This window comes from Pezoporus wallicus, unplaced genomic scaffold (assembly GCF_028554395.1).
Source record: "Pezoporus wallicus isolate ANWC-B61680 ecotype Strahan unplaced genomic scaffold, APGP_CSIRO_Pwel_v1 scaffold_6362, whole genome shotgun sequence".
Taxonomy (NCBI): Eukaryota; Metazoa; Chordata; class Aves; order Psittaciformes; family Psittacidae; genus Pezoporus; species Pezoporus wallicus.
In genome coordinates, this window is record NW_026637663.1 from 8,438,881 (window position 1) to 8,573,381 (window position 134,501).

Sequence of the window (134,501 nt, forward strand, 5' to 3'; positions counted from 1 at the left end):
CCTACAGGAGGTATGTCTGCTAGCACAGCAGCAGCCAGAGAAGCCCTCGGAAGAGATGCACTGTACCAACAGCTGGAAGTCTGGCCAAGACTGTGTGCAGGACTGTGCTTTTAGGTTCACTTGCACAACTCGCCTGAAACAAAGGTCTCGCTGCTGTCCTTTAGCCTTGAGACGGTGCTTCCTCCAAACCTTTCACCTTCCTGGTGCTCAGAGCTCCTAAACGAACCCAGCCCAGGAGAAGGGACTCCTAAATCGATTTCAGAGGGTGCTTTCGAACCCTTGCAGATGGCGCCATCGTGTGACCAAAGAGGAGCACTGCACCCATATTGGAACGGACTCCCATCAAACAAAGCCTGCTTTCTCAGCAGGTGGTCCTCTGCCAGTGACTTAATTTATTCTAGCTAAAAAAAAAAACCCAGAGCAGTTCTTGGACAAAGCCCTAGGATTAGCAAGTGAAACACAGCCTTCTTTTTAACCCCTTTGTAACTTCTACATAGAAATGCTGCTTTGTGTTTCAGAACTCTGCTGCTTAGCCTGGAGAAGCCTGGGGGCAAGTGGCAGTTGCACAGCATATTTGAAATAAAAGTTTAATTGTGGCAGGGTTTCAAGTTTTCATTCATCCAAGCACTGTGCCCCCGTTATAGCAGGAGTTTGTTATTTCTATTACCCCGTCACTCGTTTTCATTTCCAAGCCAAAAAGTTAATATTGATAAAATTTTTAAAGTTCGTATTAATGAAATAAAACTCATACCAACTCAAAGAGTCTATCTCCTTTACAGCAATGAGTAAGCTGTTATTTACTCTCTGGTCTACACTCTGAAGCTTTTGAGCTACGTGTGTGGCTTGCAACCATATGGCTTGACACTTAAGATGCCAGAAATGCTACCTCACTTCCTTCCTCCCCCGCTCCAAACCTAGTGCTCCTTTTTATACTTTTCTTTCCAGATCTTCTCCCAGTGCTCATAACCTTCCTTCCTTCCTTTTACTACACTATTAACTGCCTTCACCCTGGAGACCCCCTCGCTTTGTTGCCCATTGGGCTGCACCCAGCTTACACACGTTTCCTTTCTGGGACCTACTTCTCTGTCCCACTGCCTGGTGGGGCAGCAGTAATTGCCCTTCCCAACATTGGCCCACATCAGCTTTTCAACTCTGAAATAAAATACAGAAAGGGCACAGTGGTGTACAGGGTCCAGCTTGGATGGAGTTAACTTCTTTGCAGCAGCCCACCTGGTGCTGTGCTTTGCATTTGCATCTAGAACAGTACTGATAACATACCACTCTTGGGGCTACTTACGAACAGCGCTTGCAAGTGTCAAAGGTTCCTCTCCAAGCTTACTGTTCAGGACGTGAGGAGGATCATCTCCAGTCCAAAGGATGAAGTTTAGCCAGCACAGGAGGCTCCACATGGCAAAGCTGGAGGAGGTGAGCAAGCACCAGCACGAGCTGCAGAGGTAGCTGCCCCAGGGCAAGGACTGCTAATGAAAGGGAGCTGTTTGATAAGGCTTCTTACAGGCTCAAATGTGATTAATTTACCACAGTTTATTAAATTACTGTCAGCTGAGCTGCAGTAAGTCCCAGGGCTTGCTCTTAAAGTGAATGCAAAACAAGCAGCCTCAACTTAGATCAAAAAGGTCTCAGATAGGTCTTGGTAATTAACAGGCTAAAAATGTACACTGAAAGTGACCACAGCCCAGATGACTTAAGTGTAATTGCTTAATGACAGTAAATCGACCAGAGTTCTAAGTAGTCAGTCTTTTTGATTATCATGAGATCACAGGATAACACAGCTGGGGAGGAAATTCAGTAGTTCAGACCAGGGTGCCCAGGGCTACACTGAAGAGCAAAACCAAACAAGCAAAGAGATACAAGCTTTCAAATGTTTTACTGTATTTGCACAGTTCTGCACAGTAACCTACTGCACAAATTTCTTCAGTAACAAAATGTAAAACAACAGGTACAAAAATAAGCACTGTGAGCGCTTTAATCTTTCTTACTATGTAAGGGAGAGCAAGAGTTATAACCCTCAGTGGCTTTTACACCAGACAACTGCTTCCAGAGGAAAAAGCACCACGGATGTGCTAAAGCCTAAAGCCTGACATCTGGTACCAGGCTGCAGCAAGCTCCCCAGGGCTCCCAGAAAGTTCGCTGGGGGCCAGCATAGGTACAGCAGGACCAGATCTAAAGCACATCCTCCCTCCCCACTCCCCTCTTTCCCATTTGAAGGCTGGCTGTACAGCGATAGGTGCAATCCAGGTTAGAGGACCCTCTTCAGACTTGATCTCACTAGTCATCCCAAACCAAACAACAACTGAGGATTTTCTGAGCACTGCAAGATCAATTCACAACTGATGATGCAGCACCAGGCAGGAATCATCATGCAGTGTACTTTTCCTCCCCGTGTTTTCTTGCTTTGTGGTAGTGGTTGTAATCATTATACAGATCCTTAAAGACCTCCCTTACACCTGCTGGTAGTGACGTATTTAAGAACTTGATGTCCCGTTCAATGCAAAGGTCAAGGATGTGATATATCCCTTCTGTGAGATGTTTCTTCACAGCTGGGTGCAAAGTCACCTACGAGAAGAACAAAACTGCATTACGCTTGAAGACAAAAAGGCAAGAAAACACCCTCACCGTCTCCACAGTCAGTAGAGATGAAATGCTGACAACATGTCATCCGGTGCATCAGACCATCTGGAACAGCCCATTAGATGAAATCCAAGATTTTGATGCAATATTTTCCTGATCTTTGCAAACATGTTTTGCAGAACAAACATGCCCCTTGCAATAAAACCCACAGAAGTGCTGCCACTACACACACCAGTACTGATCATCTTGGAATCACATGCAATCACTTCAGCAGAAAAACTGTAATTATAAAAAAAACAAAATACTTGTGCTGGATTACACAGTTCAGTAGATTCTGTATGTCTCATACTAGCTGTATGCTCCTAAGTCTCAGTTTCAGATGAGCTGTTCCTTTAGGCTACATTGAGTAGTCAATCAATTTTAACATCACTTAACTTGTTATTTATCTAATAATTTGTATCTGAGGACTTCAATGTACAAGTCTTAATAAAAGGAGCATTCAAGCAGCTCAGGAGATGTGCACTTCCTTGATCTGTTTTAACATCAGGAAGCAGGTACTTTCCTGAAGTCATGCAGAGAGTTGAAGGTATACAACAAATGACTCAGGACTGAGTGCTCTGCTCCTGCCATTACCCCTGCCCAGCCCAAAAACCAGCAGAACCACGACTACAACCAGGAACATCAATGCTGACTGTGGAGTCCTCTGGTGCTCCAGGCTAACTGGAATCTCTCCTGTGCTCACAAATCACTGGCCAAACACTTCACTGCCTGAAACAGTGCTGGCCTCTGGCATCATCACATTATTTTTGCCACAGAACCATGTCTTATCTTCTTTGAATCCCAAAATTCACTTTATGCCTCCAGACCTAAGCCTCTGCACTCCAGGCCTAATGAAAATTACATAAAAAGCTGTCATTAAAATTCAGACTTCTTTCTTCCTGAGGCAACTAATAAACTTTGTGCTAATGAAGTGCACTTCTAATCACTGTGACAGACTCGTGCTCTCTTCCTGCCCTAAATGTAAAACAGCTAGTAGATATTTTATTAGACTTGCTAACATAGCTGAGAAAAACTTATAGCAGGCATTAAGGCACATAAGCATTTCTCTGGATCTGTGACCCTGAAGAGTTTGCACGTCCAAAAGGTTGTCGTTTTTCCCCTCTGTGCCATTTGATCTATTGGCTGGTTATAACGGATGTTATTTCTCCCTACATCATGTGCTAATTTAACAGAACAGTTGAGCTTCACAACTCCCAGTGAATGCAGTGGGCTGTGATCTCCCCTCCTAAGGCAGAGAAATGACTGCAGAGAACAAGGACAGGAAAACCCACAGCTATTGACAAGATGGACCAGATGTCCCACTTGGGATAAGCAGATACCTCAGAGCTACAGTTAATGGAGCTGCATCCCTCACTTCACAAATTAATCTGGACCCATGCCTTATTTGTGCCATTCTTGCTTTGCAGTGCAGTTTCTATAAACACCCTCCAATACCACTATGGGAAGCAGAACCACAGAGTTAAACAGCTGCCACTACTGACTGGCAGTTAATTATGCTAGTAAGCGTTTTATGGTCTATATAGTTAGCACAACCAATTTGTCAAGCATTACAGAGCTCTTGATGTGAGACATTAAAAATGTGAAGAGGTATTTCACTATTGCTGAATTAAGCAACAGTTCATAGACAACAAGGCAAAAGCACTGTCAACAGTACAAAAGAGGCTATAGATGCCACCCAAGCCAGCAAGCAGTCTTTCTAGATTAACACAAAATAATTCACAAGGATATTTTATTTCCTGGTGTAAAGAGGAAGTACTGAGGGAACTCTTACTCAACTACTTCAGGAGTAAGCAGCTGTTTAGGCCAGCAGCTTTCACCAGTTTTAGCCTTCACACCCTTAAAAGGGTTCCAGTAAGTGTGCAGATCCCCACATACAGACTTAAATCTACCAATATGTTTTTCATAGTTACCTTTGATGGACCCTGAGGGTTTTCAGACCACAGGCTTAAAGCCACTGATCTGGACTCAGACGAGATGAATGTTTGAAAGAGTTTTTCTCTCCCTCTGCAGCACAACGTGAAAGATGTGTAGTGCCCCTCTTAAGACACGCATGCTGAGGCCTCTCCTTCCTCTGATATCCATCAATTCTCACCCGTCTAATGAGCAAATAAATCATCACCTACTTGTGATCTATCTATTCTGTCAGACAGAAAACTGTCACAGCGTCTGATGGCTCACCACACCAATTCCCCTCTCTAAGCCCAACGGTTTCATGCGTACATTACTGATCTGTGGCTCCAGCTGTCATCCATCACCTTCCAATTCCCACTGAAAGTATTGCACAAAACTTTCCTGGAAGTCTCATGAGACTTTGCACTCCTGCTAATACTGAGGTAAGTGTCCTTTCAACCTGAAAAGGTCATCTGACAATCTGAGTCAGGCTTTCTGACTTACATTCAGCAATGAACAGATTACAGAGTTCAGAGACAGTTAAATAGAGCAGAAGTAGCCTTAACCGTAATTTGTCCCTAGTATTTCCTGAATTACTATGTTTACTATGTAAACACTAACCAACTTATTTGGAATGCTAAATAACATGGCTGAAACCTGATATATCCCAGGTTATGTCAGACAATAGGCTAAGGCAATAGAGAAGACAGCCAAGTTTAAGCTCAGTAATAACCTTCATGGTTAGTTACACACGTTATACCATGAGCTTTCAGAAACACAGCACCAGTTAGGAGATTTTTGTGGTAAAAGAGCCTAAAAACAAAAACTAAATTCTTTTCTGTATCTCAGCCCATGCCCAGGCCAGAGCCCCAAATAATCAATTTGCAGTACTTGCAACACGAAGCAGCATTCAAACTGTGGTGAAATCTAAATCCATTAGGCTGAACAGAACAACAATTTGAACTTAGGTCTGAATGTGAGAAGCTACTGACCTGGCTCTGGCATCTGTAATAGCAGGGACAGCTGTTTTTAGTAAGGATTGGAATGATAACTTTGGTTCCAAACGAGAATTACTGAGAAGGTTACAACTGTCCAGGTTGGGAACACTTTTTTCCATCCACTTACTCATTCAGACTGGATTAAAAGGCATTTTCCAAGAGAAGTTTTCTCCATTACTTTGCCAGATGAGCCCTAACTGCTATCAGTCCTGGACAACCGAGACTAGCTGGCAGAACCTAAAGACTAGATGAAGAAAAAGCAAAGCAGTTCTGTAAATAGGCATTGCACTGTTTTGCCTTAGAAGAAACACAGCTCACAACTTTACAGACTTTTCCAGAGCTGGGTAAAAAAGATTCTCAGGAACTCTAGCTCAAAATAACAGAGTCTCACTCAAACCTGTATCCCCATGAGACATAGCAACATTTTTCACTTCACAGATTTATAAAACTTAACACAATTGCCTCTGGAACAGGAACTCCAAAGCTAGCACAACACCATGGCACTTTCAAGATGAATGAGAACATGTTACCTTCTGCAATTCAGTCACATACTGAGCCACAATGAAAGCAGAAAACACAGTGAAGTCCTCCATTTCTGCAGCAATATGAGTATACATCCGTTCCACCAAGTGTGCACACCTCAGTATAACTTCAAACTCATCTGTGTTGCCTAAAACAGAAAGAGAATTGCAGCCTGGTATTTGAGGCTTAAAAAAAACTAGGAAAACAACCCAAAGAATCACCCAGTCTTACATGATTCTTGAACTACATGAAGCCAACACCAATATGCCCACTTTATCTTCTTTTCTTATCAAGCTACAGCTGAGAGGCCCCCACACCTCCACAACACACCATATGGATCTCTTACAATGGTTATTTTGTAAGAGCACACTGAGTGCAACTCCACATGCAGCGCAAGGCAAAAAGTATGTTATAAATGCTGAAGTGCTAAAAACAGCAGCTATGGTCCCTTCCATGATTCAGTCCTAACTAGCACTGTGGAGGAGAGAACAAAGAGACAGGAAAATTACATTCTCTATCTACAGAAAATCAGAAGACATATCTAAGAATGTCTGCTAAGACACTCTTAGAAACAGCATAGTAAGAAAGATCTATAACAGAGCTCTATTACGTGGAATATAGCAGCAGAAGCCGCTTTCATGTGATCCGTTGTGAAAACAGAACAGTCTTGCAAGGATAAACAGCACTTATTTCAACCTGAGGATGCCACATACCCATAAGTTTCCCGTGACCCTTGCCTTATGTAAATATATTGCAGAAACAAGCAAATTCTCAAAGTCTGGCACCAATCTTTCCTTCATTTTGAACATACAGATATATTATTTAATCCCAATTGATGCTTCAGATATGTGTAATGTTCTGGCTTTATGCTTAACATAATGGTGACAGTTCAGGTCTGGAGTAAACATAGCTCCAGTCTCAGGAGACTCCATTTAGTAGGATTGACCTGGGGCTATAATTCAGGCATATTAGCATGTACCACTAGAGTTCACAGCCACCATGCTTTCAGGCACATGGGTTGATAGGAAGAGCACAGCAAGCCTTACCAGTTCCTGTCTACTTAACCAGCCAGGCAGTGGAGAATACCTTAATCATCAAAAGCAGTGCTGTCTGAATGCAGCTCCACAAGAGTTACCTTCATAAGCCCACAATACTACAAACCTCATCCTCAATTTTACATAAAGGACAGAGAGGGCTAACAGTTTCAGTGCCACAGCTAAGTTTTGAGGACTTTGCTTCTGGTGTCAGACTGCCCTGTTCTCCATCTCCTCTTCTAGAACACATATAAATTACAGTGTGTATATATAATGCAAAAGTGGAAAAGATATGGTACCTCTGTCTCCTTTCTGACGTCCTTCATGCATGACAGAAACAACTAGACGATGGAAACTGTTCAGAAAAGATGGTGCCGCTTTCAACAGCACCTGCAAAGGCACAAAATAAAAACATCGGAGATTACACAGTAAACAGAGTGGAGAGGGTAGAAGTATACCACTCCATAGTCTGAGGGAGATGAACTCCTGTGAAGGAAACTACATAGCTTATAGAGCTGTCAGGAGCAGGGACGATCTTTTCGTTCGCATCCACACGGTATCTCGCACATGAGAATCCTGGGACAGAACTGCAGTCCTGGCCATATGCAAGTATAAATAACAAGTAAACGTTATAGTAGAGTTACTTCATCTCTCCAAAGTAGCATTTGACTCAGTACCCTAATGTCTAGGGAATTTGCTCTTGCTGGTAGAGATCCTGTGCAGCCAGACAGATTCACAGAACACAGGGTCCAGTAACACTACAGATTACTGCGTGAAAACAGCCTGGCTAGGCAGCTTTCTACCACAGGGTTTTTTGTAAGGGCATTTTAGCAATATGTACTGCTTTGCTTTTTAGAATTTGACATTTCCCCATCTTTCACTTCCTTCACTCTCAGTCCTAATATAAATGCATGAGGCCCCTTTCCTTTTTTTTTCTACCTCTGCCTACATATTCCATGTATTCCTGGTATGACTTCACTTTCCTGTGCCAGAAGGCTGACAAGAACACCAGGATGGTACAATGTTTGAAGGTCACCAACTTCTAACATGTCTAAGCCCTGTTTTCAAAGAACTGCAGAATCTTGATCTCCAGTGAGAATGAGATCCTAAAGCCTGAGCCATCTGTGCTTCCAGAAATCCATCATTAAAAAAGGGAAAGTTTTCTTCTAATCTAGCATCAGATGTCGATAAGCAATCTGCTGCCAAAGACCAATAATGCAGGCATAAATCAAAGCAGGAGAGCAACTGAAATTATGTGATATTCAGATTCTCAGCCTTTTAAACGACAACTGATACAAAGCACTTTCAAACTATCAGGACAAATTTCAAAACCACTGTTAAAAGAAATTTGTCATCACAGGCCCCTGTGCTGGTTCTTTCTCTGTTTTCCCCTCCTCCCACCCTCTTACAGATATACCTTTGGATGACATTGCACAACAGAGAAGAGCACTTCATGGATTCCCAGGAAGACACCACGATAGTCTTCTGTCTTCAGATGATCGAGAGGGACTGTTAGGAGAATGCTGAATGCCAATGCCACGTGGTGTGGATTTATGAGAACCCCTTCTCCTTGCCTCAGCAGAGCTGCTACAGTCTCTAGAATAGGTATGACTATGGTGGAAATCAGTGACTGGTCCTGACAGGCCTCTTTGGCTTGCATCTACAAGAAGACAAGAAAAAGGTAAGGAGGAGTGTATTAGCCACCTATGACTAGTATTCACACACCAGAAAGCCACTGTGCTCTGACTTGAGTCCATGGAACTAGACTGGTGCAAGCTGGACTGGCAGGGACAGTTTGCACTTTAACCATTTTCATGCAACTGCACCCTGGGTGAGGGTGACTATGATGCATTTCAAGTGAGCATTGATGAGAGTGTGGAACTGGAACTACTCCCCAGTTCCCTGTCAACCAGCACCTTTTTGCACCTCCTCACATGAATGCACTGATGCTGCTCTCTCTTTTACACACAGGCAGAAAGTGCATGCTCATGAGTCCCAGGCATTGCAAGGCCAACCTCAGACAAATTCTGGTCTATAGACACCATCACCACAAGAGAAGAAAAGCTCTGTCACTAAGTTCGCATGTTGTACACATGAAGGACAGGAAACTTGGGCTGGTTACTTTAAGTTTCATTTCCCCTTCATAATTCAGTGAATTTATATTACTATTTTTTTAATATGAGTACTCTTCTTGTTTTGCCACTGTTGGCTCCTACTATGACATGCGGCTGACAGTTACCTTCTCCTTTGGCCAAGAAGAAGGACAGGAGACTCAGACTCTATTCTCTGCAGCCTAAAACGTTTCTCCCAAGCTCCAGATTACATGGTGCAGTTCCAGAGAATTAATGATAGTAAAAAGGGATGACCTACACTCTGTACTATGGGAGCAGATTTACTTAAGGAAGGAGGAGAGAAAGGGTCTAGACCAAAAACAAAAGTGCAGGTGAATGTGGTGTGGATTTGGTTAGTATCATAACATTTTTGCTCCTGTATGCCTCTGTGCATGTTAGATGTAACCACTACAGACTCCAACAAATAAAAGTGATAGTTAATGAAGTTATAATAACGAGATACTTACAGCTAAAGCTGTGATTATCTGTGGGCTGGCAAACCAGAAAGCTTTCTCTTTGTCTCCACTTAATGGGCAGCTGAGCAACAATTTGGTTAGCGTAACAGCTGACAATACTTCCTGCAGAAAGCAGATTGATGATCAGTCACAGGTACAAGATGCACTGGCTCCTTTCAAGTATACAAGAGCTCTTCCAAGGGCAGTGGCAATTTTGAGCATTATCAGAGCCTTGACACATGCAAGTGCTCCCACCAACACATCACTTTGGAAACTGTGAAGCAAGCAGCAGCTCAACAAAATTCAATATGCTGAGCAGCACTGGCCCAAATGTACTGCATGCTACCTTTGTTTTAGAATCAACTTACCGTACAAATAGGCTTAATTGATTTTGAAGAAAGGAAAGCCTTCAGCTGCCACTAGGTAACAAAGGGTAGCAGAAGAAATACAGGGACACCAGTACACCATACACTAAGAAAGCTGCATTTGGCAGCAGGGTTTTTTTACTTGCTGACTGATAAAAGAAACATATTACAAACTACACTCAGGTGGCAGGAATTATATTCACAGTATAAGAATTCCAGACAGACTTGGATATATCCATGTCTATTTCAGGCATATTCATGTCTACTTCTAACAAATAAGAGCCAGATAAAGCACCAAGTTTAATCCAAGTTTCATTCTCAAGTCACCAAGCTTTCTATGGAGAATACAACTGGCTTTTTTGCCAAAAGTGTTTGATATGTCACCACAGCTGCTTAAGCTGCTCTGGAAAAAGGCATAGTATGTAAAAAGCTACTGAGTGGTATCTAGTTATTACAGACTAAAAGTCTTTATAGAGACAAATACCAAAAGCACTGGTGCAAGTTTTGGCTTTACTTAAAAACGCCAGTATTTCTGCAAATGCCTTTAACCCTGTTAAGAAGAGCTACAGGCAAACACAGGTTAAACACACTGGCTGCTAGGATCTGTTGAGCAAGAACTCTCATCAGCAAGTATTAAAAAAGAATGCTCCATCCCTGGCAGTGTTCAAGGCCAGCTTTGACACAGCCTTGGGTGACATGGTTTAGTGTGAGGTGTGTCTGCCCATGGCAGGGGGGTTGGAACTTAATGATCTGAAGGTCCTTTCCAACCCTAACTATTCTATGATTCTGTAAGAATCCAGCATGGTATCTAGCATCACAGCTATGTGACCTCTGTTGACAATACACGGAATTAACACTGCTGAGTCCTTCAGCCGGACAGAAAGTTTTCCAGCTGGTTTCCATGATCTTTCCACCTCTCTCAATTTACAGAGAAAAAAAACCATAATTTTTTAGTGAGACACTGGCACAGGTTGCCCAAAGAAGCGGTAAATGCCCCATCCCTGGCAGTGTTGAAGGCCAGGTTAGACAGAGCCTTGAACAACTTGGTCTAGTGGAAGGTGACCCTATCCACGGCAGGGGGTTGGAACTACATGATCTCTAAGGTCTTTTCCAACCCAAACCATTCTATGATTCTATGTCCAAAACATATCTCGCCACAGTCATCAAGCCATAGCCATGAAAATTAATTTGACCTGACCACTGAACATGAAGCAGGAAGAGGGAAACATATTTATCAGATGCCACTCAGCCAAGGAAATCTTTTTCAAGATACAGTAAACTGAAGAAAGAAGTTGACAATAAACTAAGCTCATGCCTTACTTTAGCCTTCTGTTGCCAAACGTTCCTCATTTCAAGTCCCTGCAGCACCAGCCTCATTATGGTATAAAACTCCTCATCAGAGCAGTTTCCCAGCAGCTGGACAACCACCTCTGTCAGCTCCATCTCCATACTTTTGATCACCTGGGTTGTGATTGCAGGACCTGCATATCCGAGAGGCATAAACATGTCTTAATCAGTTGCCAAGACAAGGACTTCCACAGGTAAAAACAGACTGAACTGAACCTCAGAATAGCTCTGTGAGTACCTTTCTAACACTCAACTGCATACAGGGCCCCATGCTTTCCCTTTACCTCTGTCCCCACAAATGCAATTACCTGCTATTCTCAAGTATTTCCTACCCTAGGGTTCGCAAAGTAGTCACCATACCAATCGCAAGCCTTCAGTAGTATGGAAACACTGCAACAAAGCATGTTCACAAGCCAACAGAGTAGGCTAAACAAGCCATAAGGCTTCACTACAGATCCTGCCAGAGAACCGTGACATGCCACAAAAGCATTAAGCTGACAAGTTTAGCTCTCTGCTGATTGTAAGTCACACTCCCCACCTACTCAATTATTACTATGTGGACAGTCCCAGACTAACTTATATCTTAAATGATTCTGAAGGCTTGTTTTTAAGTTCCACAAGTATCCATAGGTAATGCCAAAAGTGCTCTTCAACAGGAATCTGTATTTCACCTTATTAAACACTTTACTTATTCATCAGAAATTCTTACAGCTTTTTATAGTGAATAATTATGTCTCCAGGCTAAAGCACTTTACCAATTTTCACTAATAATGTGAAGCACAGAGACAGGAGAAAAGTCATCAGAAAAATTACAGCAATTGACACATCCTCCTGGTCTCTAGTTCTAATGTGAAATCCTGGCTCTTAGTACCCCCACTGGACCCTGCAAAACGCTGAAGGATCAAAATGCCGGCCAGGGAAGAGACAGACTAAGCCTCTATCTATGAGTTTCAGCTCAAACTCAGCTGCGCAAATTCAAGGTCAGATTTTCCATGGAGAGCTGTGCTCTGTTCCTAACTACCTAATACCAATATAACATTGACATTATGACTGTAGTTCACCTGAGCAGCAGTCTCCAAAGTGGGGTATGCACACTCGAGGGTGTGCACAAGATAATCCATTAAGATGCATGAATTACAAATGAAATGTCCTTCATAAATAAAATGAAATGTAAAAATAGTATTTATTTCATTTTTATCTCATGTGCATGCTCTGTAACGTATCTGGCATACCAGTAGTGTAGCACATGCATATAATTTACAAGTAAACATACATTGAGGCTGCATGCTCATGTTATTTTTGGAGAGCATTGCACTAGAGCATGTTAGCAGTAAGCTTGACAAATTCCAGCTGTCTGAAGAAGTCAAAGAGAACAGTTATGCCTATGCTGTGTTCAGTTCACCTCTTGTTCTGAACAACAAACTTAAAGGAGCCATTAAGTCACACAGCTGGCAAGAGAAGTTTTACATGTAATTTCTAGCCCTGGCTCTTCATCTGATGGTGATAAAGGGACTGATCAGCCAATCTCCCACAGCCATTATCAGAATTATGGGTGCTCAGCATCCTTAAGTTAGGTGACTTCCATTGTCCTACAACCTTGCCTTATCAGATACAAAAAGAGATGAGTATTTCAATGTAAGGTCCTCCGAGATCCTCAGATAAGCCATACCAGATCTGCCTTGGTCCACATCAGCTGCTTCAGTGGTGCCTCCTATAACGACTACGTGAGTAGGACACTGCACCTTCAGCCCTACATGCAGAAGCATTACCATGTTCCCGTTACTGTCAAAATGCTCTACAGGGATGAGCAACACAGGACCTCAATTTATTAAGATGTTTACATCTTCCAGAGGATCATTACTGAATTAGATGGTGGCTGTGGTCCAGGTACCACAACATTGCCTCCTTGAAAATTTTCCTGTTATGCATTTATAAAAGGATAGCCTACTGCTTTAACAGAAGTAAATCAATACAGACTTTTCAGAAAGCTCTATGGTTTCCTAAACGGCTTTTACTCGCCTCTGCGCTGCAACATTAACAAAGGAAGTGGAGAAAAGGAATTTTCATACCAGCGAGAAGCTTTTTTATAGCAAAAGCAACAGTGACGGCAGTTTCTTTTCCAGGATACAGCTCTGGCACTGAGCAGAAGACTGTCAGGAACTGCAACGAAAACTGAAGGAACTGCAGATTATCCCCTGCACACGGCAGCTCTTTCAGAATCTGTGAGCAAAACTCTTGGTACAGTTTAATACGAGGTTGCTCCAAAAACCCACTGGGCTCCTTCTGCCAGCCCTGGACAGCATGGCTCAAATCTGCTTTAAGAAGAGTAGTGACAGATGGTATGAAAGCTACAGGCAAAGGCTGGTTTGAGGTGCTCCTCTGAAGCCCTTGTTCAACAGTTCTGACCATCTGCAGAACTACTGGCTCCAAGAGAGCAGAGAGCACATCCGCAGAGTGTGGCTTTTTTTCTGGCAGCTGCTGAAGGTAGAGCGTGACAACATGACACAGTGTGGTGAATGCCATAAGCAGTAACTGCCCAGCTGCAGGATTCCCATTTCTCCAGCCTTTGCTTTGGGCTGCATCAATGTCCGGCTTGCAGCTCTCCAGGAAAGACATGAACTTTTCCAAGTTGAGCCTCACACTTTGCCTTCTTTCAATAATCATCTGAAGGAAGTTTTCCAAAAAGGCCTGGATTTCCTGGAGATACTGTGCCCAAACAGGAGCAGTCAAGACATCAGTGAAGAATTTGCTAGCTGTAAGCTGGGAGGCCATAAGAGCCTCAAGAACATCGCTGGCATGAAACACCTTAAGAACAGAGTTGATGTTCCTGCCATCTTGCAGGCACCTCAGGAGGTGGAAGCAGGTGCTTAAAAACTTCAGCAGTAACGGCTTGCTGCAAGAGACTCTAGCCCTGGTATTGGCCAGCAGGGACAGCAGCACCAGAAAACACCGGGTACAGTCAGAGGGAAGAAGACTGTCTAGTTTCAGAAGAGAAGCAACTTCCAGCAAACCCAAGAAGCTCTCTAGATGGCTTTCTTTCAGGATGACAGGGCGGCCATTTTTTGCTAACAATACTATACACTGGGCAACCTTCTCCAGTGTCCTCCAAGACAAGCTGACCTCATCCTTCAGCAGTTTGTTTTCTGACGGTGCTTCCAACAGGTCAATAGGTCTGCAGCCAGCCAGGATTTCTTCATGCCAAGGGATGTCACCTGCAGACAGCTGTTGAAGTGGCAGATCTACTGAATCCCTGGCAGCAGTGGACAAAACTCTAGTGAACTGATGAATAAGACTGGTCATAAAAGCACAATGCAGGACCTTCATTTCTGGGAGAAAGGAGCTATGCATCAAACCAAGAGATACCTTTCCAATGCTGATGGAAGGCTCCTCATCTGTGGCATCTTCCTGAGCTTTGGCCAATACTAATGTCTTTAGAAGCACATCTGCGATGTACTCTACATCTTTCAAGGATATATATGGCAAGAGGATAGTCAGGTTGGATATGATAAGGTGCCAGTGTGCTGCGGCGTAGGTGAGATCACTTATTGCGACGATATCTCCATCCCATGGTTCAGATTCTCCCCTGCTCATGCTGGATCTCCCAGACTCCAGGATGAAAGCTGCAGCATGCTGCAAGGCCTGTAGGTCAGCTTTGTTCTGCATTAAGATCATCTTCATTTTCTGAAGTGTCAGCAGTTCTAAACAGTATTTACTAGTGGACGTAAAACTATTTGCAAGTTTCATTACTCTGTCCCAGCACTGCTCCTTCACACCAGGGAGGAGAGCTGAAATGCCCCAGTGCCCTGCAGCAGGCTCAGTAACAGCACCAGCACTTTCAGCTCCTGGAGACACATACTTACTGCAGCTAATACCAAACAAAGTGTCTACTTCAACCCAAGTGTAAACAAGGAGGAGAGCAGAATCACTAGCCTTTCTTAGCCAAAGGTCTGACTTCTCTTCCTCTCTCCTAGGAGCCTGCAGCAGCTCCATCAGTGGCTGAATGATTCCCTTCTGCATCTTTGCCAACAGACTCTGAGTGCGAAGGACCACAGGGGAAGGAGTGATATCATCTAGGCTTCTCATGTTGAACAGAAAAGCATGCAGCACTGAGCACACTGACAGCAGCTTCAAGGACATGTCAACTGACCCTTCAACAGCAGAAATGATAAGGGTCTGGCATTTCTCCACGAAGAGACACAAAATATCCAGAATCTGGTTGGGTGGCAGTTCAAGGAGGCACTCACGAAGCTTTACTGTCAGGCCAGCAGAGAAGACAGGCAGCCTCAGTTCATCAACTGCTGGCTGGCAGATGACTGTCAGCACCTCGTCAAAGAGCCGTGGGAACTGTCGCAGCTTGGAATAAGTCTGAAACATGGTGTTGATGAGAGTCTCCTGGGGCTTCTTTGTACGTAGCTCGGAGACCTTTGCATCAATCCAGGCTGAGGCCACTAAGTCATCCAGGTCTGGCTCTAATATAAGGTGGTTTAATGATATCAAGAGTTTGAGACATCTGAACCAAGCAGGGACGGAAGCTTGGGAGTGACTCATCAACATCTGAGCTACCTTACGGTAAAACCCAAACTGTACCTCCTTGTGCCGGATACGGTCACTGGCAATGTTATAGATATCATTGCTAAGCACCAAGTTCAGAAGCTGTTCCAAAGCAAGCAGCTCTGTGCTCCAGTCCACAGGGGAGAGCGTATCCTCCCTCATGCCCTCCTGCAAGCCAGAGAGCTTGAGACAGCCAAAAAGCCTGCTGAACATATGGAAACACACAAGGTGGTTTTCTGTCTTACAGTATGAGTCCAGGAAGAGCTTATATAGCAACGACACTGACCCAGCCACAACAGCTCCATGGAGGGCAGGTTCACAAAAGTCACTGCCCAGCTTGGTCTGCACTGTGTTGACTGGTAGCAAAAGATTTTTCAAAGCTCCTTTCTTCTTCTCCTGGAGCTCCTGTTCTGGCAGCAGCTCCTCTTTGTAGGATGAGAAAAGTTCAGGCTGGAATAACCCAGCCTGCAGCAAAGTTTCTACCTGGTTTCGGATTTCCCTGTTCAGGTGCTGACGCACATGGTTGTCATCTGCTTGTGTCCAGCTCCTCGCAGTCATCAAGTGCCTCAGAAGCAGACAAGGCTGCAGCAAGTGACTTGTCACATGCCCAAACACACGATTTGGGTTAGTTTGCTGCCTCTGGATCAGGAGGTACTGAGCAAAGGTAAGATGGAGGACGCTGAACAACTGTGAGCCCACAGCATCGTCAGAAGCCAGCTGCTGACATGCCAGCTTGGACAGGTTGCTGAGGAGATCAACCAAGAGCTCGCACTTTGCTGTGTAAACGATGGAGAGAGAAGGAGTAGAAAGGATGCCACTGGAGCAACTCAGCACCGTGCCAATGTTTTGCTGTGTTTTTTGAGAACAGGCCTCTGATAACCTCTTATTTATGACCTGCAGATTAGGAAGAAAGAAAAACCAAACAGTCACTTTTGCACACAAAGATAAAGCTCATCATAATGAACCAACACCACCTTCTGTGAGCTGCCATAACTGGTGCTGGGTTTCATAGGTCTCAAACTAGAAGCTCCTCTGGTCAGAACTGTGTCCCTGCATTTGTTTGTACCACAGGATGAATGAGAAAGCCCTCATTCACTATCAGTGCTGCTGGCAACAGCCTAAGATTATCTATACTTGATCTTAATAATTGATCCTGTGGAAAGGGAGTAAGAATTAAAACTAGAAATTTCCTCCCTTTTTGCAAGGCCCCCAAACTTCTGCTCCAAACAACAAACCCACACACAACACACATCCCACCTTTGATCTAGGAAGCTTCTTCAGTAAGAATGCCCATGACTAAATAATCATTTTTATATTTTAAAAAGAGAGAGCTTCCTATGCTGATGTGTGGAATGTGAAGGACTGTTCTTTCTCCCCTTTGAGGGTAAAGAACAGATAAAAAGAATTAATGTTCACTTAAACTTGCATTTTCCTTCCTTTTCTCAATCTTTGTGTTGATTTACCTTTGATCCCCTTTACATTTGCTCCCTTTTCTCACCTCCAGATAATCTTGTCAGCAAACAAATTCAGTAGCAATTTACAAATCTACATCTATTCCAGAGTTAAAAACCTCATTTGTCTCCTTACAGCTCCCAGTGGATGTTTCATCTCCTCAACTCAAGCCCCCCTGGATTAAAAGACATCCTCAAATTCTTTGGACTGGATGCTTTACCACTTCCGTCCTTGGTCTTTAGGGTACTCTGGTCTGTCACCTAAACTTCAGCCAGACAGGTGTTCACCCTCAGACCATGTTTAAATTTGGCACATTTTCTATGTAACATCTCTGAAGCACAGATTTCATCAACCAATTCCCTGTACCTCACAACTCAATTTCTGCAGATAAAGCCAATCTTCTCCCTCTTTCTTCCACATCATCACAACTAAAAGCGTCATTTTCCCTGTCTTTACAGGCTATTTCTGTATCCAGGAAGCTGAATACAAAGCTAGATTTTCTGGTTCAGTTCTAAACTGTAACTGAATTCTCCCCTATGCACTTTCATCTGAGGCTAAAATAATGCTATGATTAAGATCAACAATGATTCAGTGCCACCACTGCTCAGAGTCATCATAAGAAGCTGCAGGGTCTGCTGGACAGCACGTCACAGTGCACAAGTATTCAAGCCCAACACACTGATGAGGCTCACTGTGAGGGAAAACAGTCTCTCTCCCTAAGACTTCCAGGCAAAACAGCAATATAAGCAGTAAATAATATAGAAGAGCAACATACAGAACTAAGCCTATTGCAATACTTAAGACCAGTTCACTCTCTGATAGCTTGAAGTTAAAGACATAGAGGAAAACTATTCTTAGTTTTTTGGCTTACTGCTGCACAAATACAAACTGTATTGCAGAACAGAAACAGAGAAGTTTTTAGTAGAAGTCCTAAAAGCCATCAGATTAATTATTATATATTTCATGTAATGCCTGACACTGTGAGGAAGTCCTACACTGTAGAAAATACAAACGTCTATCTAGCACGTAACAAACATCCCCAGTTTTAGTTACCTGTGCAATCGAAAAACTGAGACCAATTGTCTTCCCACTCTTTAAGAGATTCTGTAGCCTTTTACTGTGGATAACATTGTCCAGATACGCCCAGAGTTTCTCAACAACTTCATCTTCCAGTTCAGGTTTCTTATTGTAGTATGAAACCAACACATGGCTTACCCAATCGAGTAATACCTGTTAATAAAAGGGAAAAGAAATAATCTTTAATAACCCCCATGTGAAAACAAGACAAAAGTAACACCTCTTCACAATTACACACCTGTGCCTTGAGAACTGCTCTGCATCCAAGCAGGACAGGATCTGAACAAGCAGAGAAGTTCACCCTTGTAGGTTGCAGTTCTTAAGAGCCTTCCTTCTAAATCCAGTGTTGGCCTTGTACCAATTCAAAACAGCTCTCAAGAGACAACATCTTAAGGTCCTTTCATCAGGGCATAATTCTGACAGCCAATACTGATTAGCCAATACAGTCTCAAATCAAAACATAAAGAATCAGATGATTCTCACTTTCTGACAATTGGTATTCTTTTCACATTCCCCCTCTCCGTATGTTTAAATTCACTACCTAGAAATTCAGGCCTAGGAATTTAGCTGTGTGCAAAGTGGAAAAGGCTGAAACATGCTAATTTAAATTACTGACTTAAAAATACAATTATGGTGTAACATTCCAATTAACTAAAATAACAAAACACGGGTCTCTGATGGTGAACAAGACCCCTCAAAACTGCTAGGCTGGTGGAGCAGCACAAGACACCCCTCCCTCGGGGAAACACTGAGCGGACTCTCAGGAAACAGGCTTAAAACAAACAATTTGAGGGGACAGGGTGGGTTCCAAGCAGAGGACACCAAACCACCTTCCAATGAGCAGCCCATGAATCCACAGCGCACTCTTTGCACATACACAACAGGTTCAGAACACCAAAAACCACATGTCTAGTGGCAGTCAGTTCTCCCACCCTGAAGTTTTTGGTCTTAACCATGACCAGAAGCATCAGACATCAGACCAGAGCATCCTGTACAGGATATAATAACAAGTGTTAATGACAGCCGTGAAGACAGTGGTTTTTCAGCTATCCCAGAGACACAATTCGTGCACTACCCTCTCTATAAGAAAGATTTTCTCCCTGCCCTAATGCAAACCTTCCTGCTGAAACTACTTGAAAGATGATGTTATGAAAACATTTTGTACCACCGCACAAATCAAGAGACACCACGTCACAGCCATACTGGCACAACTACCAAGGGAGGGTCAAGAGCTAGACCTGGATTCTGTGAATTAATTCACACTCAACAGCAATTAACTACTGGGATTTTTTGGGTTTTCCCTTCCGTCGCTTACCATTAAGAGCACTAACCTGTTCTTTATTAGGTAGAACACACTGGTGGGAAACCCACGCAAACCGCGCTAGTTTGAGTTTATCCTCCCAAGAAGTCTTGGCACTTTTCAGCTTCAGGTAAATCCCGGAGTAGATGGCTGCCATGGGGACCGGCACGGCAAATGCTGCGAGTCACGCCTGAAACAAACCTCGCATGAGGAGAAGGCAGCACATCGGACGGGCGGCCCTGCAACCACAGCCCTTTGCTCACGGCCTGAGCACCCCGACCGCCTCTCCCGGGCCGGGCCGGGGCAGGCCCCACACACCCCCCTCCCCGGCGCACGCTTCCCTCCCTCACGCCAGACCCCGGCTTCCCCTCGCAGAGGTCACGGCACGGCACGGCACGGCACGGCACGGCACGGCACGGCACGGCACGGCACGGCACGGCACGGCACGGCCCTCACCGCGCCGCCGGGCGCACGCTATACGCTCTCCTCGCCTCGCCTCGCCTCCCCTCCACCCCCCTGACCTCTGTCCCCGCCAGGCAGCCACAGCCGATCGCCGATCGGGGGAGGCGGTGTGTGGGGCGCCCGCACCCATTGGCGGCTGGAGGGCGCCTGCGCGCGGGGCGGCCTCAGTCCCGCTCCGCTCCGCTCCCTCCCCGCGCCCGCCAGCGGCGGCGTGTGTCAGCCAGCCATGGAGCGGCCGCCGACAGCCGCCGCCGGCCCCCGGGCACCGCCGGCCGCGCCAGCGCCACCACCACCACCGGCACGCAGGGGAGGCGGCGGCGCACCCGCCGGCAGCGCCTGGCGCCGCTGGGCGCAGTGACAGCGCCCCCCAGGTCTCGCCGGACCCTGCCTCCCGCCGCCGCCGCCGCCTGCGATGCTCAGTGAGTGGCAGCGGGCGGGCAGCGGGGACCGGCTCGGGGCCGCGGCCATTGCGGGATCGGGGTGAGGGAGAGCGGCGGGGGGGGCAGTGCCTGCCGGCTGGCGGCGGGAGCGGGCCCCGGGCGTCCCGCCGGACCGCCTCGTGGCGGAGGCCCGCAGGCCCGGCCCGGCCCGGCCCGGCCGGCGGCTCCCGGGAGGCAGGCGGGCCCTGGGAGGAGGCCTTGGGCAGGGGCGCGGCTCTGGGGGCAGCCCCGGGTGGGGACAAGGTTGGACGGCTGCGGTGCGCCCCGGGGGTCTTGAAATGGGCTTTTCTCTTGATACCTTCGTCTTTCCTTGGGCAGTGCACGGGGTTGGTTGGCATCTGCTTATCGCACCGCGCGTCCCCTTCCCTTTTCCCTGTTTCTCCGAATTCATGTTTTCATCCCGATAGGGGAAGAGTTTCGCTGTCGCGGCCCCTCAACGAGCCCTCCGCCGCTCCTCATCCGCAGAGCTGACCGGGCGGCGGCAGCAGCGGTAGCGGCCGCCCCTGGGACGGGCGAGAGGCTCCGCGGGGCCCATGGCCTTGGCCCTTGCCCAGCCGGTGGTCCCCGGGCCCGAGCTTCTGGTCCAGCAGCTGCATCCGAGGAGGCAGGGTCAGGCAGTGGTGCTGCGGGCAGGAGGAGCGCGTCCTGCCAGGGTAGCGCAGGGGATGAAGGCTTTACCCATGGGTGAAGTACACTGCTTGGCTCTGTCTGCAGGGAGAAGTTAGAAAATATGTTGTGGAATTGGAAAAGCTTAACCCCGACCTGGGCCAAACACAAATGGATTCAGGCTCTTGTAAAATCACAGCTGTTTCCTCTCTGCCTCTGCATGTGAATGCCGCTGCTTTGGAAGAAGCCTTCTCCCTGGTCCCTGCTATCTGTAGCACTTTTCCTATTTGCCACCACCGCACCGCGTCTCCATGTCAGCTTGTCGTGTTTGGTTGCCTGTGTTTCTGAACTGCAGCCGCTGCATGCATGATGTCCCTTGGCTCTAGGTTCGTGGTTGTCTTCCTGTCAGTTTACCCTTATTTATTTTGAAGTCTTGTATATTTTATATTAACCTGATGTCACAGCGTGATTTAGTGTTGTCAGTATACCCCAAGTTTCACCTGTAATGGTGAGGGTGAAGTACCATCTGTCCACAGCTGAGGCCTGAGACACAGTTCTCAGTAGAGAATACTCAAAATGCGCTTCTGTATGGTGTTTTATTGGTTTATTGGTTCAAGATTGCTTGGTTCAAGATTGCCCTTGGTTCTTCTCTGATGCTGTCTGGTCTTTCCTCACTCTATTGGAAGTGAGACACTGCTGTCCCAGTGTCAGGACAGGAATGCAGAGTCCTTAAAAACAGCATTTCCAAGACTAGTTTTCAAGTTCTTTTCTGTATGTCTGCAGTGGTAATGTTTCCAGCCTGTGGAGTCCTCCTAAACCTATACCCGAGGTGTAGCATAGGCAGGAAATGAATTTCCACAGCTAATTTCCCGTGTCTTTAGGAAAGAGGAACTTGTGATGTGTTGTGTATGGTCAGGCGCTGCTCAGGGTTTCTTCAGTGGTTTTGGTTCCTCAAAAAGAAAATTAACCTAATATCCTTTTTCACTTGTGCTTCAGTTTGTGACACTGCAAAAGATGCTGCATTGTAGCTGTGCAGACCCCCGATGTGATCTTTCTTCTCTATTCCCTTAAGTGTTTTGCTTATCAGTCAAAATAGTTAATAGCATTAGTATTTATTGTCGTCTCTGGCTGTTTGAGAAGAATGAAGCATCTGGGACTTTTGACCAGTTGCTTCAAGCTTTCTGCAGGCATGGACATGGAACGCTGGATTCAGTTTGTTTTGTATTTCAGAGATTATCTTCAGTGATGAGAGCTAGAGTTTTATATTAATTGGAGGCTTGTCCTTTTTTGCGTTTAAATTCTGCATCTTTGACCTGTTGTGAACTGGCTCAGTTTGAACCCAGCTAAAGGCATTTTGGCAGGCCGTCCTTATGTTTATTTTATGATATATTCTAATTTTGAGGGCTTGATAAAGAATATTTGTAGGAATGCTGCTTTTGCTCCTCTTGCACTTTTCATGCATGTTTTCCCTATCTCTGTGACATTGCTCTTTGTGAAGCTCACGGTGAAATACATAGGCAAAGTGAATGAAGAAACAAGTACCTGAAATGAAAGTAGGAGTGGTGGTATGTCTGCTGCTAACGGGTGTTTCTTGGTGAAGATGAATTTCCTGTGAGGTAGTTCCTGTTCTGTCACCTGGGAATAGGGAAGGAGATACTGCTTGTAACACCCACTACTGTGACTGCCAGGAGTACACAAGGTATGTGAAGGGAGCAAGAAACTGTACAGATTGCATAAAGCAGCTGCAGACGGCACCTTGCTAGACTTGGCTGAAGAAATTGGGGCTTCCCTGTTATCCCTAAAGCTCTGAAAAAGCTCGGGTTTGAATCATCTGCCAGCAACTGCTCCTTTCACAGGCTGCTCTCTCTTCCTGCTAAAATGTCAGATCCTGCTGTTAAAATTTGGGGTTACTGCTTTTTTCCCTACCATTTAAAATTTACCATTTTCTCTGTTCATCATCTGTTTGTTCAGCAGCTTAAAAAGGCTGATCTCAATGCTGCTCTTGTTTGTCACTGTCATTTCAAAGGGCCCTCTGGAGTTCTGCATCTTTCACATGCCAGTTTTTGGTTTCTCTGATCCATTATGAGTTTATGAAGAATTACCTGTACTCACCAAATCTAACCTGGTGCAAACTGATCCCAGAACTGAAGCAAAACAAAAGAATGGGCAAGGGTATTTCTCAATTCTCTCTCTTTGCAATTAAACCGCAGACTTGATATGGATGTGCACAGTTCTGACTGAGTAAACCACTTCAGAAACATTTAGATGAATCTGTTCTGTGCCATTTGGGGAGTGAATTTCTTTTGGATTATAAACCAGATGAAACAATCTAGATGCAAATTCTCCAAAACAGTTTCTGGACTTGAAATCTATGAGATATCACCTATGCATCTATGAAAGCATCTCAAATATAATTATGTTGCCACCCAAACCTAAACTGTACAGCAGCGTGCATGCAGAGGTCAACCTGGGCAAGTCACTTGCACGTGAGTCCATGCTGCTGGCTGAAATGCAAAATGGAACGTAATACATTCTCAAGCTTAGTTAAGGGTGTTTTCTAGGTGGGTACTAAGATGCTGGTCCATTCCTGTGTTCATCTTTCTTCATGATCTTCATTAAAATTCTGTCTTCCCTACAGTTTTGTCCAGCAGAAGTGTTGTATTTGAGACAGTGTAAGAGTTGAATGCAATTTGTTTAATTGCAAGGAAAATGAAAAAGAGGTTTGTTTTTGGAGTGGAAAAAGTTGTGGTTGAAACTCATTTTAATAGGTCTCTTTGGAAATGCTTTGAAAACTCCACTTTGCTGATGCCCCTTCACCACAGTTATTTCACCTGTGAGAAAAAATGGAAATCTTAAGGTTTTTGCAAAAGCATGAGGGTTTGCAATGTCGTGTATCTGTTTCCAGGAACTTTTGCTTAAACTTGGCATCCCTGTCTGCTTGGAACTTCACAGAGGGCTTATTGTTCTACCAACTGGGATAAGCACTAAAGTGTGCATGGGTATTCAAAATGGCTTCATTTGCGATCATTTTTAATGCCGTGATTTTGTGGGAAATACAGTTTGTGTAACAGGAAAAGGGCATCCTTCTCTGTGTCTCTGAGAAGTTGTGTTTCATCAGATTTAGCTACTCAAACCAGAAAGCATGTGCACTTGTGGAACACATGCAAGTCACTAGTAGTGGAGCCGTAATGTGTAGATTCAGGCTTTACCTGTTACTCTGATAGAATAAAAACATTCCTTAGTTATGCTTTATTTAAAGCCTTTTAGGTTGTCTAAACCTATGTGTAAAATCAGTGGCTATTGCAAAGTACTGGTGGCAGTCAGGGACTACTCAAATTGCAAGGGAGTGATTGCCTTTATCTTGGTGAGGTTCTTTTATTACAAGCCACGGCCTAAAAGCATTGGGCTTTCAGTTTTGAGATACTACTACTAAGTGGTGTCTGTGAGGACTTTTATGGGAGGGAATTCTAGATAGATGGGGGCAGGTGAAAAAGGCAAAAGGCTCTGCTTTTGTTTTAATTTCTGTTTACTTATTTTTTTTCTGGGGATTTACCTGACTGAAGTGCAGTTGGTTTTTTGGTTGGTCAAGCAGAGGAGTCAGAAGATGACTGAACACCAAAACAGCCACTGTAAAAACGCAAGGAGGAGAAACACTCCTTTTTCATCAGCTGTTTTTAACAGAAAACAAATGCTGCAGCTCACCACTGCACTTTTAGTCCAGAATCCTCAAAAGTGGTTTTGGTTCCTTGGTGACAGTAGTGGAAAGAGGCAGCAAAATATCTTCAGGGATTTGATTCAAAGTGTTTAGTTACACCTCAGTACTGAGAGGCAAATGCATGAAAGGTTTTTCTCTTATTTCAGTAATGAAGTTGTTTGACTTCAGCAATGAAAATACTGAGCTGTTTGTTTTCTATCAGTTTATCTTAGCGTATGGAGCATGTTTCTTTTGGCATATACCTACCCAGCAAGAGCCTCATCATCTCTTTCTTTTCTCTTGAGGTCATGAAACGCGTACGCACAGAACAGATTCAGATGGCAGTGTCCTGCTACCTCAAGCGCCGTCAGTATGTGGACTCGGAAGGTCCCCTAAAACAAGGGCTGAGGCTGTGTCAGACTGCTGAAGAGATGGCAGCTAATCTCACAGGTAAGGCTGTTGTGTTTTCCACACATGCTTCTTTGCAGAGTTGTGACAAGTTTGAGTATGTACATTGGTAACTGTGTGAATTTGTCTGCATACATGGACAGCTCTCCTTTTGAAATAAGTTTCCCAGTGTGAAGTTGGAGTGAGATAGGAACTTTTGAACAATAAAAATATGTATGAAAGTGTAACAATGTGAGATTCCTGGTCAGTGAAACAGCAAGCTGAAATGGGGGTATAGGAAGGGCATATGTCAGTGTAGTGGAAGATGCTTACGTTGTATCCCAAAGAACATGAAGTCTAGCAAGTAGTGGTGCTTTGGGATGAAGGTGAGAAGAACCTAGATGAGAAATTAAGTGGAAGCATGAAAATCTGTAGTACTTTTGTACTCCAGGAGGGCTATGGCATATGACATGGCAGTGATACAGACTGATTTCTTTCTCTGCTCTGTCCTGGGGAAAAAAAAAAAAACAAACAAAAAATCCTTCAGCGGGTGAGACAGTTTATTTCTCTCCATGCCCTTCTTCCTCTTTCTTAAAGGCTTTGGAACCCTGATATACTACTTGCTTTTCAAATTGTGTCTGCAACAGTCTTCATTGTAATTATTTTTGTTACAGCAAACTATGTTATCGCTTGAGCTTGTACAAATATTGAAAGGATGCAAGCAATGTAGAGGTTATAAAGATTAAATTTAATTGTAAAACTGAGAAAATACTGGGCTGACCTTTGGGTGAAAATGCAAGGAGGAAATGCTTTTGTAAACAAAATTGCTTAGATTGTGACAGCATCCCAGGCTAAGAGTGATGGAGACCTTAGTTACTGGTGATACAACTTGATTTGACAAAGCATTAGTTGCTGTATAACTCTCTGCTTGCAACTAGGTAAGATTGGATGCCAAAATAGCTCTTCCCACCTCTATAGAGTATTTTGCCGTAGTTATAATCCAAAGATGAGTGACTGGTAACTAAATGTCTAGGCTGACTTTCTCAGGGGCTTGAAGGAAATTGGGTAATATTTTGTTGTTACAAGTGACTTACGTTTTAGTACTTTTCATTTCCTTGCTGTTTTCAAAGTAACTATCGGAAGTTTGTTGTAACTCCCTGAAATAATTCTGGGGGAAATGGGGGAGGAATGAAACCAAAGTAAAATGTTAAATTATTTTTGATGGGAGATTTTGTGGGAGAGGTGGGTAGAAGGGTCAGTGTTGAAATGGGACCAGAACTTGGGGTGAACCGTGCCAGGAAGGCACAGAAGTATCTGAAATAGGAGAGATGAATTGGATTACAAGCCCTTGCATTTGCATATGGCATCATCCAGGAAAGAAAATGGTTCAGGAAAGAGTGTGAATGAGTGTCTGATTGGGTTTTGTCTTTTTTACTAATCTTCCACCAAATGTTATTACTAAATTTCTTACTAGTCTGTGTGCTCCTGCCAGTGCAAGGGTTTTGTGGCTGGTGATTCAGAGCTTAGTCATCAGTTTTCATTAGAACTGAAAATGGACTGTTCTCATGTATTTAGCTGCATACTGGTTGTCAAACATGCTCATAGTAAGCTGTCAGTAAGTATACTGCAGTTCCATGAATAACTGTTGAAAAAGAAAATCCCAGCTTATACTTACTCTGAAAACAGAGTCTGAAAATACTTTCTGCTGCAGTCATGTTAGTTTTGCAGACTGATTGAAAACTGACCAGATTCTAAAACCTTCATTGCTTTATTTCAGGGAAATAAAAGGCCATCATATTTTTATTTTTCTTTGCTTTTACAATAGGTGACATTGAAAACTGTCACTAAACATTGTTGAGTTCCTGTATGTGTATGCATGCAGTCTACTTTTCTCATGCTGAATATTGATTACACTAAATTTCGATTCCAAATAGCAGCGGTTTTTACTTTAGCCATTAAGTAATACCAGTATGTGAGCCTCAAGTTCTTACCGGCTTTGGGTTTCTGAAGCAGCCAGGCTGTAGAAAGCAAGTGCACTGTATCTCTTATCTTTTAATAGGTTGTATTTGTTTATTTCTAAACTGATTAGAGAGAAGACAGGGTATTGGTGCGGGAATCTGTATTTGTTCTTTCCCATGAGTGGATGATGAGCACAGTCCTCTGCTTCCAAAGGTGAATTCAGCTTGCCCTGGGGAGCTGGTAAACATTCCTCCTGTATTTCCATAAGCTCCAGGAAGACAAAGTGTCTTACCAGAGAGAGTGGAAGAGAAAGGGGAGAATAGCAACAGGCTGCCTGTACGCCATGTGCTGATCTCTTTCTAATTAGCAGCATTGAGATGAGCTGGAGGCTGGCCTATCTCTCTTTAGCATGCGAACATTTGATGATGTTGTTTATAGACTTCCAGGGCTGTCAGAGTTGTACCTCTGTGCATGAGCCAAGTGCTGGAACAAAAAGCGATCAATCGGGAGTAGGAAGGCAAAGAGAGAGGATGTAAAGCAGTGAGGGGGCAGGGGAGACTGAAAGAAGTTGAAGCGAGAGTAATGAAAACAGGTTTTGTGGAGGGGAGGATAGCTACAGTTTTTTTAAAATGTAGGAAAGGAAACCAGTGAAACTCTTTGCCTTTTCATGCTCTTAGAAGAGCAGACAAATAAACATATGGGTTATCATTTTGTAACTTGTGTTTCTAATCACTAGTACTTGTATATGCTGAGGTTATGTTGGTGGGTGACTGTAAACTTGCACAAAGTCCTCTGTTGGATTCTGAGAGGTCAGCAGGAGAGCAAAGGTTTGGTGCTGGAGAAGGAGAAGCCAGTTCCCTTTCTAAATAGCTCAAAACCACTTTTACCAGCACTGATACTGATTCTGAAAATCATTTTAACACCATTGCAGGAGACCTTAATAACTGGAGACCTTAACCAGCTGCCCTATAACCATAAATCCCCAAGGAGGAGGACATCTTCTGATTAAAAATTACTATGTGTTTGCTTAGAGATTCAGTGTGTTTTCACCACCACCTCTGGAGACTAGTGTATGATAATGATTGTCATTTGCTGCAACAATGACTGGGACAAGGAATTTGAGACTCTGGGGCGGTGCCACTGCAGACCTCCTGTCCATGATTACTGGTGGGTCCTGCTGTAAAAGAAACTTTTTTTTGGTGGAAGTTGGAGGTTGCTTTCCTCATCTTTTCTGAGTGCAGAGTAGTAAAGCCACTGAGTATTTTGTAGAACTGTTAAGTGATCTGTGATGGTGTTACTCTGAATTTCTTGGGAACTTAAGGTTGTATTTGAAAACTTAAAAGTATGTTCTTGGGGAAGCAGATGAGTAGCTGAGAGTTTTAGGTTTGTTTGGCTTTTTTTAAGTTTTCAGTTTAAGTTTCATTCACGATCTGTCTAGGTGCTTAATGCCATGTTTAGATGCTTCAGACTATGCCATCCCCGGACAGTTTGAGAGGTGAAATGCCATCTCATGGCTGCATTACCTCGGATTTCACGAGAAGCTTTGTTTCTGGACACACATGCAAAACTCCTTAAATCCCTATTTAATTGTTACTCATTTTATTTCACAGTCCAATCTGAATCTGGTTGTGCCAACGTGGTGTCTGCAGCTCCCTGCCTGGCGGAGCCACAGCAATATGAAGTACAATTTGGACGATTACGCAATTTTCTCACAGGTAAATACCAGGAAGCAAAGGAAAGTAGATGTCTGGGGGCTTTTTTGTCATTTCAATGAGTAAAGGACACTATAATAAAATTTAAAATCATGTCTCTAACAATCTTGAGTTCTAGTTTAGAGATTTCAATTAATACAATTAAAAATGTTTATTTTTGTTATTGTTGTCTGAGTGCTTGAGTACCTTTGGCTTTTGTAGATAGCTGACTGTTTGCCCTTTCTTATTCAAACATTTGGTCTTTGTAGATCTTCTGCACATACAGGACAAGAAGGAAGATTAGAGTGCTTTATGTGAAAGGCAGGTAACTTAGAAATGAGTGTAGTTCTCTGCTGTCTCATAGAGTAAGTTTTTAATTTTATTCATAATTGACTTATTTTTATGATGGTCTAGATTTTAAAGGGAGAATGTTCCCTTAAATCTGGAGGTATATGATAGAAAGTAAAAAAAAACCTCATTCTGTAGTGTGATGCAGAAGACAATCATTATTTTTCTTTTTATAATATATATAATTTTTTAATAATAGTAAAACCAAAGGTACTCCTGGGAATGTCCTTATTTCTTCTAATAGTCCCAAATGTGTGAAGAAGAAAGCAGATAAGTTTTTTACATAATAGCCCCAAGGAAAGTGAGGTTGCCACTTCACCCGCCTTTGGGTACATCTACATTTGTCCAGTGTAGGGATTTGATCCCAGTGTGCATAATGCTGTGATTAATGTTCCTGATAGTTGTTGAAGGGAAAGGGAAGAAGGGAAGACAGAGGCAGAAAATACTGCTCTAGCCTTGCCTCCTAGAGCAGTTCAACACCACTGCACTTTAGTACTGGAGGTAAATCCTTATGAGGAAGTGCTAGGCATGGTTTTGGTGTTCACGTTGAGTGTTTTCATGGTTTTTGTCTGTGTTGCTCAAATTTCTTACACACATGAACTGCTTCTGTTTCTGCAAGGGAGTAACCTCCCAGCCAGCCTCAAGGCACAGCGGGACACTTGCCATCTCTGTGATGCCTGAGGAGTGGGAAGGGGACTAGGACCACTGAATAAACTAGGAATTCTTCTAGAACTCTCTAGACTAACCGGGTGCTCAAAGCAGGGCAAAATCACGGTTTGATCAGATTGCTCAAGGCCTTCTCCAGCCACATTTTGAAAATCACAAAGTGCGAAGATTGTTCTGCACCCCTGGGCCCCAGCTGCAGGGCTGAGTGATTTGGTATTTCCCTTGCAGCAGCTTGCCTGTTGTCATCCTTTCACTGAGCACCTCTGAAAAGAGGCTGGCTCCTTTTCCTCCATAATGTCCCACTGGGTATTGCAGGCAGCAGCTGGATACCCCCTTTTTCTTCTCCAGGCTAGACAGACCCAGCGCCTGTAACCTCACTTCTGTTTTCCTGGGTGAATGTTTTCTTCATTCCTGTTTCTGCTGACTACCCATCTGTACTCTTTTTCCCCCCACTGCAGAGTAAGGTCCTTCCCCATGTTACATTTCTAGGAAAAAGCACCTGCTGGCTGCTTACAGCTTTTACTACACACAGACCACTGATTTCACTGGCTTTGGCTCAGTTTCAATAGGACAGGAAGGCAAATGATGCCTAAGTATGCAGATACGTAAATGCACCACACACACTCTGTAGTTAATCATCTAGAAACGGGAGAGAAGCACAGTATGGACCAGAGAAAGTCTGGAGGAGTGCTCAACAGGAGAGGAAAAATAACCTAACAAAAGGGGGAAGAAAAGAATATGCCTTGGTAGTGGCAGGAGGGAAGTTGAAAAGCAGCAATACTGCTTGAAGACCAGCAGTGCTGTTTGAGGACCAGCAATGCCTGTTTTGTTGCAGTAATCTGGACCATGTGGTCCTCTGGTAACTCGTTGTTGTGGCCCTGTATGTTGCCATGGTGTTCTGTGGCAGCGCTCTACTCCTTACAGCAGCAGCCAGCTGAATGTGGGAGGGAAACGGCCCGAAGAAGCTGATGACAGATTAGTCTCTGGAAGGTACAGCACAGCCTCACAGGGAGTTTGTTACACTGTGTACTAGGAATTACTGCTGGGGTTTGCACATGAGCAGGCATAGAAATAAAACAAGAGCACACAGCTTATTGCAGTCCATTTTGCAAACTAGCTTCCTTAATCCTTGGGACAAATCACTTCCATCCAGAGCACCACATGCAAGTTTTACTGAAGTTGAGAGGGGGGAAAAAAGCCACCAAAGTTCAGGCCCACACAAGCTAAGTAAATAATTTTGTTAAATACTATTTTAAATATAATGAGTAAATTTTAAAGTCCACTTATTGCAATAAACAGAACACACAGTTTCCCTTCTTAAATAAGTGGGGAAATTTCAGTTCTCATGTATTTTATACGGTGGTATTTTAATAGTTGGCCCATACCTATAAAGGGGTTTGAAATCTCCTCATTTTGTTCAGAAAAGGTCCCTCGCTGACTTGCGAATCTCTGTTCAGATCTGTAGTAGGTATAGTGTATCCCATTTAGGTTGCAGAAGAGCTTCACTTAGATGCACCAACAAAAGTCTCTTCTTGTTTGCTCTCTAATGCCACTGTCAAGGTTTCTTGCAGTAGTTGTCCTTGTCTGTTTTATTCCCAGTAGAAAATGATTGAGAAATCATTCACAGTTTGTTGCTGTTTTTTATATAGATTCAGATTCTCAGCACAGCCATGAAGTGATGCCTCTTCTGTATCCCCTCTTCGTCTACCTCCATCTGAACATGGTCCAGAATGGCCTAAAAAGCACAGTGGACAGTTTTTACAGCCGCTTCCATGGCATGTTCTTGCAGAATGCCAGCCAGAAGGATATCATTGAGCAGTTGCAGACTACCATGACTATTCAAGATATCCTGTCTAACTTGAAGCTCCGGGCTTTTCTGGACAACAAGTACGTCATCCGCCTTCAAGAGGACAGCTACAACTACCTTCTTCGCTACCTCCAAAGTGACAACAACAATGCCCTGTGCAAAGTCCTGACCTTGCACATTCACTTGGATGTGCAGCCCGCCAAGAGGACTGACTACCAGCTCTATGCAGGCGGGAGCTCCTCACGCAGTGAGAGCAACGGCCTGGAACCCAGTGACGTGCCAGCTTCCATTCTGCAGAATGAGGCAGCGCTGGATTTACTGCAGGACAGCATCAAACGTGTCAAGGATGGGCCCCCTTCCCTAACGACCATCTGTTTCTATGCCTTCTATAACACAGAGCAGTTGCTGAACACTGCAGAGATTTCACCAAATAGCAAGCTGCTAGCTGCTGGGTTCGATAATTCGTGTGTGAAGCTGTGGAGCCTGCGTTCCAGGAAGCTAAAATCTGAGCCCCACCTCGTTGATGTGTCCCGCATCCGTCTGGCTTGTGACATCCTGGATGAGGAGGTCTGGATACCTTTCCCTGTTCCCCCTGCCCCCACCCCTTTCTGCTTTAGGCATGCATTGCGGAATATCTCGTATTGTCTCCAGGGAATCTGAGGCTATTCCACAACCTTTCTGCCTTGACACACAAAATTTATAGCCTACTCTTGTCCTTGTTCTTTCCTGTGGTGTTTGTAAATGGTGCAGTGAGTTTGTGCTCAGGTCATAGTTTGCTAGTCCTAGGTGCCGATCTCCCAGCTGTCCTTGAACAGATGGCAGTACACGGGCAGCCCTGTAAGGAGAAGGCTTCCTTCCCTGAGGAGCAAAGAGCCTTCTTGTGGATGGAAAGATGAAACAAGGACATGCGGGCAGTAAAAACACACTGTGGTGAATGAAAACTAGAAAGAAAGCAGCTCAGAACAACCAGTCAGAAGGGTGGAGAGAAGGGGAGAGATGCAGGAAGTGGAAAATAAAGACAAAGTAAGGAAAGAGCCAAAGGGGGCTGGTCTGAGGCCTGAGGAAGAAGGGATGCCTAAGTGCAAAATTGAATTTCAGTTATGACCTTACCCAGAGGTGAAGAGTTAGCATGGAAAAATTATTCAAAATTTCTCTGTCAGGGAATCTGCAGTGTAGAAACTGCAGAGGCTTCCCACTCTGGAGTGCTGGAGACAAAGGCAGGGCTTTGTGTGCCTTCACATGCCAGGCTAGATGGCATCTTCTAGTTTACTGGGATGTTTTTTTCCCCTTCTAGTCACACCCTTCCTCCCCTCTTGCCATAGCTGCCCACGTAGCATCTTATATCTGGTTAGAGATCAGAATTTGTGAGTCTTCCTTTGTTTAATCACACCCTTTTGGGGGGGTGGGGGGGGTGGGTGTAACATCCTTTTTTCCACTGTTTTTCTTCTCACAAAAAATACCTAGTGGCAGGGTTCTGTTTGTTTTGGAAGAGTGTGGAGAGCTTGCAGGATGGAGACTTATATGGTTAGGGATTCCTTTGTTAGTCAGCTTGCGAAGGAGAGGCAGGCATCCAGGTGAGATAGCTGACTGATCCCCAGGTTAACCCTTTCTGCAGAGTGAGCAGGTAGGTGGGTCAGACTAGCCCAAGATAAGAACTATGGACTTGTTTTCATTATAAGCTGCAAGAGTGCACAGGACACGTGACTGTGTATTGCCTGCCACGGAAACCAAATGTCAATAACTGAAACAGAGGAGAACTCTGGTAAATCAGCAGGTCACCTCCTCTGGCTCCAGACTACAGAAAAGCAAGATACTGCCAGGTTATCAGGAGTACCTATTAGCTTTTTTTTTGGCTCATAGACAGATACTTGCATATTGTATATGTATTATGAAACAGCCGTGGAAGCTTGAGTACAAATGGCTCCTTTGTTGGCTGTTTCAATATTTTGTGTATCCTGCAGTATTTGTCACAGATCTAAACCCAAAAACTGGTCAAAGACCAGCACAGATCAAAGTCATCATTGCCTTGAATAACTTCCACTACTGACAAAACAAATAGTGACCTGATCAGGATTTCAGAGTTAAGGGAGGATACCAGCCTGAACAGACTGCTGGTTACATCTCCCAAATGCAAATGAAAGCCTGTTAACCACAAAGGAAATAAATTCCAGTATCTGGGAGTGCTAAGTGAAAATACACAGGGACCCACCGGTGGGAAACAGACCAGCACCTGCTTGGGTTCCCCAGGAAGTGGAAGCCACAGATACCAAGACAGACCAAACAAGACCATCCTTACCAGGCTGCAGTCATCATTCATGCAGCTCAGTCAAACAGGGCCTGTGTTTCACAGTATCACTGCAATCTGATCAGCAACAATTCACAGCAATAAACCTGATGAAAACTGTGACAAAGAACAGAAATTCTGAATGTGCTTTGATACTGCTTCAGTGTATTCTCTCAAATAACTTGTGAGGAGATTAAACTTGGCTGGGTTTTGTAAGGTTTCTTTTGGTTGATTTCTGTAGTGTGTAAATAGCTTTGGATATTGTATTTAAATAGTAGTGCCTGAAATAATCTTCAGCTCGATTTCTGATTTGCTTCAAGCAAATAGGTCCTTTCTATGAAGATACAGAAGTCTAAAACTGTGCAAGTTTCAGTAGATCTTGTTCAGAGTGGCAGTAAAGCCACTATTGGGTTTAATATCTCTTTGTGTGTTTATATATGTCTGTGTATATATATATATAAAAATGAGGTTGAGACTTGGCAAAAGTGTTAGAAAATTACTTTTTTTGCTAGTCCATGTAAAGTCAGTGTCCCTAAGGTTAAAATTGTTTACTCAGTCTAGATTGATAATTTTGCTCAGTGTGATGCTCCAGTGTACTTCACCAATGTTGTCGTGCTTTCTGGGGGTAGGAGAGGCTTACTATCTGGGGATAAAGTAAATCCATTTTCTTTATAGTAGCATCTCACAAATGCCACTTCATAGTCTCTCTTACTTAAGGTCCAGTATAAAAATGCAGTTTTACAGCTATGCAAGTGGATGTATTGTTTGTCTCTGCAGTTTTGCCATGCTCATTGCTGGTACTACGTAGATCAACATCAGAAAATAATACTGCTTATTCCAAGCTGCAGGAGTGGCAGTCTGTAAGTTTTGTGAAGATGAAAGACTTGACCACATTCAGCTCTGCTTCTAAGATTCTGCTTTTAAGTGGCAGTGGTCCTTCAGGTGGTAATGGGCAGGGATGATGCTGCCACCTTGGTGGAGGTCAGATGGAATTCTGGAAGGAGCAGTAAGAAATGTCCTGTAAAAAGAGCTCAATCTATGTCCCTGCTAGGAAGCTCCCTGCTATAGGCAGTTAAGGGATCTTTCCTCTTGGCATCTTAAAAGCACTGCAGGATGAGATGATGACACGTGGGAAACCTGTTACTAGTTAGAAAAAGGGAGGGGACAGGGTGAGATTTCTTGGTGTGTTTCAGGGTTTTTTTAAGGTTATTGTTGCTTTTTGAGGCTTGCTCATTCCCTTGAGGCGTGCTCTGGGTGGAAGATCAAGGTAACTTTTGTCAGCAAGATAGTGTTTGCTGCTCACAAGGTTAAATGTATCGGCAGTAAGATTTCTGGGTCCAAATGACTGTCATGCAAAACCCATTACTGATTTAAGTAATAGCTGAGGCAGTCTCTCCATAGGGGTATAATTTGGAAGGTATCCTGTGTAACAAAACATGCCAACATTTTTATTCTTTTCGGTTTCTTAATAATGTCGTTTTTGCAAGTCTTGTGCTTACTCAGGAAGACTTCCTGTTCACTGTTAAATTCCTTTCTACCTCACTTTAGTAGTGTTGGTAGGTTTTACAGTTCTGTTTTATTACTTAAAATCTGTTTTAATAGTTCTTATTTTCAAAATGGATAGTTCAAATAATAAAAGGTAGCTTTTAGCGTATGTGTAGGTTATTGATTAAAAGGGGTTTATATAACTTAAATTTCTTGTCCATTCCAAGGAAATACAAATCATTTATGCTAACCTGGAGCTGCAATGACTTCAAAAGGCGCTAATGGATATCTGGGTAGTGCCCAGTGGTATGTTATATCCTGGAAGCATACACAGTGTGTGAAATGGAAATCATGAAAAAATATTAGGAAGAGGGATTCTCTGCCTCCCTGCTGATTTATAACGCAGGTTGTAACCTTTCTGTAGCTGCTGCAGATACAGATTTACATGGTAGTAGCTGTGGGATGAAAGGAATAGTGTGCTTGATCTGACAAAGAAATGAGGCTTGGTTCTGTTAGGCAGTAATTCAGTGCCTGCAGTTCCAGCTGCTTTGTTAATCTGGTCAGCAGACTGACTGCTGTAGGGAGGAAATGGAAAAATGCAGTGACTCAGAAGCATTGTAGGTATACCGTTTTCAGTGAGCTGTAACAGCAGTGTGCAGTTGATATGTTAAGTGTGTGTCAAACAGAAGTCAAAGACAAGATGTATTACCTATGACCCTATAGGAGTGTGGTTTTGAATGCTGAAGAGGCATTGCGAAATAAGCTGCTGCAGTAATGCAAGAAAAGAAGAGTAGGTACTTGTAAAAGAGAAAGAATATGTGCCTGCACGCAGCCCAAGTAGCCCTGTCTGAATTTGAAGGCAAAAAAATAAGTACCTGGACTTGCAGAATTTACAGAAGCTATAGTACATTATAGGTAACTTGAATGGGCTTCCACTGGTGATCTGTGTGGAGTCTTATGGCCATAATTAAATAGTATAAAATGCTGCAGGTATCAGCCTCTTCGTTTAATGTGGTATCATAGCCTAGAGATGCTGTGGATTCCAGCAAGCAATACTCTATCTGAGGTAGAAAAAGCAATTTGAATGAGAATGGGGCTTTGCATGCTAGAGCCTGCAATTTCTCTGCCTCACCTCTATAGCACAGATGAAGTTGGCTCCCAGCCACACCATAAAACTCCCATGGGCACTGACTACTCTGAAGAGAATTAGCATTACTAAACATGGCTTGCTGCTTACTACTGAACATGCAGTTGAGATGGAAAAAGGCAGTGAGCTAGCTAAACTCACCTCTGAAGGGAGATTTAAAACCACTGGAGGAGAAGTGCTTCCAGCATTATTGCTAAGTCTGAAGCAAAACTGTCTGTGGGTCCTGAGGTCAGAGGAATGAGAGACGTCATGTCAGCCAAGACAGCTGCTCAGGACACATTGACTTCTGTTGGTCACCAGCAGTCCGGCAGCCCTAGGGAACTGAGTTTCCTCTCGGGGCAGGAAGTGCTCCTTCTGCAGGAAATGGGCCGGTTTGTGATGATAACGTTAAAGGGGCTGCTCACAAACAAAAGGGTGTCTCGTTGAGTCTGATGAGCAGAGGTTGTCCGTGGAGGAGTGTTACGGATTCAGTGCTGAGGAAAAGTGTCTGTCTGACAGCCCTGAGGAAGGGTGGTCTCAAGCACAGATGCACTCCAAGCTATAGTTGATAGTTGATCTTGCACTCAGTCAGTGAAACCCCAGCTTGTCAGGCAAGGGCACTCAGGTTTGTTGATATTTGTGCAGTTTGTAGCCTTTGAGCATCAAGAGGTGCTACTTGAGTAGAATTTCAGAGGTTCTTACGCTCTATCAGGAGATTCCTTTAGCACAGCTCACTGAACAGCCTTTAAGTGTGAAAGTTTTTACTTGCTGACTATCTGCCCTGGTACTTGGATTGGAGAATTACAGGATAAAAAGGTTTCCAGTGCCATCCTTTTTGTGGTTATTCATCTTCTGCTAACCCAAAATAGATCCTTTGACCTAAATAAGCTGCCTATATTTGCTGTTCTTGAAGGTTGTTGAAGGGTGAGGATGTGAAAGCATCCTGGTGGAGCGTGCATCCAGAAATAGATATTAAAGCCTTACTGGGTTTCTGTTCACATGTGGAGCTAAGAAAGAACATCCAGCAGATAGCTTGGCAAGCATGCTTGGTCTTTCCATCTCCTACTTTTTGTTTAAGACATCTGTGTTTCTTTTTCTCTACTGTGAGATTCACTTCCAATAATGACCACACCAAAAGAGCACGTGCCAAGATGTGTTTCAACATCTTAGCCAAATGTTTAGTAGAGAGCAGACAGGGAATAAGCATATGCTTTGAGCAAATGGGAAAATGACATAAAATACTTTTTTCCCTATTTGCGTACAATCCCAGGTTAAGGTGCTTTCTGCAGTGACCATAAGGCTACCCAAAATAAGGGTAAAAGCTTTATATAAAATCTTATCTCGCTATCTCTTCAGCATTAACTTACATATAACAAATGCATTTGTGTCTCAGAATGTGCCATGTCTAAAATAACTTCTTCTGTTTTAAAGCCGCCTGTTTTTCCTCATGGTGGTTCCTGTATTTGTTAAGCAGATAAACATGCTTTCCTTTCTTGTTTCTTTTTCTCCTACTCAACCAGGAGGAAGAAGACGACAGCGCAGGCACAGAAATGAAGATCCTGAGAGGACACTGTGGACCTGTGTATAGCACGAGGTTTCTTTCCGACAGTTCAGGACTCTTGTCGTGCTCTGAGGACATGTCCATCAGATACTGGGACCTGGGAAGTTTTACAAACACTGTGCTGTACCAAGGACATGCCTATCCTGTCTGGGACTTGGATATCAGCCCCTGCAGCCTGTACTTTGCCAGTGGTTCCCACGATCGCACTGCAAGGCTCTGGTCGTTTGATCGGACGTACCCGCTGCGGATATACGCAGGCCACTTGGCAGATGTAGACTGCGTCAAGTTCCACCCCAATTCCAACTACTTAGCAACAGGCTCCACGGATAAAACTGTGCGCTTGTGGAGCACTCAGCAAGGCAACTCGGTGCGTCTCTTCACTGGGCACCGTGGTCCTGTGCTAGCGCTTGCCTTTTCTCCCAATGGTAAGTACCTGGCATCAGCAGGTGAAGACCAGCGGCTCAAGCTGTGGGACCTGGCATCAGGAACTCTTTACAAAGAACTGAGGGGGCACACGGACAACATAACCAGCCTTACTTTTAGCCCCGACAGTAGTTTAATTGCTTCAGCATCGATGGATAATTCAGTCCGGGTCTGGGACATTCGGAACACTTACTGCAACGCCCCTGCAGATGGGTCTTCCAGTGAACTGGTTGGTGTATATACCGGACAGATGAATAATGTACTGAGCGTACAGTTTATGGCCTGTAATCTTCTTCTAGTGACTGGAATTGCACAAGAAAATCAGGAACATTAATTTTTTTTTCTTTCTTAGGGAAGCGGGTGGGTGTATTGAATGCCAGAGTCCATTGGAAGCTGAGATTACTGACTGTGAAACACTTTTCTTCCTCTGCCCCCTTGAAAGGCACGTTCATGCAAATGCTTTAAAATGTCTTGCCTACAAAAAGGCATGTGCTGTCGAATGATATAAGGCAAAAAGGAGGAGGGATGAAAATAATGTATACATTCTAATCTTGTACTGGTAGGGGTGGGGGAAAAGGGCAGTAAATCCAGTAGCTTGGGGAAACCAAAAGCCTAGTCCAGACAAGTGAAACTGCCAACCAGATAAGCTGCTGACCTGCACTTAAACATCCTGCATTGATTGATGGGCACATCTTACCTACTGTTAACTGAGGCTTGAGTGTGTGGAGAACTACTGGCCCAGTATTTTTTCTTTTGCTTTTCTTTTCCTGGTATTGCAGAGGACCAGCATTTTAAGACCCTTCTATTAAAAGAACATTATGTGTTTTCTACAGTGGTAGTAGTCCTAAATATTACAGTTCCCTATAGCACTTCTGGAATATTTTGGACTAGCTAAGTAGAAAATACAATCTTTCTTTTTAGTAAGTGGATGGAAATCTGACCTCAGTTGGGGCCCATCTCTGCATTGTAATTTGGGTCTGGTTCCTGGTACTAGCTGTGATGTTTGTATTTATGTTCTATTAATTAGGAATCTTTCTGAATCTGGTTGCACTATGTTTTGAGGATTGGAGGACAGTGGTGGTACACTGGTGGCTTTAAGGGTTGCCTTGTCTGGAGGAAGGGCACAACAGAACTGAAGTGACTGAGCTTGGATTCCTAATGGAAACAGGGCATGTCAATCCACCACTGCACCTCACAGAAATATTTCCGTAAATGGAAGTTGGCAGTCCAGGGAGAGGGGAACAGGGAGAGAGACACACACACAAAGTGACATGGGTAAAAATAGTATTACTAAATTATTGTGTGTACACAGAGGCAGCTCTGCCAGTGTTGGATTTTTCTCAAAATGTGGCAATATCAGTTTCATGAACACTTTGTGAGATAAATCATCAGCATTTACAGCGAGGATCTGCGGAAAAAGCACGTTCTAGTTTGTAATTTTGAGAGATTAAATATTTCTGCTTTCTGGAAAAAGTTATTTTGTATTTTGTTTTCTATTAAAAGCATTTAGTTTAAAAAAAAAAATAAAAAAAAAAAGTTTGGTCCCTTTCTGGGAAACTTGCTCTGACTTGCATGGGAAGGAGAGGGCAGGAGCTTGCTTGGCACTTAGAGACTGGATCTAGTGGTCTTGTTCACTTGGTGCCCGCTGGTTTGATATCCCCCTACTTGCTTTCTGCAGAGCTGACTTGGCAGGTCATGGAGTTAGGGTATTGACACAGCTTTGTAGGTCAGCCGAAATGCATGTGGAAGATCTAGGTATCCCCTGAGATTGACACTGTGCACCAGAAGGCCTTGTTCTGTAGTGTTGTGTGTGTGACCTTTACTTTGTGGTTTGATGTTCTAAAATACCTCTTTTGAGCAAAGGTACAACCCTCATGTTTTGTAGGCAGGCTGTTGGTATTAAATAATATTTCCCTTCAGCTTTCCTCAGGACTTCTGGACCTTCATGAGAGAAATCTCTTGAGAACATCCAAACAATCTAAGAGTTTAGATGATGGCTCACAATTGCCTTTAGTCTATTTAGATGTTGATAAATGACCAAAACCTTTTATCAGAAATGTGTCTGACCTTTCTGAGATTAGCAATAGCATGTGCTGCAGCTGAGCTCTGGGAGAGCTAGGAACCCCTCTGTATGCTTGGAGTTGAATGGCACTGCTAAACTTTTGATGGCTCTATATCAAAAGTGTGAAGAAGTTCAAAAATCCCAGATTAGGATCAAGCATTTTGAAGTAAAACCCACTATGGCAGATAGTTGTCTTGCTAATGCTTTCTGCTATACAGGTCTCTAGAGAGACCTTTTCCTTCAGATCTAGTGAGCTGATACTGCTCACCAAACTAAGCACATTCTTCAGCCTACAGTAATCTGTGGTGGTTTTGAGGTTTTTGCTTGATTCTGTACATTCTAGCCCAAAGATTTCATTGTGAAATGACTGCTCTTATAGCAGAGTATCAAAGTGCTTGGCTGAATGCCTGTGTGAATACCTCGGAAGGATATGGCTCACCGATGTTCACTGGAACTCATTTAGATGTTTGTTGCCATGTGTCCTGAGCACTGTTTAGGTTTAGAGCAGCTGAACTTTTAGTGGTGAAGTAGAGCAAACAGTAACCAAAAGGGAGGAAATAAAGCTGAGATGAGCAGGGAACAATTTCCCTTTGACTTCTTACTTCTATAGTGGAATTGGTTTTTTTAATCAGTTTGGTTATTCTTAAGTGTTTTGCATATGCAACTGACAAAAATAAAGAGACTTTGGAAGCAAATCCCATTTTGAGTATGTAGGCTAAAAGATGTAAAAGTGATTTCTGAAGTCTTGGGAAAATACTATCACTAATGATGCACTTCAAATCTATGAACTTTTTTGTACTGTGTGGACAATTTTTGGTGCGCATGGAATGTAAATGTTGGAAGGCAGGAAGACAGGAAATAATCTAGACTGTAAGAAATGTCTGTAATTGATTGACAGCCTGAATTTCAAGGCAAAATGGGGGGGGGTGTGGATTGGAGAGTATGAGTGGGAGGAAGGAATACCATTTAAACATATATCATAAAAAACACAAGAGCATTTAAATTGGCATACTTAAGCACTTAGTAAGTGTCATAGAAGGGACTGTTGCTGCTTGCGAGTCTGTCATTACAGTTCTCAATCGCGTAACTGGGTGTTCCTTCCCCTGCAAATTTCTGCTTGCTTCTTATGCCTCCTGGCTGATGCACGGTGCACCGAGCCCTGCATAGTATCAGCCAGTGGCTAACAGGAGGTACTCTGGGAAAGAGGGCATATAGGCAGTGATCCTTACATGGTTTATATACTTCTGTCTTCTCACAGTTAGTGTTTGTTCGTTTGGAGAGGTGTTGGTTTCTTTTTTTTTTTTTTGAGTAAACCTCTGCAATATCCACCGATGGATTTAGTTCCTGTTAATTTTGTCTCATCCCATTTATTAATCAGTTATATACCTGTTGTTACCACAGTCTGCTGCAACAGGATATTCTACATCTCAATTTTATGAGGGCTTGGTTTTGACATCCATTATCTGATAATTTTGTTCTATTCCGTAACCTTGTGAATTGATAAGTGAATACAAAATACACTTTCAAAAGGTGTCAGGTAGTCTAGGCCACAGTAAATATAGATAAAACTGAGGTACAAGTCCATGCTTAGTCGCTGAATGCTGATGAAAGGAAAAGTATATTCCAACAGACTGCTACACCCATTCACAGGTCTATGTTAAAAGTTGCCCTTCCCACTTTTAACACTGGCATTTCCTGAGCAGCTGCGGCCACACTGTTCAATCTAAACATCTTGATGTCCCAAATGGTGAAATTCATCCTATTCCTTTGGATTCTGGCTCCTTTGTGAAAAGCCATCTCTTGCAAGTGTCTTTTAAATCTAAAAACATTTTACAGATGTGGTATTTCCATTAGAGATCCTTCGGGTTCGCCAAGAAAAATAAAAAGTGCTTCAGGCTACTTTGCTAACCTTGTTTCAACTGTTGTTGACTTTGTTAGTCCTCCAGGCTTAGTGGGCTCTTCAACAAAGTCCTGAAATGGCCTTCCTTCTGAGTGGTGTCTAGTTGCTTGCAGTGAGCCAGGCTCTAAAACTGTACCATTACAAGACACCAATGTGACAGTTAAATTAACTGCCCGGATGTCCCTCGCCAAAGACTATCCCATCATGCTGCATGCTAGCTATGGGGTTTATAAAAGTACTGGCTAGGAGCCCAAGCTGACTGACAGAACAATGCTCACCACACTCAGTGTATTTCAAGTACAAAATACTGGTAAAATTTGGACTGGTAATCTTTTTTAACAAATTTAAACATGCATCTGGCTTTCTGTCTGCCGGACACTGCTGTACAACAGCACCAAGCAGTGGTTGTACATACAAGGTGATATATTCCAGGTGCCTGGTTTAAGACAAGATATTATCTACTGCATCTGTTATCCTGCAGAAATATTCTCTTGGGAAGGTGAAATTACTGAACAAGGCAGCTGTGGAAGCTGTTTCTGTAACTTGGTATCATAGGTGTTACCCTATAACTGAACCATGTTTGCAAACAGGAAAAAGGATTTGCTGCATTAAGCTGAGGGTTAGACGAGGAAGACTTCTTCAGAAGCCTGCTTTATCACTAGCCCTGCTTTCCTACCTAGTCCAGATCTTTGCAGTTCCACTTAGGATATAAAAAGGTCTTCTCTTTGCATAGGTTTGTCTTCGTCAGTGAAGTCATGGTCCTCTGTTTGTGACAAGCCTGATAAAAAAAACATCTTAATATATGCAGCCAGGGGATCAGCTAAGAACCAGGACTACAAGGTATTTGGTGCTGTACAAGCGTATCAGCATATCCTCTGATGCTTTGCCTGAAAACAGGAGGAAGAAACTCCACTTGAGTCGCTCTGCTGTCAAAGGTGGGAAGTCAACCTGTATTGCTACCCCAGCTCTGGAGAATGGAGTGGGAGGAGGAGCAGGAGCTATGAGTGTAAGGGCACACAACTAGGATCATGATGGTGTACACTTCTATTTCTTTGCTCTCACTTCTTCCCCTCACCCAGCAGTGAGTGAGTTTCTGTTCACACTGCTACACATCATATAGAATCATAGAATAGTTAGGGCTGGAAAGGACCTTAAGATCATCTAGTTCCAACCCCCTGCCATGGGCAGGGACACCTTATGCTAAATCATATCACCCAAGGCCTCGTCCAACCTGGTCTTGAGCACCACCAACTCCAGCAGCTTTGGTAGGGTAGCAGGGCTGGTTGGGTGGCTTTCTGAAATAATCAAGCTGCCTTCCTTGCTTGTATATTGCCTGTAAATATTTCCTTAATCACGCCTGGGTTTTGTTTGTTCCTTTGTTTAGGGGTGGTGGTTTTGGTTTATTTGTTTAAGGGTTTTTTTCCTGTGCTTAAGGTTGTGAGGTAGGCTGTAACATAGTGAACTACCTGTTTCCATCTGAGAGAAGCCTTTGATCTTGTGATACTCTTTGGGATATCTGGGGGATATCCTGCCTCCCTCTCTAATTTAGAAGGTGCCAGATCAGACTCTACTTTCCCTTTTACTCTTAGGTAAGCAGGCTACCTAGACAGCAGTGAATGCCATAGATCTATGCAGTGGCACAGCAATGCTCCCGCTGAAGCATCCAAAGCCCAAAGGCTGCACATGAGTGTCAGGAAAGTTCCTAAAAGCAACAGATAGAGGTAGGTGGACACTAGGAAGATCAGGCTGTTAGATCAGAACCACTCTTGCTAGAAGGAGTTTCTTGGTCTCTGGACAGTAGTGATAGTACCTGTCCACTCTGATGTTTGCCTTAGGCCAGCCCTGGACCTGGCTTTGCAACAGCTAATGATGTTTCATACGTAGTTCATGGAGAGGGAAAGGACAGTGCAAATAAGGGCAAAAACTGCCACATGCTTGCTGCAGTGGTAAACTGGGGTCATGCTGTAAGACAACTCCAGATAAACAAGTGCCAGCTGCATCTGGAGAAAGGCCACTTGTCTGGCATCCAGAAAAGCATAGCAGAACTCATGCAATGACAACTTGCCCTTTAGAACTAGCACAGATCCTTCCGAAGCTGCATGTAGTCAACACCAGGAAATCAGCCAAGCCCAAACCATTAGCTTAGGCATCCTGAGGTCTGGAGTTGTGAGCACAAATGCAACCTTGTAGTATTTTAGCATAACACATCACAACTTCAACCCATTGCTGGAGTTGAAACAAGTTTGCACAGTTTTGCTCATTTTGTTTGTATTGGTGAGCAGCTTAGCTGAAGACCTTATGTGCTAGACTGACTGCTGCTGCTTTTGCCATTTTTGCTTAGGGCAATAGCAAAGCAACATGGTAAACAAACTGGAAAAGAATAGCCAGAATTTTAGGTGCTCTCTCCCCTCCTGGCAACTCCACTCCATTAGTGCAAATATTTCCCGACCACTTAGGATGACTGTATAACCATCTGTGAGTTTGGGGGTGGTTGTGGTGTTTTACACTGCTTTTCCCCAGAAGCAAAGCCTAAACCAAACTGGAACATAAAGCTCTGCTGCATCTGAACTTCCCTGTTTGTGTCTGGATGGATTGTTTTATTGTGAGAATGTGGTGCTTCTTACCTGCAAAATCTTATCAAGAGATCACCTCTCCCATCTCGGTGACACCTACGTGCAGGGATGTCACAGCCATAGCCTGCACCCCTCACTGGTCGGGCTGTGTGCGTTCCTCTGGCTGGGCTGCACTGTGTCCCTGCCAGTGGAACTGCGTTGTCTCTCTTCCACCTGTGTCCTCCCCTGCATTCACTGGGTTTCCTCTCTTCACCTTCCAGCACTGTCACAGGCTTGGCAAGAGCCCCATCCCTCAGTATTGCACTCAAGTCAGAGGTTTGCTCTCTGTAGCGTGCCCCAGGCCGCAGCTGATCCCCATCCCCTGGAGATGGCTGGGGCTGGTGTGGTGGATGCGGTGTGTACCTGCGGGCAGAGGGAACAGCACTGGCCCCCGAGGGCACCATGGCACACAACCTGCAATGGTGGGCGGCTCCCCACAGGCCACAACAGCCTCAACTAACTGTCCCTCTTATTAAAAACAAGTATCATTGTATTGGGTCTTTCCCTACTTTATAGAGTTATCTCCCAGAGTTCTGCCACAAAAAGCCTCTGTTCAGAAAACGCAGGTTTAGTCGGCCCGAGGCCGCCTAAAGGTGCTGAGCGGGCCCCCCCAAACAGAGAGAAGCGAATTAACCAGAACCACCGAAACCGCCATAAAACTGAGAGAAAGAAAGAAGGGGAGTTTGTTCGGGTCAAGATTTCCACCCCTCGCAGGGCGGAGGCCGAGGTCTCTTCTACTAAGGCCGGGCCGGGCCGCCCCGTCCTGCCAGCCTCGCCGCTCGCCCCAGGGATCGATTGGTCGCGCCTCTGCGCCAAGGGAAGCTCGGGAAAGCCGGGAGCGCCAGAAAGGTCCCCGCGGTGTTCTGCGCGGGGAGGCGGTGCGAAAAGCCGCCTCACGCTCTGCCTGGCGCGGGCTGCTGAGGGGAAGGCGCTGCGGCCCGGCCCTAACGGGAACGTTGGGTGAAGGAAGTGTTAATAGAAAGCCGGGGAAGCCTCATTCCCGGCGCCCGTGGAGCGGGGAGCCCCCACGCAGGCACTGCTCCCATGGGCCCCGCGGTGAGCGGCGTCCCCAGCGCCCGCTGGCGGGGAGGCTGGGTGTGAGAGGGGAGGAAACCCGAACGTCTCGGGTGGGGCTCCTGCCCTCGCAGCGTGGGTCCCAAAACGTTTCAACCATCCCCCGAGCGCTGTGAGGAAGGTTTATGCTGATTTATGCTCAGGTATCAAGGGAAACTGCTCCGGCAAGGTGGTGGTTTTCCCAGGGCGAGGCTCCATCCCTCAGCACCCTCGCTGGGTGTGCTAACCCCTCCAGTTCCCTAAACGCTGGGAATTTGGCTGTGTCGTTTGTATTCGTGTTTTCTCGTTTTAATGTGATTTTATTAATTCACAGACTTTGAAGTGTGGTTGTTCAAGCAGTACTGTTGCAAAACACATCTCACAAGCTGATGTGAATGAAGAAGCTTGTCTCAGAGTTTCTTAGTAGAGTTGTAGGTATCACTACAGCAGACTCCACAGGGAAGTGAATAGGACTCCCAGTGGGATCAGGTCCCTGCTGTGGCTTCCAGCACTGCACAGCCTCAGGACAGCTGTATTCCAGTGACCCAGTTTCCTTAAATCATGGTTAGGGGCAGCAGGTTCTTTGGAAGATGGCTTGTACACTGAGCAGTAATACGTGAAGAGGGCAGGACCAGGGAAAGGCTGTTCATATAGATCTGGTAGGCTCTGGTCTGAGTGTGGGCATGTAAGCCATGTTCGTATGGATCCTGTAGCTGCTAACCTATGGGGTAGGTGCATGGTGTCTCTACAGGCAGTTCTCCTCTGGCTGGGGGCTTTCTCTTGTCCAGACCAAGACCAAACCCAGGGACAGAGGCCAGCAAGGCCTGAAGGCCAGCCTGAGCTAGCCTCCCCTGGTGTGACCCGCGCGGGCCAGGGAGGGAGGAGCAGGGAAAGGGGGCACGGTTCCCGCTTCCTTCTCCCGGGGCGGGTGCCTGAACTCCGGGCCCCGAATCAAGTGGACCTCTGCTGCTACTGGGGAGGGCAGGGCAGGCCCAGGCCCTGTCGCCGACCTCTCCGGAAGCCGGGCGGTGGCAGACGGCGCTGGCCGGCTGCTGAGGCGCGGCCCGGTGGTCGGGAGGAGGCCAGCAACCGCGGCCTTATCAGCTCGCCGCAGGCCGGCAAGGGCCTGGGCCGGTGGCCCATGGGCGGCGGCGGCGACGACTCGGAGGCGCCTCCTCCTGCCGCAGACCCGCGCGGCGGGGACCGGCTGCAGTAGCAGCAGCGCCGCCGCCTCGGCTCCGCCGCGCCTGCCGCATGGCGGGCTACGCGCCGCGCCTGCCCTGGCTGCTGCCGCTGCTGCGGCGGGCGGCACCGCCCCCCTGGGCCCGGGCCGCCGGTGGTGCCTCCGGCCTCCGCGCCCCGCTGCGCCCGGCCAACAGGTGCGGGACGGCCTCCCCGTTGCCGCCGCCGCTGCTGGTGCCGGTCGCGCCGTCATGCCGCCGCCTCCTTTTCCCTCCCGGGGCGGCCGGCAGCGGCCCGCGCTTCCTTAGCGCCGCCGCGGGAGCGGAGCCTCCGGCGCCGCCGCCGCCGCCACGGGGGGCCGCGGGCACCTCGACGCGCTTTGAGGCTCGGAGGCTGCTGGCCCTGGCGCACCCCGAGCGCTGGAGACTGACAGGTACCGGCCTCGGTCCGAGGCTGCCGCCCCGAGAGCCGGCCTGGGGCTTTGTCCGAGCGCGGAAGGGGCGGGGGGGAATCGCAGGGCTGCCCTGGACCCGGCAGGGTGTTCCAGGAGCAGACGCGGGCGGCGGGCCCACGCGCTGCAGGGCGGGGGTTCCTGCCCCGCCGCCCGCCTGCACCGGGCACTGCCCGGAGCGGCCGTAGTCGCAGTGAAGAACGTCGTGTTTCCCTCCCGGACAGGCACATAGGACAGCATCTGAGCCCAACGTGGAATCTTTGAGCGACTGTTCGATACGTGTAGAAAGCTGAAAACATGCATTCCCTGCCACCCTTACCATATGTTAGTTTGTGGTTGTTTTGAAAGGAAGCAAAAGTTTGGGAAGTTACAGAACTCCTCCCTTTTTGCCAGTACTGTTGGTTAATGCCTCTGTGCGTGTTCAGTGCTGGCTTCACAGGCAGCCTCCAATAAACTTGGGCTTGAGACTATACAGAATGAAGTAAAAATGGGAACCCTGAGCTTATTAAAAAAAAAAAAAATTGGAGTTCTGTCTCCCAGGAATTTAACCTAAAGCTTTTGTAGGATGCTTTAAAAACTATTTATTTAATTTTAGAGTCTCTATGGCGAAGGCGATGCCGTGGTTGTATAAATTGTGCCCTTAAGAGTGGTATTATCTACGAAGAGTAGGAACGAACTTTTCTGGATATTGGTTCTCATGGGGATAACAGTATTACAGTTGTTAGTAAGAAGCCATTATTACATGGTTTCATTTTTTCTTAGAACCACCTTTATTGGTGAGCAGCACGTGTGCTGTCACAGCAGTGTGAGAGCTTTGCAGAACCCTGGGTAGTTCACATTCAGTGGGTAAATGGTGTTTGAAAGAAATGAGGTGAGGTAGGTAGACTGACATAAAGAGGTGGTTTGAGAAATACTAAACACCTTGTACAAGGTTTTCTTCACAGTGGATGGTTACAGAGCTTTGTGACACGTTGGCATGATGTAGTGTAAATATTTTGGATCCTAATTTTATTTTTTATAAGAGGAATTATTTCTATGCCATGACCACCTGTTTTATGCAGTTAATGCCACTGTCTTGGGTGTGCAGAGTAAAAGCAGGGGAAAAGTGATAGGACAGTGGATGGGGCTAGATGGACAGGGGAAAAGGTTAGTCCTCAGGCAAGGCTTCAGTCTTACTCAGGATTATTTTTCTTCATTGGTTTATGGACTAAAAAGTCAGAAGCACTTTGCTAGTAACTGATGTTCAGTCTGTTCATATTTTGGTGAAGAAGCAAGTATCTGATCAAACAGGTTACTTGCTGATTTTACTATGGCGTTCTTTGTTTTTCCCCACTGAAATTGAAACAAATTGGTTATTTTAAGCGTGGCTTTTAGATGCCAAAGGCTCCTATCTAACCAAGAACTTAATTTAGTTCCTTTTACTGGGCACTTGCTGTTGATTTGCTTACCACAGGCATGGTACTGTATATTTGTTTTAAAATAAGGCTAAATATCCTTAATCTGTGCAGCCTGCTGATAGTTTTATCTAAGTAAATGGACCGTCACAGTTACTGAAAATCAGCTACGTGCAGTTTTCTCTTTTGGGATAACAAAATGGTCTGAAGTAAAGTTAAAAAAAAAAAAATCTCAACACAACAGCTTGATGATACCAAATTATGAGGGCAGAAAAAATGCACAAATGTAATAACTGCTTTTCAGCATTCTGCTGGTCTTGGTTCTAGGAGAGGAGTGAGTGAAGTTATGTAAAATTTTTCTTCACTATTGGCAACCTACTTAAGGGAAAATTTGTGTTGTTTAGTTAAGAGGCAGATTGGAAAAGATAGGAAGGAAAACACTTTGGGTCATTATAGAATACCAGGAATAACAAATGTACGTGAAATACCTTCTGGGTGGTTGTATGGAAATCACATCTGGCTGTTGTATCTAAAATATGTTAAAATATGTTCCACTTTGTTCCTATTGCATCTTTATACTGAGAATTAAAAACTAAGTACTTCTGTTTTCCCTTCATTCAGAGAAAGAGGAGGGTTAATGGTTTCACTGCATGGAACAATGAACCAAGGGTAAAATATTTAATTTCCTCTTCAAGTCCACATAACCAGTAAGCAAATGCTGTGGGATCTCTTAAGAGCCTTACAGGTGCTGTTTTGTTCTGCAAGAAAGTTGAGCTTTTCCAGGTCTTCCGCATTTTATATACCCAGTAGTTGGTAACATAGGTGTCTAGCATTACCACTGTGAAGTGATAGAAATATTTTCTGTTATCCCACGTGCTGTAGGTCATGATATCCTGCTCATTGAAATTGTGCATTAAAATCCACGGTCACATAAGGTGAGTTGCAGTGATGGCGTGGGAAGCAGAGGGTTTTTTATAAGGAAGTTGAGCAAGATGAGGTTCACCCACTTGGTCTGGTGGGGAAATGGTGTCAGCTGGGGAGGTGCAGGTACAGAGGTGAAGGTGACCTGCTCCAGTTGTGACTGGCACCAGGAAACAGTCATATCTTGTTTTAGGCAGGATCTCTTCACCATCTGCTGGCTCGGGATGAAGTGGTGTGCTCTGGCTGCGAGTTCCAGTGTGCTGGCACGCAGCACCTCTTGCTGTGCTCTTCTTGTATAAGGAGGTTCTGACCCTCTGGAGGCTCTTGGGAATGAAAATAAATGTCCCAGATACCATACTGTCAAAAAAAAACCACACCCCAAAACCCAAGGATCAGTGTAATGTGTTCCATGTTTCCATGTTTCATACCCAGTTACACTTCGAGCCATGTAGAGTTGCAAATACATTTTTAATGGAACATGTGTGTTAAATTTTGTTTTTCCAATTTAAAGTGGTAAAAAGATGGCTAAATACTATGATGGGAATTTGCTCTCAGTACCCAGTTTGTATAGTGAAATTAGGGGTTTGTGAATTCTGCTTAACAAAGGAGAGAAGTAATTTTAGGAGTTCTCTGGCTGATCCTGTACAGTCAGGTCAGGTAAACTTGTGTCTTCAATTAAATTCAATTCCCAGGGAAGAGGACAGGGCTATTGTTGAAGTTATTAAATCCTGCTCTGTGCATGAGGCCACAAAAAGTGCCTTTTCAAAATGATCCATTTTATTTCCTCCTGCCTCCTCCTTTTTTCCCTTGTGAGAATCTGTCTTTTGCTCTTTATCCAAACCACACTCAAAGGAAACAACAGTTCTATTGAATTGTAAAGTAAGCACAAAGAATTCTGAAATTTTTAATCCAGTAGCAAAGTATGCCCTTTCCTTGTGCAACACTCCCTGTGCACTGGGTAAGGCTGTTTTGTACACAGGTCTTCTCTACACATGTGCAAGAAATGTTATTTCAGAAGTTTTATATTAGCATTTGGAGCACAATTAGTAGTAGTTGTTTTCCTATAGGTTGAAATTTGCCATGAAATTAGAAGAGCACTGCTTTATTCGTAATCTGCTTTTGCTGTATTTTAAAGTTACACCACATCATGCATTTTCTCATCCCTGAACGATAAATACTGGATTGCTGTTGGTGTATCTTTTAGTTTCTAATAAGCAATAAATGCCTATAAAAATAACTCTTAAAGGCAGTAAGTTGTACCTCAGACTACCTGTTTTTTAGGTGTATTCTTTGCAATGTAGTTGGGAAACTGTTTTGATAATTAGGGATGATTGGGGTAGTGAGCAACTTGATTTTTTTTTTTTTTTTACATCTACTGATGTAGAACACATCAACTGTGAGTATTGCTACTAGAAAGTCATGCTTTCAGTTATTTGTACTTATACAGGCTGACATTTCTTAGGTGAAACACTTGAGTATCTTTGAAAACTTCAGTTATTTTAGGAAATGAAATTGGACAGATAATATGTATTTAGTTTGTAGTAACACGGTTTCATTTTGAAACTTGTTCTTCCAGGCTTTGTAGCTTAAGTCTGACCATCAGCAGGCAATCCATGCACTGTTAAGGATATGTTTTATCCCCTCCATTTAAAAATTACTTAAAGGCAGACGATTGCATCTCTGAAGAATCAGTTTTCATATACCCATTTGTACCATTCCACCCATGACAGCGAATATGATTAGTTCTATAGTGTGCGCAATGGGAAGGAAGTTAATGGGAGCAGAGGTGGGGCATAGAGTCACTGGAGTACCCTGCTCTTTGGAACCTGGCTTGAACCCCATTGTTGTAAATCTTGCTGTTTCTATGCAGTGACCCAGGAGCTGGGAAATCCTTGGCCAAAATTTGGGTTGACCTCGCCAGTACATATATGTGGTTCACTGGGTTTTATTACTGTATTTAGTTACTGTAAAGTGGTTCTGCTCATCTGAAAGCAACTCAACAACCACACTGGACTTGAATTTTCTGAAGGCAATTCTTGTGGTTTTAAAATCTGTGTGGTATATGAAGGGGTTCTTTACTGACCGTTTTCTCATGTGCAGCATGCCTTTTCTAGAAGTCTAATAGGGGTTTTTTGTTGCCTCTTCCCATAATTTTCCTATTGATTTTGTCAGTATTTGGTATGAAACTCACAAAAGGTCCAAGCAGCCCTGTAGCTCTGTCACAAAAATATTGCTTTTCTGTGGCTAGCTGGTGGCAGTCCCTTACTTCAATTTGGTGGTGAACTGTTAATGGAGCTACTTTGGTAAAAGACATTGCAGAAGTAGCAGCTGCTGACCACTGTGATCAGCTAGGTGATTACAACTTAATTCCTCTGCAGAATGTTTCTGCTACACTATTTGTGTAAATTGTGAAGATAGAGGGAATTGTAGCTAGATTTGTCTGACATAGAGACTGTCTTCTGCGCAAGATAAACACAAACAACTTAAAGGCTTTAATTGTAAAGGCATGGTAAAAACGTAAAAAAAGAAGCTGTACTCACCCTGCAAAACGAGGGTTATTTTAGTACTTTCCAGAGTTTGGTGATTGGAAACTTAGTTTGGTGGCTTTTTATGGCTGAGGAAAATCAGTGTCATGAGGAAATGCAGTAGAAATTTTGAAATATGTTGTCTCTGAAACAAATTACAGTTTTTAAATGTCTTCAACTGAACTCTGTGAGTGTGTAATTAATGATTTATGCTGTTTTAACATGGTGTGATAAAATACAGGAATTAGTAGTGTTTTTCTACTTTTCCTGAGTGAGCTCTGTGCTTCTACTGAGTCTGAACTGCAGACTGGTGCATTGTCCTGAAACAGTAGTCCAGGGAAGCTGTTGAAAACATTCTTTCTGAAGAGAAAGTGATGCTACTTGCTTGCAGGCAGAGTCAAGCCTCCATCTTTGCTTTCAAGTGGAGGTTTTGCACTGCTCTGCCTATGGCTTCCATCAGGCTGCGTGCCATGCTGCCTTTTCCTCCAGCTCTCCTGTGCAAAGCAGCAGTCTTATTTGCTCTTGCTTTTGGGGGGCTTCTAGTCACTGTGTGCTGCTCTGCCTGGAAGGACATGTCTATGGTTAAATATCTTCTCTGAAACCTGTTTTGAGAATCCTTCTATAGCCTGCTCTAGGAAGGCTCCTTGGTACTTTGATTGCTCCATAGCAGAAGGAATCCTGGCAGGTCTGTCCTGTTTGATCATAGAGGCGTTACTGAGGAGCTACTAAGAGTGACTTCTGTCAATCACGGACACCTTGTGACTCAAAGAGCAGCCTTTCTTCAAGGTGATCGACTTCTTCCATAAATTGCATCATATAAAGGTTCTGAGCATAAGGGATGCCACCAGCTGCTTTTCTGGGGCTCATTCCTATGATGGTATCTTGCTGTGCCCTCCAACCCCTGGACACCGGTTTTGTTCTTGAGATATTATCTCAAAAGTATTGTCTGTCTTGGTTGTTGCCTTGAAGCAGTTTTCTGCAACTGTTAATTTCTCCAAACTGTTGTATAATCCTGGTCAGTCAGATGATCCATAGTATGCTATGAGTAGTCTTGAAGATACTTTCAGTGAGTTGTGTAACTGAATTGTTGTTGTACCAAAGAAAACAGTCTTTACCATGTGAAAACCTGAACTGCTCTTTTTGTGCTTAAAAAAAACCCTCAATGAAACAAAATTAAAACCACTGCAAATTCAATAACCACATCAATCTGTCTATAGAATATTCCTATAAACATTTTCTAAAAACTGTTGTCATCACTGGAAATAGTAGCTTGCAAGATTCAGTATATTGACAGTACCTGCAAGATAAGACAACTCCACTCAAAAAGCAAGCTAGCAGCTTTCCAAAATGCACCAGGAGTGTGTTATACAGCCATGCTATTGGACATGAACCGTATTTTTCTCTGAGCACAGTATTACAGTTCTTCTTAATAATGTAAGGAGGATGATTCCCAAAGGTTCTTCTTGCATAATAATAGGTGCAGTCCAAATATCATGTAAGGATTTACTTTAACACAGAAAGAAAACCACACCACTCATACCTAACCTAGAACCATACAGAACATCCTTAAGTGCTTACAAAGTACTCAGGAAGACTATTCTGTCTTGAAATAACTATTTGCAGAACTGACTTCACAGGGTTGATACCAGTCCTTCAACATCCCTATATTAATCCAAAACAAATTCCTTGTGGGCCAGGGTTCACCAAATGGAAATGGAATTTACCTAACCAATAAATGTAAAATGTATCATCACTGCATCTTCCTTCCAGGAAATAATAACTGAGGTTAAATATTTATGCATTTGTGTTTAAAAAGTCCTTTCTCCGACAGGCTTGCAAGTATTTTTTGGCTTTGTATGCTTCCACATACTGTACTGGGTGAGGAGGATACTCTGGTAAGAACCAGCAAAATTAGAAACTTTCACTCCCTTGGCAGTATTCTTGCGTGTAGAAAATTGGTTTATGACTCGTTGGAGTCACTTAGTCCGTGTTCTGCTGAAAGGTTTCTGATAGCTCTGCCTAGTTACTGCTTGTAAACATCCTGGTTTACCAGCTGGTGACCAGTTCCTTGTCCCCAAAATACATCTACTGTGGAATGAAGCTGCATTATCTGCTGTCAAGAAGCAAGCCCACATTAGCCTTAACCAAGAGAATGCTGATCTTCATAGTGATAAAGGCATTGCTTTGTGCGATGATCTGGATTTCTGATCACTGCTGAGCTGCAGCTGGAGACAGCTTGTCTTGTCTTTGCTTCTGTTGCCATTTTGACGTAGCCCTGGTTTTATCAATTCCACTGATCTGCCTCACATTTTCTTTATTTTCATCTCACAGCCTACAAAACAAATTGATTCTAAAACATAAAACTTCCAAAATACTCTCTTGTTTAACATAATTCTCTAGTTAACAGAGTAAGCTATGTGAAACTAATACTGTAAAGTTTACTGTGACCTTTTGTTCTGTCAGTAACAACCTTCAGTGTCCCAGAAGTGTCTTCATGTATCTGGTTGCTGAACATCTCGTACTCCTCCCTTTAGCCAATTATCATAATGACAACTCTTCTTTGAGTGAGGAGATAGGATGTTTGCTGGTTCCTGTTTCTTCAATTAGCCAACAATTTAAAAAAAAATAGCAACACTGTGGCATCCGTGCTATTTTCTAGTTCTGGTATAATCCAAGTGAGAGTTTCAATTAGGGAACCTTATTTTGGATGTGATTTGGGATTAAATTTATAAAGATAGGTATATTGCTTAAGGGCAAAATTATAAATGACATCTGGATTATATAAATTTCTTCTTCAGGACTGCATTGGTCTGATACATTATTGACACTTTGTCTAATGTTGAAGTAGCTCAGTAGTCTTCAGTTTGTTTTATGTACTAGTGTGTTTGATTTCAGTTGAATTGAGGCTGGTGGAAGTAATTACAATGAAACCCATGTTCGTTTGAAGAATAGCTGGAGATAAATCCAAGCCAGGAAGGCTGTACCACTGGAGAGAGCCATGCAGGATTTTTAGCCATACAGCCCTCTTCCTTCAGTGGATATTTATAGGTGCAGCTCATCTGTCCATTTCCATCCATAACAGAAATTGTTATGGATGAATTGGACTAGTGGAGACTGAGCTGCTCTGCGGCACTGTGCTTACAAGCGATGCTTTTGACCATGTCCAGCTGCCTTTATAGACCAGCTTTTCTTCATAGGAGATGGCCTGCCTTTTGTTGGGTTTTTCCTACTGCTTCATAGCTTGGATCACTAGTGCAGCCAGGTTGTTAACAGGGTCACTCTTTTGAAGTTTTATGTAGTAAACAATATGATTATGAGATGTGGCTGTGACTTGGCCCATGGATGTTTGCAGCAGGAAGTCTTTCCCTTACTACTATGGCTTCTTACAGTTTCTGTAGGTTCAAGTTAAAGATCCTAGTCCTTTATTTTTTATGTGCTTGCTGGCCTTACTGTAACACAAGGGAAAGATTGCAAACAAATCTTGAATAGGATCCGCAGGCTGCAGATTGAATGCAAAAGGAAGGGTAGAGCTTGTTTGGGCAGTGTGTGCAGCTCTCCCAGCACTGCTGTGGGGCCCTGCAGTGAAGATGCAGAGAAGTGTTTGTTTCAGGTGATAGAGGGTATGCATGTTTGGTACCCTGAATTCTTAATCATAAATACACAGCTGTGTTTATACTTCAAGTAAAAATGGAAACAAAGCTTCCCATGTGTTTGTGGAGATGGTAAGAGGCATCAAACCTTCTGTGACAGATGTTAGAAATACTGCTTACAGTAATGCGCTGCTGGAAGGCTCTGCTGTCTTCCTCATAGAAGGATACAAGCTCAGTAGAATGAAACACTTGGGCAACTTCAGGATTTTCAGTACAGTGTCTTTTTGCCTTTAAAGGCATTACCTGCTTGTATTTTGTAGCAATCCTGTGAATGGTTGCTTTAGGTGTGGGGCTGGCTGTTGGAAGATCATGCTGTATAAATAGCATTGTTTGTTGTGGTTCAGTGGTTTCATATCAAGTTTTTTCAGTTTTCAATTAAGATGGGATTTTTCCTAGTTCTCAGCCTTCCAACCTGGGCTTGCCTTTTCAGAATCAAGCTGTGTTCTTGGCTCAAGAAATTGCTTTGCAGAGGAAAGTTCAAAAGGCTAAGTCTTGGTCTAGTGTGATTTTCATACTCTGTGATACATCTTCAGACATCTACACAGGTTGCTCCATGAGTGACCTTGCAACTGGAATTCAGGAGTTCTGCTCAACAATGCACGTGCTTATAAATCAAACTTACTCTATTTTTCTTATAGACCAACAACAGTAAAGAGTAAAATAAAACAAATGTATATAAATTTTGCCAGTCAAGAGTAAATGTAGTGCTTTTTTGTTGTTCTCTCCCCCCCAATAAAATTGCATGTTTTAATTCTCAGATCAGAACTTCAGTCCATTGCTGTATCAGAAATAGGCAGTTGGAAGCTTTAATACAGTAACAAGCATGCATAATAAAACCCAGAGAATACAGGAGCTGAAGGACTGTGTGGGATATGTGGAAAAGGTAGTAACTGTTAATGGTCTCTAAGGATGACATCTCTGAAAAGTTAACCTTGTTGGATGGTGGTGTGGAGGGTTAGACAAGAGAAGTAATTGCAGGACTTTGACTGTATACAGAGGCTTTCAGAATCTTAAAATGTGCCTTGCCTAATTTAATTTATATAGTGACTTAAAATACCACATTCAGAACTGGGCCTAAAAGAAGGCTGATTATTTAAAGTGGCACTCTCAAGCTTAATAGAAATTTCAAGTGAAGAAATATGTACTATTAATGATCTTGCAAATTCAGAATAATTTTCCTTTCCTTTTCCTTGTTGAATTGCAGCTGCTGTTGGCTTTCTGACAGTTTCCAGTGTCATTACCATGTCAGCCCCTTTCTTTCTGGGGAAAGTTATTGACATCATTTATACAAATCCCAGCGAAGATTTCACGGACAGCCTGACCAGCCTGTGTGCCTTGCTGAGTGGAATCTTTTTATGTGGTGCTGCTGCTAATGCTACTCGTGTCTACCTCATGCAGACTGCAGGTAAAAGTAGAAGCAAAAAGCACTACTGAGAATCATCTTAATCATCTTTTTTTTCACAGAGTCAGGATATCTAATAATCTAAAATAAGATCTTGGCACTGGCTGAGAGATCCTCTTGGAATCAGTAGCTTTTTACCAGATCAAAGGTAAACTAATAGTGCAAAGATAAGGATGCTGGAGTAATTGTTCGTTTTTATTTACTGTTACAAGACATCTCAAAGCTCACTCTCTTCTGGTATATTAAAAATCTGTAACGAGACTTGTTCAGTGCTGCATAATCTTGTGATTTTTATGTTGTTGGTATCTGTGTGTATCATGATCCTTGTGTGCCATGCTTAACTGGCTTCCGTTTCCAACAGGACAAAGAATTGTGAAACGTTTGAGAGCAACCATGTTCTCCTCTATTCTGAAGCAAGAAATTGCTTTCTTTGACAAGACGAGAACAGGAGAGCTGATAAACCGCTTATCTTCAGATGCAGCCCTCTTGGGCCGTTCAGTGACTGAAAACCTTTCAGATGGGCTCAGGGCAGGAGCGCAAGTATCTGTGGGGGTTGGAATGATGGTATGGTGGTCTCTTCCCTGCTTGTCACTTCTTGTAGTTTCAAGTTTGTTTCAGTCATATTAGGCAATGTGTGAGTGTGATTCAGTCCAGAAAGTGTTGTGTGATCTTTGATACAAGTATATTTCACTGGTTATCCACTGTAACTTTTATGTACTGCTTTGCAACAGATGATGTGCCTGTAGCCACTTGATGTTTACTCACAAGCCAAAATATGGGTAATGAAGGTTTCAAATTAACTACCGTTGCTGCCCAAATTTATCAAGGAAAGTATAGCAGACAAATAGCTTAACTGTTCTTACTGAGCAACTGGTCTAGTGGAAAGTGTCCCTGCTCTTGGCAGGAACTAGATGATCTTTAAGATCTCTTCCAACCCAAACCATTCTATGATCCTCTGATATTAAAATAAATGATAAAGTTTCTGTGGCCATAGGTAAAATAGGGTGTGAAGGGCCTGATGTAAAAGTTATTGAAGTTGGTCAATTCCGGTTAAAGACTCAGTGAGCAAAGGCAGCACTGAATATCAAATTACTGGTAAGGATTTTGCAAGTGTTAGTCTTTCTGCTTTAGTCCATCAGCAAAGAATATATTTAGGTTAGAAGCATGTTAATGAAGGCTTCAGTGCACTGCATGTGCAATACTCCTTGGTGGTCAGTTAGTTTACTTAAAAATTTGATTTCCCTGCATGTTTTCTGTGGTATGAATTTTGCTATGCTTATCTGAGAAAAGATACATCGGTGGAAATGATCTTAAGTGAGAGTGTAGTAATTCCTGCTGTCTACCTGGAGTTAAAAACAGATAGCAAAAAATCTTCTCATAAAAATAAGCTTCCAATATTGATGCTCTCGTGAGACCTCACCTGGAGTATTGTGTGCAGTTCTGGTGTCCTCAACATAAAAAGGACATGGAACTGTTGGAACAAGTCCAGAGGAGGGCCACGAGGGTGATCAGGGGACTGGAGCACCTCCCATATGCTGGGGAAGTCGGGGCTGTTCAGCCTGGAGAAGAGAAGGCTGCGTGGAGACCTCATAGCAGCCTTCCAGTATCTGAAGGGGGCTATAAGGATGCTGGGGAGGGACTCTTCATTAGGGACTGTAGTGACAGGACAGGGGGTAATGGGTTAAAACTTAAACAGGGGAAGTTTAGATTGGATATAAGGAGGAAATTCTTTCCTGTTAGGGTGGTGAGGCACTGGAATGGGTTGCCCAGGGAGGTTGTGAATGCTCCATCCCTGGCAGTGTTCAAGACCAGGTTGGACGAGGCCTTGGGTGATATGATTTAGTGTGAGGTGTCCCTGCCCATGGCAGGGGGGTTAGAACTAGATGATCTAAAGGTCCTTTCCAACCCTATCCATTCTATGATTCTATGATTCATTCTGTGTTTTTAGAAACTGTTAAGAGTTTCCACTGTGAAGCTTTAAAGTTTTAATACTTTGTCACAGATAAGAATTATGCCTCTCTGTAGTTATGTAAGCAAATAGAGTATAAAGTTTTATCTTACCATAGATTAAATAGAATATAAGGTATTCTGCTCAAAAATGCTGCCATGATACTGTGTTAAAAGTTGGACTATAAAAGCTTGCCCAGAAGGTTTATTATGAAATAATTATAAAGCCTGTCAAGGAAGTAATCTTTTAATTTTTCTGGAGATTTTAGTTTTCAGTACAGAAAGCAAGATGAAACGAAACCACATTAAATCTAATTTCAATGAATCTTATGAAAATAACCCATTTAGGAGCTTTGATGATGACTGTTATGAGTGATAAGGTTTTGCAACAGGAAATTAAATCTATTATTCCAGGTTATGAGCGTTCATGGGTGTTGGGGAGCACTGGTGACCTCCATCTGTTTCTCGGTTACCCAGAAGTAGTGTATGATATTTCTCTACTCAAACTTTCTGTATTACACCATCTATTTAAAAGTTGTAAAAGTGCTTTAGGAGCTATATAATACCTTATGTCTTTCAACATCCCCAAGAAATTTCCTGGTAGGTTTCTTTACTGGCAGGTTAAGATGCTTGGCTTAGACCACACAAAGAACCAGTGAGAAAGCTAGAAATGTAATCCAGACCGCTTTGCTTATAATCCTTTGTTCTAACCGTGGGACACATCCCAAATACTGTGGAGGAATGGTTATTTTGCCTGGAAGAAATAAAACATGATAAATGAAAGCATGGCAGCTCTAAATTAAAACCCTAGTAGTTTTAGAGAACTCTGGGAAGTGAAGTTGCACTTCAGTGCTCCAGTGCTGGTTTTTAATCTGAACGCTAGCCCCTGACGCATAACTTTTTCTTCTAGTTTTTTGTGTCTCCTAGCCTGGCTGCATTTGTTTTGAGCATTGTGCCACCCTTGGCTGTCCTGGCTGTGATTTATGGAAGGTACTTGCGAAAACTTACTAAATTGACCCAAGATTCTCTTGCAGAAGCAACACAGGTAATCTTTTAACAGACGCTTTCTAATTAACTTCAAAGTTGCTCTAGTGTATTTAGATTAATATCTCTGAAGTTACAGATCTTCTGAAGATAATTGTACTGTTCATTGCCCCAAGCCATGCTGAGCCTGTCTGTAGTTTTGCACCTGAATAGCATGAAAGGTAAATGTCAGTAACACTTACACATAGATCTCACCAACAGCCATGCTTAGGTTGTCCATAACAATATAATATGGAGGTGCCAGGCCCTAAGAATTTGGAAACATAGGAAAGGTTAAGGAGGTTAGGCTTTAGCTTTGTGAGAGCATTAAAAAAATCAATCTATGAAGTCCTGTGTTATTTGGTACCTAGGTTTGAAAAACACTTTTCTTGGACTATGGTTATCAGTTTAAAGCCATCAGAAGCATCCTAGATGGATCTGTCTTTAAAGAAGACTTTGCTAGCAGGTCTTTCTCTGGAATGAATCTTTGATGTTTGACTTTATTGTCAGCTCTTTAATGTTTATGAAGCTTAACATTACTTAAACTTTTTTGGGCATCTTAGCACATACTCGGATAACTGGGAGGAAAATAGAGGAAGCTGTTGATACTGTTGTAGAGGAGCCTTTCTTGGGTTTGCTGACTGTGCTGAAATAATACTGCAAAGTGCTATCAGAGAATAGTAGTGATGGTGACCTTTTCCTTACAGGCTGAGGGTGGGGAAACATCATTAGAAAGCATAGAAATATAATTAGGAAAGATCTAGCTGAGACAGCCACACTTGTCAGCTGTTTTAAACTTGGGGTGTCCTTTGTAGAACTTCTGCAAATTGACTGTGCAGAAGGAAGATTAGCCCTCTTCTGCTTATCTTCCTTGTCCTGTGTTGAAGGGAAGCTCATGTCTTCATAAACTGGGTGTGGGACTTCACATGAACAAGCAATTCTAGTGTTCTGTTAAATTTTCAGGTTGAATGGGGGATGGAAGAATCAGAATTATATTTTTATATCACATACATATTTTTTATTACATATATATTTTTTTACTCACAGAAGGAGGTCTTGTTCTTTGTTATACCATCACAGTGCCTATTATCAAGTTAGCATAATAGGTTACAACTGAGGTAGTTTTAGAATTAATTGCCAGTGTTGCTTTGATCAGCTGAGTGGAATTGTTTCAGGAAATAACTGCAGGCTTTCTTGCATGATTTAATATAGAATAGTCTTTATTTTTCCTGTCCCCATCTTGTTATTGCAAGTTTTGTCTTATGTGCTTTGTTCACATCAAATTATGGTGTTTTTTTTTAACCCTACTTTTATATTTTTCTATCCCTGCTAGCATTTAAGGCAATCTTGAAGTTCTTTTTAAAACTGCCTGGTCATGCAGCTTACTTTTATCTTAATAGAATTAAAAATAAAATAAAATTGGGGGGGGGGGGGGGGGGGGGGGGGTGGAGGAGGGCATGACAAAGTTCCAGTGGTATCCAAAGGAATGTAATTGGAGATCAGTGCAGTATTATTGGTTTAACTTTCAAATGTTCTGTAATATGAGCATTCCAAATTGTGTGTCTGTGTGTGTTTTGTTCTTTGCTTTAATGTAGTTAGCTGAAGAGCGTATTGGAAACATAAGAACAGTTCGAGCTTTTGGGCATGAAGTGACTGAAATGGAAAAGTACACAACGAAAGTTGATTATGTGCTACAGCTGGCTAAGAAAGAGGCACTCGCTCGGGCAGGCTTCTTTGGAGCAGTAAGTATATTTTGGTGAAAGTAAACCAACCATGTTGTGCCAAGTGTCAGTTTAAAGTTGATGAGGATACTTATAAACCTGCAAATTAATGAAGTGCATATAAACTGAACTTACATAAAGCTGTGGGAAGACTGGACTTAAATCAGTCTAAAGGAATCTGCGGGGTGTGCAGGTGGGGGAGGAATTGCATTTTTGCAAACAGCTTGCAGTGGGTATGCTTAATAGTATCCTAAAACTGCAACGTAACTGCAGACTATCAATTCTTCTCCTTTAATAACGGTTGAGAATAATGTTTGGTTTCCTTTCCGTCTTGGGGGAAAAACCCAACCAACCAAAAAAGGAATTATTGAAACAGCTGTTGAATGCCAACTGGTTATTGCCTTGGTTTGTGTTAGAACTGGTTTTGTTCAGATTTAACCCAGTCCTCTAAAAATCTTAGATACCCCTATTGTAGGAATTCTTTTATTGGAAGGAAAATTCTGAAACAATATTTTAGAGGATGAAATTTAAGATGTATGTGACAAAATCTGCCATTTCCTCTTTTTCCTTAGAGTGGCCTTTCTGGAAACTTAATCGTCCTCTCAGTCTTATACAAAGGCGGATTATTAATGGGCAGTGCCTACATGACAGTTGGTGAACTCTCATCTTTCTTAATGTATGCTTTCTGGGTTGGAATAAGCATTGGAGGTATGGAATGAGAAAATAGATTTTCTTCAGTTCAAAGCGTTACAGTCAGTATGGGGGTGGGAGGGAAGAAACCCTTAAAAGATCTGTCTTCCTTTAAAAGTCTCTTCCAAATGATATCCAAAAAATCATACTTCTTTTTTTTTTTTTCTGAAGAGTTAATTAAAATTTATAACTTCATTTAAGCCTTCCCTTTTCCCAAGTGAATACAGGGGTTATTTATTTCAATGTGTGTATGTGATGGACGCAAATTACTTTCATTTTCTTTGGGTCTAAATGAAGACAGTTGATATTTTTTACAAAATACATGTTCGATGTTAAACATACTGTATTTAGAAAGGCTTGCAGTATTTAGCTGTAATTCAATATAGAGTGTTTTGAGCTGGAAGAGTTAAAGAAGGTGCCAACAGAACTTTACATTATGGTGTTTTCAGGTCTTCCTTATTGCCTTCTCCTTGAAGCTCAGACTGTGTAATCTACTGACCCAGAAACACACTGTTAATCTTTTTGACAGAGCAGTCTTCACTACTGCATACAGGCAAAAATGAAGATAAGGTACTTTGAACCTGACCTGATTGGAAGGGTTCTTCTTTAAAAATGAGACTGTTACTTCTGATAGACCAGCAGGGTAGTGCAATGCCGCTGTACTCTTCTAAGTCTAAGCTTGATACCATGGGAAGCACAAAGATGCACCTGAGGGCAGAATTCACAAAACCCGCTTCCTTGAATATCAAAATTCCAGTGGCCCCCATTCCAACTACTAAACCCCTTTCTTCTCTGCTTAAATCACACAAGTTTGGTCAACAGATACCTGGCACTTTGAAAACATGGGCAAAATAGTGTTAAGTAAATGAAAGATTAGGTTAGAAGCACTGATAAAAGGTAATTGAATTAACTTGTATATGCTATAAAGCCATATTTTTAAATTCTACTCCAGATTATTGAAGAATATAATTTTGCACAGAGCTGAAGTGAATGTGTCTTGCCACAAGAGGCTTGACTTCCTTGATGCCTCTATAAGGCATATAAATCTTGCAAGTGCTAAGTCTGCTTAGTGTATGTCATCAGTACATGCAGTGAACTGTGAAGCTCATTGCATAATTTGGGACTTTGCCCCTTTTTTATCTAACAGTTTGCTGAACATAGGTTATAAATATTAAAAGCATTTTCTAATTAGTATTTGCAGTCTGCATTGCATATAGTGCTTTTTCATGAGTGGTTGTGAATTTGCAAACCTCAGTGTCTGAGTCTTGAGGTGCTCCGTGAGGCCTCCTCCCTCTGTGCTCCTCTCCTGTGCCCTACTCTACGATGTAGATGCTTTGGCTCTTTATTCCAACCAGATGGCTCCTCACCATGGCTAGGTGCTTTGGGTCTCAAGTTTTCAGATGGTCCTCAGCAGCAGCATGATGAAATGTCCTGCCTACACTTACAGACTCATGACCTTGTGCTGGGCTTGTTGCTCTGCAAGAATAAACCAGTAAACCTATTTTAATGTACCTTGGGTTTTCTACCCTCCTAAAATCACTGTTAGCACTATAGGCATTTTAAGGTGGAGGTAGTTTATTCTATATGTTTATTCTGTTGGAATTCAGAGATCCTGAAATTGGCTACTCTATTTTGAAAGACACACAAAAAATGAAGAAATAAGACACATTTATGTCCTACTCCATTTTTGGTTCTAGGTTGGTTTCTGGGTTTATTTCAGCCGGAAAGCCCTTCAGCCAAGCCAGCTCCAAGATGATTCACACAACTGCTAGGAGCTGGGACCCAGTACTATACGCAGGCCTTGTCTTTAGCTTTTGCCTTATCCCATAGTGTTTGACGCATGCCGTCTTGGGAGACTCATTTCTTTACGTTGTTCATTCTCCACATAACTTCTCAAACATCAGGTCCAGCTTAAGTTTTGTGCCCTCTCTCCCTGGGGCTTATTCAGCCAGGCTCCTCTGTACTAGTATAACCCTGTCTGACAAAGAACAGTGTTGAGAGTGCTCCATTCTACTGAGTGCTTTTGAAAATAGTGCAAGGTGCTACACCTGGGTCTGAGCAATCTCAGGCACAGCTACAGGTGGGGCAAAGAAGAGATTCAGAGCAGCCCTGCAGAGAAGGACTTGGGGTGTTGGTTGTTGAGAAAATGAACATGAGCTGGCAGTGTGTGCTCACAGCCCAGAAAGCCAACCGTATCTTGGGCTGCATCAAAACAAGCATGACCAGCAGGTCAAAGGGGTGATCCTGCCCCTTTACTCTGCTCTTGTGAGACCTCACCTGGAGTATTGTGTGCAGTTCTGGTGTCCTCAACATAAAAAGGACATGGAACTGTTGGAACAAGTCCAGAGGAGGGCCATGAGGATGATCAGGGGACTGGAGCACCTCCCATATGAAGATAGGCTGAGAAAGTTGGGGCTGTTCAGCCTGAAGAAGAGAAGGCTGCATGGTGACCTCATAGCAGCCTTCCAGTATCTGAAGGGGGGCTATAAGGATGCTGGGGAGGGACTCTTCATTAGAGACTGTAGTGATAGGACAAGGGGTAATGGGTTAAAACTTAAACAGGGGAAGTTTAGATTGGATGTAAGAAGGAAATTCTTTCCTGTTAGGGTGGTGAGGCACTGGAATAGGTTGCCCAGGGAGGTTGTGAATGCTCCATCTCTGGCAGTGTTGAAGGCCAGGTTGGATGAGGCCTTGGGTGACATGGTTTAGTGTGAGGTGTCCCTGCCCATGCAGGGGGGCTGGAACTTGATGATCTTAAGGTCCTTTCCAACCCTAACTATAATATGATAAATATAGCTGGTTGTATGCAAGGCTGTTTTGCTAAAGCTGGATGTTGTTCTTGCTGATAGATGGATGAAAAAGAGTTACTTTGCTTTTGAGTCTACACAAGCTTAAGTGTATTAATGTTTTCTTTTTTCTTGAGATATATTTGGTTTACAAGTACAAGTAAAAATGGTGAGTAAGGGTTATTGGTAGCTCTCGAGACTAAATGGGATTTAAATCAGCATGTTTGATAATGTTTTGGAGTAAAAGATCCCCTACACATCTGATGCTTCAATGGCTGGTGGTAAAATGTATAATGCTAATTTTGTGTCTCCTATGTCTTCCATTCCATATGGATACATAATATCGTTCTGCTTTTTGTTTAGGTCTAAGTTCCTTTTATTCTGAGCTCATGAAAGGACTGGGCGCTGGTGGACGTCTGTGGGAACTTATTGAAAGGAAGCCCCAGCTTCCATTTAATGGTGGGTTCTTGTTTTTTACTATTACCATCAAACTGAACACCTGGAGAAGAGGAGGGGATCTGTGAAAAAAGCAAAGTAAATTATTTGTTCTAGGAACAGCAGGACTAGTGAAATCTTGATTGCTGCTGACAGGTGTTTGTGTGTCCTATCCACAGTTACTGTTTAACCAGACATGGGCCGGTGCCATCATGTGCTGTGGCTCGTTGGGGGTTACTTGTGTGTTGCATCTGGAAAGAGTTCAGCGTTTTGAGTTGTATGTCTTTAGCAGGAAGAAACACTATTCAGGTGGTGCCCTGGTGGTGCCAGTTTTCACAAAACTGCTAGGAACTTCATCAGTGAGACTCTGTCCTTTGGGAATGCAGCATTGCTGTCTGATTAGTTTGCTTTGTACAGATATGTGTTGCTGGCATTTAAGAGGGCTTGAAGAAATTTTTTCTTTGTCTTACTTACTATAAGCTTGTTCTAGTAGTGATAGTCTTCTGAGGTAATTGTTTCTATCAACCACTGCGCTCCAGAAAGAAGCTGGTTGTATTTAGTTTTGGCAATCATTCCTTCATGGTGGTTTGTTACAGTGTTTTACAAACTGAAATTCTAGTTTCAGTGAACTGTTGCCTAGGAGGAGTTATGCCTCTGATTGGTCTTTGAATACACTGTTGTCCTGAATTTATCAAATACACTCTCATTAAAAAAAATCATAAAATAGTCATTAATGCAACAAATCTAGCAGCGGCTTTATGCCAGTGACAGCCTCTTCTTAAAAGCTACACAGCAGGTACTGGAGAGGGAACTGTTCTTGTTCAAAGAGAAGGGTGTTTCAGGCGACTTTTGTGGCTTGGTGAAAGGATAGGAAGTGATTTGCAATGTTTATCTTTTTTCATGTGTTCTATGGCAACAGGACTTTGGCCTGCAACAATGCCATTTAATTTCATCGCTTCTCATTGGCAATATTTAAATTGTTTATGTTTTAGAATTCAGCTAATTCTACCAGAAGTGAACATTGTTAGTTGTTAGATATTAGCAAGATGCAAATTCTCCCTCTTGCTGTAGGTTTCCTGCTGGTGAGCAACCTGAATGGCATTCTGGAATGAGTGGTCTACCACACAAATTCAGTCATGGCTGAAATACAGCCCCTGTGGTCCTGAATTGTGGCTTGCAGCTATCCCTACATTTAACACAGAGATAAGATATTTCTTTTGGGCATCTGTAAAGTGTGTTCCAGGAGGGCTGAGCTGATTTTCATTTCTGTTCATGTTTCTGTATTTTTTGTTGTATAGAGGGAGTCACATTGGGCAAAGACACATTCAGAGGTGCTTTGGAATTCAAGGACGTTGAGTTTGCATATCCCACACGTCCAGAAACATCAATTTTCAAAGATTTTAGCCTTTCCATTCCAGCTGGCTCTGTTATGGCTCTGGTTGGCTCAAGTGGTACAGGGAAATCGACTATTGTATCCCTTCTGCTGAGGCTGTATGATCCTATCTCAGGTATGTTTTTTGTGTTGCTCTCATTCATGACAATTGATGCTTTGCATTTCATGTACACCTTATAAGCAGTCAGGGTTCCTGTGCCTGAGGTCCTAATGTGACTGTTCCACTGATGCACTTGCTTCCTTCTGGGGTGTACAGTGCCTGTGTGGCTTTGCATTTCTGATCCATCAGTATGTGATCCCCAGGGGTCATTGTTCTCGACTGTTCTTTCTGCGTCTTTTCAGTATTTGTCAAACACACTTGAATCTATTGTTCTTAATTTAAGGTACTATCACCGTTGATGGCTTTGATATCCGTGAGTTAAATCCACTGTGGTTCAGAACAAAGATTGGAACAGTGAGTCAGGTGAGGAAGAAAAGTAATTCTAAGTCAATTAAATAATTCTGTGTGATCAACTAGCTGTGCCTCACTTTGCTTCTTTTTGAAACGCCATAATCTTGCTCCTCAGTGAAACCCTTCCATCTCACCATAAGTGCTGTTGCGTGTGCTTTGTTCTAAAATTAAGTATTGAGAGCTGGTCCCATTTTTCTGTAGTGCATTTTTACACAATCACAGCAACTTGAAGTATTGGCTTAGAAGAAAAGTGTTCATGTGAAGACTGGGAAGTACATTGTTGCAAATTATATAGGTATACCATCTTAATGTATACTATGATTCGTTGAAGAAAGTAATACAAAGCTTAATATTTAATTAACATTTCCTATTAATGGAAATCATATTTTACACAACCATTTGGAAACTGACCTCCTGTGCTCTCTGTGGTTGCCAGGCAAACACAGTTCCAGTAGGAAAGCATGAAAATAGAGCACTGTTGTCATTATTCTTGTAGTGTTCCCTCTGTAGCAACCCCAAAACTCTGGAAATACAGAGAGGTGTTCAGTGATCTCTTAAACATAAACCACTTGACCAGCTAAAATATGTATGTTAGCTCCGTCATCTCCCCAGATGCTTCATAGTGTAATTAACTATTAGGTTGATGTCCTGGTTAAAAGCACCAGGGTAACTGGGTATATATTGCATTTCAAAACATGTACTTTAGGTAATAATGCCACCAAAAACTTTTGTGCAAAAATGCTTTTCCTGTGGTCACATTAGCATTTGTCTTTTTGAATGTATGTATTCCACTGAGCTACCAGTACGAGCTTCATACTGATGTTTATACTCCTTTGTTTTGAATTCAGTTAATTCTAGTTTACATATCTGTTTGGATAGAAAATAAACTAATACTGGGGCTTTCAAGTGGGATTTATGTTATTTGAGATATAGACAATACATGCATGTAACTACAGATCTACCTGTTAGTTATGGTTTTTAATTTCTCAGGAACCAATTCTGTTCTCCTGTTCCATTGCTGAAAATATTGCCTATGGTGCAGAGGATCCTTCTACGGTGACTGTAGAGGAGATTCACAAAGTTGCTGAAATAGCTAATGCTGCTAGTTTTATCAGAGATTTTCCAAATGGGTTTGACACACTAGTTGGAGAAAAAGGCGTTTTGCTTTCAGGTACATCTTTATATTGCTTATTTTAAAAATCTTGATTCTATAGAGTGAATTAAGAATTCTATCACTTTTTTGTTACCAGTTGTTTCTCAAAGTCATAGCCTGCCAGAAGTATTAAAAAAAAACCCTTCATCTCCCTTCTTGCCCTAAAGTCCATGTGCCTAATTCCGCGCAGCCCACGCATTTGGTTAGAATCACTTCACTTCTGGTTTCCTATTTCAATTTATTGAGCTTTTGCCCCCAGGTGGACAGAAACAACGAATTGCAATAGCTCGAGCTCTGCTCAAGGTAAGGCAGCTATTTAACTGCTCTGTTGGGAGGTGGAAAGGGTTAAAAAAGAGGCAGTCTTTCAATGGGAAAGGTGAAAAAACATTTTTAAAAAGAAAATTATATCTTTTACATCAATGAGGAAGTTTAAAAGGGTTGAGTGGATTAACTAAAGAATTTTCTTATGTTAAGTGCTTCTTCCTATCTTTTTGATAGTTGTTGCCAAGACCGATAGTAAATCATTGTATAATGGGGTCACTTTCAGAAGGCCAGGTCAAGGATGAAGGAAGACTTGAGAAATGTGGTGCTAATAAACTCATATATGACACTTCTGTCCCTGTGTTCAGATCTGAACTGCTCCTAGGTTGATTTTTCTCAGTTGCAACTTACTAGCTGTATAGATGCCCTGTCTTGGCTTTGAGGGGAGCTGGTCTGGATTTCAAGACAACTGTTTCGGGCACATTTATTCCTTCAAGGGTTGGCCTTGATCTGGTTTTGGGGCAGGCTCTGTGCTGCATGAATTTGAGGAGACTTCTGAGGATTAGAAGGACATGGAGTGTGGTTCAGGGACAGCCATGGGGCCGCTTGCAGGAGGCAGTTTGGTGCTGATGCTCAGCTGGAAGTTCTGGCCCTTGCTCAACCCAGCTTACATTTACATTAAGCTGCATAGGTCTCTCCAGCATTTTAGCATGACCAGTTCTGCTAGATTACTAGGAATTCCTCATTATGCCAGTTCTCTTCTACCATAAATGCTGAAAAGCTGATTGCCTTTCATGTCAAGTACAGTTCATGGGGGTAGAGACTTTTATCTGGGAGGAAAAAAGAAGGTTGTAAGAATTGAGTAGTTGATACATATGTGATTGGGAGTGCAGTGGAGTCCCCTCTCTTCCAGATAAAGTCTAAACCTTTACTCTCAACTTTATCAAGGAAGTTTGGAGTATATACTGTAATTCAGAAGAAGCTTCTTAGGGATTTGAGTGTTGGCATTTTTTGTTTGGTTTTATTATTTTATTGAATTAGGAAGAGTTCTTAAATGCTGGTACTTAAGTACTATGTATTTCATCTGTGGTGAAATACTGCTTATTGGTAGGTCTTTGCTATTTCTTGTTACTAGACAGTTACATATAGCAGACTGCAAGCAGAGAGTAGCTGAGCCTCTGCAAAAGATCCACAGAGGAGCAGTAAATAGGAAATTGAATTTCTGACTGCAGTGCTGCCAAATATGCATTAAAAATCATATCCCACCTTTAGTTTGTAATCTTTCAAATAGTACCAGGTAATAGTATTCCGTTACTTCAGTTTGGAAAATTGGAGGATGGAAGAGTGTTGTTTCTGTTTTGTCCTCTTAGTATTTAGACTTCTTAAAAGTAATACTTTGAATGACACTCAGTTCTCTTGATGAAGTAAGTACATTTACTTGGAGTTTTAAGCTGTATGAATGCTGTTTTCTATTGATATAAATACGCAGATCTTGTCTAGTTGTTATTATAACCAATTTTCCTTTCTTCTTCAGAATCCTAAAATTCTTCTGTTAGATGAAGCAACAAGGTAAAAAAGAAAATAATTAGAAACTTAGAAATTACTTACCTGCAAAACTCACATTTGGGAGGTGTTCTCTATTCTTTCTTTCTCTGCATGCCCTTGCACAAATTATCGAGCCCCTTATTTTTGTCCGCCCACAAGAATGTGCTTTCTAGAATGTGTGAATTGGTTAGGAGACGTGTGATAAAAGCTGCTTATGCCACATGGAAAGGATAGCTGGCACACTGTGTTGTAATTTTTGATGGAGCTAAATATGTAGTATGTAACTTGATTTTGAATCATCTACTTCAGGCTTTTTTGTATCTTTAGTTTGAATGAAGATCTTAGCGTGAGAGATGCTTACACTGCAGCATAACTTTTTTTTTACTGTTATTTCTCCATGCATATATTTGCATATGAGAATGTAATGCCGGTAACTTGGATGCATGCTCTAAGCATATTCACAAAACTTGCCTTCAGTTCCTTTGATTTGTATTCACCAATAATAGCAAGGGTTTGCAGTTTTAGCAAGATAAGCCTAATGCATGCACAACTAATGTGTCTGAAAATAACAGATACCCTCCTCTCTCCCCTCCCCACTTTCTGTTTCTTACTAGTGCTTTGGATGCTGAGAATGAGTATCTAGTGCAAGAAGCTCTAGACCGGCTGATGGAAGGGAGGACAGTCCTAATTATTGCTCATCGTCTGTCGACTATTCAGAACGCTGATTTTGTTGCAGTTCTTGGCAAGGGCAAAATTCTTGAATGTGGAAAACATGATGAACTACTTGCAAATCCAAATGGACTTTTCAGGAAACTAATGCAGAAACAAACTTTTCTTCAGAATAGTGATGTGTTTGCATTAGATTTACAACCCAGAGAAAAGGGTGTATTAAAAGAAAATGTATGAGAGAATATATGAATAATGGAAGCTTACAAACTACAAAGAATATAACTTATGTTTCACTTATGTAAAGTAAATGTTATATTTTTCCAAAATGTACAAAATATTCTTTTGAAACTTAAATGTGTTTAAACTTTTTATTGAAAGCTTTTTAATAATTATTGCAACTTTTTTAAATGTCTACATATTGAGATAATTTCAGCATATAGATTTTTCTGCTTTTTGTTGAGACCATTTAGAATCTTGTTTGCTGTAATGCCCTGTATGTTGGTGTGCTGCATTGGGTATTTTAAGGGTAATTAAATGACAATCTTATCATTTTCATATCATTCTCTTCCCATTTCAAGGAATTTTTCTGTGCTTGTCAGTAGTCTGAAAATGCACGACACAAATGTACTCTGAAATTTCTGACTTCACCACTGCACTGTCCTTTGTTACCATTTTGTTCTGAAATGTGAAAGTTGATTATGATCCCCATCTACAGTCGCTGTGGAGAATTACACATGAGAACACAGTATGGAAGCATAAGTTGGAAGAGAGTTCTTTAAAACAAAACTCCAACAAAAACAAACGAGAAAAGGCAACCAAACAAAAATCCTACCTGACTTTATATATAAGGACAAAGGAAGTGTATTAGTATATTTTCAGCATAGGAAAATCTAAAATTTGCATGCATTTTGTTCCCTTCTCCATTTTCCCAGTTCTTTAGTTTCACTTCCTTTCTAAGATGATATCCAAAAGAACACACTCATACATATATAAGTTTTTTTTCCTAAGGCATGTGTAAGTTTTTTCACTGTTACTTAAGTTTTCATTGGTAGAAATCCCAGGTTTTGCATAACTGCTTTACTAGGGACAACTACTAAACTGCCTTCTCAAGGATAGCTAGTAAAATAATAGCATTACATTAATCTGAGTAACTGCAGGAGGGTACATTTGGCAGGAAAGCGTAGGCTTTGTGTTTCTAATTTAAGAATCTCTTCCAATAGAGTCTCTCTAGACTTTCTGAAGATGCAAAACCCCACCAGGTAGTTTAAAAAAAAAAAAAAAAAAGCGAGACACTTTCCAGTCACATTAAAACTAATCTATGCTAGGAAAACTTGTTGCTGGAAAATTTTATTAGCAATAGGTGAGATATCTACTGTAGGGCAAGCTAAACCTGTTTATCTAATGTGCCATTTATGGCACTTTGTAGCACATAGTGAAAACACTAGAGATCCCTGTGCTAAGGAATGAAAATAAAATCAATGAAATACACCCAAATGTAATTTTATCTTCTGATATTAGTTTTACTAGAAGCAGATACTGTGCTAAAGATATGCCAGAAATACCACTGACCCAATGTTCTGTTTCAGTGTTGACTACCAAGTTTTAGAATGGATTTAGAGGGGATCAACTTTAATCCTTACTCGTACTCTTTCCTTACGTGAGATGCAGTGAGCCTTGATTCATGTGTTTACACAGGTTACAGGAATTACTTGCAGCTGAACTGAGTGACTATGTCGTTTTCTGGCTGTTTTATGTGTTTTGTTTATTAGTTGTTCTGGCAGGCCCTGCAATCCACAGAAAAGTGTGAAAAGCTATGGAAAAGCTCTAGTCCACAGCAAGGTGAATGTCTGTCATAACACGTACACTGGTAAACAGACTTTGTTCAGTTTAGAGTCACTCTACTCCTTGGAACAAACCACAGACCTCAACAAGGTGAGGAAACAAAGTTTGTAGTCATCTGCAAATAGAAAGCTTTGATGGACAGTTTCAGATTTGTGGTTTATATGTGTGTAATGTATGTGGTGTGTGCACATGGCATGCTGTATGCTTCCACAGCAGCGCTAGCCAACTCTGGATATGGTTTCATTTTGAACTGTAGCTAGCTTAGTGAGAAAAAAGGTGTGAGGAAAGAGAAGAAAAATCAAGTATTGCATTATTTTTGTTACTAGAGTTGAAGAACTCCCTGTCTAAGGTGGAAACTGTTGGTGTATTGCCACTGTTTCAGCAGATTTCCAGCTGTCTTGAATGGGGAGAATTGTCTCTGGTTGCTTACGGGGTCCTAAACTCATGATGCAATGATCCAATAGATTCGTACCCTGACCTATTAGGGACCTCTGTATTCTGATGAGCAAGACATTACGTTTCTTAACCTATGAAGAAGAAAATGGTAGTGATCTTTTATACACATCTTTGTTTAAACGTCTCCATAGTCTTCCAAGACATACTCCACCAATTAATGAGAATTCATAATAGAGCTGGCTACTATCCTTTCAAACTAATCTTTCTGACTAGGTAAGCAGTTATTTGTGGCTAGTCTATCAAAGCAGTGTTTTCTACACTGTTTAATTCATCAGTCAATAAATAAAAAGCAGCAGCAGTATCAATCCTGTATATTTTGAAGTTGTGGCTATAATATAAGCCCACTATTTCCCTTCTGGTAGTTCAAGACCCCACTAGTATTGTCAGAATTGCCTGCTGGACATTCACCTTTTCATGTGAAAAACAAATACCACATGAGTCCAAGCTGAAGAACTGGTTAAGTCTCTAACCAGTATCAGCATAAACTATTTGTGTTGAAAATGAGATTTAAAGATTGAGTTGTATCTTCCACCTGAAGATGGAGCTTTTTACATGGGGCTGGGACAGCAAAAGGAAGCCAAGTAATTCCCTGAGGAAGTGTATTAAAGTGTATGTACAGGAGTCACACAGCACAAACTGACTGCTCATGCTGCATCATCTTGCGTATTTTAGAAATGAGATGTGGAGTTTTCTGTTTTTAAAGTGAGTGTCACTGTTCATGGATGTTGGGAAATGTGGATGGCAGCTTGCATTTTACTCAGTTTTTCCCCATTTGCTTGTGTGTGCACTTTCTATTTTGTTTGATAAAACAATAACGTGATGAATTAGCATTGCTGCAGGGAGCGTAATAGAGAAGGCTATGCAGAAGGACACTACATTAGTGTAACGGTGTACTGATACTCCACTAAATGTTCATGTTTTGCTTTTACCGTAAATCAAAGAAAAGGTCATTTGCCGCGGTGCACAGCTCCAGAGAGGTGCCCTCAACCCCGGAGCACGGGGAAAAACCGCGTCCAGGAGCCTCAGTTCTGAGCGGCGAGAGCCACCGAGGGAGCCTCGAGCCCCCGACAGGCCTTGCCCGGAAGCCGGCAGGGCCGCTGAAGCGAAGAGGGACGGCCCCGCCCTGACCCGCTAAAGCCCGCCCCAGGGAGCGCGGGAACAGTGCTTGGCGCGGAAGTTGGCGCCGGCAGCGCAAGTGGGGAGCGATCCGGGTAGGGAGCGCTCGCGTCAGGGCGAGGCCAGCTCTGGGAGCTCTGCTTTAGCTGCCCCGGCGGTGGCAGCATCGGCACAGACAGAGCCGAGGAGCGGGGAGGCTGCAGCGCAGAGCTCGGGGTGCAGGAAGTGCTTGCACCGGTCTGGTGAGGCGAGGGTGCACAATGGGCAGGGCTGCACTCGGTGCGCCCTGGTGGAGGTCCTACCCCAGCAGGGGCTGAGGTGCGGGACGCTGTCTATAGCCTGAAAGATGTCAGGGAAGCTGAGGGCGCTGGACTGCTTGTAAGGCCCAGACTGTGCAGGGCCCACAGGCGTCCATCACAGCACATACAGAAAAGGAGGACGGCAGTAATCCGGGGAGCTAGTAACAAAACAAAAACAAAAAGTAAAAAAAAAAACACACAAAAAAACAAAACAAAAAAAAAGGAAGAGGACAACTAAAGGAAGGGGCTTCCTTCAAAATCTGACATCCCCACCCAGAACCACTTCACAGCTCTGCAGGGGGCTACCAAGGAAACGCATGCTGTACTGAATGAACATCCTGCTGATGCACCAGTAAAGAGCATCACTACTGGTGCCACCAGGAGGAAGTGGCGGGTCATAATAATAGGGGACTCTACTTTGAAAGGCACAGAGGCATCCATCTGTCGGCCTCACCCAGTCTTGAGGAGGTGTGGTGTCTACCAGGGGCTTGGATCAGGGATGCTGCTGAGAGGCTCCCTGGTCTAGTAAATCCTGCTGACTGTTACCCACTCCCTGTGGTCCATGTGGGTGCCAGTGACATAGACAGCAGTAGCCTGGAGAACATTACGAAGGACTACAGAGCCCTGGCAGAGGTGGGTTAGGGGCTCTGGGGCTCAGACAGTTTTTTCATCAATCTTCCAGGTCAAAGGGGAGGACCCTGAAGAGGCCAGGTGGATTTCGCAGGTTAATAAATGGTGAGAACAGTGGTGCCATAGTCAGGGGTCTGGTTATTCAGAACATGGGACTCAATCTGGGAGGCCAGGTCTACTGGAGTCTGGTGGAGCTGGTCTTGCTACTTTGGTAGGAGGTTTGCCAGACTGGTCAAGGATGCTTTAAACTAGATGTGTTGGGGGAGGGGGCATCATTCCATCCCAGCACTCCCAGTCACTTGCCAGCGCCTATAATAAATGCTAGGAGCAATGTAGAGATATTCCAGACACTCCAGCCAATGAGCCGGCTTCATTTGGAGCTCAGCTCAGATGCCTGTATACAAATGCCCATAATATGGGGAATAAACAAGAGGAATTACAGATCTGTGCATGGCTACAAGGATGTGATATCATTGGCATTACAGAAACATGGTGGGATGGCTCCTGTGACTGGAGTGTTGGAATGGAAGGTTGCAGACAGGAAAGACAGGCCAGGCAGACAGGGAGGGGGACTTGCTATTTACATCAGTGATAGGCTGGAGAGTATGGAACTATGTCTGGGGACAGGTGATCAGTCAACAGAGAGCTTGTGGGTCAGGGTCAAAGGGAGAACAGTGATGGGGAACATTACTGTGGGGGTCTGCTACAGACTGCCTGATCAGGAGGACTCTGGATGAAGCACTCTATAGACAAAAAGTTGTGGTCAATGGCTCAGTGTCCAGCTGGAGACCAGTAACGAGCGGTGTTCCTCAGGGATCGGTGTTGGGACCGGTGTTGTTCAACATCTTTGTCAGTGACATGGACAGTGGGATTGAGTGCACCCTCAGCAAGTTTGCCGATGACACCAAGCTGTGTGGTTCGGTTGATACGCTGGAGGGAAGGAATGCCATCCAGAGGGACCTTGACATGCTTGTGAGGTGGAATGATGCCAACCATATGAAGTTCAACCAAACCAAGTACAAGGTCCTACACCTGGGTCAGAGCAATCCCAGGCACAGCTACAGGTTGGGCAGAGAAGAGATTTAGAGCAGCCCTGCGGAGAAGGACTTGGGGTGTTGGTCGATGAGAAAATGAACATGAGCCAGCTTCAGTGTGTGCTCGCAGCCCAGAAAGCCAGCCATCTCTTGGGCTGCATCAAAAGGAGCGTGACCAGCAGGTTGAAGGAGGTGATCCTGCTCCTCTACTCTGCTCTCGTGAGACCTCACCTGGAGTATTGTGTGCAGTTCTGGTGTCCTCAACATAAAAAGGACATGGAACTGTTGGAACAAGTCCAGAGAAGTCCATGATCAGGGGAGTGGAGCACCTCCCGTATGAAGACAGGCTGAGAAAATTGGGGCTGTTCAGCCTGGAGAAGAGAAGGCTGCGTGGAGACCTCATAGCAGCCTTCCAGTGTCTGAAGGGGGCCTATAAGGATGCTGGGGAGGGACTCTTCATTAGGGACTGTAGTGACAGGACCAGGGGGTAACAGGTTAAAACTTAAACAGGGGAAGTTTAGATTGGATATGAGGAAGTTCTTTACTGTGAGGGTGGTGAGGCACTGGAATGGGTTGCTCAAGAAAGTTGTGAAATGTTCCATCCCTGGCAGTGTTAAAGGCCAGGTTGGACAGAGCCTTGGGTGGCATGGTTTTTTGTGAGGAGTCCCTGCCCATGGCAGGGGGGTTGGAACTTGATGATCTTAAGGTCCTTTCCAACCCTAACTATTCTATGATTCTATGAAGTTAAAAGTGTGGAAACAGTCAGGTACTCATACTTCAATATTGCCAGATGAAGCAGTTCAAGTTTATCTCCATTTCAAGTTCAGTCATATTGGACCACTGTCCACATAGAAAGCTTAGTAGTCGTAAGTCTTTTTAATCAAAGAATGTATTTTTTGAAAACGATGGGTAGTTTTAGCTACTTCTATCTTGACTAATTAACTTAATTGATAGTATATATTCCCCAAGTAGAAAGTACACATGTACTTTCTGAAGGGCATTTTTCATACAAACCAATGCAGTTTTTTCTTACCATGAGAAAATTTAGTTCCCCTTTATAAAAGGGTAACTAAAAAATTCTGTACCATTGAATAGTTGTAGTGCATGACTGGTGTTTATCATAAAGGTAAATAATGTAATTTATGTAAAAAATGTAATAAATGTTAATATATCATAAATGTAAAACATACCAAGGTTTGCATGGAATATTTTGTGTGGTTTTAGGGGTCTTTTATTAGAAATTTGGGGACAAGCACAGGCTATTTTAAAGATTAGGCATCTCATGTTAGTGGAAAACCTGTTTCCAGAAGTGCCGAAGAGCAGTTTGCAATGGTCTTTCAACAGCAGTTTTTGAGTGTATCTGCTTGAGTTGGTTAGCACCAAAACTTGTTGAATTCAGTGAGAAACGGTTCCCAAATGGAGCTGCCGGGTTAACCTCAAAGACAGCCCCCAGGGTGTGAGGACAGCTGGCACGGGGTTTCCGCCGCTCCGTGGCAGGGGCCGCGCTGCGCTCCGCCCCGGAAGGACGCAGTTACCGGGCGTCCGGCGGGAGCGCGGTTTCGTGCCGCTCTTCTTCCCACAGCCGTAGCTGTAGTCATGTTCCCTTCGGCTCCCGCCTCCCCGCGGACCCCCGGCGGGTCGGCCCGCAGGAACCTCGGCAGCGCCGCCCCCAGCCCACTCTCCCGCCCGGGCGGCAGGAAGAACCTGCCCGCCGTGGCGGTAGCCAGCTCCCCGGTGCTGTTTTCCCCGGTGGCGCGGAGGAGCGGCTCCCTCTCTGCCCGGTGAGTTCCGCCGGCCGAAACCGGCGTGTGTTCTCCTCAGGGGAAAAGGGGAAAGCTCTGAGGTCAGGGCTTGCCCACTATGCAGCCGCCTCCCGGCCCACTGAGGGGAGAGGCGTGTCTCCCGAGCTCTTCCTCGGCCACCCTTTCCACAGGGACCAGCCGCGGCCTCCCCGTATCCCATGGTGGTGCTCCGGTGCGGAGTGGGTTGACTGCAGCTCCCGTCAGGTTCCTCGCTCCTCAGGGGTGGCTGGCTTTTTCTTTGCCTGAGGAAAGAGCCTGCCATACACGGCTGGGGTGCTGTTAACTGAGGATCTGAACAGGCTTGCTCTTTGCTAAAGTACTGCTAGTGACTGAGAGACCTAATGGAAAATGAGACTAGTGATTAAAAAAGTGTCATCATTAGAAAAAAAAAATAAAATCACCAAGTGTTGAAGTGCTTGCCATCAGAATCTCTTCCTTGAGTCTTACGAACGCAACCAAAAGCCAGATGCAGACACAAAGACTTTTAGTTAGATAAAATGGTTCAACCTTACAGAGTGAAAGGATAGGAAAAAATGTTATTTAGTAACGTGTAGCAATTAGACTCTGTTGGTCTTGTGTCTCAGTGTATTAAGGCATGCTCTTAAATGAGCCTAATGAGAGGGGTCTGCCTGAAAGCTCTTGCTTTCAACAACCTGTACAGGGTTATTGTGGTTTAAGCCTAGCCAGTAACTCACTCTCCCTTCTTCCCCCCACCCTGGTCCTGGAGGGGTGGCGAGGAGAACCAAAAGAATAACTCCCATTGGTTAAGAACAGGCCAGTAAGTAAGGTATAACACAAACCACTACTGCTACCACCAATAATAATAATGATAAGGGAAATAACAAGGGGAATATAAAACTAAAAGGGGAAAAGGAAAATAAAACAATAAACACAAATGATGCACAATACAATTGCACACCACCCACTGACCGATACCCAGTCCAACCTTGAGTAGCAGTCTGGGCCTTTGGGGTAACTTCCCCTGGTTTCTATACTGGGCATGACATGCTGTGGTACGGAAAACACAGCACTGCACCAGCTGCAAAGAAGTTGAACAGTAATTGTGTTGCTGGTGGAGGAATGCATATTCAAAAATCAGTTCCTTAAAAAATAAAGGAATTTAATGACAGCTCACAACTTGTAAGGAGGTCACCAAGTTACTGCTTTAGATGGTGCTCCCAGAGGAAGCATGTTTATTTTACATAAACCCATTTCATCACATCTATTTCTAAACAGATACTAATGACATAAATGTCTGTTGAAACTGATGAAGAAACAATTAAAAAGTAACTTTTTGTTTTAAGAGCAACTCCTACCAGAGTTATCCAGCTCCCTTCAGCAAGTGAGACTATTAACTATGATGTTAAGGGGTTTGGATCCTCTCTGCCTGTTAAGGTTATGGAAGCCCTGAAGAAAGCTGATGGTAAGAACTGATTTTATCTGTTATTTTTCTCATGAAAATTGACAGGTGAGAGAAGTGTTAATGTGTTGTTGATGTTATTTAAATGCTGACTTTTCCGTGGAAACTGAAATGTTTGTGCCTAGGTTTGAATCCAGTTTGGTTAACTAGGTAGCTATAATTGTAATAACACCCATGTGAGTATGGATGCATGTAAATATCCTTCAGGTCTTAACCAATGTACGGTAAAATCCAGGGTTATAAAGAAAGCCAGTAGTAGTTTGCTCTGTTTTTTTAAATTCATTTTCAGTCCCCATTTGTTACCACTTCTAAAAGCCCCAGTGATACAGACATTTCCCAGAGTTCAAGAAGTTGGTCTCCTAAGTAGTTTTTCCCTGTGGCTGAGTTTTCATAATATGTATAAGAGGAACCAAAAATGTGTATATTAGAAATAATCTTTAAAATTGCTGACCAATTCACAAAGCTATTACAATCTGCTGTAAATTGACAGAAATAGCTTCTAGAATTGCCTTGCTTTTCACTTTCAAAAACTGGGCATTTGTCAAATGGATTTTTAAACTGTGTAGTAATTTGTTCTCTTGGTCAAAAACGTGGAAATTCTAACATGGAATTTAATCTAATATAAAATATATTTCTTATTTTCATATGAGAATGAAAGTTTATTGCTTTTAAGATTACTCTGCTATGTTTTTAAAATATGAATCCTTTACGAAAATTACTTTTCATGTAGCTGATGACCAGCTGAGTGTTCAAGTGGATGAAAGTGGATGGGCCTGGCTAGTCCATAAAGAGAGGCTGATTGTTTGGAAGATTGGTCAGTCTCCAGTAGCTAAGGTAACTGGACGATCAAGATGGAAAAACTTCTGTGTTTATGCTAGTCAAAAAACTATTCAGTTGTGGTCTTTTTTAAAGCAAGAGTTTCTTTATAAATTGGAGTTTGGTTTCCCCCAAAAGCAGCAGGGTTGGCATGAAGTCATACTAACAACTGGAGTAACTGAAACTCCAGCTTTTGAGGAAGCTTAACATTTTTATATTGCTTTCTTAATTTTTGTCACCTTAACACTAGGGTTAATTCTTAGCATTTTAATAAGCGTGTCTCATGTTAGATAGACTTGATAAAGCATATTTTAAGAGCTAAAAAACGGTTGATATGTTACAGATTGGTTTAGATTATTCTGGGACTGATTTTCAGCTTGTCAAAAAAACAGTTTCACCTGTGCAGAATTTACGTTTCATCTGGATTTCTTATGGCAGTGTTATTATTTTTCCCCTCTGGGCGATGTTTCAACAACATTTCAGTGAATAGCAAGAACTGTTAGAGGAAAACTGTAGTTGCAAAATCAGTGTCTTTCAATTAGTGCAACATACATTAATTACATAGATTCTACACTCTACAGTGGCTTGTCAGGCCTAAGCATTCTAGTACTTGTAGAGATTCTTCAAGGGGTTAAAATCTTTATGATTTTTTAATTTGAGGAGGGAAGGGGAAAGGGAGGAGCGTTTACCCTCTCCACTCTGTTAGTACCTACTGACCTTTCTCAAGCACTTCTAGTTTAGTTTTGTTTTGCTGCCACGTTAGCGTATTATATTAAGGAATGGTCAAGAAATAATTCAGTTTTATAGTGTTGTGAGAAACATTCAGAAATAACTAAAGAAAAAGAGTGATTGAAAATGTACAAGTAGGTGGGTTTTAGCTGTTTGGTGGTTGTAACAACCTTGCTGAAAATGCCTTGTGCTATTTTGGTTTCTTTACACATTGTCTGGGCTAGTTGAAAATTAATTTTTTAAAGGGTCAAAACCTCTAAACTATTTGTAGCAGAGGAATAAGTTTTTCCAGTCTCATTTATTATGGCATTCCTTCCATTCTTACAGTTATCTCTGTGCAAGGAACTACAGCTGCCACCCAGTGACTTCCAGTGGAGTTCTAGTTTAGCAGCTATATCTTGTCTCGGTTCCTCAGGTGATGTGCCTTCTCTGCAGGTGATCAATTTTTATATTTTAGTGTTTAAAAATACTCTGAGTACCTTTGAATATATCCAATTTTATCAAGTACTTATTTGACAACTGCATTTGGTGGTCTGTAATACCTGCTATATAGTCTCAAAAGGTCTGGATTGATAGTGTGCAATAAATATAAAATAAAAATAAAAAAGCAATAAAAATCAAATAAACAAAATACTGGTCTTTTCAAGTTACGTTATTTACATGTGATAGGATCAGATGAAGTAAGCGTTTTCCTAAGGATTGCTTGTGCTTTTGTAACACACAAAAGTACAGTAAACAGAAAAATATTGTGCTAACAATAAACACGAGGGCAATCAGCCAAAGCAAGTGCAATTTAAATGCATACTGGCTGGAAAAAATCATCGGTGGTTTAATTGTGAGTACACATGGATAAGAAGCACCCTCCCTTGGCTGGCCTTTATAAGGAAGCTGGCACGGGGAGGATAGATGATTTAATCTGTGTTGACTGGTTGCTTTCCTGAGTGACTTTTTGTAACATTACTGTGCTAGAAAGTGAAGTTTGAAGATCCGTTAAGTCTTCTGAAAGTATGTTAATGTGTCTGTTTCTATCATTCATGAAGGAAAGAAGCTCTCATTTTCAGCTTGGGTGTAGTTTTCAGTTAATATGTCTGGTGCTGTAATAAAACTGGATAAGCAGTTGTCTTTGGAAGGGAGAAGCAGCACAGAATATGTAATTGGATGTTTTCTTTTGACTTACTGTGTTACACTTCTAGATGATGAAAAGCAGTCTTAGTATCTTGTGATTAGCTCATAAAGCTCTAAATGCTCTATGACTTAATCATACTCAAAGAAGTTTAAGAGCAAGTAATACACCTAAACCAAGTTTTAAAATTGTTTACTTTTTCTTCAGCTTGTGAGCTGATATTGCATGATATTATGCTGATACGCATGGATATTATGATTTTATAAAGTGAAGTAGAAATATTGCTGTTAGAATATAGTTAGAAAACTCCAAGGAGCTCAGTAAGGGCTCCTACAGTTTTTCTATTATTCTGCAATTTTTCTTACCAACCAGTAGAATAGATACAGTGTTTTCTAAGTCTCTAGTTCAACAGTCTCTTGCTTCATTCTTTGAATTTGGTATCTGATTTCCTGAGTCAGAAGCCTCAATGCAGGCATACTGTGAGCTTAGGTCTTACGAAGAGAAGAGCCAACATATGATTTAATGTTTCTTTTAATGACACTTGAGCAGTTTCTGTGTTAAATTACAGTCTGCATTTCAAGTCTGCCATGGTTGCTTATAATTCTTGGCACCTGGAATTCTCCAGAAGCTTTTTCCTGTCTTGCAACTGTGAGTTTTGTTTGCATTTCAGTAGCAGACCCTGAATTATCAGGAACAAGAACCAGCTGAAAATATAGTTAGCAAAATAAGCAGCAGTTCCTGCAGATACTAAGCTATACTACAGAATAATATTGTGATTCAGTTCTAGGTTTGTCAGTGTGTATCTATGTAGGTTTATTACTTTTTTGTGTGTTTGTTACCTGCAATCTTGATATGTAAAATCACATGTTTTACTTAAAGCTGCAATCTGATTAGTTTATTTTATTCTGTTAATTACTTTCTCCCTTCAAGTCTCTGGCAGTAATGGTTGCTACCAGTGAAGGTTCTGTGCGCTACTGGCCCAGTATTGCTCATGAAGGTTCATATACAGAGACTTTTACAGACTTTGGAGGCTCTCTGTGCAGCTTTCTAACAGCAGTAAAGGTACAGTACAGTATGATTTATATTAAAATACTACTTTAATTTGTGTTTAACAGGAACAGTTTGGTACCTCAGCCTGTGAGGTGTGTCAGTATTACTACTGCGGTTAATTACAGTGGTAGAAAGTCTGCTTTCACAAAACCAGAGAACTACTTCATCAGAATTGAAGAGATTTCTGTAAGAAAGTAATGAACAAGCATATTATGAATTGTTCTTAGAAAGTGTTTTCTGCTGCTGATGTGCCTAAATGGGGGAAAACTCTCAATTCAGTGTGAGTGGAAAAACTCTCAGTGTTACAGTATTTTATCTTCAAAACTACTTATCAATTCAGTTACATTTTATCACATGACTTTTTCAACATCTATTCATATCGTGTATTATAAAAATTATTTTAAGGCATCAGCATGTCATAAATATTTGTAAACCTAATCTGAAGACAATGATCTTCGTGATGAATTTCTTAAGAGTTTCAAGATGTTAAGAAACACTAATATGTATCTACCCTATTAGAGAATTTTGCCCAAGTTTTGGACATCAAGATGAGGAGAGCAAGGTCTTATTACACCTGTAGATGAAACATTGGTATCAGTGTGAATTCAGAACCAGAGGAACTTTTTGTTTTCATAGCAGTATCCTGTTATTAATCAATCAGTGTTCTAAAGCTGCATTATTACTGGTATGACAACCATACTTAAATAGTCATCCTATCACTGTGCAGATTTAACTTTTAACATCATTTTTGTATAGTATGATGATGAAAATTTTGCTGTTTTTTTAAATTTCTTTTTGATTTTGTTCTGTGACCATTTCCTGTGCAGATAAACAATTCAGCAACTTCCAGGCCCTTAACATTCATTTTCTTGGAAAATTGTTGTACATCTAACAGGCTTTGTTCATTCCCTCTACCATAGAAACTTTGATCAGTTTTGAATTGAAGGCAACTGGATTTTTGTAATGCCTTAGTGTTAGGGGGACTGAAAACTATGTCTTTGTTAGCAAGTAGTGATAGGGAGCAATTGAGGATCTGTAAAGTAAAAAAGTTGGTGATGAGGCAATGTCACTGTCTGCACTGGTCATTTTGGATGCAGGGTTGTTACTTTAATCTAGGTGCAGCCTAGCTACATGAAATGATCATCTGTCAGTGGTCAGAACCCACCTTTCAGTTTACTTTGATTCAAAGGGTGTAGAGCTGGTACACTCAGACTGCTGTCTGATATGAGTTTCAGAAACAGACTCTTGATGCTAATTGAAGTCCTAAGGTGGATGCACCCATTAGGGCAGGCAAGAGATGCCCTTGCAAAAGTCTGCTTCCAGAACAAAGTATAAAAGCACCTACAGTCTAGTGCTTATTTTGCATAACACGCAAGACTTTTCACATTTTCTTACTGCAAAGGTAACAGTATTTTTCGTCATTAGATTCCAAGGATTACATGAGATACTAGTTCTGTTGTTAAACTGAAATGGAACTTCATGGATAAAAATGTCATACAATGCTAAGAAAATGAGTCTCTGCCAGTGCTGAGTACCAGTCAGATGTTTGACAATTTTTTTGACATAGAAGATTTGTTACACAGTTCATTTAGATTAGTGTCCTGTAGGATAGGATGAGATATATATTTATATTGTGTATATATATATCTATATATAAAAAAGTTACAATATGCTTAATAGCACTTCAGGTTTTAAATGCACACGTGCAAGTGATATTATTTAACTAATAACTTCACATAACGAAGGTTTAATGTAGTACCTCTAGAGATTGATTAAATATGTTTTCATATGTTTTCAAAAACATGATTTAAAACTTAAAAGAATACTTTGAGTTGTATACGGCAGTGATTCAAGCATAGAGAATAATGGGAAAAAATCATTTAAATGGTCTTTTAATGTGAAAAATACTTTTTCTTTGTTAGCTCTTAAGTACTATGGATGCATAGTGTCTGATTCTTGTTTAGTGTTTATCCTTACAAGCTGACATAAGGGATTCTGTCTTACATTCCTGAAACAATTTTATTGTGGTACTCTTCTTTTTTTCTTCTTTTTCCTTTAATATAGTTGCCTTTTCTCTTTGTTAGGGAGGAAGCTTTATTTTATCATCTTCCAGCGGCCAGCTAGTTCGATTGATACCAGATACTTCTGGCAAGATTCATCAGCATGCCCTACCACTAGGTCAGGGCATGTTTTCTGGAATTGGTAGGAAGGTTTCTTCTCTTCTGGGTATATTGTCTCCTGGAAATGATGCCGTGGTAAGCTTGAATAACATTCATATAGTAATCTGCTTTAATTTTTGTTGTCATTTCTAGCCTTGGTGTTTAAGAAAGGAAAAAAAAAAGTAAAGATGTATGATGAAAAGACAAGACTCCACTCATTTGTTACTTATGTTTCTTTGACATTTGTAAGAAAGAAACCAAATAAATCTGTATACTTAGTAAAGGAGAAAGCTTACTTGCTCTTTACATGTAAATAAAAGGAAACTTTAAAGAAGTAATACTTACTGGGGAATATGCAAGGATTCAAAGTCCTGCTTCTTTCTAATGATAGCCTCATTAATACTTGAAGAAACTAACAGTGACCTGTAATTTTACTTTCCTCATAAGGGTTGGCAAGAGTTTGGCGATTGGGTTGAGCTTTGCCAATGAGCTCCACAGATGAGAAACATATTTTCTTCCAATTTTTAAAACACCTGTGGTGTGTTTAGAGAACACTATAAGTGTTCTTTTATCTGTAAGATAAAACTTCTCTTGGAAATTTTCTAATACTCTCAGCTTGTAATGTAACTTGTATAGGTTGCCCAAGGAAGTGATGTTTTTTGCAGACTGAGAGTGGTTTAGATTGTTGCATGCAAATATTAAGGCTGTGCTTTAACCTTTCTGGCTTTTTCTTTTTTTAAATACAGATTTCTAGCGTTCTTTGGGATAAAGAGAGATCAAGCTTTTATATGCTAACAAGTTCAAATCTAAACAAATGGGAGATTGATGATTCGTCAGAACGTTATATTCTCAGCTGGGATATCAACAGGATCCTGAAAGAACATATTACAGATGCAATTTGGGTAAGAGCCAGCTCACCTGGAAAGGGCTTGTGTGTTTCTTTAATAGCCTATTTTCATGTAGTTATAAGTCAGATGTATTGTTTTTTAGGGTTCTGAAAGTAACTATGAAGATATTAAAGGAGGAGTAAATATACAGTATATGGATTTGCAACAGAATCGGTAAGGAAGTAAGCTTGCATCTGGTAACTGACATTAATGTGACACATGTTCTGTTTTCTTGCAAAAACTTTGTTAGTAATTGCAATTTAATTTTACTGAAATGCCACTGTTGAGAAAATAAACACGTCATATTGGTTAGTTAGGTTATCCTGTATACTTCATGCTGCCATTATGTCTTTTAGCATTGCAAATTATTTACCACAGAATAATTATTTTTACTTTTTTAGTGTCATTTTATCAGGTTTGGGTATTTGTTTTGTCTTTATAATACAAACAGAGCAAGTAAACAATTGTAACTTGTTCCAACAAATGCAGAGAATTCAGTATCTCTTGTATTTAATTATATAAAATCACAACTGCCTTCATTCAGTTTTCTACTGCAGTATAAATACTATTTCAAGCTGTTAATAAAACAGCTTGAAAGAGCAAATAGTTTCTCTTTCAAAAAGAAATGCAGTATTGAAAATATTTGTGGTTCTACTTAGATATAAGTGGTAGAGTTTGAACAGTAAAATACATAATGATCATCTCTCAATGGTTTGATATCTGTGGTTGAATAGTGATGGACTGGTGATACTTGCTGCAGCATGGCATCCTGGAGATCGTCCATGTCTTGTCTACTACACTCTGATAACAGTAGAAGATAAAGGCTATCAGATGTCTGATGATGTTGTTGTGGAGGTCACACAGTATAATCCGTCTTTTCAGGTATGCAGGTGAAGGCCCAGAAACTGAGTTGAGAACACAGTATTTCAGAATAAATCAGCTATCAGATTTTTGTGTAAAGGAAAAACAAGTTCTCTGTCTTACAGTTATTGGAAGTACGTATTCATAGTATTCTGAGGAAAATACGTACTAGCATCTTTTAATGTTTAATAGTAAGTGTATGTAAAGTTTATGCTTTACATTGGGAAGAATAAGATAAAGCCTCAAAAAAAAGAAGTCTAAACATTGGATTATTACTGATTTATTTAAATTTTGTTCTGTCTGTGAAAATTTCCAGAGAGTAATTTTGTGGTATACACATGCAATTGATTGAGAACAGATACCAGACTGTTTTAAGACTCAGTAGCAGGACAAAGGCCTGTATTTTGGTCCTCACTAGACTGCTGACTTGCTGGGAGGGGAGGACACATTCATTGTCCTGAGTGTACCTCATTTATGCTTCCAGCAGAAAGAGCACAAACTTGGGCATTAACTTTCTTTGGTAAACTTCCACTCATCTCCCTCTCCCTTCTGTCTTGTAATGGCATTTAGGTAATAAAAGTTATATCCATATCTTGTTAAAAATTAAATTCAGGCAACTTAGCCTTTAAAATGTTAGATGTTTGTTTAGGGTTTTGATTTTATATGTGATACTGTTCATATGTAATGTTTTCAGTCAGAAGAGGAAGTGGTATGCTGTCTGGTAGTCCCAGATTACTTTAGCCATGCTGCTTACCTTTATAAGGAAAATGAAGTGTTTGCTTGTTCCACTGGAACTGGAAGAATTTCTTTACCACAGGAGAAAATCATATTTGGCATACAAGGTAATGGGGGGGGAGCAGTAACATTTTGCTGATGCTTTCTAATAGAATATTTTTGTTCCGAGCAACGTCATATTTATGCTCCTTTTTCTCTTTATTGAATTTTTCAAGATGGGAATTTCTCATGAGTGTATGGAGAAAGCTCTGATACGATAACCCAGTATTGTTGTTACTTACTCCACATTGTTTCAAATGAAAATAAAGTAGATATCTGCTTCTGATATATGAAAGGATGGGGGTTCTGGTTGGGGGAGAGAGGGGGTTGCACCCATTTTCTTTTTCTTCCAGCATTCACTATGAGTGGGTTTTGAGGTTTGTTTTGAAGTTAACATGGTGTCAATGCTCAGCCTAAAATACATACTAGGTGCCTGTGTCAGATGTCTCTGTCATCCTGACCTTCAGAGGTGTTTTCGAGTAGCTTGTGCACATGATTCCTTTGGGAGAGTTTGAACCACTTGAATCTTGGGGTTTTTATTGGTTTTGTTTGGTAGGGTTTGGGTTGCTTTGGTTTTGTTTTTTTGGTTGGTTGGTTTTTGTTGGGTTTTGTTTGTTTATTTTCTTTGGTTGTTTGTTTTTTTTCTTCAAACATGCACAACTTTGCATGAGTAGCAAATAGTGCCCGCAGTTTAAGTCAGGTGGAGCTGTCAGTTACTGTTTTGGTTCAAGACAAAATTGAGTATTTGTCTATGAAACTGTTACATGTTGTTCTTAAAATGGCATTTATGTGCTTCCTCCCCTCCTCCAATCTTAGGAGATAGCATTTTAGGAGCGGGTTCCTGTACTGGCCTCCCCATCTTCTTTGCCAAAAAAAGCGGACTTACTACCATCTTGTCCAGGGAAAACATTTCTGTGCTTCCAGAAGACCTTGAAGATTCCCTGTCCTGTTCTGTTGCTGGACCGAGAAGTGAGGTAATGGTTGTTTCCTTGGCTGGCTGAAAACTGAGTGTAGACACAGAATTGGTTTTTGGGCAGGCTTGAATTTTCCCTTTGGAAATCCTGACTTGTTTTGAGTTTTAAAGTTACAAAGTTATTTTAATTGGAGACTTAAATGCTTGTAATGACGGCAGTTTTTAAAACCCAGAAAGTATTACAATATCTGGCAGTTTGGGTAACTTTTTGGTTTTCCTTTGTTTTGAAGTTGAGATTTCTATGAAATCTTTTTATTTTTTTTCATGTAGGTTTATTACTGTATGTCTCTAGGCCTGATACAATGCTATGCAGAGACTCAGACTTCCTTCTCGCTTCTTAATCAGGATGGTTTCTTCAGTCATATGTGTCTGTTCCTTTATGCTGTGAAAATCTTGCAAGTTAAGCTGAGGATAGTGGCTGAATATTGTTTCTTCCCTGTTTGAGATGTATATATTTATTCTAATATAATGTTATTAAAATATATAAAAGTATTTTTGATATTTTGTGCAATGTGTGTTTATTAAAGTTTAGTTTATATCAAACATGTTTAGTTTAAAATTTATGTGGAATTTGTTGACAAGATGTCCCTGGAATGGGAGGGAAGAATAGGCAAGTTGTTAGAATATAAATTAGAGAATATTTCTAAGTGATAAGTGAGTTTCAATCCTTATTCCAATTAAACCACCCTTAAAATGAGTTGCTATTAACTAGTATTTTAGTAGAAGACCTTTGTGTGTGGTATGCTCAGGTAGAACTGTTTTTCTTACTGAACTAATCTCTAGTTAGATTTATCTATACTTAGATTGCTTGTGTGGGTGATAGTGCTCGCAGATACCTTCTAAATTCTGTCAAAAATGTTGGGTTTAAATGGTAAAATAATGATCATAAAAAATTTGACTGGTGAAAGAAGTTGGCATAAGGTGGGGTTTATTTTGTTTGGGGTTTTTTTGTTTGTTTTTTTTTTTACAGATTATGTGAAGTTTATTAGAATGCTTGAGGTCACACCACTGTGATTTCCATTGAGATCTATCTTATGGGCTTATGTTTGGCTTAAACACAACTGCTTCTAAGTGGCATTTTTACTTTAAATCTATGTTGTTACTACTTAGAAAAATCATTTTCATTTCATAATGAAGATTAGTATTTGTCTTTTGGCTGAAGTTTTTACTTTTCATTTTCAGAGTCCTGCATTTGACATAACCAGTAGGCTAGAATTTGTAGCACAGGAAGATAAGACTAAATTGCTGAAAGCTGCTTTTCTACAGTACTGCAGGTACAAATTGCACTTGATTTTTGAGGCTTGCTTTGTTTGCTGTTCTTGAAGGCACTCTAATGTTTGAGTAAGAGATTGTCTTGGCAAAGATACTCTTGTAATGTTGTAATCAAAGCTCTTTTAATGACACATGCGCATCTTTATTAGGAAAATATTAGCTATGTCTTGGGCTAGTGAAAAAATGTATGTGCTAGAAGCAGACTTCTGTAATCTCAGTGACTTGCTTACTCTGCAAAGTAATTCTATAGTAAATTCCATAGTTACATTATTGACAGTGAAACAACTTTAAATTTTGTTATTTTGACTTCCTTATTCTTGTAGTAAGTGGTGTTTTATTGTTAAAAAACTTTCTTTCCTTCCTCTTTTTTATTTACATAGCTGTTTCCAGTAGTACTTTGAATATCTTTAATTACTTTTTATGTGGTCATGAAGGTAACTAGCATGGCAGATTTTGTGGCAAGATCTTTTTTAGGTTGACTGTTATGGGAGAGTGGGAGTGGAAGGGAAATACTGTTCATCAGACTATCCTGATTAAAGCAACTTGACCCTTGGGAGACATGCAGTGCTTTGGAAAGGTTTGATGTTGAGATGAGTAATATAAACAGAGGAGGAAGAAGATAAACAGAGCAATAGACATAGGCTATTTATATTTAGAGGGGATTGTTTTTAATGTATATTAACACCCCCCCTCCCCAAAAAAACAAACTCACAATCAAAAAGCCAACCAATACCAGCCCACAAAGCCTCATAGGATTAATCTCCTTAAAGAGTCTTAAGAAAATGGAAAGAACAGATTTAAGATAACAGGAAGTAGGAGTGCTTTTGAAATAGAGCTGCATGTGAGATAGAAGATTATGAAGAGGATTAGGCACATATAAGAAAGGATATAAAGACTAAAATGTCTCAACATGCACAGAATTTAGGAAGAAAATCTACATATATTTGGAAGTGGACATGTCAGTAAACAGAACTGCTGAAAATGGTTGAAGTCCTGAGGTGACTGAGAAGCCAAGGTCTGAGTGCACAGATAACAAATACGAAAGCTGATATCAATGTGGATGCAAGCAAGGGAGTTGTAAACAGTGTCAAAAGAATGTAGGAGGTAGTAAGGAAAGCAGTGTGAACCAGTATGAAAATTTAATGTTATCTTGATTAAAAGATGGGTCATATTTATGGAACTAGAAGAAATTAGTGATTTGATGTGGTAGTGCAAGAATAATGCATTGTATTTTCTGAAGTATTTTCCTGAGAGCTTTTACTCTATTACCATTTGTGAGAGTGATTGCATGTACTCTTGTGAAGATTTTAAAGCAAGCAGTAGAAACTTGATGACTTAGCTACCAGAGACATCTAGACTTAGTTCTATATGATGAATGTTTTCTCTTAAATAGTAGTAATAGAGGCAATAAAATAAAAAGTGACCTGGAACCCTTCCTGACAGGGACTTTTTCATTTTATAAATTGTACAGCCTGCTTGCTTGCAAAGAGTCAGAGTACCTTTATTCATAGAATCAGAATAACTTTTATCCTCAGTTAGTTCAAAGAGAGCCCAGACAATGCTTGATGTTTATAATCTAAAGCGCTTCACAAAAAGGATATCAGAAAATCCTATTGAGTGATTCTTGTTCCTATAATCCTATCTGCTGTTTTTATTTCACATACTTTGTGTTTCTTTTATTTCAGGAAAGATATAGTCAATGCACAAAGCATGGTAACTGAGCTCTTTCCAAGTAACACTGATCTGGATTCTGATACTGAACTGGATAGGGCAGTGACTCAGATCAGTGTAGACTTAATAGATGATTACCCTGCCTCTGATCCGAGATGGGCTGAATCTGTACCTGAAGGTAAATATAATGTGGTGTTTGTTATGTTTTGAGGTTTTGTTTTGGTTTGGGTCTGTTTCTTTTTGTTGGGGGGAAGAAAACTCTTCATCATTGCAGATGAAATCATGATTAAAGCATTTCACAGAAGGTATAGTTGTCCCTTGCTGTCCATCACCATTAGGTATATTTCCAGAAAGGCTAAAAAATGCATCTTATGAGACTGCCAGATAAACTTGCAGGCTACTGTTTTTAGTTCTTGTCTTCATATAGTAACCATAAGCAGCAAAGAAAACAGATTTCTGAGAAGAGTACTTTGTGCAAGGAACAGGTGGTGTCAGTTTAGTGTTCCTATGATTCCTTGGATAGTTTTGAATTATTTTCCATAAATAGATACATTAAGAGAAAGATCTTATTTGCTCATGCTTAGCCCTTTGTCAGCATGGCTGCACACCTTTTGGTAGGCTTAGATTCTGGATAGAATGAGCTCATGTCCCTCTGGGGCATTGCCAAAAAGAGGACTAGAGAAATTTATTTTCAAGTATTTGTTGTATGTAAAGGATTAAATCAGAAATGTTTTCAGCAAGAAACAGTTTTGTTCATGCTTCCCTGTCTCTTATGAAGAGTGTTAATTTAAAACTGTCTGCAGGACCTCTGGGCAGCAGTTGCCAGTTACTGAGCAGGGACTTAGTCTGAAAGTTCACATAGTAAATAGTCACAGGTGGATGATGCTTCCTGCTGTTGTTTCTGTGCGGCACAGAAATGTGTTTACCTGTGAGGGGAAAAAAAAAATCCTTGCTCAGAAATGAAGATACCAAGTGCTCTGATCTAAGATTTTTCTCTTTTTTTAGAAGCAGTTGGTTTCAGCAACACATCTCTTATTCTTCTTCATCAGCTAGAGGATAAGACAAAAGCACATTCCTTCTTCATTGACTTTCTTCATCAGGTAAAACTGTTCTTTTGGTATGAGCACACACAGTAGAGTATTATTTTGTCTTAACGTGCCTCCTCTAGAACACTGTTTGAAGTGCATGTGGTGTTTTGTATTTTTTACTAAAAGGTTGGTGTGTTTGAACGTCTGGGCAGTTTTCCAGTGCGAGCCATGCCTATGGCAACTCGGTTGTTGCTTTGTGAGCATGCAGAGAAACTAGCAGCAGCTATTGTTCTCAAGAATCACCACTCCAGGCTGCCTGATCTAGTGAATGCTGCTATACTGATGGCATTGAACAAAAGGGAGTGTGATATTTCACCAAATCTTACCCCTGCAGATGTGTTCTTTCGAGAGGTAAGAAACATCTTATTTCTAAACTGTTGTATAGTATCACATGCAGTAAAAGTTGCAATGCTTTAGTGTATACTTTGGAAATTATCCCTTTGAAAATCAATTCAACATTAAACAATTTCCTCTTAAATGGGGTTGGTGCGGTGGTATTTCTGTCACATGCTTTTTTATGTCTGCAACTGAAACATGAATTCTGATAAATTTTATGTCGTAGGAGTAAAGTTGTTAGGATTTCTAACTAACTGACATGGATGAGCAATGAAAAAAACAAATGAAATTCTCTGGCCTGTCAGAAAGTGTTTGCTAAATTATTATTTTTAAGGCATGAACTGAAGAGTATGAAGCTTTCCAGACAGAAGAGATTCTTTGATCTGTCCTGGATGGAATTGTATCAGTTTGGTCTCAATGTTCATCCTCTCTAACGTTAGTCAATCTGAGCTAGTTAATCTACGTTTGGGCCATGGCCCAGTCAAGCCCCCAGTCTTTATTTCTTTTTTCCTTCTTGAAAAGAAGTAATACACAAAACATTTATTTTTAGAAAACTTCTTTTCCTATAGAGGACAATAGTTGCTAATGGAGAAAAAATAGAAATAATAGTCTGCTATTTTCAAGCAGATCTGTTATCCAGTATGCTTTATCTAACAAAGATTCTACTGACAAGCATTTCAGAAGATGGAGGAATGTGCTTAATGAAAGTTGATGGAGTTGCCTTCAAAAATTAGGTTGATTTGGCTTTTTGGGGTTTTTTTTCTTGGATTTAAGTCCAGAAAGCAGATAATTCTTGTATTCCAAGTATTGTATGAAATACAAGCTGATGACTTTGTTATCCACTACAGTAGTTGATACCTTTTAATATTTCTGACTATTGATGTGGTTTCTACTAATGCTTACTTGTTTTTCTATGCAACTCATGATTTGATTTTCTGGCATCAGGTGGCAATGGGTATGTTTGTGTTCACTGTGATTTTTCTTTCTATCTTTCAGGTGTCCCAGATAGATTCCATTTTCGAATGCTTACTAGAAGAAGAGGAACAAATCCTGAAAGATATGCCTATGGAATCAATTGAGTGGGCCCAGATAGTTGTCAATGTGAACAACATCATTAAGGTACAGAACTGTGTTAACTAAGATATTTGTGGGAGGGGAAGGTAAATACTGAAGAGCACTGAACAAGTTGAGTGCAGCACATCTGGGTTGCTGACATGAGAACAAAAGTGAATGTGCACATATCCACATACATTAAGAAGGAAAAGATGGTCTCATGCAGAATTAGGGACATTCTTTTTACTTATCAGTCACTGCTAAAGAGAATTTGAGAAGTTGCAGCATTTTTGGAAGTTGTGAAAGCATGAGTGTGTAGCAAAGAATGAAAAGCTTCTGCTTGAGCACTGAGGTTTCTTGCTCAATCGGTATGTTCTATACAACTGAGGGGTGTAGAAAGAAGAGGGATATTAAAAGTACATTTCAGAATTATAAAAGCCAGTATGCAGTAGCTTTTACAGTGTGTGTATATGCATGTAGACTTCAAAATACTTATGCCTTTAAATAGGACATGCTACAAGCTGCTAGTCAGTATCGTCAGTCTAGAGCCTCTTTATACAAACCAGAAGAGCTTCCAGAAAGAGAACCTGAATATATTCCATGGACAGGTGAGAAATTATTATTATTATCCTAAACAAAAATATTTTTCATGAATTTCAATCTGAAGGTTAAACCTGCTGTTAAAAGCTGCTACAAGGTTGTCAGTAAAAATAGGAGAACCCAAAGGTTTCATTTGGAGAATGAAATGGAATGAATCGATGAACAGTTATTTTGTCCAGTACTGATAATACAAATTTGACTACAAAAAAACAGTTTTGGGAAATAGCTCACCTATGGGATACATAATATTAAAATGATTGATGAAATGTGATCTATAACTGTTTTAAAAGGACTGATGATTCTCTGCTTCCGTAACAGTGTCTTGTTTTGATGGTTTAATAACAAAAAAAACTACAAGAACAAATGTTTGCAGAAACAACCACTTTCCAGTTGGTGCTTAAGCTTCCTTGTGGCCTCTGTGTATAAAAGACGCTTGTTTAGTGCTCCCAAGATAAATCTTTTGAAAAGCATGACCCATGCAAGCTATCTTGGTATGTTGTCTTGATGATTACATCCAAGTATTTCAGTCAGGTTAACAGAACTTGCCTTTTCCTTGTGTGTATTCTCTACTTTGCTTACAGATCTTGCAAGTGATTCTTCTGATAACCAGCTGGTATTGACAGTTGACAGTGTAGATAGATCTGTGTAGTTTAGGGGGTGTGGGTTTGGTTTTGTTCTCCTTTTGTTTACTACATTTTGGCCAAATTTAATAGGTAAAGATGGGAGTATGTGCTTGTTTTGGTTTTGTCTTATAGTATTGCTTTCATTTTTTTAAGAGTAAAATGTTTATTAGCTTTCTTCTTTCTATTTTTTTTATTTATACATAGTAATTGTAATGTTATACTTCAGCATAGGCTCCTTTGGTGATAGGATCATTGTTTCAATGGTCACTGTGTTCTTTCCCTAAGCATCTAGTGGCCTTCGTGCAGCAGTAATCCGTCAGCATGGAATCATTCTGCAGATGGTATATCCCCAGGTGGACAGTAACCTCCGCAGCATTGTGGCTGAGCAGTTGGTGGCACTACTGGACTGTTTCCTGGATGGCTATGCTTCTCAGCTGAAATCCGTGGACCGCCCTGCTGATCAAGAGCGATACAGCAATCTGGAAATGGAATACAAGCAGAGAAGAACAGAACTCTTGTCTCCCCTCCGTAAGTACTGTCTGTTTTCCTTAACACAAGGATTAAATGTTCTGTTTGATAAGAACATTATGCAAATCTGATATAGTAAATGGCATCTGTGTATGAATTCTGTTTTTTCTACACACTTGCCTTCAGATTATAAAAGACTGGTTTTATGATTTAAGGAGATACTTACAAAATAAAAACAGATCACAGAATTGCATCCAGGACTGTATGCATGCCCATACCTCTAATCAAACACATTGCTGCTTTAATTTTTTTCTTATGCTAACTTGGTGTTTTCTGGCAGGAATTTATCTTGAACCACTTGGCTGAAAATAGCCTATAAATGGATTTCTAAATGTTTATGTTGTTGCAAGGTGACATAAACTTACATGCTGTGGTGTTTATCGGGAAAAAGTTACTTTTTGAATCATGGTTATTTAAGAATCAAACCTGTTGTTTAGTGTGTCAGATGTGGTCAGGTCTTTAATGAGTAATTGAAAGCAAAGCCCCGTTTTTAATTGGAAATAAATTGGAGTAAATATAGTTTTAGTAACTTAATGAAGTTAATTTTTTTTTAGGCTCAAACTGAATGATACAAAATAGAACAATCTAATAACCACTGCCTCCTAACGTTCTTAAGAAAAGTCTCTTAAGCTATCATTCTTGGTTTCACTGATATTTATGGTCTCTGTTAGCTTGTAAATACTTTTTGTATTGTTACGTTCAATCTGAAGTTCATATTTCCTTACAAACAAAATTGAATACTCTGCTAACTCATGTATCTGAACCAAAAAGAATTTAAATAATGTATTTTTAATAAAAACCCCGTTAGCTTTACCTGTTGTGGTTTTGTCAAAAGCCTTTGCCTGCTGATTTTTCACTTTGTGTAATTGACTATTATTACACGTATTAAGTCGTGGGCTGAACCTACCCCTCAGCACAAATAGCAGATGGTGGTCACTTTCAGAGAAAAGGGAATGTATACCATCCATTTAGTATTCTTTCTTCCCTCTTGCATTGGGGGACCAAGGTGATAGGTATGTCAGCTTACATGTGCACAGGATGTGTATGCAGTAGGTGAGCATTTCTTTCGGAATGTGTAAGTAGGTCTTCGTGAACATTTGAAACTTGTTTTCATTTTTCTGGTCTCTGCCCTTTGTCATCATCTTACAGTCAAATGTAAGCTTGTTTGATAACTTCTTTTTCTTGGTTAGTTTCCCTGGGACAATATCAGATGGCGGCCACTTTAGCAGAGAAGTACCATGACTTTGATATCCTGGTGCAGATGTGTGAGCAGACAGACAACCAGGCCAGATTACAACGATACATGAATCAGTTTGCAGATCAGGTAACTTTTTTATTTCCTTTATATAGCTTTTTATAGTAAGTTTGCGCTTGAAATGTTGCAAAAGTTATGATTTCTTTTTTTTTCTTTAATACATATATGTATTTACATACACATGTGGGGGAAACGTGGAAAGCTGAAGTCAACATTCAGTGTTCAGAACTCAATGGAGTGTATTACCCTGAGACTGCAAAGCACGTAGTGAGAAATATGGGTGCTAGCTGTATGGGCAGTGGCTTTTCATGGGACCTTTTCTGTGCCTCAGATACATTGTCTCACTCTTGATGCCTTTCTAGCATTCTGTGACTTGTTCACTGAGGTCCGTAGTCAGTGTCCGGTTGTTTTATTACATCAATGTAATGTAAATTTAAGGATAACTTCCAGAAGAGAGAATGAGATTTTTAAATATATTAATAAAAAGTTAGTTAAGAATTGAGTAAGAAGGTAGGGATATTGTTGTGGTCTTTTTATTGCTCTGCTAGGTACTTACTGGACAACTCTTCCAGTGTTAAAATGTGGTTTAAAAACTTCTAAGTTTGCTGAAAGATTGGAAAGCTTAAGGAAGAGGCCGTAGAGACTTCCTGAAGTGAGTGGGACTGGGACAGAAGTTTCCTAATTTGAGATTTGGTGACATCACTTTGTTTAGTTTTCCACAGCCACTGTGGAAGGAGAAATCCTGGTGTCTACAGGTTTCCTAATAGCGTACAGAAAGGTTCTTTTAATTAAAAGAAAAAATACCCGTAATGGACAGAAATTATTTTAAAGGTTTTGAATAGTAAGGATTCAACATTTATTTACTGCCAAAGAAGGGGATAAAGTATCCTTTTTTTTTTTTCTTTTTTAACCTTCACATCTTTTATTTTAAAGGAAAAATGTAAAACTTTCTGAAGAGAAATGACTGTTGCAAGTGCATGGATCAAGTCTGATGGGTAGAATATCAGACTGATGGCCTCCTCAAACTTAATTTTTAGAACTGTTTAATGCAGTTAAAATTTAGCAGTATTCTAAAATTACTCTGTAAAGATTAAGCAAACCTCAAATCTGGACTAGTTATTTGTTTTAGTTATTAGTTATTGAAGTTATTAGTTATTGAAGTTTTTGAGGATAAAATAGAGGAGCTTGGTTTTTTTTTTTAAGGCACCATTTTTAACTGATGGAGAAGTAAAGTTGTAGGTTCACTTGGAGATAGGATGGAATGTTTCAAGAACAGTGACAGCAGAAGTAAACAGAAATACATGAAAGGAAATCGAGCAGAGTTCTGAGGGCAGCAAAGGAACAAGTGAAAAATACAAGACTGGGACTGTGATTGATGTGTTACCTGTTCCCATTCCTGTGGGTTAACATGCAGAACTTACATTTGGCCCTTTGTTCAGTTACACACCGCATCCTTCGGTGGAACAGCATCTGTTGCAGAGTAGCTCATGAATTCTTTAAACACTGTTTCTGTCATGACTCCATAGATTTTTCATCAACATTACTTGTGTGTGTCTTATTTTGTTAAGAAGGTTTTTACCGTGTTCTTACCAACTGTATTTTTATGAAGCATTTTGCCTCAAGAAGAACAAGATGTTTAAATGTGACTTTTAAAATGTGTTCATATTGCTGTTATCTCCAGAATTTTTCAGATTTCCTGTTTCGCTGGTATCTGGAAAAAGGAAAGCGAGGGAAGCTGTTATCTCAGCCTATTGCTCAGCATGGACAGCTGGCCAATTTCTTGCAAGCTCATGAGCATCTGAGCTGGTTACATGAAATCAATAGTCAGGATTTGCAAAAGGTAGGTCTTCTTAAACAAAACCAAGCTGAAATATTGCATATTAAACAAATCAAGTACATACTAAAGTAGAAAAATTATGTAGTTATGACTTCATCATCAAAAAACAGCTTATCTAGATGAGTTAGGGGAGAGATGATAGATTATTAATGGAGTACCAAAGCCTCCCTCCAGGCACCATCTGGTATATCATATAAGCCACTGCACCATGTAATGGAGATTAGGGCTGCTTTTCATCCCGTGTTGGTAACTCGTATTCTTTTATCAAGGGAAGTTTTGTTTGATTGCATGATCACTACGTGAATGGAATTGGGGGTTTACAGTGAGTACAGTGTAATACAGTGAGTATCAGTAGCGTTACCAGGTTATCTAGTGAGGGAAAACCTGAAACTTGTATTTCAAGACTATTGAAAGTAACCTGAAGGTATCACAAAATTAAAAAAGGTATTGATTAATGTCTTACATACATTTTTTACAAATTGGGGGGGGGAGGGGGTTAGTAGCAAACAGCGTTTGGTATTTGCTATTAAAACAATAGCAAAGAGGGAGGTAAAAAAAAAATACCAAACCACAAACAAAACCACCCTGAGAGTATTGTAATATTCCATTTGTGTTGACAGAGGTTTTCTCTGTTACACCAAAGCACTGTGAAGATGGGCAAGGGTTTTAAAATACACAAGTAATTAGGTTTGGATAGTTTTTCTGAGTAAGTGCTCAAAAAGTTTCTTTTCCTTTGTCTGGTAACCAAAGGTACAGGCAAGAATTTGTCTACTGCAGCAGTTACATGTATAATTCTGTTTTGTCAGATTCCTGAATTAACAAGTAAATCAGTCTGCGTGTGAAATTGTTCTCTCAAAGCATATTCGTCTGTCTTTTCTGGCTAGCCTTGAATAAGATCCCAGAGGTATAATATGTGAAGTTGCAATTTATCCTTTGATCATAAGATAGTTTTTCTTGATTAATACTGAAAAGACTGGCTGCAATTGAGGTAGAGATCTGTGTCTCTTCCTGAAGAGAGTAATGCAGAGTTTTAATGTGCAAGTTGTGTGACTTTTAAAAGTAAGGGTTATAATATTACAAATTATAAATAGCTGTGAGACTGCAGTTCAGATTAAATGCTTACCAGTTACCATTCTGATATTAACTTTAGCTGATTTCTAACCTCTTTATTAATTTCAGGCTCACAGTACACTGCAGACTTTAGCAAATACGGAGACACGGTATTTTGCAAAGAAGAAAACACTTCTTGGCTTGAGCAAATTAGCTGCACTGGCATCTGACTTCTCAGAAGACATACTGCAAGAGAAAATAGACGGTAAGAAATAAAAACAGCAAAGTGAAGAATTGACTAATGGAGTTACTGAGTTAGAATCACGGTAATTTTGCAGATTATTAATTTGTTAGGTTGAGGGCTCTAATAATGTGATCATAGCTGATCATTTTGCTCATAGTAGGAAGGATAAAGAATACAATGTGAGGGACTACCCTGAGCTATTCACTTTCACCTCTGAGTTAGGACTGTGAGCATGGGAAGTTTGTATCTTTTCAGTTTTTCTAATAATACAGAAAATATTGGCATAGATAAGAAGCTGCTCAGTATTTTACGAAGTCATTAGACAGTTCTGAAGTGGCTTAAACTTACTAACCCTTCACGCAGTGTGTTTTCGTGAAGCTGCATTTTGTTTTTCAGATACAAAGTAAAAATGCTTTAATTTCTTAAAGCCTGTTGATTGGATAGCTCTCAATTCTAAATTCTTCTCAAGTCCTGAGACTCAAGTTGTACAAGAAAATCAGTAACAATACTGTATTGGTATAATGTACCTGCAAATACATACATTTGTGATAAAGTGCTTTCTCAGCATCTTACTCTCTGTATTTAGAAAGGTTACAGTGACAGTGTTCCATGATGCTCTAACTGAAAGGATGTTAATGGGAAAAATAGGAATACCTGTTCTGCTTCATGAGCAAATGTAACGGTTCTAATGGCTTTGCCATTCCTGTCACATTGGAAAATACCCTTTTCCTGACACTGCAGCACATGGTGCTGTGAGTTTGGGGGCTGGAAAATTCTGTGCTAACAGTTAAGTTGGTTCTGGCCACCAGGGGGAGGCTTTGAAATACTTCTCAAGGTTACTGCTCAAGCTTTCTTTGCTGATCTTCATATTTATCTGTGTATGTTCTGTACAATTCTTAAAAGAGATCCTGTTGAAAAAGCCCAGGGAAAATGATGATAACTAAGTAGGCTTAACAAATTATTTGTAGCTTGTAATAATAACGATATATTATCTGCCTTTTAAATTATAAAACATTGCGTGAAATCTTAAAGCTTAAATTTGCTTTTTGAGGTGCTCCCTCACCACTGTGGGGAAAGAACCCCAAACCAACACACACCTATGCCAATGTGAAGAATCTAATCCTCAAATAGGAACACTGTAGAAAAATGAGGAAATTAGTGCTTTATTTGAGTAGACCAGTGGACCCTCAAAATTTGGTCTGGTCTGTACTCCACTACATGTTTCTATGTGACACATGACATGGCTTTTAAATCTTATACTCTTTGTATGTCAGTTTCCTATTGATAATTATTTCTGCCATGTTTTGTTTATCTATGTAAACAGATAAAGTGCTCATTAGAATTATTGTCCCATTTCTACCATCCAGTGGAACGGGGCAGGCAGGGCAGGGTTCACACAGTGTGGCTGAAATTATTCTTTTTTGATTGCTTCAGCATAATAAGTCTCTAACCCCCAAGCAGATGATGCTGGAAAGTAAAACATTCAAAAATGGACTAATCCATGAGATGGAGCAGGTCCATGGCATGGGTCTTCAGCCAAAAGGTAGCTCCTAAAAAGTGCAGCCAACTTAACTTCCCTGCATAGTGCAACAGCTTGCCTCAAATTCTGTGCATTCACTTTGTGGTTCTGGGAAAAAGGAAGAGTTACTAGTCTGCATTACTGGGAACCTGAGTAGAAAGTGACAACTAATTCACCAGGATGGCCGTATTGAAGTGGAAGTATTTCTGTGTCCAAACAGAATGCATCATAGCAAACACTTGCAGACCTGAATAATACTGTGACTTGACAGTTATTACTGTGCCATAGAATTTGTTATTACATTTTAATAACATGAAACATTCATTTCTTTAAACGACTACAAGAAATATCAGAACAGGAACGCTTTCTGTTACATCAGGAGACACTTCCTGAACAATTACTGGCAGAGAAGCAGTTGAACCTCAATGATATGCCAGTGTTGTCTGCATCTCAGCTCATTGATGTAAGTATCTCATCTTCTTCATTACACAGGTAAAGTTCCACTATGTTTTCTGCCTCTGTGTGACAAAATAAATGAGAAGATCACAGCTGTCTTTATTCCTTATACGACTTGCAAAGTACCTGAAGATCTGATGTATTAATAGGTTTATCTTTGCTTAGTTTCTGCCAGCAGCAAACTTCAGAATGCTGGTTTTAGTTCAGATTTCTTCTTGCTGAATGTGTGCTTTCGAGTGCTGCTAGGAGAAAAAGCAAATCAAGTCAGTATCAGAAGCTGATTTACTGGTCTAAGGCAGTTTCTGCGTGTGAGACAATTTTTACCTTCTGTTTCATTCTCAGTAGGGCAGAACTTGGACGGCAGAAGGAACAAAGGATTCCACCTTAGTGGGCAGGGATGCTGCAATCTAGAAAAAGAAACGGCTAGAAGCAGGAAGAGGCTTTTGGTCACCTGTTGCAAAGAGGCACCCAAAGTATTTCTATTTCCTTTTTCTTTTTGTAAAACAAACAAAAACCTAACCCACACTGAAACAAATACATGAACTGCTCCAGTACTGGGATCAGTAATAGCTCTGACTCCTTTTCCACACCCCTTTCTGGTGGTAGCCAGGAACCAGTAAGCCTTACTGCTTCTGCCTTGTTGACAGCATATTTTTACCATCCAGTGATGCACACAAAAAACATTCAGTGAGTAACGATACATTGTAAAACAAATCGGGTTTTGGCTGGTTGTCAGTTTTGCAGCTCCTCACTTTCCCATAATCCTGTGGAAAATCAAAAGCTGATAGTGTGCTTGTTTACATTCTCTCAGTTTTCTTAGCAGAGGTAATAGCAGATTCTGAAGTCATTACTTGCCTGTTAAGTGAGGCTACCTGTGGGATTAGGGAAGAGTGACTTGGCAAGTGCTGGCACCAAGACAGTTTTCCTTCTGAATTCTTTGTTATTGTCAAACCAGTGTTCATACGTGCTACTTGCAATGTGAGAATGAAACTCAGAAAGTGTAAATAGTGTTAATGTTCATTTTCCTTTGAAGTACTAATTTAGAGGTTGTGTGTGTGTGTGTGTGTGTGTGTGAAATATTGATACCAAACTTTTCAGTTTTAAAGGGTGAAAGGCAGTCCATGCGCTTAAGTACTGCTTTGAGCTTCATTACCAAAATCATTCTGAGAGCTTATTTGTGAAGCTGAGCTCTGGCTACAATAATCCAGGAATGTTACAGCCTTAAATGGTATTTAAATTTGAAACCTAGCAGCCTTAATATCCAGTATCATTTGTCCACGGACCATTGTCATGTAAGTGGAATGCTGCTCTAAAACATTAAGTATATTCCATACTGCAAAAATACTTGTCGTTGAATCATAGTGTCATAGTATCATAGTATGGTTAGGGTTAGAAAGGACCTTTAGATCATCTAGTTCCAACCCCCATGTTTTCGTGAGAAGGTCATGTAAGTGAAAAAATACACAGTAGTCTTCCCACAATGAGTTGTCCATGATATCAGTTACATTAGTTTGTAAGCTAAAAATAATTCTCTGCATTAATCTCTCATCATAGATGTACATATGTGATGAGAACAGAAGGGCCAATGAATATGACTTCAAGAAAGCACTTGATCTGCTGGAATACATTGACGAGGTAGGAAAAGTTTTTGAAGGATTTCTAACCCAGAGTCGTATGTTTTTATTTATTATTATTGGTATTTAAGCTAGAATGGTGCATCTGTAGTGAGTTAACAAATTAGCTTAGTGTACAGTAATTGAACATAACTCCTGATGTGTGTTTTCAGTTTGTTTTTAAGTCGCTGGAGAATTAATGCCAAATGTGGTTTAGATCATTTAAGAAAAATGACACTCCTCATCTTCACTTCCCATTTATAGTCTAGAGTTTCTTCTTTAGAGTGTTGCTTCCTTAAGGAACAGGATTAAGATCAGCTGTTTGCAGGAGTTTAGTTCTTGTATCTTCCCTATTGGCAGTTCCTCTGATTGTCAGGAGATAATGTGGGATAGTCACCAGCTTTTTAACATGTTAATAGCATTGAACCACAGATTTGCTATCTGCTTTCTCACTATCTCCTTGTATGATGTAGTATCTTGTCAGGAGCAATTTTTCACTAAGCATAAATAAATCAGCTTCTGAGGAGCATCAAACCTGAATTAACAACAGTCTTTGCTAAAAAGCTAGAGTTGTGTTATTTTAGTGAAAGTGTTCCTTACCAACTGAAAATGAGAGCTCTTCTCTGATTTTCCCAGTTACCGCTAGTCTGGTAGGGCTCCAAGTTAAAATCCTCTCTGTAGTAGTGCTTTGTAAACAGCATTGTGCCATTTTGTTGGTCTGCAATAACTTTTGGGTTGATAATTATAAATATCTATAATTGCTTTTAAATTTTTAAGTTTTGAATTGTATTATTTTTTTATTTTGAATAACATTTATTGTTATTAACTACTCAGGGTTTTTTTTCTTTATGTATGAGTATGTTTACTTGTCCTGTCTTTAGTACTATGTTATATTTCATGTATGAAGGACAGAGTATTATTGCTTAGAGTAGTACATAATACATACTCTGAATTCGTTTTCTTTAGTTTAAAAAGAAAATTCAGTAACTTCTTTTTGTAATAAATATTTCCTTCATTTTTACAACATAAATAGTACAAATAATAACATTTTGCAGTAAAATAAACTTGAGTGAACTCATTTGGTTCTCTTTTAAATTAGTTTTCCTCTGAAATCTTGTCAACACAATTCATGAACACTGAGATGAAGTTGGGGTTTTTATCCAGATAAATGTCACTCTAAAAGCATGAGATTTCAAAATGATTTTTTGCTCAGTTATTTGAGTCTCTAACAACTTGGTGTAGAACCAGTCAGCATGAATTAGAGATGGTGGTTTAGGGTCTAAAAGCTATCTGTTGCCTAGTTTTCTCTGCTTTTCTTTTGCAAAAGTGTAGCATAATGTGAAGACCCATTCTCTTGCTTTCAGTCTTCTAAATTCAAGTGTTTGTGGTTTCTGTTATCTCTTCTGACGGGAATTTAAAGTAGGTGCGATGCTTTGGGATATTGAGGGGTGGAAAAAAATACATGTATTTTTTCTGACATTACATTTTTAAAGGGGGTTTGACATCAATTATGTGAAAGTTTCTGTGCAACAAAGGAACTGTCCTTTCCAGGACAGCTGTGTATCTTTGAAGAGATTTACTAATATGCTTGTAAAACACACATGCTAATGTGGACACTAATGCATGCTAGATAGCTTGGCCATGCTGAGAAAAGAACCTTGACTTCAGTCATCATTTAGCACATGTTAAAATGAAACTTGCCTAGAATACCACATTTTACGAATTGGTATTTGTTCATGTGCTTTAAAATAGGCCCTTTTCCAAACTGAGGTAGCTGGTCTTTAGCAGTCCTGTGGTGATGAAAGTCTAAGACAATATTTTCAAATGGAAATAAACAGTCCTTGATGTTTCAAGAGTCCAATCAGGTCATCAGTTAAAATACCCTATGTTAAAAACAGGGCTCAGCAATTGAAGAATCTAATGCATTGGTATAATCTGTGTGATGGAACAATTATTTCTTTAAGAAAATAATGAAAATTTTTAACTTGCTTGTCTTTTCTCCTTATATGAATTGAAGGGAGAGGAAGTGGATGTAAATGATCTAAAACTTAAAATTCTCTGTAAGGCTCTCCAAAGAGATGGGTAAGTCCAATATGAATATAATTTACTGGGAGTATTTGTGACATAGCTGTTCCAGAATTGCATTTTGGTATACTATTCTCTAGCTCACTGAAAAGATTGAATTTCATAGCATAAGGTTAGTAAAGTATGAAGTATTTCATCAGAATGTGGCTTTTTGTTTGTAAAGTGAAACCCCAGCAAAAAAAAAATCTGTATGACTTTGTTCACTTAGCTCCCTGGCAACGTACAATGCATTCTTAGCACCTGAGACAGAAATGTACCTGTGCAGCTTTCATTCCTGAGCCCTTCGCTGAGGTAAAAGAAAATGACTGATGCCGAAAGGCTTTTTTTCTTTTGACGCATCTCAGACAGAAGCTAGTTAAGAGCAACACAAGCTGAGGTCACTCCTGCAAACTTCACTTATTTTGGGCCATTGTACCACATTGATAAGCTCATGACCGTTTCGAGTTAAAGCTGCATTCTTGACTGTAAGGGATTGAAGCTGTAAATATTACTTAAAAGAGCCATTCTCAGGGGTGTTCACCACCAAATACAGGCTGAATCCAACTGGTCAGAAGAATTGCCTCATCAGCCAGTGCTGCTGTTTGTTCCCAAGTTAAATAACTCAAATGGCATTTCCTCCCTTTCCTTTCTAATTTTTGGAAGTTATCCACCTTTTCTAATGCTCATCCATGTTCCAGGAGGACCTAAGGAGGGAAAGATGAGGAGAGAACATGTTCCAACTGTACTGTGCCATTTGTGACTAAAATGGAAATAAGCAGCATTTGGATTCACAGTTATACATAGGATAGATTCCAAAGTCTGAAGAAAATAAGTCATTGTCCCATGTGACACAAATAATATACAGAAGCAGGTTCCTATAGTATTCCAAGTATTTTTTCCCCTTCTGTGATTTTTCAAGACAGAAGAATCCAGAACTCCTACATGGCACCATTCCAGTAATTGGTTTATGACCTGTTCAGCCTGGGCTGAGAACAGAGATCTGAACATAATATTTGAAGCACTCGTCACACAGAGTGCTGACACAACTTTTCCCACTCTGCTAGCTAACCAGATGCAATTTGAGATCACTTTGCATTTAGATCACTTCAAGATCACTTGAATAGCGTTTAGAAAACTTAATATCCCAGTTGCATTTCCAGTCCAGCAAGGCTTTCAGAAGCTTACAAAGAGGTTGATGGCTATTTCAAAAGAGGTAGTGTTAGCTTTCATCTGTGTGCAAAAGTAAATGTTTGACGTTACAGTACGTACTTTTAAGGATGGCATCTGTTTTCTAGCTTAACAGCTACAAATGGTGGTAAGCTTCTTGTGTAGAATGGAGAGCCTTGCTGAATGTGCTTCTGGTGTTCTGGTAGGGTCCTTGCTGTCCTCTGTGCCTAGGAGGAGAAAATTCCCCAGGCCCCTTCCCTCCCTCCTTCCCTCACATTTTTCCCAGTAGAATTGAAGATGAAATCCTAGATGTTTGTGAGTTTAAGTGACATCCAGGGTCAACCTGTGGTTTCAGTGAAGCGTAGAGGCTTTGTCAGTAACAGCTTCTGGGTGCCAGGTTGGGATCTCTTGGAAGAGTGTCCCATTGGCCCAAGGAGGTTCATGTTTGTGTAGAGAGTGATACAAAAACTGGTTTTATCCGGCAGTTTCACATATGGAAGAGGAAGTTTAAGCAACTGAAAGGTCAGAACCACGGCAAAACAAGATAGATTGGTGTTGGCTTAAAACTGCTGCATGCAAAGTTCTGCAACGGTGAAAAATTGTCATCTAAAATAATCTTTCTCTTAGAAAAACCTTTTTTAGCAGAGATAAGACTTGCATTCACAAGTCTCCACCTTCATATTTAATCACAAATGAGACAAACTATGGTTTGTGTCTGTGATGCTGTTACAGGCCTGAAAGTTAGATTTTACAGGGTTTTTTTCTTTCTTTCCTCAGTTTGCTTTTTTATTGGTGTAGGGTGTTTTTTATTGGCGTAGGGTAAAACATGTGAAACTTTTTAGCAAACTGATGCTCTTGCTTTATTCTACAATCTATACCTTCATCATCTCAATTGTAAAATATGATTACTAAGAACAGGCAATTCTTATCTTTATGGATTATTTTATCAAATAAATAATATTTTCTTTTACAGTTTACAAGACAGGAAGCATTTCTTTTGTCTTCCTAACTAGACTACATTATAGTAGTGCAATTTTATTGCAGTTTTGCTCTTGGAATAAATAATAATTAACACAAGATGGAAAAAAAACTCGAGCTATAGCCAAGCACACAACACTTCTGTGTGAACATGGTTTAATTACCTTTGATACTTTACCAAGTTCTCCTGCATTTGGTTCTTACTTGTTTTCATTTGGTTTCATCTGTGCAATTCTTTCCACAAATTATTCTCTTTCAGATGGTCCAGTTCAGATGGTAAAGATGATCCAATTGAAGCATCTAAAGATAGTATATTTGTGAAAATACTCCAAAAACTATTGAAAGAAGGTAAAGTATACTTAAACTTCTTGAAATTGTTTACTCCTTTCAAAAGCTGCTTAAGATGAATACTGATATGCAAGAAGTAGCCTTAAGAAGTTCTGAGTAATACAGACTTCTATATGCATTTCACTAATTACATTCCCATGGAGCTCATTGGATCTCTGTGATGTGTTGAGGGGATAAGAGATGAGCAGATCTCTTGGTTACAATCTTAGTACCCTCAAATTATTTGCATAGTAGGGCAGCCATTGGATTGTTAGCAGTTTCTTACTACAATAAAGGATGCCTTCTGGAGTTAAATGCATGTCTTCTGTAAGGTGCAGGATTAGTAACTAACTGACTGCCACTCAAAAGAGCTTGATCTATTTTAGCTTAAATATGCTTTTGCTTTTGGTTTCTCTGTCCAAAAGCAAAAAAATAATGATCCATTTCCCCCAGTTAAACCTGACCATGGGAAGTTATGGCCATGGAAGCTGGAGAGGAGGGAAGCCATTTAGAGTCAAAGTCTGTTTTAAATACTACTGCATATGAACCTTTTCCAGAAGAGAGAAGGTTCCAGAACAGCTCTGATTTTGTGTCCTCAGTCCTGCCAGCATCTTTTCCTTTGTGAGATTTTTACAACCCAGGCTGAAATGTATTTACTACATGACTGATCTTTCTTTTTGCTTTATTTTTTTATTTTGGTGAAGTGTTACGTAAAGATTTGGATTTTATGTTTCAGGATTTTAAGCTTAATCATAAATTCACTGAGAAGCTCTTAACTCAGTTTTACAGGTTACTTAAGCTTTATTGTATTTCTTGACATGTGTAACAGGATTAGATCTTCTCAATTCCAAAAGAGTAATTTAACTCTGAGGCAGGCACAGGTGTTTACTTAAAAATGATCTTAACTGCTAATGCAGGGTACATTTATCAGTGTTGTAATAAAAGGTTTTGTGTTGTAGGAGTTCAACTAAGTGAGTATTTACCGGAGGTGAATGACATGCTGCAAGCAAATGAACTTGGCAACTTGAAATGTAATCCTTACTTCAGATTTGTGTTAAAGGCAAACTATGAACTTTATGTTCAGGGACAAGCATGATTCTCACTATTTTTTAAAATACTTTTTCTAAAGAGCTGTTAAATTCCTGTGTACTGTTTTATGTTCTGTTTATTTGTTTTGTTAAAACTTTGTAATAAAATCTACATGAGTAATACACTTGGTCCTAAATGTATAGACATCAGTGCTTTAGTGAGGGGAGGCAGAGTTGTGTTTTCAGACAAACGAGAAAGTTTTCGTTTGCTGGGCCTTTTCTAAACTTGCTGTTTCATTTTATATCTTCATTAGTATGAATCCTGCCTGAGACTCAAAGATGTGCAGACACATAGGGTGAAATGTGGGACCCACTGCAGAAGGTGGGGAAACTTTTGATCTCTCTTCATTGGGGCTGGGGTTTCATACTGAAAATGTTAATGCTGGGTGACTGTGTAGCTTACCTCAGAAACAAATGATTATTAGATTACTCTCTTCTTGTACAATGTTTTTTGCTGCAGACGCTAGGTAATTTCACTTTTGCATTAAAGGTTACTGGCACAAAAAAGGGTAACTGGGTTGACAATGGTCACTCAGCCTGTTTGGGGTGGAAAAGGATAAAGCACAATTTTCTAAGTCCTCTGGTCCAGTAAATACACCATTCTTTCAGTTTCTATCTGTAACATCAAACTTTTCAAAACATTTCAATATTTTATCTGTGCAACTTTCATTTTAGCTCTATCCAGATTTCTAGAATATATGTAAAAATGAGATTGGCAGCTCACCATGCAGTCATTCACCGCAACTGTTTGAGCCTTGGCTCAGAAGAAACCTAGAAAGCAGTGATGGAAGTGTGGGAGTCCAGCATGGTCTTCCTTGCTCGGTCCCTTGTTCTCTATAAGTTGATGCTACTCATTTTCTGCCCCAGTTAGTTTTCTCTGATGTGGGAATAAAAATCCATTTGACTTTTCAATTTTAATTACTCTGACTGAAGTAACTTTTACTCAAAGATTAAAATCTGCTGCAATTCTGATGCGTTGCACCTTGCTGTTGCAAGCAGCTCAACAGCCAGAGTCCGTGCAGAGCAACTTGAATGCCCTTATGTTTTACTTGTCTGGCTTGCTGCCTGCTGCAATAACTTGATCCAACAGCTGAGAAGGTCAGAAGTTAAACTGGTTGAAGAGAATCCAGTTTCTAGTTTTAAAAGCACAGCTCCCGTTCCATGCTCCCGCTCCTCTCTGTACTAATACAGTAAGCCGGGCTGAGAGTCTGAACATGTTTGGAAGAATAGATTTATCTAGAGCGGTTCTAACTAATATGGGAAAGAAATGCACTAGCAGTCATCTTCTAAGATTGTTCTAAGAAGCAAACTCTGCTGTTTTGCAGCCTTGCATGGCTGAGAGAAAGAAGTATGGGTAGAGCTGCCAGCTGTGGCTTCAAAGGAGTGGGTCCTTGAAAGCCTTATTCCATATGCTTGCTTGAAAGTCACTTTAAAGTTGCTTCCACATTTAACATCTTGAGATAAAGGGAATAATAGAACAAATGGTTGCCACCCCCTGCTCAAATATGTTCTACCTGAACTTTTACTAGACAAATTTTGATTGAAGTGGAATCTCTAATTGACTGTCCACCATAAACACTTCAGGTGTATCTTACCCCTTCCCAGACTGTCAACCCTCTGTACTCTGTCTGGGGTGGCAGGGTAAGCCCAGGGAAGCTTGCTTCAGAAGGAAGTGTTTCTGTTCATCCTTTTCTATCCATCTGCTTCAAGGTGCCTGGCTCCTCTGCTGGGTTGGTTTTATTCCAGCTGGTATAGAAGTGTTCTCCAGGTTCTCGGGAAGCAATCAGTCATGTAGGCTCCGCAACTAATGTTTTATTCCACTGCTGGGCTGGGAGGCTTTTGGCATTTGTACAGCAGCTTTCCATCCAGCTATTGCCAGAACAGAAGGAGTTTACTTAAATAAAACCTCATTAAAATAACTTCCACGTCGAAACTGAAGTCTAATGTTCTTGTATGAGGAATGTTGAGCTGGTCACTATTCCATTGGGAAGCTGGAAGAGGCTGGGATGTGGGGCTGTTCCTTCTCTCCTTCCCCTGGATCATTATGTAATAAGCCATCCTGATGCTCAAATCCGGTCTCAGATTACTGTATGGGGAGGATGCCTTCATTTACCACTGCGTATCAAAGGTCATGCCAGAGCTTTAGGTTGTTTCCACACATAACAAAAACAAATAACCTGGGGACAGAAAGACCCTTAAGTCAAAATGGCTTAAGGAGTATGTATAGCTCCTTTTGAATAACTGTATGTTGTTTCTTAAACAGTTGTTTTCTCAGTAATGGAAAGCACATATTGTATGAGATGTCCACACTCCTATCCTCTGTTGTCACGAGAGTGGCAGGAAAGCTTCAGTTATCATTCGTGATCCATTTCAGAAGTTGTGCCTTGTGGACAGTGATCTTTGTGCCCAGCTCTGTTCTGGAAACTAACTTCAAAACTGAAAATTCCTGGTTTCTACAGCAAAAAGTCTTGTACAAAGAGAGAGTGGAGTTACCTGACAGAATACTCATTTGTTAGCTACACAGGTTGCTTTGAGCAACCTGGTCTAGTCGAGGGTGTCCCTGTCCATGGCAGGGGAGGTTGGACCTGGATGATCTTTAAGGTCACTTCCAACCCAAACCTTTCTGTGATTCAAATGTTTTCTGACTTGAGACCAAAACCAAATTCATTCAGTGAATGTAAAACATCCAGTAAACCATTAGATCTACCTGCTGAAAATGATCTTTTGTGCAGGACTCTAAAAATTTGACATTGCCATTGGGGGTTTTGCTGTAAACTAGATTGGGGTAGAGAGAAAGCTAAAAGAAACAAGGTTTATGCTTGTGTCAGGTTTCATTGAAGGATTAACAATGTTTATCCTTCAGTGATGTTAGGCTTTCTGTTACTTGACTTCTGATTCGACACAACTGTCTGTATTTTGGAAGCCACAGCAGAGCATTACAGCTCTGTAAATAGATTTGATGGCTGTGATGCCTTTAAGTGCTTTCAGGCTTCAGAGTTTTGTACAGCCAGTTGTTGATGACAGAACTCCTCTTCAACAAGAAGTTGAAGAATAGTATGAGAGAAGAGCGTGTTTTGTCCCCAGCATACTTCAGTACAGGAATAAAAAATCTGTAGCAGAATGAAACAGAGATCTGCCAAAGGTAAAGAGGAACACTGCCAAACTGGAAGATGCAGAGAAAAGTTCTCTGCTCCTCTGTTGACCCATCTGCTCTGCCTTGCAATGGAGGAAATCAGCTGCAGAAATGTCTTCATTTGCAGGAGACTCCTCGCAGCATGAGCCGTTCTGGCTTACCATTTCTTCTTGCTCTTCTCCTGACTCACTAAATTTTAAATGGCTTTACTCTTGGCCAGTTGTGCCTTCAAAGAAGGTCTTGAAGGTTGATTTGCATCAACTCATTAGCAGGGCTGAAAATCTGCTTGCATTTCTGCCTCTTCATCGGTTACTGGAATGTCTCTATAAAGTCTCTCAAGTGTCCCACATGGAATCTCTGCTTAAGCATCTGTAGCCGTATAAGATGTCCTGTTCCTCTTCACTTGCATAGTACCTTTGTCTTGTCAGAGATGACTTGCCTGTGAGACCGCACTCCTTTTGGAAAGCGTGAGCCACAGCGGTAGCTGGAGCATCCCCTCGTTGCCCGGCCAAGCTCAGTGGCCATCAATGGACACTCAGTAATGTCACCAGCATTCACGGCTACGTCAGGGATCAGGCGGTTGCTGGGATTAATGCTTCACTGGGTGTCTCTTCAGGTGCCTAACAGATGTCATCTCATGCGTTTATTTCCCATTTTTAAATCACAGCAAAGAAACAGCACACACTGTTTTCTTACCTCGGTGTGTAAAGCTGTGGCCATCGCCACATGCAGTGCTGTTACGTGCAAACCACGGATCTACCTTATCATGTTACCTGTTCTCACAGCCCCTTCTTCCCGCTGGCGCCCACCTATACTCTCAGACCTGAGGGTCGTGCTTCCCTTTGCGGCCCCAAACTTCAGGGCCGCGGCAAGTCACGGCCATGCAGCCGAAAGCGCCCTTGCCTCCCCTGGCCCGCTCCGCCCTCACACTCCGCCGGGCTCGGGCGCGAGCCAGCTGCGGCCGCTGCCTCAGCAAGGCCGAGTCCCGGCGCTGTCCCCCGCAGGGCGGCGGCGGCGGCCCCCACCTGCCTGCTCCTCAGCGGGCCCTGCAATGCCGGGGGATTATTTCAGCCGCGGCCGCGGGTGGCTGGGGGGGCTCTGCAGACGCGCCTTATACGGCCGGGCCCGGCTCACCTGGGCCGCGGCCAGAAGCGCCTTCTTTGGGCAACGCCGGGCCGGGGCCGCGCCGGGCCCGACACCCAAATATGGCGACGGCCGGGGCCGCATTCCTGGGGGCCGACCGCCGCCGTGATAAAAGGGTCGGTGTCCGGCGGCGGCACACGAGCTACCCTGCGAGCAGCGGGACGCCTCTCTGCCAGCCGTCCGGCGCGCCGAACCGCAGCCAGCACAGGTAAGCCCTGCCGAGCCCCGGCCCCGCCGCCCCTCGCCGCTGCTGCCGGCCGGCCGTGAGGCTGAGCCCGCGCCCCCCGTGCTCCCGCAGACAACCGGCACCATGTGCGACGAGGACGAGACCACCGCGCTCGTGTGCGACAACGGCTCCGGCCTGGTGAAGGCTGGCTTCGCCGGGGATGATGCCCCGAGGGCCGTGTTCCCTTCCATCGTGGGCCGTCCCCGCCACCAGGTACGCGCCGTCCCCTTCTGAGCCTGCCCTGAGGCTCTGCCGCAGCCGTGGCTCTGGGTGCCCGCCGCCTCCCAGCCTGCTGCATGGAGGGAGGATGACCGGCCTGCTGGGGAGCCCCGTGCTGCTGCCCTTGGAGAGGTTGCTGAGCCCCTGCTTTTCTCCCTGCAGGGTGTCATGGTGGGTATGGGTCAGAAAGACTCCTACGTAGGAGATGAAGCCCAGAGCAAGAGAGGTATCCTGACCCTGAAGTACCCCATTGAGCATGGCATCATCACAAACTGGGATGATATGGAGAAGATCTGGCACCACACCTTCTACAATGAGCTGCGTGTAGCCCCTGAGGAGCACCCCACCCTGCTTACTGAGGCCCCCCTGAACCCCAAAGCCAACCGTGAAAAGATGACCCAAATCATGTTTGAGACCTTCAACGTCCCTGCCATGTACGTGGCCATCCAGGCTGTGCTGTCCCTGTATGCCTCTGGCCGTACCACTGGTGAGTGCAGGTGTCCCGCTGGCCCCAAGCAAGGATGCCCAGGACTAGTCCCTGACAGCTGACAAGTGCTCTGTCCCCAGGGCAGGACTCTTCGTGGGCTGTGTCTCAGGTGGCTGCTTCTTGTTTCCCCAGGTATCGTGCTGGACTCCGGTGATGGTGTGACACACAACGTCCCCATCTATGAAGGGTATGCCTTGCCCCATGCCATCATGCGCTTGGATCTGGCTGGCCGGGACCTCACTGACTACCTGATGAAGATCCTGACTGAGCGTGGCTATTCCTTCGTCACCACAGGTAAGCATTATTCCCTGCCCCAGAACATCCCCTCTCGCTTCTGACCCTTGCATGTCTTGGGGTGCTGCAGCCTCTTGCCCCATTGCACGCCCCATGAGTGCTTCCTGTTCAGAGTTTGTGTGACGCTGGGGGTTTGGAGTCCCAGCAGACCCATGGAGAAGGTGTCAGCGTTCCCTGTTTCTCCTTTGCAATCACTGATGCCTTTTCTCCCCTCTGACAGCTGAACGTGAGATTGTCCGTGACATCAAGGAGAAGCTGTGCTATGTAGCGCTGGACTTTGAGAACGAGATGGCCACCGCTGCCTCTTCCTCCTCCCTTGAGAAGAGCTACGAGCTGCCTGATGGGCAGGTCATCACCATCGGCAACGAACGTTTCCGTTGCCCCGAGACACTCTTCCAGCCTTCCTTCATTGGTGTGTGTGCCCCACTCCCTCTCCTCTCCCCTGCCAGCTCCGCCTCTCCAAGTCCTCTGTAGAGCTCTCGCTCTGTTGCTTAACTTGTGCCTGCGTTTCCCCTTTTCCCTGTCGCCAGGTATGGAATCTGCCGGTATCCATGAGACTACCTACAACAGCATCATGAAGTGCGACATCGACATCAGGAAGGACCTGTATGCCAACAATGTCATGTCTGGGGGTACCACTATGTACCCAGGTATTGCTGACCGCATGCAAAAGGAGATCACAGCCCTGGCCCCCAGCACAATGAAGATCAAGGTAAGTCTGGAGCATGAAGGACCCAGGTGCAGGAGCAGCCACCTTCTGCCTTCCCACAAACCCTGTGCCATGCAATGGTTGCAGGTTTACTGATCTCTGCTCTCTTGGCTCTTCCTAGATCATTGCCCCACCTGAGCGTAAGTACTCCGTCTGGATCGGTGGCTCTATCCTGGCTTCCCTGTCCACCTTCCAGCAGATGTGGATCACAAAGCAGGAATACGATGAAGCCGGCCCATCCATTGTCCACCGTAAATGCTTCTAAACATGTTTACATGATCACTTTGCCAACCATGCTCAGGATGACAACCTTCTAGGTTGCAGGCTGCTGAAAGCCTGCAACAGCCATGTAACTCTCTGTTTTGTAATGATTTCTGGTTACCGTTGCTGCAAAGCTCCATGTGACACAGTGTATGTAAAGTGTACATAAATTAATTTATTTTGCCTCGTTTTGTTTGTTTTTAAAACCAATGCCCTGTGGAAGGAGACAAAAAACTTCAAGAAGCATTAAATCACCAGTCATTCTGTCACACCCCTAATGTGATGGTCTGTCGTCATTTGCTTGGGCTCACCCATCGCCCGCTGTCATGGGGTGCTGTCTAACAGGAAGGGCAGCGGGTGGTGGGGCTGGGGAGGGGACAGAGCCCCAGCCTGAGGCAGCAGCTCTGGGTGACTTGTTTGGGTTGCAGCTGTCTGGGGAGTGCTGGGAGCAGCCTGGGGCATGATGCTGTGTGTTGCATCATGCAGGATGGGTGCCCACCGCTCTGCTGTGTGATCCTCCCAGGCGTGGGGAGGAAAGGGTTACCCAGAGCATTGGCTTGCAAAAGGTTTTATTTGGCTTAGCCTGCCAAAAAAGTAGCTGTGGCACACTCTGAGGGGTGATGGACAAGGCGAGGCTGGGGCTGAGGGCAGGTGGGGGGGGGCAGGTTAAATAAAGAGCTTTCCACTCCACTTATGGGAAACCTGCCTGCTGCCGTGATGTTCCTGGTGGGCTGGGGGCAGCCAGGGCCACTTCCTCACCCTGCCTGACATGCTTGCCCTTGCCAATGGTCACGCATAAGGGGCTGCCTGCAAAGGGACAACTCCTTCCTCTGCCTTCCCAGAGCCAGATCCTTTGGCCAGGGACTCCCTGGGAGCCCGAAGGAAAACCCCAGGGGCTTCCCTCTGCTGCAGGCGGTCACCTGCCTGTTTTGCCTGTGAGGAGGGTGAGAAGGTGGGAAGCTGCTCCTACCTGTCTCACTTCTCTCTTACTGAGGTGGGGGGCTCCGGAGCACCCCTTTGCTACCACTGCACCCCCACACAGGTGCTGAGCTTCCTCAAGGAGCTGCCCTAAAGCCCCTCCATGCTTGGCACATCTCCCTGGGTCAGGGCACACATGCAGGAGCCGGCAGCCTTTGGAGGAGGACTCCTCCTGGAGCACAGGGCCCTGGCAGGAAAGCAGCGCTTGAGTTTTGGGGTGTCCTTTTGCCTAGGGATACAACAGTGCTAGGAGAAAAAGGTGATTTTCAGCTAAATTTCCAGCCCAGGAAGGTGTTTTGCTCTGCTGCAATTATGCTAAGGATGAACTTGTTTTGCATTTTGGCTGGTTTTATCTTCATTACAGTGAGACCCATACATTAGTATGCTTTTTTCGTAGCCCTGTCCCAAAGGAAAGCTTGCAGGAGGATCATTCCCTGGTATCTGTGGGCAGGGAAGCCCCTGGGCAGCCCTAGGAGCTCCTGAGCAAAAGCTTGAGTGTCTGGGCTTGGACTGGAAAGCAGGAACACAGTTGCTTCTTAAAACACAAACAGGAGCTTTTACTTGCCATTGGTGCAAGTTGTTGCATAGTGGCACCATATTTCTTCTGACAGCTCTGTGCTGGGTTTTGGGGAGATGCTTAACTAAGTCTTCAGTACTTGACCCCTGATTTCAGGTTCAGTTGCGCCTTAAGTGGAATTATGAGATGGATTTTAGGACCTGCTTCTGTTATTTGATTAAAAGGCAGTTTCAGAAGCACAGATGAGATGTGTTTCTTCTGTTTGGGGAAGAGAACTGGCGCCCCGACACACTTCTCATCTTGGGCTCCCAAAATGCAGAAATAAAAAGCACTTTGACCTACAGTATTTATTGGGTTTGGCTTTGCGGAGAGAACCTGAACACACCCTGGGCACCAACTCCAGTACAGCTTTGGTATGGACTCAGTGAATTTCCCATGGACATTTGGCCAATGGTATTTGTTCAGTGAGGTTTAGTAAAAGGATAAAATAGAAGCCACTTGAAAAATGCAATTATTTTATCACAGGAAACTCCTAAGCCACAAATCTTTATTTTGGAATCTTTATCTCTGAAAAATGAAGCATTGAAACAAAGCCCTTCAAAGAACAGTTGTTTAAAACCCCCAACACTTGTATTTCGTAGGATTTCTTTTGCTGCTGTGTCATTAATCTACATAAAAATACCATCAAATGGAACACTGCCTGTTAGGGTTTCTTTCTTCCTTTCTTTCTTTTTGAACCGAAGGCATTTTTACTTTAAAAGTAATAAAAAGGGCTGTTCAGGTGTATAGATTGCCTTGGTGCACCTTCTGGGGCTAGAAAAAGGAGCACATTGAGGGTGGCTGTAACCTATTGATCAGCTGATGGATAACTGCAGGCAGGGCTGGTATGGAGGTGATAGATGTCAGGGTGGGCAGCTTTAGCGATGGGGCCACTGGGGTCATCCCCCCGGCCTCAGGCTCTTTCCCAGGAAGTGCTGGCAGCTTTGCAGATCCTCTTCAGGCTGTCGGGGGCGGGAGAGCCACTGAGGGGACCAAAAGGATGCAGCTTGAAGCCTGGGGAATTAGCTGTAATTGCAGCTGGCGAAGGCTCTGGTTTATATTTGTTCAGGACTTGAAAAATAAAGCAGCTTCTGACTGCTATGCAGTGAGGAAAGCCGGGATTATGGCTGGCTCCCACTGGGGAAGTGCGCTGTGTGGGATGGAGATGAGCAGATGATGGAGAAACCTTTTATTGCCCAGGGTGTCCTCTTCTCCCTGCTGCCAGGGCATCCTGTCACCCTTGAAACTACACTGCCTGGTGCAGAACTGCGACCAGGGGGGTGCAAACTGCAGCGACCCTAGACGGTTTATTCCTTGTGTTTGCAGGGACCACAGCCAAACCCTGTCTTGTTTGAGCTGCTCAAGGCTGCGCTCTGCAACTAAAATGTGGAGCTTGGAGGCAGCTCCAGCCACCGTTGTTCAGGGAGTGCCGCAGGCAGCCCCGGAATGAGACTCTCTTTAACCCCACCTCAGGGAGCTGCACATATATAGATAGATCCTTGATAGCAGCTTTCTTCCTTGGCACATCCCTGCCACCCGTAATACCCTCCAAATATGCTCTCCCTGCCCCGCTGCGCCCTCACTGCTTGGCTTCCAGCAGCTTCTCTTCCTTCCAGGGAAAACAAGGCTTGAAAGCTGAGAAATCTCACTGCTGGAGGGAAAAGGGGGAGGGAAAAGGGCTCTCACACATGCTCAGAGATGAGCAGCCTAACACCCGTGGCAACAGTCCCTGACCCTGGCTCAGGGAGGTGTGAGGACCCGAGTTGTATCTGCAAAAGGAGGTCATGTCTCGTGGCTCTACTGGTGAGGTTGTCCTCTTTCACCAAAGCAGGAGTGCTTCAAGTAGGGCTTCAGGTCCATGAGTATAAGGGCACCTTTGTATGGATGCAGCTCTGTCCTTTTCCCAGGGGAAGAGCTGCGCTGGTGCCAGTGCATGCAGGCAGGAACGAAGATGTTCCCACAGGCAGTGCAGCTGTGGATAGTGACCCTTCATCTCACACCTACTGGTCCCTCAGACAGAGACATCACCTAATCTATTTGAGTGCAAAATAAAGTGACTTTACATTGCCATTAACGGTGGCTGGTGCTGAGCTTAGGTCGCTGGTGTTGGGTTGGCTAGGTCAGCACTGGGAAGGGGACACCCAGAAAACAGGGAAGAGTTGGTCACCAGCATGGTGCAGGACCCACAGCAGTGCCAGTCATGATGGGGAGCAGACAAGGACGAGACAGTCCTGTCATTCCCAACCCCCCCTGTGGCTGCAGGGAGATGGGTGGCTGCAGATGGAGGGATGGGAGCCCAGCAAGCGGAGGTAGGTCTGAAGCAGATCAACCCAAAAGAAGCCAGCCAGGTTTCTGCTTCTGTAAGGTTTCTTAATTCCCTTTAGCAACTGTAATCCCTAAGAATGGTTAAAATAACAGAGGTATGAAGGCCTAAACTGGTTTGAGTTTGCTGGCCATGAACAGTGCTGTCATGGGCTATCTGCCCGTGGAGTACAGCCAAAGAACACGGTGGGGAGCTCTGTGCACTCAGCACTACATCCCATGCTGCAAGTGGAGTGGTGCTGCGCCTACCTAATCCCAGCAGCACTGCTGCAGGTGATGTGCCATGTTTCTGTGACTGTGGGAGCCAAGCAGTTTACACTGGGAAGTTGGTTTCCTCTCTGACCCTGAGCAAGTCAACGTTCATGGCTCTGTCTGTTGCCAGTAAGTGGCTTTTCTATCTCAAAGGAAGATAATGAGGAATAGCTGATGCTCATGAAGGGTTTTGAGATGTTGTCATAGAAGGTGCTTGGGGAATGTGAAATACTTGTGATCCTAAATTTAGCTCCGAAAGTCACGCAGCCTGGTTTCCTGGCACAAATGCCAGAAAAAGTCTGGAAATCTGAATGTTTTCCAGGCACGGCCACAAGCGGAGGCTGCAGTAGCTGCTGGAGGTGCCAGGGATCTCCGGCTGTGACTCTGGAGATTCCATTTTCTCTCCCAGCACTCTTCCTCCCGAGCTGCGAACACCAGCAACCCAGAACACCAGCAGTTCCTGCCCTTGCTCCGGGTGTGATGCCTCCATACTTGGTCTGCAAGCGGGCAGGATTATTCTTCACTTAATTAAAGTGGCAAGTTCAGGAAGATTATAGTGTTAAGGTCCTTTCCAACCCTAACTGTTCTAAGATTCCATGATTCCATGATTCAATCCAGTCAACTCAGGGAGAATAGAAGAAATCTCTCTTGGGATAAATTTTTAGGAAAACCATGGCAATTGATTTTAGATCTACTGCTCTGAGATTTACTTCCTCCACACCTTATTTTCTTTAGCTCACCGAAGCCAGCCCATCCTGGCTGAGACTGCATGGTCAAGGGGTTATGAACCCTCTGTTAACATGTGGCGGGTTAAATGCCAGACAGGTCAATAAAGAAGATTGATCTGCTTAGACAGCAAAACATGGCATTAAGTGGAAGTGCTAAAATCCCAAGTCCTAGTTAAAAAGGGTATCATTTAATCTGTGAGGTGCTTAACCTCTGCTTCATTTTTACCTAGTACAGGCTGCACATGTTCATGTGTGGAGAAGCAACTTGACACAACCCCTGTCATATCTGGACCAGCATCCAGAAGCTGGGGGTAGCTCTGCCTAGACTGGAGGTGCTTGGTTTGTTTCCTCATTGGCTGCAGCTTCCCATGGGAAAGGCTGCATCGGGATCGCGGGCAGCCCAGGAGCACACCTGCTGAGCCTGCATCACTGCTTAAAAATAAAAGGGGAGAGCAAAGAATAACATGGAAAATACTGCAAGGTCAGCGGACAGCACGGGGAGGGCCTGTGCCTGGGCAGGGGGTCTGGGCAAGGACAGGACAAATACCAGGAGCTGCGGATACGGATATGGAGACACAGCCGCTTAAGGAGGAGGCGGCTGGAATGATCTGCAGCACAGGAATGGTGGAGGAGGCTCCTGTATTGACATTACGCTCAGTATTAATGTTTACGATTTTTGCAGGTTAGATTTGACCTACTTCAGCCAAGTTCCAGCCCATTTATCCAGTCTCATCTGCCCTCGATTTAATGATTTGCAAACCTGATTCATGCAAGTGTTCCCCACTGAAGCCACTGAGAAGACAGTGGATCTGGTTAATGTTTATGTGCTCGTATGATCAGGTCCCACATGAAGAAACAAGGCCTTAGCAATAAAAGCAATCACATGAGAAAGCAGAAGGGAGGAAGAAGGAATAATTCATTTATTGCTTAAGTCCAGAACCCAGCATGGCTTGAGCCCATGAAGGAAAAGATTAAAGAATTGTTATTTTCCTGAAACATGTAAGATGTATACATTAGACTGTTGCCTGTTCTGTAGTGATTTTATTACTGATTTCATGATTCACATCTATTTTTCTCCATTTTTGTGGAAGAATCGGTCTGAATTAAGGACCAGTTAAGCAAATGAAGGCATAGAAGAAAATGGAACGCAGTAAGACCCAAGTCTGGACCACAGGTATTCTGTGGCAGTAGTAGCTTTGGCAAATAAGATAGATCAGAGGGAAAAAAAAAAGATAGATCGGAGGGAAAAAAAAGCATTTAAGGAGAAAAAGCCTTATGATGTAACTGTTGTCTCATTGGTTTTGTGCTGGGAAGGAGCACTGAGCTGCAGAGCTGGAAGCAAGGGCAGGCTCAAGCCCTGAGGAGTTACTTTCCTTCCCAACCCTGGTTTATCTCTGACCAGCAAGATGGTAAGTGGCTTCTGAGTAGCTTTGGAGAAATTACCATAAACACACTTACCACATATGGGAATGGTGGTTTTATATGGTGAGTGTAACCATGAGCGGGGTTTGGTATTGCTAAATGAATATTTAAAGCAAACGTGTGATAAGTTCTTCACTGGCAGTTTCACTTATGAGTCATGTTGCACAGTCCCCAGCCATGCCCCTCTCTATTTATAAAGTCATGCCTTACTATATCTGACTTGCTAAATAAGCCTTCCAAATTGCGGAGGGGATTCTGGTGGCATATTACGGGATGCAGGGAGTAATTTAGAAGAGTAAGGGAAGTTAGAAAGGGCACGGCGAATCTCCTCACGCCGGCTGCCTTCTGAGGAGTAGAGCTAATGTGCTGCTTGGCTTTTTTTCTGTGAAGAAGCCCAGGAGTCAGGGGCTGTTGACCAGTCTGCTGGGCACAAGGTAGGGGAAGAAGAGCAGAGCAAGGATTCATCTGAGCCAAGCTCCTGGCTGTGTTTTAGGAGGTGTGAGCAGCGGGATGAGGTCACCCCAGGGAAGCATGCCCAGAAACCCAACTGCAATCCAGCCAGTGGTTCGCTCCCTGTGCACGATGCCTGGATGGACAGTGTGGAGCTGCTGGAGCTGGTCCTTACTCTAGGAGCTAGGCCCTGGCCAGCCAGTGTGGAGGAGCAGAGTCTTGGTGGGGGTCCCCGCCGGCATCTGCCCAGGGCCCTGCCGCACGCGTGAGCTCTTTCCGGGTCGCTGCCTGCTGACTGGCTGCCAGCCATGGGGTGCCTTGGTGCTGACAGGCCTTAGACATGCACACATCTCTACAGCTGCCCCGGAGCTCGAGGTGGGGCTGGGGAAAACAGTGTGCTCCCAAGCACTTGGCTGCAGAAGCCCTCCCAGCCACCACGTCAGCATCCACCTCTGGCACAGGGTATCTGGCACCACCTGTGCACAGTGGCAGGGCTGCAGAGTTGCCTGTTTCTGAGATTTTAGTGTCTGGAGATACTGGTTTTATTCCTGCTTGCCTCTTGTGCTTCCTGGAGCTAACTGCTTTTTGGTGGACCCTGTTTGACTCTGAAGGACTTCATAGGAAGGTGATTTCTGCCCTGCACAGCTTAGCAAGGCTGGGCTGCCAGAGTGTTCATTCAGCTGTGCTGAGCACCTTCCTCTGCAGCAGTCAGTCTGAGCACCATGGAGACAAGCACACTGAAGCAGTCACGTAGGGCTGCTCACCCAATGGTCCAACTCCAAATGAGTCAGTATTTCACAGCCAGAGGGAGATGCTGTTCTGCCCTTGCCTGGGTAAGGGATCAAGAGCATGAGGATAGCAGGGATGACCATACAGCTGGGGGAGTGCCAGCAGCACAACCCAGAGTCCCAGACTCCCGGTCTCCTCTCCTAGGAGTAAAGCTGCTGTTAGCAAAATGCACAGCTCAGGCTTGCTCATGGATAGCACCAGCGTTTCTTCTAAGTGAGCACATCGCTGGTACTGAGCATCTTCGGTGAGCTTGGCTCAGTGCAGCTTCTTTAGTTCTGTATCCCCCCAGTTCCCTCACCTTGTCCATCACCCCTGATCCAGGGGAGCGATGGGTGCTGGCAAAGGAGCTGGAAAGCTGCACAGCCAATTCCTTCACTGCTTCAAAACCAGCCCACCTGCAGCACCCCTGGTCCCATTGGAGGGGAGACCAGCACATAATTCTCCACATGCACTTGCAGCTGACGCTTACAGTGTGTTTCTGGACACTGATGGTTTGTTTTGCATGGGGGCACTGGGAACAAGGGGGCCCAGCTACCTTCTCCTCTCGGTGTCACCATGGTGGGCCATGCAGGGAGAGGTCTAATTCATGGGCGGCTTGGGCTGGATTCACACCAACAAGCAGGAGAGATGAAAGTCAGCCTAACTACTGCCGCTCTCCAGAGCCAACAGGTTTCCCGTGCCGAGTAGGTAATCCATTACACACAATATACGCAGATGTCAGCACTTTCCAGGGCCGCTGCTCACAAGTGGTGCACAGGTTTTTTCAAGGGCATCCATTTGTCAAAACTGTTCCCAAGACATTTCCGGTGCCTGTGGGGGAAGCGGTGCTTCAAACCAGGGCTTTTCCCTCTGGGCACAGGTTGTGCTTACTCCCTGTCCTCTATGAACCAAAATATGTGTGGCGGCAGATTTGAGATATCCATTTCGTAAGGATGCTGCAGGGTCCATAGCTGCTGTTGGAGAGCAGCTGGCCTTATTGGTCGCTGTCCTTGCTTTGCTGGAGTATTTTAGGATAGAGAGCACTAGAGGGGTCAGACAGGTGCCTGGGGACAAACGTATTCAACATTTAATCTGGAGAGACCTGAGGAAATGGCTGTGGTGTTTGCTTTTCCGTGGTTTAAATCAGTGCAGTGTTCTGCTGAACAGCCCGGTATTCCTCCAGGAAGCGATGAATCCCTTAAGATGCAATGGGAGGTTCTACAAATTCCTGGGCAGCACAAAGGGCTTCAGACAAACCCCGTGCTGAGGTAGGCTGGTGTTTTAATTAAGCAATGGAGGAGGCCAGGGTGCATGTCATCCCATGCAGAAGGGGTGGTGGGGAACAGAGCAGTGTCAGACCACAGGCCAGCATGGCTGGTGTCCAGCCCCGCCGGCTTCTCTGCTGTGCTGACAGATGGGCTGAGCCTCTGCCACAGCACTGTGCTGCTGACGGCCATGACCCACCGGCTTGTGTCTCACCTCCCCCAGGCTTCCTTGTCATGCTTTGCTTTGCTTTGCCCTGTGGCAGCACAGCCACGAGCTCCCTCCCACCATCAGAGACAGGTGGGATGCCGAGGTGAGGAACCTGGACCCAGCGTGGTCCTTCCTGAAAACAGAACTGTGAAGCTGGTGTCCAGTCAGTAGCACTTAGTATTTATGTGAGTGCTCAGGCTCTAGCTGGGGTTGCTACTGAGCCAAAAGCAGGGGCATGGTGAGACTTTAATCACCCTTCTCAGTGGAGGCTAAATGAACCCTGACTACACTGGCGTTTCCCAGTGCAATAGCCAAACCTCTGATCGAATGCCTCTCGCTAGCTGCAAACACCCGCACACATGGGGTTTGCACATCTGCACACTCCAAGGGGTTAAAAATAGATCCCACCCCGCCAATGGTACATGTTATGTCCATTTAAAGGTGTGCCATGCTCTCCATGCATATCCATCCTGGCTCTCCCCTGTGAGACCTGAGAAAATGCCTTCATGGGGGTGACATTTTGTTCAAGGCTCTTTTTGTTTTTTTACAGCATGGCTTTCCCCTTGTAAGCACTGTTTGGGGGGGGCTGCATTTACTCCCCACTGCCCTGTTCTGAGTGGGAACTGCAGCATGACCGCCAGCACGTTTGTGGTGCTCTCCACTCCTGCTGCCGTGGTGGTCAGCAGCTGGTGAGTTTGTTTTTCTGAACAAGGCAGGGACTTGCTCTCTAAATGGGTAACATGTTTTTTCCTTTCTTTTCCCTTCCTCTCCTTTCCCTTCCTCTCCTTTCCCTTCCTCCCCTTCCCTTCCCTTCCCTTCCCTTCCCTTCCCTGCCCCTTCCCCTTTCCCCTTCTCTTTTTCTCCTTTTCTTTTTTCTTTTCTTTCTTTTCTTTTCTTTTCTTTTCTTTTCCTTTTCTTTTCTTTTCTTTTCTTTTCTTTTCTTTTCTTTTCTTTTCTTTTCTTTTCTTTTCTTTTTTCTTTTTTCTTTTTTCTTTTTCTTTTCTTTTCTTTTCTTTTCTTTTCTTTTCTTTTCTTTTCTTTTCTTTTCTTTTCTTTTCTTTTCTTTTCTTTTCTTTTCTTTTCTTTTCTTTTCTTTTCTTTTCTTTTCTTTTCTTTTCTTTTCTTTTCTTTTCTTTTCTTTTCTTTTCTTTTTCTTTTCTTTTCTTTTCTTTTTCTTTTCTTTTCTTTTCTTTTTTTTCTTTTCTTTTTTCTTTCCTTTTCTTTTCTTTCCTTTTCTTTTTCTTTCTCCTCTTCTCTTCTCTTCTCTTCTCTTCTCTTCTCTTCTCTTCTCCTCTTCTCTCCTCCCTTCCCTTCCCTTCCTTTTCTTCTCTTTTCTCTGTTCTTTCGCTTTCATCTCTTTCAATTTATTCTAATGGGGACAGGGAAGACTCGTTACAAAAGCACTGTGCTTTCTGCCACTTGTTTGTATCAGCCATGTGAGTTGGTGATGCTACTTTTGGGGTGGACATCCCAGCAGGTATCTGGCACATGTGTTCCTCTGTGTGTCTGCCATGTGTGTGCTGTAGAAAACAGCTACTGACTGGAGCTGGTTGCATCAGTCACCCCAGCTCACACATGACCCACTCCTGGCCCCATCGGCACTGCCGCCTCCCAGCCACAAATAAGGCAGTACAGCAATGGTGTGTGCTGAACGCACTGCGACCACAGCACGGGTAGGGCCCATTCCCAGCCAGCACTGCAGGGCAGGGGGTTCCCACACACAGCTCTGGCAGCCAGGGAGGCTGCTTGGGATGCGGATGGGATGAGGTGATCAGTGTAGCACATGAACGGGCACCTGGGCAGATTGAGAAGCAAAACAAAGCTGAGCTGCTGCAGGTCCTGCCATGGAGGGGAGCAACAAGGTGGGAACGGGCACAGCACCCTTAGAAGTGTGTGCTGCCGCTGCAGTGGCCAGGAGCAGGGAGCAAGGAAGGCTGCCCACAGCACAGCACAGGGGTGCCATCAGTTTTCCTTCATAGAGCGATGCTGGCAGGAGCCACGTGCTGCTTGAAAAGGGACTTTCTCTGCTGGCACCCACCAGGTCACGCACAGCCCAGGCCACTGCCTCGCGCCATGTGAAACCCAAGAAAGCCTGGATAACCTCCAAAAGGCAGGCGAAATTCCCATATCAAGCAAGCTTTGCTCCAACTCTGCTAAAGCCCAGCGAGGTTTGCCTTCGTGGGAGGACCTGGGTGCTTTTATAAGAGGCTTTATTCCCCCCACAAGGATCCCCAGCCAGTCAGCACAGCCAAGGCCATATTAGGGATGCTGTTCCCTGCGTCCAGACTGCACGCTCCATCCCATTCCCCATAAGAAGGCTCCTCATGAGGTCCTCTCTATCCTGCCTTAAAGAGGCAGTGAAAGCGGTGGCTTCCAGGAGAGAGGCAAGAGAGGATGAGGCCCAACTGCTTGTCCTCTAAGCCAAGTGCTCTTCCCAAACAGGCAGCAGTGAGGACAAGCCAAGATGACAGCAGGGAGGGAAGGGGGAGCCATCAGCCTGCCCCCAGCCTACGCTTGTGGTTCCCAAGTCTGCATTCACCTTCCCCACCATTTCCCAGTTTCCTTCTGCTCCTCCTGGGCAATTTTGGAAGCAATGTAGGAGCTCAAGCTCAGCAGCTGAACCTTGACCCTATTATCTGGAATCCCTCCTCAGAGAGCTCCCTGCATATCCCCCCTTCTGCCCCCTGCCCCGCTGTGATGCCCTCCTCCCCCCCCATCCTCAGCTGGAGCCAAGAGGTCCTTTGGAGCTGCTTCTCCAGGTGGGCTGGGGAAGAGCTTTTAACACTCAGACTGGTGCTGGAGATGCTTCACAAGGAAGGTAGATGGCTATGGCATCTTCAGTGGATGAACTCAGAGCATGCAGTTATGTCAGCAGAGGTCCATAAGCAGAGTTTACGTTGGGATGAGGTTTATTTTGTGTTGAAGACCTATGGTTTCCAGGAGGAGGAACAATGAGATTAGGTTATGCTGATTTCCCAGGCTGACAGTGAAATCAGCCGAGTCAGCACTGAGCTGCTACTAACTTCTGGTGTCTAAAATCACATTCAGGACCATGCACTTGAGCGTGGCCTGTTCCTTAGCCCCCTCATTGCAAATTCTGTGGTGTTTTTTCAAGCAGTAAATTATTTTCCACAATTCATTTATTATTACCCCTCAGTTTACTCGCTGGGAAACCAAAGCCCATTGCTGCACAGGCTGGTGCTAGACTCAGGACTGGCACTGGGCCCCGTGACAGGTAGGTGCCAGGTTTTCACATAGGGAGCGGTGAGGCATGCGGGTTCCTATGCTGGAAACAACATCCTGGAGCCACAGGAAGAGCTTCTGTCCCTATGACCTAGAGGTCACGGGGACGGTCTGAAGCACTGGTCATTCCAGCAGCACCCCCTCACTGCTGAGAGATGGGGAGCAGGTTTCAGCACAGGTGCCCCCGTTTTCCCACTAAGCATTTGTGTTCTCCCTGTGACAAGTCGATTCTCAGAGGCATCCAGTCCATGGTGGAGATTTGTATTCCCTCGCTTGTGGCAAATTCTGTACCAGCCTCCTGGGTGCTGTGCTGTGATGCAGGAGTAAAAACAGGAGAGAAAAACATGCATAGGATTGAAAAAGGAATATGAATGGGAACACCAGTAAAAGTAATCCCTATTAGCAGCTGGACTGCTGTCCCAGAGCTCTAGAGGGGAGGGGGTATGAGCAGAGAATAGCTTTGTGCAGCATTATGAACTTGAGGTAAGGTTGGGGGAAAGTGTGTGGGCTCAGACACTTCACCACCTCCCTCTTCCTGAATGGGTGCACACAGGCTGCCTCCTGCCTTGGCTCATCCTGGGGCTGCTCAAGCAGGAGATAAAAAGAGCAGGTGAGGAATCTGTCGTGATTCACCTGCCTCTTCCTTGGCTGGCATGTAAACCTGGCTTTTCATCAGGCTGAATAGGCACCTGCAAATGTGTTACTGGGGGCAGTGCCTTGAGAAGCACCCCTAGAAAGGTGGATGGAAAGTGTGGACCTTCACCAAGGCTCAGAGGAGCAGCTAAGGTTGCTGTTGTGGGTGCTTGGGGGCACAGCCACTCAGAGCTATAGTGGTAAAAAGCTTCAAGGGCTCTGAGAAAAAGGTGAGATTTGCACAAGTAGCAGGATCAGTGCTCAGAGCTGCTGGAAGACGGGTTGCAGGGCTTCCCCTGCAGCCCATGCTGGCTAAAAGCAGATTTCCCAGAGCTCTGGATAACAGCATCAGGCAGTTCTGGGGGATCTTTCCACTACCACTGGCTAACCTGGTCCCCAGAGCATTTGAACTGGCTCTTCTGATCCTTCTTCTATGACAGTGTTACCCTGAGAGCAGCTGGTGCAGACCTAAAAGGGATAATAGCCTGTGAGACCAAAGAACCCGCATCTGAGGGATTAACCAGGCTTCTATTAACAGCGCAATGGCTTGTTTTGTGAAGCGACTGGGACAGCTACCGCTAGGATTTGGCGGTTTCCCTGATCTAGGTGAAGGTGGAGTTTCACAGCTCTAGGGAGCCTGTGTTTTTGCCCTGCCTGGCAAATACTCTCGCTGGTTTGGGTTTTACAATGTCAAATAGTTTAAAACCATGGTTGTCTATGAGAAACAGCTTCTTTCTTTTCCCTGTTTTCTCTCTCCTCCAGACTTTACCCAGGGAATAGCCCAGCAGCCCAGTCTCAGATCATGACAGCTCTGCTTCGGCTGGAAGCCAGTCTGCCAATCTGAAAGATGTGTTGACATGTAATTTTACACTCCTGCTACACATAAGCTGTCCGCTATTTCCCCCTCACTGCCTGGAGCCAGCGACGGGGGCAATGGCAAAAGAAAGCAAGTCGGAACCTTGTGTAAACTACGTGTTTCTGTGACCACAATATGCAGAACAACATCCGTGGTCATTTTTCATTACCTGCCACCTTTTGCGTACAAATCAGGCAATCTCTTTGCTGTGACTTTGCTCTCATTTCTGTCAGAAATCAGAATGTTTCCCTGGCCAGGCTGCTGTCCTCCCCAGAGAGAAGCTCTGGTGCTCCCATTCAAACGGAGGTAGTAGAGGAGATTGGGACTCCTGGGGTTTGGCATTGATCAGCCACCTGTCATGGATCTGGTTTGAAACTCTCAACATACCTGGCCACCTGGCTTGCTACCTGTAGGAGGGCAATAATAAGGATTAAGAGGCATAACTGACATCCTCAAGGGAAAAGTGCTTAAAAAGGAAAAAGCTTGTTTAGAATTTCAGTGTTATGGTTTGAATGGTGTCTTTATTTCATTTTTTAATGAAGGAGAAACCCCAGCAATACATGCAAGGGAGGAAGTTCAAGTGTTAATATCAACCACGTAAATATTGTAGTTCCTCATTCAGGAATCATTTAATAACTGCTACTCTCAGCCTTTGGAAGTCTCTGCCATGAGGTAGTGAAGCCAAAACTCATTAGGATTAAAAAAAATAACAATGTTTATACAGCTACACTGAGAACATCCAGAGGCCAGGGAATGATTCTTGTCTGGCACATACGGAGCTACTTGGCTGTAGCTGGAGGGGTGAGGGAGGAGTTGTCCTTCCAGGACAGTCTCAGCATCCTCCCCTAGAGCTGTTGGATGTCTCTGGAGCTGGATTGGGATGGTGGCTGGGCTAGAGGGACATTGGGTCCTGTTTCTTTGTAGTTGTTGCACTGTAAGACTCCTCGTGCCAGGCTGTGTGGATTGTGCCAAACAGGCCCCACTGCTGCGTGCATCTGCCTTAGGTAGCATGTGATTTTCAGCCTCATCGCTGTTGGGTGTCTCTGCACGCTTCTGTTACAGGTCTTTTTATACAAATGGTCCCTGGCTATTTTCCAAACCTAGTGCTGCTGCCAATCCACTGGGAACTATGGGATGTATGGGCAAACTGTAGGATGGGGTTGCTCTGCAAAGGAGAAACTGGAGCTGGACTGTGAAGGTGCAGCTTACCTTGTAGCACATGGGTGGTTGGGCACTCATTTTCATGCCAGCAAGGGATAAAGGCCATAAATCCAGTGCAGTGCAGTGGAGAGGAGGTGTGGAGGCAGATACTAACAACACTACATTATTCACGTAGTGCTGATACCTTGCAGGCTGGTATGAAGAGCAGATGCCTCATCTGGAGAGTGGAGAGTTTAGGGAAAAATGCAGAAAATGGGAACTGACAGACTGCGTACCAGGATCTGGTGTTTGTCATTCTGGCATTTCATATGTGATGGCTGAGAAGCAGGTTAGTGATGAGCAGTAGGTTTATGGGCACCACAGGAGAAGTTTGGCCCTGCAGAAGGTGAACCCTTTCTTCTCTATCAGGAAAGAAAGCAATCAGAGAGTACTTGTGTACTTCCGATACAGCTGTATCTTCCTAAACTGGGGACAGAAGTTCTGTGGGAAAGAAAAGCCATAAATGATTGTTGCTCTAAAATGATATCTGGGAAAAGAAGCAGCCGTTTCATAAATACAACTGCCAACCTAAAACCGTGCAGGTCGGCTCAAATTCACATTTTGTACAAATAAAATTTTCTAGAAGGAAAGTAAATGCTGCAGAACCCAGAGCTTGCCCATCCACTAATGTCAGCTGCTCATACGGACTGAGCAGAATATCAGAGTAAGAAATCCGAGTCCCAGTGAACCGGGGAATAGCCTGCTCTCCTCTCTAGCCAGCACTACTGCTACAGACCTCTCTAGTGCTGCCTTCAGTTATGGGTGGTTTTATACCAGTTGTCCCCTGCCGTTTTCCAAAAACCTCCTCAGTTACAGGAGGGCATGGTGAGACTGCAGTGGGACCACAGGGGTACCACTAAAGGGAATGGGAGAAGGCAGCAGGGACAACCCATCTGCCACTGGAGCCCTCAGTGGGGATAATGAATGAGCGCAACAGCTCCCATATGTATTCCCCAGAATAGCACTGAGGAGAGGGAAACCACTGCATCTACCTGGTTTCCTTCTAGTTGAAGCACATCAGCAAGGCTCCTGTACATCTCCCGGGGAAAGGGCACCATGCGGGGCACAGCATGGCAAGAAGGCACACTCAGAAGGAGCTCCTTGCTCATTTTTGGAGCTGTTGTGTGATGGCAGGCATGTCAGCAGTGCTATTTCTGTGCCTGTCTTCCTGGTAGATGCACTGCCCGGGCTCTGCTCCCTTGTAGCTCCATCGCCGCCTGTCCCTGAGAGCAGCTAGCAGAGTCAAAGGAAGCTGGAGAAGCTCTAACTGGTTTCAAAATGGAGCTTAACAGGTTTATGAACACAGATGTATTCTCGCTCACACCAGGGCACTGCAGGATGTTGTGAATGAGTGGTTTAGGGACACTTAAAGAATCACCATCAAAGCTATTAGCAAAAGTAGTTTTAATGTGAATTTATAAAAGCGAATTTAACACAGTTTGATGGCAAAGGTTCATTCTATTACTTACTAGATGGATGAAACATACAAAGGAAAATCGAATTAGAATTGATTCAGAATTATTTATACAGGGACTGAAGATGCAAAAGGGTAAAGGAGATGCTCCCATTGAGTCAGAAGGTTCAGAGTAGACCCCCTTGCTTTCTAAACCCCTAATGGAGCTTAGGTGTGACTAGGTCCAATCTTGGTCCCAGGCTTGGTCTGTAGGGTTGCATGTGTAATCCATTGGGATTGAAAGGACATCAGCAAAAGGTAGACTTACTGTGTTGTAAAAGGACCACTTCCTCCCATATGGGATTTTTACAGGGCTTTTGACCCAGCAGCAGACTGCAGTTTTAAGGTGGACCACAAGGTCTAGCAGCTGTCTAAGGATATTCGCAGTTTAAGGTGGAACACAGGATGGAGTAGCAGTCCATCACTGACTGATTTGACATTTAAGAATTGAGCCAATAGGATGTACTGCAGTCACAACAGTGACTTCCAGTAGAGATCCGAGATGATGACATTCATACTATAACTGCTATAGGGTAGCTAAATCAATTTACACACACACAGAGACACAAAGCTATATATATGTAAGCATAAAGGTATTCCAGTTAAATATTCCCCTCGAGTTCAGTGCAATATTCACTTCCAATGTCTCGCCATTGGATTGAGTTGAGACTTGGGGAGTGGGGAGTCTTCAGCCCAGGCCCCATCACCAGCTTTTGGCAATGGTTCTCTGGACTTTCAAACTTGAGATTTCATGAGCTCTGAGAGGTGTCCCACTCAGGGGGAGATGATGGTCTCAGCCCACTGAGGTCCAGGATTGCTCAGAGGGCTCACTTAGCACCTCTGTTTGTAGGGTCACAAGGTGGTTGGCTTTGGTCATCAGCAAATTTCCCCCCGGACACAATCTGAGCTGATAATTACAGTGGTACTGCTCCACTCAGGCTATGACTGAAGTGAGGATTGTTCCAAGGCTGCCAGGGGATGACTAATTATTCCTGCTGCCACTTACCACCTTGGCCAGGCAACAGGAGCTCCTGATAGG

General features: G+C 42.8%; 5 protein-coding genes across 10 annotated transcripts; 4 read left to right on the forward strand and 1 right to left on the reverse strand.

Annotated features, from left to right (window-relative positions):
- Positions 1 to 1,866: 1,866 nt before the first annotated feature.
- URB2 (URB2 ribosome biogenesis homolog) lies at positions 1,867 to 19,991 on the reverse strand. Its single transcript, XM_057407020.1, has 9 exons — positions 19,783 to 19,991; positions 18,428 to 18,604; positions 13,441 to 16,816; positions 11,345 to 11,505; positions 9,672 to 9,782; positions 8,511 to 8,753; positions 7,393 to 7,483; positions 6,068 to 6,207; positions 1,867 to 2,574 (listed from the first exon to the last, which is right to left on the reverse strand). The coding sequence occupies exons 1-9, from the start codon at positions 19,906 to 19,908 to the stop codon at positions 2,377 to 2,379; spliced, it is 4,623 nt and encodes a 1,540-aa protein (XP_057263003.1). The 5' UTR covers positions 19,909 to 19,991; the 3' UTR covers positions 1,867 to 2,376.
- A 529-nt stretch (positions 19,992 to 20,520) lies between these two features.
- On the forward strand, positions 20,521 to 72,471 carry LOC130597987 (TAF5-like RNA polymerase II p300/CBP-associated factor-associated factor 65 kDa subunit 5L). 4 transcript variants are annotated; one of them, XM_057407021.1, is made up of 16 exons: positions 25,259 to 25,403; positions 28,910 to 29,014; positions 31,654 to 32,378; positions 38,227 to 38,692; positions 57,645 to 57,845; positions 58,204 to 58,406; positions 60,700 to 60,834; positions 62,408 to 62,554; positions 63,106 to 63,241; positions 66,373 to 66,468; positions 67,743 to 67,952; positions 68,221 to 68,300; positions 69,279 to 69,459; positions 69,701 to 69,744; positions 71,237 to 71,271; positions 71,862 to 72,471. In XM_057407021.1, exons 1-16 carry the CDS (start codon positions 25,262 to 25,264, stop codon positions 72,151 to 72,153), a joined length of 3,198 nt encoding a protein of 1,065 aa, XP_057263004.1. In that variant the 5' UTR covers positions 25,259 to 25,261; the 3' UTR covers positions 72,154 to 72,471. The 4 variants fall into 4 exon arrangements, 3 of the variants coding, with proteins under 3 accessions (XP_057263005.1, XP_057263006.1, XP_057263004.1); XR_008971901.1 differs by lacking the exon at positions 69,279 to 69,459 and having other exon boundaries at positions 71,862 to 71,964; XM_057407022.1 differs by lacking the exons at positions 57,645 to 57,845; positions 58,204 to 58,406; positions 60,700 to 60,834; ... (7 more) ...; positions 71,237 to 71,271; positions 71,862 to 72,471 and adding exons at positions 20,521 to 20,632; positions 43,386 to 43,546.
- On the forward strand, positions 47,274 to 54,594 carry LOC130597989 (actin nucleation-promoting factor WASL-like). The gene is made up of 2 exons (XM_057407025.1): positions 47,274 to 47,932; positions 53,458 to 54,594. The coding sequence occupies exons 1-2, from the start codon at positions 47,572 to 47,574 to the stop codon at positions 53,517 to 53,519; spliced, it is 423 nt and encodes a 140-aa protein (XP_057263008.1). The 5' UTR covers positions 47,274 to 47,571; the 3' UTR covers positions 53,520 to 54,594.
- A 6,337-nt stretch (positions 72,472 to 78,808) lies between the features above and the next one.
- Positions 78,809 to 110,779, forward strand: NUP133 (nucleoporin 133). 3 transcript variants are annotated; one of them, XM_057407029.1, is made up of 26 exons: positions 78,809 to 79,074; positions 80,400 to 80,518; positions 81,246 to 81,349; positions 82,388 to 82,495; positions 84,114 to 84,245; positions 86,318 to 86,488; positions 87,139 to 87,294; positions 87,383 to 87,453; positions 88,014 to 88,161; positions 88,835 to 88,982; positions 89,731 to 89,888; positions 91,070 to 91,161; positions 92,845 to 93,008; positions 93,839 to 93,930; positions 94,045 to 94,269; positions 95,251 to 95,373; positions 95,816 to 95,915; positions 96,816 to 97,058; positions 98,249 to 98,382; positions 99,995 to 100,153; positions 101,330 to 101,465; positions 103,308 to 103,426; positions 104,974 to 105,054; positions 107,050 to 107,114; positions 109,501 to 109,589; positions 110,528 to 110,779. In XM_057407029.1, the coding sequence occupies exons 1-26, from the start codon at positions 78,890 to 78,892 to the stop codon at positions 110,662 to 110,664; spliced, it is 3,459 nt and encodes a 1,152-aa protein (XP_057263012.1). In that variant the 5' UTR covers positions 78,809 to 78,889; the 3' UTR covers positions 110,665 to 110,779. The 3 variants fall into 3 exon arrangements, with proteins under 3 accessions (XP_057263012.1, XP_057263013.1, XP_057263009.1); XM_057407026.1 differs by having other exon boundaries at positions 78,810 to 79,074; positions 93,836 to 93,930; XM_057407030.1 differs by lacking the exons at positions 109,501 to 109,589; positions 110,528 to 110,779 and adding an exon at positions 109,308 to 109,487 and having other exon boundaries at positions 93,836 to 93,930.
- A 4,229-nt stretch (positions 110,780 to 115,008) lies between these two features.
- Positions 115,009 to 117,406, forward strand: ACTA1 (actin alpha 1, skeletal muscle). Its single transcript, XM_057407031.1, has 7 exons — positions 115,009 to 115,140; positions 115,231 to 115,371; positions 115,540 to 115,864; positions 115,997 to 116,158; positions 116,379 to 116,570; positions 116,689 to 116,870; positions 116,989 to 117,406. Exons 2-7 carry the CDS (start codon positions 115,243 to 115,245, stop codon positions 117,130 to 117,132), a joined length of 1,134 nt encoding a protein of 377 aa, XP_057263014.1. The 5' UTR covers positions 115,009 to 115,140; positions 115,231 to 115,242; the 3' UTR covers positions 117,133 to 117,406.
- The last annotated feature ends 17,095 nt before the right edge of the window (positions 117,407 to 134,501 follow it).

What these genes read in the sequence shown, in the direction of transcription:
- URB2 (XM_057407020.1), bottom strand. Translation starts at nt 19,908, where the DNA reads ATGGCAGCCATCTACTCCGGGATTTACCTGAAGCTGAAAAGTGCCAAG. An exon ending in TATAAAAAAGCTTCTCGCTG is followed by an intron (nt 11,506 to 13,440) that starts GTATGAAAATTC and finishes TCGGATATGCAG; the next exon opens with GTCCTGCAATCACAACCCAG. An exon ending in ACGTCAGAAAGGAGACAGAG is followed by an intron (nt 6,208 to 7,392) that starts GTACCATATCTT and finishes TTTCTGTTTTAG; the next exon opens with GCAACACAGATGAGTTTGAA.
- LOC130597987 (XM_057407021.1), top strand. Translation starts at nt 25,262, where the DNA reads ATGAAACGCGTACGCACAGAACAGATTCAGATGGCAGTGTCCTGCTAC. An exon ending in GCTGTATGATCCTATCTCAG is followed by an intron (nt 67,953 to 68,220) that starts GTATGTTTTTTG and finishes TCTTAATTTAAG; the next exon opens with GTACTATCACCGTTGATGGC. An exon ending in CTGTTAGATGAAGCAACAAG is followed by an intron (nt 71,272 to 71,861) that starts GTAAAAAAGAAA and finishes GTTTCTTACTAG; the next exon opens with TGCTTTGGATGCTGAGAATG.
- LOC130597989 (XM_057407025.1), top strand. Translation starts at nt 47,572, where the DNA reads ATGGCGGGCTACGCGCCGCGCCTGCCCTGGCTGCTGCCGCTGCTGCGG. An exon ending in CGAGCGCTGGAGACTGACAG is followed by an intron (nt 47,933 to 53,457) that starts GTACCGGCCTCG and finishes ATTGCTCCATAG; the next exon opens with CAGAAGGAATCCTGGCAGGT.
- NUP133 (XM_057407026.1), top strand. Translation starts at nt 78,890, where the DNA reads ATGTTCCCTTCGGCTCCCGCCTCCCCGCGGACCCCCGGCGGGTCGGCC. An exon ending in AGAACTCTTGTCTCCCCTCC is followed by an intron (nt 97,059 to 98,248) that starts GTAAGTACTGTC and finishes TTTCTTGGTTAG; the next exon opens with TTTCCCTGGGACAATATCAG. An exon ending in CTGCATCTCAGCTCATTGAT is followed by an intron (nt 103,427 to 104,973) that starts GTAAGTATCTCA and finishes CTCTCATCATAG; the next exon opens with ATGTACATATGTGATGAGAA.
- ACTA1 (XM_057407031.1), top strand. Translation starts at nt 115,243, where the DNA reads ATGTGCGACGAGGACGAGACCACCGCGCTCGTGTGCGACAACGGCTCC. An exon ending in CTATTCCTTCGTCACCACAG is followed by an intron (nt 116,159 to 116,378) that starts GTAAGCATTATT and finishes CCCCTCTGACAG; the next exon opens with CTGAACGTGAGATTGTCCGT. An exon ending in CTTCCAGCCTTCCTTCATTG is followed by an intron (nt 116,571 to 116,688) that starts GTGTGTGTGCCC and finishes CCCTGTCGCCAG; the next exon opens with GTATGGAATCTGCCGGTATC.